Source organism: Accipiter gentilis, chromosome 16 (genome assembly GCF_929443795.1).
Source record: "Accipiter gentilis chromosome 16, bAccGen1.1, whole genome shotgun sequence".
NCBI classification, from domain to species: domain Eukaryota; kingdom Metazoa; phylum Chordata; class Aves; order Accipitriformes; family Accipitridae; genus Astur; species Astur gentilis.
The window spans coordinates 14,953,339-15,097,517 of record NC_064895.1 but is presented as its reverse complement, the minus strand read 5'-3'; the positions used below and the strand labels follow the sequence as shown (position 1 = coordinate 15,097,517).

The following is a 144,179-nucleotide window of genomic DNA, read 5'->3' as shown; positions in this document are numbered from 1 at the left end:
TCAATTTTATTTGAAAGTCTTTAGCACTTCTCATAACAGGTCTTTTTTTTAATGCAGTTAAGTAACTATATTGCACAAATCTCTAGGAAAGCTGAAAAATAACAATGTCTGGACTGAGCCATTAAAACCATTTTATTGTCTGTGCCTTGTAATGTCTTTCTGCTGGCCTGAAACCCCAGGTATCTCAGCAGCTCAATCACAGCAGCTTTAAACAACTACTGTAAGCTGCTGCAGGACCCTTGGTGTCCAGCAAGAAGTTACCACCAAAGGAATTTGCTCCTGAGGCATTACAAGAGCTCACTGCACATGAGTTTTAACTAAGGGTGCTAAAACCTTCTAGGAAGTAAAACAAAACACTTGCAGGCTCAGAGTAAATTGCACTGTCTATGCTGATAACAGGGCAGGTTGTACAATGTGCATGATCCCCACAGCAGATTGCTGTTAAAAATGGCACACCAAGTGCTGGCAGTTGTGTAAAGCACTGCACAACGGGGATTAAGTAGGGAGAACAAAGTTGAGCTGGTTCATCCCTTTTCCCATGTTCTCCGAAGCTGCAAAAGCTGTCCCTGAGGGTCACCAGAGCCAGAACATCACGTTGTCTCACAAGATGGGAAAGCCCCTTTTCTACATTCCTTGGGAAAGAGATGTTTGATCCAAATGACTAGAGGTACATGTGTTCCTACATCACTTGGGACACAACTAATGTTCTTACATGCATTTTGGAGACATCCCATTCACGGGACAATCTGATAAAACTCTGCAATGTGCTGTGAAACCCTTCACAGAAACCATCACTACCAGCTCCCAAAGGAGTGTTTGCTATCAGCATCACCTCGGCCACCGCAGCTCCCACAAGGAGCTTGGCATAACCAAAAGGGTGGTCAGGAGAAAGCCTGGCAGCCTATGAGTACTGCAAGAGGGATTTTACCAAGTTTTCACACAAGGATGGAGGAGAAGCATTTCCAACATTTCTCCACTTGCACAGCTGTGCAGGGATTGGTACATCTGGCCTCATGTCTTGGAGCAAACTTCTTGCCCTCACGTATGCCTTGAACAGAAACCATTTGCTCAAATCCAATGAAAAAAATTTGGTCTTCCATTTCTATGTATCTGTGAATAACAGAGAAGACCTATACACTGTATGTTTTGCCTGCTTCCTATGTCATCCTACCACATGGCTGGCTCAAATACCTGGTCAGAAATAGAAGTGGAAAAAACCAGACAGGTATAACACAGCTATAAATAAGTCACACTGAGGCAGAGAACAGCAACCCGACCATTGGTTAGAAAGATACTATTTTCAGCTGCTAGCTATAATTAAACAACTTGTTTTCCTAAAGCAGAAGATCACAAGCTTCCTCTACAGAAAAAAGGTTTTGGTTTCTAATTAAGTTGCCAAGGAGCTGCTCTCACAGCCAAGCCTGAGCGATCTTGAGCTTGTGGGGTCTCTCTGAGGTGGTTAGATATGTCCACGTTTCATGAGAAAAACTATATACTTTAATGGAGACTTAAGTGGGCAGCCTTTTAGACATTTAACCTCTTTTCGCTTCTTGCTGTGTATCTTCCTTATAGTTATTTGAGTAGAGATGCTTTGAATTACCGTGGTCTACCGTGAGTCACTCCTTCCCAGAGGGCATTTTCCCAGTGGTGAGGAGCTCACCAGGAGCGCAGGTGAAGGTCAGGACCCCAAGGTAGCCGGAGGGGCATGGGAGGAAAAAGAGTTGGGATTGCAGTCAGGGAGGAGCACAAGTGGAGGTCCATCCATGCGAAGGGCCTCTCGCATCTGCTGGGACCAGCTCTCCTCTGCAGCATCACCCACCACCCGGGGCAGCCACCCTGCATCTCCCTGTCACCTCCTGCCTCCAAGGATCAGGAGCCCATGGGCACCCCTGGACAAGCTATAACATAAAGCAGGGCCATACCCCACACTGCCGCATTTGGGCAGGATACCACAGGCGAAGAGGGAGGGCAAAGGAAGAGACAGAGAAAAACACCGCTGTACAAACCCAGTGTCATGGGTGTCTGCTGATGTAATGGTATTCTCTCTCTCTCTCTCTCCCCACTCCTACCCTTCATTATTTACTCTGATTTTATTGTTCAGATCTCTAATTGCACTATTCTCTAAAGCATTTGTCTAATAGTGAGCTAAACAAAGCCATGTTATTCAGCATAGTACTGCTGCCTTGAGCAGAGCTCTGCAGTAAGCTCAAAAAAGCTGGGCTCTGTTATGCCCCAGCAATTCTTCCTTTTCCAGTAATGTTGAAAGTATATCATTCTGCACCAGATAATGAGTTACCTTATTTGACATCTGAGAAATGCCAGTGTTATGCTTCCTTGCATGCTCCCGCAAGAAAGGCAGCACTTCTGTGAGAGCAATATGCTGAAATGCAATGCTGCTCCAGCCAAGGGGTGCTGCTGGGATCATCTCCAAATGCTGCTCAAAGCCCTCGTGCATGGCATGGAGGGCTGAGGCAAGATTAGAAGCATGTTTTAGAGTTGTTGTGTAGGCTCTGGTTGGTGAGGGTCAGAGAAGAGAGGTTTACCTACTCAGAGACCAGCTTTGCACAAGGTATGGAGAACACAACTAAATGAAACTGGGACATTTCTATCTGGAATTACCAAAAAATCTTTTTTTGCCTAAAAGCAGACAACATACTGCAGTTCCAGTAAGGACAGAAATGTCTCCCCTAATTATTTCCAAGAACCCCCTATTTTTTCCAAGGAAGAAAACATTCCCTAAAAAATACGCTGCCTTCCAAACCCCAAATAAACCTTTACCCTATACTCATATTCGTCAGTCCCTCTGCTTCACTTGACATCCTTTTCCCTCGTAACTCCTGCCACGTCCCTTCCAGTCACCACCATCTTATAGCTCTACTTGTTGTCCAATAGCAATGGCAACTAAGGTTGCCAAAACTGATGACGGCAGTCAAGGCATCCAACAATCTCTATACGTGATAAGGGGAAAGGAGGGCTTTTTGTGTTCCCCTTACCTTAGGTAGCCTGAGTCCTCCACTGGGTCTGCCCATGGGCACCTTGTGACTGGGAAAATTCAAAACTTGGACATTGCAAGTAAGACATAATTATGAGACTTTGTGTGATTTTGCTTGTATTAGAAACTTGAAATTCCAGAGGGAACACTCGTTTCTCTTCATCTGTCTTGTTTTATATCTTATCCCCGTATATATAGGTTTCTTTCTATGGCAGCAACATTAATCAACGGGAAAAAAATGCTGCAGAAAGAAAAGGCATTTATTTTCCTGTAAACCTCTTACACACAAGTGTCTCCCCCTTGGCACTCTACTGGGAAGTGGGACAGCTTGAGTTATCTAATAACCCCTGTGTAGTCTGTGCATTCCTTTGAGGTTGTCTGTTTCTAATACTTTCTGTCTCTAAAGAGAACACCAAACAAACTCAGCATATAAAGTGCATCCAGTTACCACCTGATTTTTAATGCTCCATTTCTGAAGACTCTTTTCTGCCCTGTGGATTTTTAAATATATGTTGGTACTGTGTGTCTGGAAAAAGAGATGGCTCAGTAACAGCTAAATCTACTTAAGCAGCCATTTGCCTCCAGACACAGAAAGCTTGTGCAAAGCTTGCAAAGCATTGCTTTGCACCTACCAACTGTAAAAAGCCAAGGAATTAAGTGGGATTCCCCAACCTAGAGCTTATTTAGAAAGGAGGAAAACCAACTACATTTAAATCCTTAAAAATGTGAGGATGGCCTGTGTCAGATGTCCCTGTCATCCAGCAACTTGTCTCCAGGCAGACGATGGGTGGACAGGATTGAGGTGTGTATACTTTTGATATTCTCACAGAATCTGTCAGGCAGATGTTTATGGACTTCCTGAGCCAGAGGCTATATCCAGACAACTATGTTTAATAGTTCCTGATGGAGCTGTCCTCCACTAATACGTATAATCAATCCCTTTCTGAACCCATTTCCACTTGCCGTGCCCATGATGTCCTGCAGCAATGAGTTCCACAATTCTGACTGTGCTGTAGGAAGACACCTCTGCAAGCCATTTGACAAAGTCACAGGAGTGGCGGCTAATTTTTGTAGCATACCTCTCATCTCCCTTCACTTACATCTTTCTGTTCTCTACTTCTGCTATATCTTTTGAGATTAAGGGAACATTTGACTCCACTGGGTGACAGCGGGTGCAGCCAGTGTTTGAGATGTGGGGACATCACCGATTCCTACAGCACCTAAATTATTATCTCTGGTTTGTTCTCAGGTTTTTTTCTTAGTAATTCCTAATGTTCCCTTTGCCTTTGAACTTGAATATGAGCTCTTCCCTGAGTCCTAAGTAGCTAAGTAAGGGTCCATGGCTGTGTGTGTTTAGCTAGGGCCATTTCCTCCTGTGCATTACTTGCAGTCACTGACACAGAATTTCACCTGTCATTTTCTTACCAGCTCAGTCAGTGTCACCAAGTCCTCACTGCAAGAAGAGCGCTAGACTCCGAATCAAAAATTAAAGTTGAAAACAAACCAAATTTGTCTGCTGAAGTGGTGAAAATGAGAGAAATGGTAAGATGATTGCACATTGCTTTACAGTACCTCATCTCTAAGAAGCTGCTGTTCAGCTGCCTGCTTGGTAGCACAATTTTCAAATCCCTTTTTCTTACCAGAGATGAACTTTTCCACCCTGCAAAGGATCAATGTACACATACTTCTCAGGTTCTTAACACAGGCCTTAAGAGGGGCTTAAGTAGTGCTTAAATTTTATACTGATCTCAAGAGCAGGAGCATTCAGTAGGTCCATATTTGCTCAAGGAGCTGAAGACTTCTGGAAGAAACCCCTCTTTTATCCAATACAGAGGGCACCAGCTCCACGGAGGCTCTGGCTGACACCACAGACGGTGCCCGGTTGATCTCCGTACCTGCGACCTGGCAAATGTCTCATGGAGGTGACATCCTGCCAAGGGTATCACACAGGAGCCCTAGGAGCTGAGTATAACACTGTGCTTTCAAATAAGTGAAATAAATACAAAAGCAGTCACATTTTTGAGCCACCCTAGAAAGAATAATAGACAGATGAATTTTGTTTTGCCTGTTAGTTAAATTATTTTAAAAATCAACACTGGAAGATATAATGCTATACATAGCAGAACCAGAAAGAAAAAAAATGTTTCTGTGAGCAAGTATAAATCCCAGGAACTACAGACTCTGGCAGCTGTAATGGCACTAAATTTTTAAGATGGTCTTAGAAGGTAGAGGCTCTACGTGTGGAAGTCATATTCTATTTAATTATTAATGTCTCTGTGGAGTAATAAGAAAATGGAGAGATCAACCAGATATTTAACAGTGCGTAGGCACTGGGACAGAAAACATAGTAAAATAAATTCAACCTTCTCTATGTGTGTGCACACTTATATGTATGCTCACATGCATTAGCAAAACTATAAACAGTGTACATTCACAGTCTATAAACAAAGCATTTCACTTTATAGCTTGTGCTGGCAATGTACTTTCCTGTCATTAGTGTAGAGCACTCAGGCACTTCTGGGCAAGGAAATTAAGAGTGAACAGATCATAGCCCATTCCTAGGCACATAAATAAGCTTTATACTTTCCAAATATAAGGAAAATGTACTTAGTGTGAGGCACAGGTATTTAAATTTAACTACATTTGTATCTTCATGACCACTGGTAAAAGGTTTTTTCTATGTAGTATGTAAAAGCATTAGGAATGCTAATTAGATGTCAGAATAATGTTTGGTAATTGATCTATGTTACAGCTTTAGAAGGCAATTTTGTGTATTTAGTTAAATATAAAAAGACTAAAACTATAATTTACTTAATATATAGGATTCCATTTGCAGAAGCATTTATCTGCTCTGTATGAGTTTGTGTTTTACTTTTTGAGGTTGACAATGAAGGATGAGGTTTCATTTTGGTCAGAGATGGAGTGCTATAAGGTGCTTCTTTCTGCTTTTCCACAGAACTGTTCTATTCTTCTGAACTTAAGCATGCTAAAATTTTTAATCTCATGATTAATTATATTACTGTAATTCTAAATAACATTATACAAATATTTATATGGAAAAGTTCAAAATGAGAATAAGCAAAAAGGCTGCTTTTGTTCAGAATTTAATTTGGTTTCTTTCCAGCAAAATAAATTGAAATTTTTCATTTTTCCTTAACTTTTCCTTTTGTTTAGATATTACTCATTTCAGACTTTTTAATCAAAAACCTCTAGTTTCAGCACATTCTAGCTATTTTATTAAATCTTTTAACATACATCTCATTTGACTAGGTTTAAATGACTTGCTGAACTAACTAAAAGACCAGAGATCTAAGGAAATTGTTTCCCTGAATTTAATTAGACAGATGGGCTTCCTCTGGAGGTCTTCAGAGACATCCTCCTCTCCACTAAGTACTTTCTGGAGTCACTTCACTTGACTTCTATGTCTTAGGTGCAATTTAAATGACCAGATTGTATGGGACACTCAAAGCACACAATAATAGAGTGCTAGACTTAATGACTGGAAAGTAATTGGGCAGTGGTTATTCTAGATGCTTGTATAGAAATGCATTTTAAAAAAACAGATAAATAATATTCACCCTTATTTCCTCTCATTTATACCCAGAACTTGTTGTATCAGCTCAACAGCAATAAGCCCTTGCTAATTACCTATGTCCCCTCCATACTGCTGTGAGAAGAGGATCACTGCAGTCTCTGAATAAATGGGTTTCAGCCATACCTTAGACAATGGGCTTTACATCCAGGATATGGTTTAATTATCCTGTAGTATGAGAGTCAGTTTTTGTATTTTAAAAGTGTGGATTGTGTACATGCAAAGGTATTTAGATGTTCATTGGGACTTCAAAAAGCATCTAAGCACTTGAAATTTTCAGCTCATTTCGGGTACCCAACAGCTCCTACACAACCTTCGTGGCACCTGTATGCCTTGTTAGGCACTTACTGGCCCCACAACTTTACTAAGGACAACTTTGACCCAGAACTTGTTTTTCAGCCATTCAATTTAATGTCATTATTTTCCCAGTATTGAAAAAAATAGCTGATCAACCTTTCCAAAGTACTGCTAGAGGTGAGAACCCATTCTTAGGATGAGCTGCCAGCCTGAACACTGGAAGTGATGGTGTAGCGTTAACATAACTTCAAACGCCAGCCAGAAATAGCTCAAACCCATTGCTGTTGGGCTCACCGTAAAATCCCTAACTACTGTTAAAATAGACTCTTCCCCCCTAAAGTGCACAGGGAGATATTATTTACCAAGGATGTTTTGGGTTTTTTTCCACTGCGTAGGAGTTTTGCCCCACTGAGAGCACCGACATCTCTCTCACCAGTAAGGCGTGAGCAAAGCATGAGGCTCTGACTTCTATTTGCAGGTGGATTTAGCCAAGATGCCTGAAAGACTCATTGCCCTGCTGGTCCTGGGGGGCTGCTGCCCACGGAGCCAGCGCAGCATGATGGCATGCACGTCCCCCCTCCTGCAGTGCAGCACAGCATGTCAGCTCGCGAATTGGCATGACATGAAAGTGGAGGCAGTTTCCACTAGCACGTCAGGCTGTGAAATGTGGCCTTTGGAGGTGGACAAGCATCCTGTTTGGCTTTTCCTTCTCTGGGGATACCAACTGCAGCAAGAGGAGTGGCGCAAACAGTGGGAACTGCTGCAGCTACCCTCATAGCTCTGCCTGTCAACACAGGCAGTAAATGCAGCTGGAGCACTGGCAGGAAGGGATGCAATAACTACCAGACTTCACAGATATGGCTAAGAGGAGGTTTTTAAAAGCAGAATTCCTGAGAACAAGAAAAAGTCCAGAATGAGAATGAGAATGAGTGTTGTAAGTGGCATGGAGCAGCTCCCTCTCCTGCTGCCCACTGTGATGAAAAGGTGGTGAGAAATAGCTGCCATCTGCAACACCTAATGGAGGATGAGGGATGTTGTGGCTATGGCTGTATTAATAACTTAAATAATGTTGGAGCCCAATCTCTGGCCCTAAAAACAACTGGAATGGTCTTGCAATGTTCCCAGTGTTAAACTGGATGAGAAGACATGCTAACAGTTTAACTGCATAGGTGACTGGGTTGCAGTGCTTGAATCTATGCCATAGCATTTGTCGATTTACTAGTAGGAACATGGTCTGCACATAGTCCTATACTGATATTCCTCAATGGGCACTGGTTCATGGGTATTTTGCAGCTCCAAAACCCATCTTCCTCTTGGTTTGGGAACTGTCTCTGGTGGTTGCTATAGTCATGCCTTCCTGGATTTCCATGAATTTCTGCAGAAATACAAACTCTAGGTGCTGGCACCCTGTTGCTCGGCCTCTGGAAAAAAAAACCAAAACGGCAAACTACAACCCCCTCCACACAGCAGGACCTGTCATTATCTTCCTAATCAAAGCAAGCACTGTCAATAGACCTGCTGAAAGACGACTTACATATAAACGTCAAGCTTGTACCAATTAAAAAATTGCTCATTGCCCAATTCATTAAACAGTAGGAAGCAGAAATGAAGCTTTAAATTTAGCAGAGATGCTACTGCTAATTATTAACCACAGTCTCTCATAAAGCAGTTGTCTGTCATTCTAATGAACAGTATGAACAAAAGAGGATAAAATGTAATCTACTAATCAAATTGTAATCTAATGATACCAAATCGAACAAGTATGTGGTCATTTTCTCAAAAGATCAACTGGTGGCTTTATCTTGCTATTGCTAATTAACTGGAGCTTCACTGCTCGAAAATAACATGGATTGTTTCCATATCACATTCCTTACTGTCACAAATAAGGACGAAAGAGTACTCAGCACTTGAACAAGAAGCACTGCTGTGGTATGTAACTCCGTTTGCTATATTTGTGCTCCTTTATGTGATCAGGGACAATTATCTTCACAGGACAAAATCTCCCCACGTGACTCCGGTTTGACTCTTCTCATGGCCAAAGGAGTTGCTCTGTGTAGATGTTACATGATTTACTGATCTATGTGCTGGGTTCAAAAGCAAATTTGAGCAACTCTTATCTGCCATACTCATCAAATACAAAAGGCAGATTGATATCCAATTGCTGTCTAGGTAGCAAGCTAGTCATTTCAAAATCACCTATCACGGTTGTGTTGAGGCCAGTAGTTTCTCCCTGTGAATGATGAAATTGTTAAGGTAAATGCTGCCTTAGTGAACCTCGGGACAATAGCTGAAGGCAATGCTTGCAGTTGTCACCCTTCCCAAGAAAATGTAGATTATAAAGGCACTTTTTTTTCCTGTAAGACTTGAATGAAGCTGAATCCAACTAATCAGTTTTTTTCTGTGGCTTTTTCAGTTTTTCTACCTGGCTTTGCAAATCTGAAGTGGGTACTGCGGAGAAGTTATGCTTTGTGATCTCTCTTAAATCCTGCCATTGCCTTGGCTTAACTCAAAGGACTCCTAGGAAAGGATATTCAAATTTGAGCTTGCATCTAAAAATACACTAATGACAACTGTCTTCCTCTCAAATCCATTCCTTTCTCCTACCATTAAGGAAATCAATTACAGAGGATCCCAGTGTGACAAACCATGCAAGAGTAAAAATGGTAGGATTTAACAGATGTAATTCTAGACATTGGAAAGTCTGTTGCCTGTGCATCAGCTGCTCAGCCATCGTCACTTCACAGTCAAGAGGCAATTGCAGAAGGCAATTTATTTGACCTATGTATGCAGCTATCTTAGCCTGGGAGACACTGCCTCCTGGAAAAGCCTGGTTGTGTCCACTGACTACAAAGAATGTTTCAGTTAATTAGCTTTGACTTGGCCACCTGTTAGACATGTAGTTAAGCAGAGATGAATGCCACCTTACATCTACCATTCATGACATAAAGATAATATTATGTATTGATATCATTTGCAGTATGTAAGAGATCACAGGTTTGGGTTTCAGGTCTGCACAATTATTTTCTAGGCTGCCTTTTTGATCAGGACCTCAGCACCTGACAGGAACGAACTTCACTCGATTCTCTTTTACTTTTCAGCACCACTGAAATGCACCAATATTTGAATCTGGGTTTCATAATATTTGGGGCTTTTAACAGGTAGCTTTAAAAAACCCCTATCCTGCACTGCTTTGTTTTGCAGTTCTGAGCACACCACAATTCAACACTTCCTGAAGTTAATTAAGGGTTATCATCTTTCTTTGCTCCAGAGGTTCATTTTAAGACAGATCCAAAAATGGCTAAAAGAGCACTTGAAGATGGTCTTTTCTGAAACAGATTGCTAATTAACCTTCCCCTTTTCTGTGCTTGCTAAAACCTGCATTGCTCTTTCTGCTAATTCCTCATCTCTTAACTTGTCATTTAAGTCTGTGCCCTTGGCCTTCAGATCAAAACCTTCATCTTTCTTTGGCAGATGGGTCAAAGTGCTGGTCCTTTAGTCCTTTATATCCCCCTCCCAGACTTGGCTACAGGGCATATTTTGAAAGCATCTGTGAACTGTCAGCATTTTCCCTGGTTACTGCCCCTCTCCTTCATTATCAGTGAACTTCAAAGGTTTACTATTAGTGCAACACCTTAATTTGTATTAGATTTTGTGACTGTCTAATTAGCTTTAGCAATTTAGTACAAAGCTATTCAAAAGGTAACATTCATCTTGCCAGGACCATTAAAGGACCAAAAATGAAAGAATTTGTCTTCAATTACCTACTACAGAAAGATTAGCTGTGGACAGTGCATTCCCAAATTAAGATATTCCTACTCCTTTCCTCTAATGAGTTAGCACTACAAAAGGCTGTCCTAGTCTTCCCAGTCTGTTTTAATAATGTTTTCCTGGAACACACTGCAAAGAACACAACCCAGTACCCACCAGAACCTTTCCTGCAGCTTTCATTCTCCATGTCCCTCTGCCAAGCTCTCAGGTTTGCTCCCCTTGCTGCCTGCTGTCCTCATCTGGCACAGTTTAAGCCACAACCAGTCTCGTTATTGCTGATCTTGTCACAGCCTGATCACATTAGCTTGCAATTGACTTTACCATGCTGCCCACAGCCTTGGGAAGTAGCTTATTGTCTCCAAAGTCCAATACATAATGGGATATTTGACTGTGTTTTCCACTTAGTCTGAAAAGGCTACCACCGTTTTTTCAGCTCCAGTAACTTTGGAATAACACCCCATTTGGTTCTAGTCTCACCACATTTGCAAATAGCAGCATTCATGTATTAGGTCTGGAAGAAACATTAACAAAAGATGTCAATGGTAAGAAGACTGGACAGCTGGATTATAGAAACAAATCTAGGTATTAAAAAGTAGGACCTTTATCTTTTGAAGTGAGCAGGAGTGTCTTCATGGCTATCATTGCCTCTCTCTGCAGTAGGGGCAAGATCCCAGCTCCACTTATACTCACACCATGGTCCTGTCTTTCTCCTTGGCCTCGGTGGTCCTACTTATGGTTTATCACTATGGCCACTGGGTCTCTGCTCATCAAGGGAGGAATTTGTCTAGACTAATGCAGGTGGTCCTGCATCCAAATCAGTCACCTGTGCTGCCATCATCAATGGAGAGGCATGGAGAAGTTTTTAGGCTGTGATACATCTGATTTATTTAGATGTCTACATTAAGATGACATGAATCACATCCTAAAACTACCTGTTTCTCACCACAGAGCTGAGAGTGACAGTGATTTAAATGCATATTGTACGCATCTATACTCAATCAAACAAACCCCTGTAGAGGTAACATCTATACTAATGTTGCAAGCAGTATCAGGGCCAGCTGGCAGCAGCAGGCCAGATAAATGTTCTCTCCGCCTCCAAGAAAGGGTGGCAATGTGCAACCTGCCCAGCGGAAAAAGTCCCTAGTCTGGGATCGCACCTCAGTTCTTCTCAAGAGTGCTTTGGGGGAATGCTCGTAGCACTTTGGGGGAATGCTCGTAGCACTTTGGGGAGTGCTCGTTGAATGAGACCAAAGCCATGTCAAGGACTTTTCTAGCAAGTTAACAGTGTGGACAATCAAGTTCCCAGTCCTTGGTCCATGTCTTGGCACTCTTTACCTAATATATGCACCCAGAGTGTCATAGCTACTCTTTAACAGAATCCTGATATTGTGTTTCTCCCTCAGCTTTAAGTGCTGGAACAGACTTATGATCAGGAAATTTTGGTAAATGTATTATTTCTCTCTTTTCTCAGGACATCTAGGAATTTCCAGAATCAACACCTTCTCACAGACTGTATTGCTTTGTTGAACTGCTCTATTGTTAGACAAATCACAGTTTAGCATCACATGGCATCACCCAGTAACTTAAAGGACTGCACACATCTCCATCTGTTATTAAATATTTATTTATGCCTGGAGGGAAGCAGGTGGCCCTCAGAATCAGGCCAGATTGCGAGGTCAGGTGACAGTGGCTTCTTCAACTTGTGCTAGGAATGCGTTTGCAAAGATCGGGAAGTTTGAAAAGAAAAGAGTGCCATATACAAAGGTTATTCAGAGAGTTAATGAACCACATCGGGATTTTTTAGAACGTTTGCAAAAGGCGGTTGAGGTAGCGGATATACCAGACGAGGTTAAACCAGTTCTTGCAAAAGAGCTAGCTTGCACTATGACCAAACAAAGCAAATTTTAATGCAGTTGCCAGCAAAAGCCTCAGTAGCAGGTATGATTAAATGAGCATTAGAAGCAGAGGCTCAAACTGCAGTGACACCCGTGGCTGCAGCAGTTGCAGCTGTACTGCGCAGTCGAACAAATAACAGCCGGTGTGGGTTGACCAGTGGCCCCTTCCTCAAGAGAAATTGTCTCAGCTACGGCTATTAGTACAGCACGAAGTAGAAAAAGGGCATTTAGTCCTGACCACCAGTCCATGGAATTGTCCTGGTTTTGTCATCCAAAAGAAGTCAGGTGCCTGGCAGTCAATGCTGTTCTTGAAGACATGGGACCTTTGCAACCAGGCCTGCTTTGGCCGTCCATGTTAGCCCAAGACTGGCCAGTCATGGTAATTGACATAAAAGACTGTTTCTTTTCTATTCTACTCCATCCGGATGATCAACCCAGATTCGCAATGACAATCCCGACAATCAACAATGAAGAACCAGTACAACACTATCATTTGACGGTGATACCACAGGGGATGAAAAATTCCCCAACTCTGTGTCAGTGGTTTGTTTCTCGCGCGTTGCGTCAGTTTCAAGATACACATCAGAATTGGGTCCTGTACCATTATATGGATGATATTTTGTTATGTGGGGAGGGAGACATTAACACAACCTTAGAACACCTGATTCAAGTTCTTAAGGAACATGGTCTAAAAATAACACCTGAAAAGGTACAGAAAACTGCTCCAGTGAAATATTGGGGTACACTCATTCAGAGGCAGGCAGTCCAGCCTCAAAAATTGCAAATTGAACACCAAGTATCAACCCTACACGACCTACAAGTGCTGGTTGGTAATCTGCAATGGTTCAGACAGTTTATTCCCACTACACACATGGAATTACAACCCTTGTTAGCAGATTTAGCAGGAACCCCAGATGTCACAGCTCCTCAAACTTTGACAAGTGCACAAAAAGCTGTGTTACAGCAAATGGCTACTAAATTAGCTCACAGGAGTCTCAACCATTATACCCCAGAAGTCCCACTAGAATTACATATAACCATGCAACGAGAAGGAACAAACAGACTGATATATCAATTTATCAATTCATGGGTATGCCCTCTGTTGTGACTATATACCAGTTATCCAAAACAAGCCACACCACAATTTTTAGTGGCATTAGCAGATGCGATCTCTGGAGGACAACAGCGAACGCAGCAGTTATCTGGGAGAGATCCTAAATTTATTTCAACATCTGTCAGTCCCCGTAATTTTGAACAATTAATAATGTTTGATATGTATTTGCAAGCAACCTTAACAGATTTTTATGGGACAAATTATCCCAGCTAGGGGTGACCCTCTCATTAAAAGCCTTTTATCGTCAACCCTTAAACCACAAACACTCATTTCAGAAAAACCCCTCCAAGGCCTTACAGTGTTCACTGATGCCTCTGGAGTGACCCAACAGGCAGCTATGGCCTGGTTTTCTGACAACCGATGGCATACCAGAACTTGGAAAAGTCAAAGATTGGTTCAAGTTTTAGAACTACATGCAATATTAACCGCTCTAACTACCTGGCCTACCATCCCTTTAAACGTTGTCACAGACAGCAAATATGTATATAGATTAACACAACGTTGTAAACAAAGTTTGCCAGGAGGGACTGGGCCTGCTCAGGAACTCTTGTCAATTTTAGAAAAAAGACAAAGCCTTGTATTTTTTGCACACATTAATAGTCACACACAGATACCGGGTGCCTTAACGGAGGGAAATGTTCATGCAGACAAAGCAGCAGGAACCCTCATTCAATCAGCAAGTATTCCCATTTTACAACAAGCCAAACTTTCTCATGAATTTTTTCATCAAGGGGCAAGGGCACTAGCAAAGCAATTTCGGATACCCTTGTCTGATGCTCAAGCAGTGGTTGCTTCTTGTCCACACTGTCGTCAAACTAACTCCTGGACATGGGGAATTAACCCCCAAGGTCTACAACCAAGTCAAATTTGGCAACAAGATATTCCTAACTATGAACCTTTTAAACCCCGGAAGTATTTACACGTCACTGTAAATACCTGTAGCAGTTATATCTGTCCCACTGCCGAAACTAAGAGTAACGCAATGGCCACCATGCGACATATTTGTCAAGCAATCAGTGTTAGCCCATCAAACCCTGAAGACGCAGTTAGATCATCTTAGGGAGGGGGAGAAGGTACCTGTAAGCTACCAAAATGAGCTGTTAGCCAAGGCCTGCGTGGTATTAAATCATATGCCACGGGGTAATTCAGACCCATCTCAGCATCACACTGCGGCACAACGACATTTTTCTGTTACGTCATTGTCCGACCACATGCTAGGAGCGCCAGTTCGGTACCGAGATCCGGTCACAATAGAGTGGCAAAGACCAGTACCCATTTTACAGTGGGGACGAGGATACGCCTGTGTCCAGACAGCGGACCCAGATGGGTGCCAGCCAAATGGATCCAACCGGATGAACAAGGAAAGTGATACCCCTAGGACCGCAAGGAGGACTGTGTTCCATAGGGCAACTGAAAGCCTGGGCACTCACAGAAAAGGACTTGGTCAACATGACACATCGAGAGACAAGAAGTATGCAGATGGCGAAGTTGGATAGTTCCTGTGACCCCACAGTTCGTCTACCCACCGATTTTCTATATTTACTCTAGTAGGACCTTGGGTAAACAGAATGAATATACAAGCTTTAGCCTGCCTGATTTTGAAACAAGGAAACGCCACAGCTCAAGCCATCGATGAATTAGCAAATCTTCAAGAAGTGACTAGGAATCAATTACAGGTATTAATTCCACCCATAGATTTCTTATTGGCCCAATCTGATGTAGGGTGTAAGCAGAACAACACCGTTTTTCCAGAATTTTGTTGTTTAGACTTTAAAAACAACACCAACACGCTGAGAACCATCAGACAACAAGCCGAGATCATTCGACAACTCCAAGATGCCGTAAAGGTAGTGTAGGTCTTCCAGATGTTCCTGGGAATTGGTTTGGCTGGTTGAAAAAATGGGGTCTTTCCATAGTCGGGGGTCTGTGTGTTTTGGCTGTTATCTGTATGATCATTCCCTGTGCTCTAGTGCTTTTGAAAAATACGCTAGATAGAATAGTTAAGCAAACTATGCAAGCCTACGTATTGTACTCACCTGTTGCAAATGAAGTCTCACTCAGTTGTGCTTAGGGAGGGGGAATTGTGGGGTAATTGGAAGAATAGACACATAGTGAACAAGAGACACAATGGGACTGTTCAATCTGTGAGCCAGAGGCCTCTGCAAGCAGCAGGCCTCAAGGATGCAGCGAAGGCTAACTGTTGCTACAAAGTTTGATGAAATAAGCACAAAAAGCTGAACAAGATGGGCCTACGTGACTGAAAGCAGGACACCAGGCAAGACACGGACAGGAGGAATCATTCGCGTGATCAGAAGATCCTATCCAATCAAACTATTGCTTTAGGCGCGTGAACAGCACATGTTAACCAATCAGTAGATGGCTTGCGCATAGTTGTGGTATATAACCAAGTGTTACACAGCAATTAAACGGAGAAATCTGTGTTGGTCCGTTTCTCCCCAGGGCGAGTCCCTGGCGATGCGTCATTTCTCCTAGATTGTCGTGACGGGAAAGCGTGGCAGGTGCCTGCACACATACATATGTAAAACGCATTATTCTGTGATGCTGTTTCCATACAAGAATCATTTACAGAGCTCCCATCCACAGTAGATACTACCTGTTCTGCAGGACTGGAACCAGAGCTTCCCTGACTGTACTAACTTACTGCCTGCTTACCCTGCCCACTTACCAATGAAACCTTCCAGCCTACTGTACAAGGAAGAACAGCTTTGATAAAAGGGGTTCAACACCCTCTCTTTTTCATCCCAAACCACACAGCTCAATGCTTAGTTTCTCTACATGCTATTGTCCAGCTCCAGCTGTGGTGATCAGGCACAGGGCTGCCCACCAGGTACTCCCAGACAGCTCCATTCACAAGATTTGTGCCATCTATTATTCCTTTCCCCATTTCTTGACACTCCTTTTCACTACCCTTGTACCTTCCTTTCTCTACCTCAGCCTTCTCTTAACAAAATCATCCCTAAATGCTTTCTTCTCATTGTCCCAGTTTTGTTGCATCTGCACCCAAACTTGGTATTTCGATACTATTGCTTAGATCATCTTGGACGTACAGTGTTGTTGACATGCTTCTCTAGGCACTGCTGGACTTGCAAAATTCTGCTCCCCAAGAGGTCCCAAATACTTCCCCAAATGCCCCTCCATTTATCTGTGAAGCTCGGTCCCCCATAACGACCTGTGAAATCTAGCCTTGCCTCACAGTGCGAGCTGTAACTTAAGGCAGACTTTCACATTGCCAACTGCCACATACAGCAATTTCTCATGCCAACATCCCATAGTTTTCCACATCCCGCTCAGGCAGCCTCACCTCAGGCCAGCATCTAGTCGGTAACCTGCAGTCCTAATGAAGTCCATTACTCATAAAAAGGTAAGCTCATCTTGGGCCAGGAGCAGCTGATAATTATTTATTTCATTATTTGGTGTTTATTGCTGTTACTATGAAAGCCCAAGGCTATCTGTTCTAGGAAATAGTAATATTCCTCTCCAAATCATGTGAAGTCCTTTCTTAAATTAATGGATGTTCTTTGGCCCTGAAAGAATGAATGGTGTCACGGCTGGGGTGCTGGTAGCAACATCATAGCATATGTTTCACTGAAATTTGTAATTAAAGTAGAGCTAAAATCCCTCTAGTTCATTTTTTATGATTGAATTTTGTCTCCATAACTCCTGCAGTAACTCTTCAGGGGAGTATTAAATTGTCTGTATCATATTTTTAGAAAAATATTCCCCCAAGTATTGCTAGGGAACAATTTAAATTTCTCCATCGTGGATTTTAGTCTCAGCTTCAAGGATTTCTTCGCATCATCTGCAGCCCAACCTACATGCATTTTTAGACCACTTCTTCAAATAGAGATCAGCTTAAAACTCACCCACAAGAATGTGACCTCTGTATGTTTACCTGACATAAATCCTAGACAAATTTTTCTCTGCTGGGAGAAGCTCAGATTGGGGAATCACTGCCTTTCTGACAGAGCAGAGTAGCAAGTTCATAGGCTTTGTTATTTTGAGACCTCTCTGTCCACAAGAAGTTCTCTTGTGCTGCCCTCCAGCTTGGCCACAGGGGATTTAGGAGTGAAGAGTCAGGATTTATCCTCCATCTCACTAGAAACGACTCGTTCTCCTGCTTCTGTGGCTTATTCCAGGTGCAGCCTGAGCCTGTACCAGCACACAAAATTTGCACTGACCTGACCTAGGAGGTATGAACAAGGAATGGAAAATAAGACTAGGGCAGGGGGATGGAGACAGCGGTTGCAGCCAAGCCTCCATGCTGACTCCCATGCCCCTCTCCCTTTGCCCAGCTGTCCCAGCTGGAGAGCTCTCTTCCCTGGCTCCTCACAGCATGAACAGGATGAAGTGGTTTTGAATGACAGCTCTTTATTTCCTTGTCTTTAGAGTCTGCATTAATGAGATATGCAGATTAGCAAACCAAAGTTAATTATTTTTTGACACAAACTAGGGGAGATGAATCACTGATGATTAAAGCAAGTTTAAGGTCTCTCTTTGCACTGCTTATGTAAAACAAAGGGGAAAGGGGCAGTCTCATACAGCTCTGGTGGTGCCTGTAACACTCCTGAGGAAGCAGGTGTAGATGTTTCCACAAGCATGTTTCACAGCCACCAAAATTATTTGAGTTTTCTGAACAGAAAGTTTCCAAAACAACTGAGGAGTTTGCCATATGTGGGCAAAGTATCTGGAGAAGCTAATATTAGCCATAATGGGCAGGAATCCACTTGCTCAGGTTTCGTCTACCTGAAGGTTAGATATTGCATTCACCCAGGTTCTTAGTACAGTCCCTGGATAGAAATCTGCAACTCACCTGACCTGTCTAGATACCTGTTTTGGTATGAAATTAGTAGTTATCTCTCTTTCTTAATTACAAATGCAGCCTAAGATCCCTTCATCATCAATGTTACTCTTTGACATGGAAGTCAAGCAGATGACTCCCATGCCAGATGTTTCTTTTTCTGCATTTGCCCCCTGGGCTTTTCTAATCAGAAAGAAACTCACTTCAACAAATGGCTTTAAAAATATGGATTAAGTGTTTTTAGTAAAAAAGTTACTGGGTTTTGTGGAAGGTAAAGAGTCACATGGAAATTTTGCTTTGCATCTTGTCTCCTGGCTCTAGAAGTCATGTAGGGACTATGCCTACTTTGGAAAATAGAAGCACTGAAACCTATAAGACTATATTTGTAGCTAGAGATGTAGGCCCAGACACCTCATTTTCTAGAGTAGCTATATCATTAGAATAATCCATGGTACAATTTTGTCCCAGGGCAACTAGCACTTTCCTACACAATGCTCGAGTACAGTTTTGGAGTTAATGCAAGCCAGAGATCAATCCAGATGCACATAACATTTTTCAAAAGCTAAAGAGCTCCATAACATGGTAACAGTCAGACCAGGCCAATTGGCCCCAAGGCCAGGGATCCAGGTTTTGCTTACTTTACCATTAGCGGTATAACTGCAGTATATCAACAGCCCAAAGCAATGAAGCCAAGAGAGTCATATTCTCCCCTTAACGTTCTGCTGTAATTACATTGAACTTGATCAATTTGGTGGTAAAAAGAGGAAAATTTGCCTTATGTTTAAAGCTAAAAATATAACATAAAACTAACCATAAATTATTCCCCTTTGTGAAATCTAGACTCTGGATTTTGCGTTCACTGTTGGTGTTACTGTTTTCATATGCAGCAGTGTAAGGAAAGCACCTGTTAACCCATTTTTTGAATGGTTTAACAGAAATATTCTGGGCAGGTTACTGAGAGAGCAAAGAGCCAGGGTGTAACACCAGAGCTGCACAGGGTCAGAGGTTCAAACACAGGTTCTAACAACAGTGATACTTGCCCAAATTATACCTTGCCTCCCAGTAATGCGTACTTGCATATTGGCCTTTCACTAATCACACTGCTATGTGTGGCCATCCGGTATGATCACACTATTTACTTCTTATGAGGCATCTCCAGAGGCTAAGGACATAAATTTGAAACTTAGGTGATAAAAGGCAGACATTTAAATCCATCCAATTTGTCTACTGTATTGCTGACCTATCAGTGTGATTTCAGAAGAAGCTTTAGCAATGCAAGAGCTGTGAAAAACAAGCCTCTCCTTGATGTACTGAAGCCTCGGCATCTAAGCCACCCCAAAATGAGCACAGTAGATCTGGTGGCACGTGAAATCATAGCCTTTTCTCCTCTGCCCTGTTGAAGGGCAGCATATTGGTGGCTGCTCACCTGAGAGCTCAGTGTAGTAGCTTCAGAGCTCTGTGAAGCCCAAAGGTGAATATGTGCCAATAAACACAAAAACAGCATTTTGTGAACAACTGTGGCACTCAGGTCTCAAGTAGTGAAACGTCCTCTAAGTTTCCTTCAAGACTGTGCTTCAATCAGTACTGGGGAAAATCAGCTAAGTACATAAATATTGTCTTTACATCTCACCCAAGTAATGCTCATAAGCGATGAAGAATGCTGTGTTCCTAAAACTTCACATTTCACAATGGGAATACAGATCAACTTTGGTAATCACATGTACATGAACCTTCCCAAATGGGTAGTATTCCCTTTGAATAAAATGAAGATGTTCTGAAGCAGTCACTGACAAATATACTCCTCAGTTTCATGAGTCCTCCTTTTGAATCTCTTAGCATCCATACAGGACCTGGTTCATTAAACAAATGTCTTTCAACATTCAAGAAACCACTTGTTCCAGCTTTTAGTAATGTTGCAAGGACATGTTCTTGCATTCCCTTTCATTACCACATTGTGAGCCTCCTAAATTAACATTCAAGATCTTATTTTCCTGTCATAGACTGAGCTGACAGGAGAACTCACGCTTTTTAATTTGAAACATTGCCCTGTTCTCTGCAATTAAGTTTATTTCTCTAAGCTGGGTGAGAAGGAAAACGTCTTACTCTGCTATGTCCAATTCCCTTACACCTGGTGACTCTGTACTAACATTTGCCTGATTTAGACAGCGTGTCCCTATATGACATTGATGATGTTAAGATTTGTAACAGAAATTTTAGGATGGGTCCCAGTGGAGAAAGAAGAGAAATGTCCAGATGTGGATGCACCAGAATGCATGGAAGAAGTGGAAGTGTAAGAATGGCATGTGTTGATGGCACCTAGATTAGCACACCATCAAGATCATAGCATATCTACCAACAGCTTCTGCATGCTTCACACTGAGGTTGGCAAAAAAAAGGAGAGCCTAAAACAAAGGACAGCCTACATCAAGACTAAAGCAAAGACTCAAGATGTTACAAGATGATGGTGAGAAGATGAGAAAAAGGAAATTCCATTTAAAAATAAGGAAAAACTTTTTAACTGAAGGGGTGGTCAAAAACGGTAGTTGTGGAGTCTCCAGTCCTGGAAATCTTTAAAACTCAACTTGATGAGGTCTTAAGCAACCTGCTTTGGTTAACCCTGCTTTGAGCAGGGGTATTGGACTAGACAATCTTCATAGGTCCCTTCTAACCTCAGTCATTCTGTGATTCTAACAGGGCTGGATACTTAAAATCCCCTCCTAAGGAGACAAAGGACCATGAGTAAATTCTAATCAGTGACATGCAATGGGATGGTGAGGCAAAAGATCAAAGGCACCATCAGCTTCTATGGATGCAAAAAAGCTTATCCAAAACTATCAAATTGTCATCAACCTAAGGAGAACCCAGGAGACATGATGAGTGGTCAGTAATCAGAGTCCTTTGTACATTTTTTTACCACAAGGAATCCATATTCCAGACCACCTTGTCCACCTGATCCACCAGGTCACCTTCTAGATGCCTGAATGCTGGGCAGGCTACTTGGACACATGTGTCTTGGTGCTTGAGATCATGCAGGTATGAGGATGGGAGAAACTGTCTTTTTTTGTAAATAAAATAACCTTTCCCTCCATATAACAGCTGGCTTTGAGCTTAATATTGTTTCTACAACAGTGCAGCATTATTTCCTACAATGACATGATGCAGTATGAGGCAATGTGAGCTTTTTCCTCTACAGAAACACTGTAAAATTCAGTGCACAAAATGTAATGTATCATTTCCTCAGCTGGGATAAATTAATACTGATCTAACTCTTGATTTTTGTTCATCTTTAAAGTGCAGTTGTCTGCTTGCCTAAAAGCTATGGACTAGTTCAGACAGGAATTAATCTGGGGAAGCCTGAGGACCTTTGTTTTCACCCAGGTCAGCCTAGACTAGCAGAATGAACCCTTCTTGCTCTACAGTTGATGGCTACATCAACTTATGAGTACTCAGTTAAAAAATATGACACAGTATGACTAATTTTGCATATATGAGTTTCAATTTTAATGTTAGCAAACAACACAACTTGTCATGTTAATGCAGTAGCTCCAACTAATCTTACTTATGTTATCTTTGATCAAAAACTTAAGGATTCTAAGACTTGCTCCTGTTCACCCCTTTTTACTCTTCTCCTCCTCCCTTGATCTCCATTCTCCAGCATACAACACCTGTATGAACTGTTTTCACAGTACCAACAGTACAATGATAAAATATGCTGTATATCAAAGGCAAGCAGCACCATCTGTCAGCTCTTTTAGAGCACTGCAAGGAGCAGCAGGCTCAGACTGAACTTGGGCAATCCTGCGGTAGCAGTGGGTGAGAAAAGGAAAGATCATACTCCCCACACACTCCCCGCTTCCCTATAATGTCCTATAGTAAACATATCTGTTCACGTGCCATTGATTCAGTTCATGACTCAAACTAACCAATAATTTTTGAAACGCACCAAACTACAACATATTTTTCAGAACATTTTGATTTGTTGCAATAAAAAAATATTCAAAGTAACATGTTAGTTTAATTTAAAGGATTTGGGGGCAAAGTTTTCTAAGGTCCAAGACAGATATCTGGTAAGAGAGACCCTGCCTCCACCTGACCACAGGCATTCATAGACAATCAATATTATCTTGTCCCAAATGATCCTCTAATTTATCTCCCAGAGAATCTCTAAAATAGAGCATGGGGGGGTCTCCAGTCCATTCATTTCTATTCCTTCACTCCCTCCATTTGCCCAGACACATCCCCTTCCAGATGTGTGAGTATCTGAATGAACATGCCTCCCTGCACAGGCACAGCTGGCTGGAGACTTTCCGAATATTCAGCCTCTTAAAACTTTTGGGAAGCAATGCATTTTCTGGTAGTACACAAGCAGGCTAGTTAGGAAAACAGCCCCCAGGACCCGTCTGAGGACTTGATCCAAGTCATCCTCCCTGATTATAAAAAAAAAAAGGAAAAATAAAAAAAAGGTAAAAATGAGATAGTCCTTCAGACCTCTAGCTTCCAAAGAATAAACATATGCCACAGCTCTGCTCTCCTTGCAATACCCTTTCCTCAGCCTGCTCTTCTGCACAGTAGTGATAATTAGCTTTCTCATGAATGACATGTTTTAATTAGTGATGATAGCAGATTGAGTGAGAGGAAAAGAAGATAAGTTAGTCTGTAGACTTGTAAATTCTGGCACAGAAAACATGTGGTGCAGCAAGAACTAGAATCCAGCAGGATCCAAACATTAACACGAGAAAAACACATGCCTTTTCAGATGCTTAATACAGATTTCACATATTTCTAAATGCCATCAGTTGAGTCCAGAGTACCAGCTGGTGTCTGGAGATAAGGTGCTTTGATTTCTTGCTTGTCACTCATTTGTCACTCAAATGGAAAACTGCAGAACTCATAAGACAACTGAACCAATATTTGAAAAATAAAGGGCATCACTCCAGAGAAAGCCTGGATTCCACCTGTTAAAGCAACAACTGTAGGCAGAGGAGCAGCACTGAGTTAAGACCCCAGCTGGTTCTAGTCATATAGCATACATCAAGTTATTGGAATACTTAATAAAACAGAGTAGCAAAAACCACACATATGCACCTGGGATGACCAGCTTCTGGCTCATCACACGACCAGGCTGCCAACTGCAAGACAAAAGGGACCCCTGTAGCTTTGATGGTGGTTCTGCATTCTGTTGCAACCTTATTCATGCTCAGCCTCTCTTTCTACTGGTCTTCTGCAAATTGCAATGTTATAACACCCAACTGACTTATATTTAAATGTTTTTGTACAGGAAGGACTCAAGTGAAACTGGCTGCTGTTCCATTTTAGCATCTTTCCTGAGAAATTCTGTATCTGCCATGTCTTGTCTTTGTCACAGTATCAAACATACATGGAGCTGCCATACAGGCATGTGCCTGCACTGTAGCCCTCACTATCCATACCCCCACAAAGATGTGCATGTGGCAAACAAGGCTAAGAGCAAAACGGAGTGCATAGCAGAAAGTCACAAGACCCTTCAGAAGATAAAAGCCATTTTTTTTCTGTTTTCCAATGTATAACATTTACATATTCTCATCTTCTTAGTATTAGCTGTAATGAGTAATCTGTACTGTTTGGTTCTGGGGGGTTTTTTGCAGGTTTGTTAAGTTTTGCAAATTCTCTGGAGCTCAACAAACGTGTACACCCACACAAGTCTATTACAAAGTTTTCACCAGCTAAAGTGAATTAGAGGTGCTGATTTCATCCCCATACCTAAGTGGTCTTTGGCCAATGGCTCAGCCTAGTGTTGGGTGCTGAGAGACAGAGACAGCCCAGAGCTGCAGCTGGGGTGGAGCTGGAAAGGGGCTGCCAAGGAAAGCTCAGAGCTGCAGAAAGATCTCTCCCATGTGGACTGTTTAGTTGGAGGAAAGTCTTGAGTACCTTGTCTCAGGTCCAGCCAAGGATTACAGTTCAGTTCAGAGCCAAGAGATAAACTCAAAGCTACAGCTGTTAGGGACTGCAAAGTGTCTTTCCAAGTAAACTAAGGGCTGATGTCAGAAGTCACTTTGGAAGAGTGCTGTCAGCCCTGCTCTTGCAGCTCTGGGCTTTCTCTTCCTCTCAACCCGACACCGAAGTAAAGCATTGGCTTTACTAGAGCTCTTATCTGAGGAATAATTAGTCCCTGGAATGAGCAAGGTCTCTGGTCTATGGCTTAGCTAGGGTCAGGATTAGGTCTGAGAGCCAGAGTGAGACCACAGTTGGAGCAGGGCTGGAAGAAGAGAGAGAGGGCTGCAAAAAGTATCTTCCCTTGGACATGGCGTAACTGGGAGAAGGTTTGGCGTGCCCTGTCCGAGGGACACTCTAGGACTAGGCTTAGGGTCAGGTTGAGAGAAAAGGTCAGTGTCGCGGTAGAGACGGACACGACAAGTAATAGATCACGCAAAATGGCTACTTTATTGTTCTAACACACCTTTTTATCCCCTTCTTCAGAGTATGTGTTAGTATATGATTGGCTTAGTTAGTAACTAACAATTCATGATTGGTGAGTTTGTCAGGACGGTTCTTCTTATCACTATCTTGTTTTCGTACTGGTCTTCTCGGATCTTTCCAGACTTCTCAAGGATATACTACAAGCTGCTCAAGGTCGCGCTGTTCTCAAACTGTCAGGAATTCCGTAGACTTGTTGCATCCCCCGAGAGGTCAGCACAAAACTACAGCTGTAGGGGGACAGGAAAGTATACTCCAAAGCAAACTAAGGGCTAATGCCCTAAAGCTTCTCTAAGGAATATTTAGCCCAGGGGAAGCTCTTAGCTTGGGGATAGTGTGGTTTATCCCCACCAGAACTTTCTAAGCCTCACTAAAATCTTCTGATTGAATAGTGATTAAAGAGGTTGCATACAGCAGCACCGGTAACATCACAAGGAGGTAACATGTCACAATGGAGGCAAAACGAGGCAATGTTAAATAGATGACAATTTGCTGCAACACAGAAGAAGGTGCCATCTATAAGGGTTTTTTTAATAATGCTTACATGCATTACAGAGTTCTTGTGCATTTGTGCCCCTACTTGGTAGCCCTGAGTGAGGATTGTACTGACTGTCCCCAAGCTCACAGATACGGGCACGTGGCAACTCAGGCTGAGCACAAAGAAGAGCGTGTAGGAAAATATTACAAACTTCTTATAAAGTAATGGCCACTGTTGTATAACAACTAATCTTGTTAGCATTACCTCAGTAATGAATAACCTATCCTGTTGTTTTCTATGACAGTGTTGTCCTAAGTCTCTGTTGGGTTATATGCACACAAAACAACTCACACACATCTACAAATGTTCTGCCAAGATCCCCATCAGCTAAAAGCATCAGAGCTGCCACTGAGAGGACCATATTCTGCTCCGGTCTGCAAAGGGCGTGCAGTCTTAACACAGATTGAGAAATGGCACAGTGGCATCTAGTGGGTATTCATTGCAGTAGCTGATACCTGGCAAAAATTCTTGATCCATTAGGGCCACAACCTGCACCAGTGCTGAGACAGAGGAGTATAATACCAGCTAGAGGGCAGGGGAAATCTGGAGGTCTGCCCTCCTGCCTCCCTCTCCACAGCAGAGAAAAACCCTGGCATCAGGGGCCATCCCCCAAGCTTGGCCGTTCTCAGTAGCTCTTCCAATAAACAGCTTTCATGAACTCATCCTTAATTTCTTCCCACCTCTCTCCTTCTTCTGCTTCCACATACTCTAGTAAAAAACTTCCTTGATCACCCGGGTATTTCTACTATACAGATATTTGTCATCTATTTTCATCTACCTACTCAGTGTTTACTCATTACTTAGGAAATAGGTCGTTCCAGATCATCTTTCTAAACCTCTGTCACCTTGATGCCCTTCTCTGAAACAATTTCAATTTATTGTTTTGGTTTTTTTAGCAAAGCATTTTCAATTTTTTTGACATGGTACGAATAAATGCAGGCTTATATATTATTCAGCTAATGAGGGAGTTTATGTTGTCCACAGGCAACTCAGGCTAAGAAATTACCAAAGAGCAAACAAGCTTGGTGGTAACTGCTCTACACAAGCTTTTTCCAACCCCATCCCCAAATAATCAACTTCTTAATGAAAGATAGATAAGCATTTGACAACACAAAACAGCACTATGAAAGCAGGCCAAAAAGTCATCCAGCACTGGACCTTGGAAGAAGGTAATAAGAGTAAAAAATAGATACATTTTCCCAGCACAGTCTCAGCCCCCACCATTTTGTTGTTAGGGGACTTTTCAAGACAGGGTTCATGGCTAACCGGCCATGAGTGGCTTTTCTTTCCATGACTTTGTCAGTCACTTTTTTAATCCATTTAAAATTTTACCATGCAAAAAATCCTGCAGCAAGGAGTTCAACAGTTTCACTACCCATAGGACAAAGTATCTGCACTTTTGGTTTTGAACCAAACATCTATTATTTTCATTTGTTTCTTCTTAATGACTAACTCTAGTTCTTGTATTACACAATAAGCAGCTGCTCCCTATCCACTGTCTCTGTGCCACTCACAAATTAACTCCTTCATTTTTTACTGTAAGTTAAAATAAAACTTCACAAGGTTACACAGAACAGCTTCTTACTACCACCTTAATCTGTAATGTATCAATGTGTTGCTAGTGAGGCAGTAAATTACAAGTTTTAATCACTTATTCTTCATCTGAGTCATGTCTCCTTCTCCTGGAGTCGTGTGGGAGCAGAAACTAGCTCATCTTTTCCAATCCATACAGTGCCTTTACCTTTGCTTCATGTTTGCTGCTCACCAGAACTAACTCAACAAAAATCCTCTATTGAAGCCAGGGGAAACTTGCCATGGTTTGTAGTAGGGTCAGTATTTCTCCAGGTATTTCTAGGCTTTGATGGCTCAGAGTGCCAGAGGTTCAAGCCAGTCTCCCAAGCAGACTGGTCTGCAGTTCCCCAGACTTAATCTCACTGATCTTGCTGATAATTCCCACAAGTCTTTGATCTGCTTCTTTGTAGTTAGCAACTTCTTCCAGAATAATAGTGCCTATGGATCTCATTGGTGCACTTTCTTCCTTGAGTTCCTGATCCTGTTTCTAACAGGATATGTTTCTATTTTATTGCAACCTTGCCTGTACTATCTACAGCCTGATGGCCAATATTCAGGTATGCTTTCAAAACAATGTCTCACGTAGTTTAGTCCTGATACCATTTTTTTGAGTCAGAGTTTCCCTTCACTGTCTTTTATCAATTTTTATGGTGTCCTATATGCATTTCTGCCAGTGCAATAGATAAGCCACGTGGAAAAGCCTGTGCCTTCAGGATGACACAAGGCAGAGCAGTCAATCACAGTAAACATGCAGCCTGCTGGCCAGCCAAAAATACAGCCTGCCATTGCGTAGAAATACTCTGGTGGACTGTACTGCCATCCTGGACTGACCAAGGTGAAAGGAGAGGAGCAGGATGGGGCTGCAGGACCCTGCCCCATCAGCCAGCACCACCAGGGACACAGGTACCACTGGAACTGGCTGGTCGTGCAGGCTCCCCCTTCCAGCCAGACTGGGCTTCTACCTGCCCGACACAAACAAGCTAGTGGAGATCTGCGTCTATAAAACCTCTGCAACACTCCCCTTCACTGCCACATTTGGCATTTTTCCCTTTTTACAGTTTCCCTTGGTGTACATACACTGCTGTATTTTTTAACTCCCTCAGTATCTGCTTTCTCTTAGTCTTGCTCCACCTGATTCTTTACCCTTCTCAATTAACCTATAAAATCAACACTTCCAAAAGCTCCACTATAACACAGGCAAAGGCAGGCTGGCCTTATGAGATGTGTTTATTGGGGTTTAAGGCAAACTATCCTATTCAGGGGTAAAGAGAAACAGTAGAAAACTGGGTTTCTATATTAAATGACTTATTAAGCAAGACACCAAGAGGGGGAGCTGAGGCGGACTGGTGACCTGTACATGAGATGTCTGAGAAGGCAGATTTCTGCAGAAATACATGTTGTAACAAAATTTATGTAGCTTCAGCCCTTCAGGGACAACTAGAAATCACTTGATTATTTTTTTTTTTAACTTATTTGCATTCCCTCTAATACAATCTGGCAGGAATTTTAACTCAGGTCTGTGGTGCTGGCTTTTAGCTTTTCAGTGGGCTGATGCTTTGACTTTATTGAGCAGAGATGTTCAGTGGCCATAGAGATGCTGTGCATACACACGCAGTGTTTGTATAGCAGAGTTATAGTGATTAGATGTGTAGAACTATGCACGGCTATTAAGAAAAAACCCTGGGGTGGTAAAAGCTTACCTTATCAGAAAGCCTTGCACAGAAATACAGTTTGTCATGCAAAAAAAAAAGCTTTAACTACGGTAGTAATGCTGTGTTCACTGCATAGGGCAGATGGCAGGGATAGGCCTTCTGAGAGTTAGTTAGGACCACTGGAGGTGAACTTCAGAGCTAAAGTTAAGTCTGGTTGCTCCGGGTCACACTCAACTGAATCGTAGTATCTCCAAGGATGGAGGTTCCAAAATCTCTGTGCTCCAATGCTCAGTCACTCTCAAAGCAAAAAATATTTTCCCAACATCTAAACAGAATTTCCCTTGTTGAAATTTTCTTTGGTTGCAACATTTCCCCTGGTTCTTTCTCAGGATAGGCATAGTGGGAATTCAAGCTGCAGGACTGACGTTCTCCTCGCCAAGGAGAACAAACTGTGCTCACAGGAATTCAGTGAGCTCCAAGGCTTTTCCATACAACAGGTCAACCTATATGTGATATACTCAAATCAAACCTATTTTTCTTAACAAAAGACAGCTATGCTTACTTTATTACGACGAATTTTTCTCCTTGCCACAACGGTCAAATAAAACAAGCCAGCCATTAAACCGAAAAATTACAAGAAGCTTACTGGGCTTCCATAACATTAGGTATCTATTATATCTATCTATCTATCCATATCTATAATAGATATAATAGATACTTGTTATAGTATAGATATTGGGATTTCTTGACAATCCCAAGGTGACTTGCAAAGCGACAGACAGTCTGACCTTCTATACAACTATATATGATTTAGTCAGCCCTGAGATCCATGAAGAGACTGGACTTCCATGTTTAGCACAAAAGTGAGGCCCAACTGCAGTAATGTTAATCACCTGGAGGTATTCCTACTGAATCCTGTGGTCTGGGCTATGGTCTCCTCCCCACCAAGCATCATGTTACTTCCTGAAACACTTACTGGATTGGTTGAAAGGGGTTTGTGTCATTTCTTCTTTTAATCCAGGATGTTCTGGTATATCTGTCAGGAAGAGGCTAAATATTTTATTTAGCTGCTGAAAATGCTGTTTCTGTCCTGCCAAGCCTTGTTAGATACTTCAAGCTAGAAGGTTTGAGACCTGCTGTGTTTACAAGTGGCTTGGTCAAGCTGAAGAAAACAGAAATGGACCCACAAGCTCCTCCAATTTTTTTCAGCCAAACGGAATTCATTTTTCCATTCTGTTCCTACTCCCTGTTTGGAACTGCAGGCACAGGAAGCATTGTCATCATGTACTCTTCTGGATGAATTTTGGAAACTCTCTCATGTATTAACTAACCGAATTTGAAAAGCTTTCATGCCTCTGATATTCCAAACTGGATGCTCATCTTCTATAATCCCCTTCCTCCCATAAGGAGTTTGCAATAGAGAAGGGTTGTACCCTCTCTTCTGGTATCTGATCTGAGAGATCTCCTCCTGCATCATCCACTCCCTTGCTGCTCACAAGTTTCCAAGCAGCACAGAGGCATCCTCAACAAACTAGATCCTTATTACCCATTTTTCTTTTGCTGCTGAAATCTGAGGGTTCAGTCTATGGTATCTTAAGCTACTAAAATTCAGGACTTTTGGGATCCTGCCAGACTCTTGCCCCTGAGCCTGCACCTTCCCTTGTGCAGCTGGCTCAGGGAATTGAGATGACAGATGAAAACGAACACTGCTGAAAATAAAGCCATTAGCTTTCAGCTAGGTGTCCCCACATTCCTGCTGTCACTGCTTCCAGAGGCACCAGAATGAAATGGGGCCAGACTAGTAACTTTGCCTCCATCAGCACTGGTCACTCCTCCCAAGCTGCTTCATGGGCAACAGTAACACTAATCTGGCAGCTATTAAGGTTGTAAGTACTAAGAAAATAGAACCTTGCTGTTGTTTTAAAGGAGTGGATGTGTCCTCAGATATCTGGGTAACAGAGGCTTCACAGCTCAAGGGATGGACCTCTAACGGGTATACTGCAGCAAACAAGAATCTAGAAAAGGCCACTGGAAATTCTTCTGAAACATGTTGCATTCACACTGCCTCTCACATAGCCCAGCTGAATGGCAGGTGACTGTCTATGGCAGTGTGTGTCATTTGCTATCCAGCTTATTTGTTATCAGGATATAACCTAAGAAACAAGACATATGGCACTGGAAAACACGATGCCTTCTACTGTTACACATAAAGAATAAAGCTCATATTGGTATACCAGGTGATGTGGATACACAATCAGGTAAGACTAGGTGCATGTCAAACTACTGTTTTTTCAATGCCATTTTTAGAGTCCAGAAGTGATTATAAAATGGCTGTGTAACAGGCTAATCCCAAGTAAGTTATGATACCGAAAAGGGAAATGGCAGGTCCTGTTGGGGACCTGAATGACCATGACAGTAAAGACGGGAGAAAAAGGCCTGGATCTGAACAGGTGAAAGCTCCATTTAAATAACAGAAGAGGAAAGGTGGCTGATTCCAGCTGTGGTGGGGATCAGGCTAAAACAATCACATCTGGTTTAGGATAATGTTGAAGCCTGATAACTGAGTTCACTCCATGTGATGGCCTCACCCTGATCAAGGCAAATCGGCTCCAAAGCTGACAATGTCTGTTGCATCTCTGAACAGCAGAGCTGGAGCCTGGAATATCTGTAGGGCTATACCTGCCAGTTAGTGAAGGCCCCTCAAAATTTTTGCTGCCTCTGACTCTTTCCCTCCTTCTTTAAACCTCCTTCTGGTAATTGCAGGCCACTAAGATTAAATGCATGTTAATAACACAAATGAAAAACGCTACTTCAGGCAAAGCTTGCTTTACTGTGAACTGCATTCCAGGAACACTCAACCATGTCTCAGTTTTGGAGTCAGAAAGTACCCAGAACTTGTAAAGCCAGAATCGCTGTGCATTATACTCCTCCTACTCATCTGCAGGGCAGGAACCAGGCAACATCCCTGCAATACCAGAATATTCCTTACATTTATAACATTAAACCTCTCCTTGTCTTTTCTGTACAAGTGTTCTTCAAACACTGTATTTCCTTTCTCTGGTAAGTGATCTCAGTTTTTTTATCAGCCGGCTCCCCAGCATGCATCCATGAGGTCTCACAGACTCATACATGGAACGGTTTCTGCTGCATCAGTGTGCTGACCTCATAAATCTGCAAAGTCCCTTCTAATCCTGTCCCTACAATTACCTATACATTTTTAAATATAGACTCAATAACTTGTCTCATTAACCTCTGCAGACAAAGTATCTTTCTATTCTTCCCCTTTTTACGTAGTCATGAATCACATGAGGTTTTTTGCCAGGAATATCACAGAAGTTCATGCTGCAATGGAGAAACAGCATCTAAATCTCTTTCAGAGACTCCATTCAAGTACCGTCTTCACTGAGAGATAGTTAAACCTCACGTGAACTCATTAAAACCCTTAAAGCGTTTTGTCTGAAGGCAGCTCATTTATCAAATACCCTGTATCATTGCCCTATTTTCATCGTTATTTATCACTGTACTAATATTTGTCTTGGTGCAGGTTTTATCGGCAGTATCTTAGGTGTATTTCCAGAACACACATAAAAATATTGACTTGCTCCTGGTATAGAATTGTTTCCTGCAGTAACTCACTAGGAATTTACCAAGTCAGTAAAGATCTGTGTTAAAAGCTTCCTATTCAGTAATAGGTACTTTAACACAGGTTTCTTGGTGCTATAGAAATGTTAAACACAGCCATTCAACTTACTGTTGCATGACACTGATGCAAAATAAAATACACTACCTCTACCTAGTTCCTTCTATTAGGCACCCGCCCCAAATTATCAATTTTCTCTGCCAATTTACATGCCATAAAACTATCCTTCAATTATTTCTGGTTTTGAGGATTTTACCTGGAGCCAATGTCATGCTAACTGCTCAATAGTGCCCCAAGGTGTCATGTTTATTTTTGTCATCATACGGGTGAAACTTAAGAGAAACACTCATTTCCTTGGGAAAGAATCTGCAGAGCAGCTCCTGTTTGCTTTAGGAGTCAGTAAAATAATAGGTGAGGTATGTTTTATCTTAAGATCTAGGAATTGCCACAAACTTGAACCTGCCTGCTCAGAAGGCTGCCCTTTTATGGATGGAAATGCCAAGATGTCAGTATTCTGGTTAAAACTTTTATTTCATGCATCCCTGTTCCTCCATATCTGAAACATCTTGAAGGTGAAAATGGCTGCCTGTTCTCACTACCGTGCTAACAATTTTGTACTCTTAAAAAGCAGGACTTAATCCTACCGAAAAGCACTACTTGTGAGCATGAAGCAATGGGCGTATGGATGGGGGTAAAATTTAGACCACTTAAGATCCAACTGCTGAAAAATTCTATTTAAACAGTACATTAAGTCCAGCTACTACCACTACACTAAAAAATTCACAGCTCACTTAACCGCTGAATCCAAGCTCTGCAAAAACCTTTTGTCTGCATCTAAGCCCACCAACAACATAGCCCCAAGCTCTAGTACCCTCCTGCAATGTGTAGTCATGGGGGGGGGGGGGGGGAAGACCCATCTTTTTTAATCCGTTGTTGCTGAAGCTCTTGAAATGCGATGCTGATTTTTCATACAAAATAGCCATATACACATTGTGCTGATGGACCCAAACTTTCCAAGTCTCTGTTGGATGCAAGCAGGTTATCTAGGTTTCAACAGCACTCATACTACCATGCACGAGCTGCCCTCTCCCCCTACTTTTATTTCCTTGGCCTACAGCAGATGCAGCTAGGCTAATTTCTACTTTTACATGGAAGCTTGTGACTTGCAAACAAATTTTTTTTTTCAAATCTAGATGCCTGTCTTGGTTTTCACAGTGACACCATTCAGACTGTCAAGTCCTTGAGACTTACGTTTGCACTGAAAGGCAGTACAAAAGAAGCTCGGGCACCAAACAGGACAAAACACTGGCCTGCCTTCCTTCTTCTTGAAGGCCTGCGCGGGTTTCAGCCCAGACCCAGACACCCACCAGGGCTGCGAGGCGGGTAGCAGCTGAGGGCGCTCTGGCTGCGGCAGGACCCTGGGAAGCTGCTAGAAGCAGGCTGAGAGCGCTTTGCCCGGGGCAGCCTACTGGCAGCGCTCACCAGGCACGCCTCTGCCACCCTCCTGCCCTCGGCAGCTCCCGGCCAACCCCACGACACTGCTGACACTGCTCCCACCCCATCCCCATCCCCATCCCCATCCCCATCCCCATCCCCATCCCCGGCCCCGGCCCACCAGACCAAACCAGACCAGGCCAGGCCCCACCCTCCTCCGCCCCTCAGAGCCTCCTCCGGCCACCCGCGCCCAGCAGCGACTGACGCGGCCTCCCCCCATTGGCTATGCCAGTGCGCGAGCGCCGGCGCCGCCAATGGGCGGCGGCCACGGTGCGGAACGCGCGGCGCGTGGGCCGGGGGGCGGGGCGGACAGGCTCTAGTAGCGGCGGCCGAGGGAGAGGGGGGCAGCCATGGGGGCGTGCGCTGTGGGTCGTCTCTGGTGGGGTAGGAGCCGAGGGGACCGGGGGGGGTGGGGTGGCTGGCTGGCCGGCCGGCTGGGCGGCGTGAGGGGGTGGCTGGCCGGTCCCGGCTTCCCTCGCCCCGGCTGTCCGGTGTGGGCCCGTCGCGGCGGGAGGGAGCTAGGCGCCGAGCTGAGGGAGCGGGCGGCCGGCCGGCCGCTGGGGAGGGGCTGGGAGCCGCCGTGCGCCCGTCTCCCGCTCGGGGATGGGTCGAGGGCTCTAGGCCGTGCGGGCCGCGCTCCGGGGTGGCCGGCGGCCGGGCGGGTGGCTCGTGGAGCGGGGGGCAGCGCCTGCAGCCGCCTTTCGGCCGTTGCCGGTCCGAGCCGCTGTGCCCCCCGGGGCAGGGGGGGGATTCGCCGCCCCAGGTTACTCGGTGGGTAACCGGAGTGCGGGTAGACGGCCTAAAGATCCCAACAACAACAAAAAAGAAAATGGTGCTTATCTCTCACCCTAATTAAAAAAAAAAAAAAAGTAAAATCCGAACCGCTTTGGTTTCCAGTAAATGGTGATGTTTTACTTGCCCGGCTGCCCTGAACTGGGATCTAGTGCTGTAAGGGCAGTCGGAAAGTAATGACTGAAGACAAAGGGAGGAGTCCGTGGAGAATTGCACTTCCTCTTCCCCTCCCCCTGCTGCTGGGTCTTCTGTGCCGAATAAATCGGTAAACCTGTTAAGTAGTCCCCCGCGGACCCCTTTATAGAAATGTCGAGGGTGCAGCTAACACTGCACGGGGCCGAACGGGGAAGGCTCTCGCTCACCGAGCGCAGATGTGCAGAGACAGGTGAACTTCAGCACACCGAGCTCTGCTGCGCAAGGGGTGCGTATTTAAGGAGGCAGTTCACAGAATCATCATCCAGTGGCAAAAGCTTTTTTTAACAAATCCTTAGAGTTACAATTTGGCTTTTCAATGAGGACTAGCAATACCAGCATGTAGCTGCCTTAGTTGGTTTAACTGTGCTCCTATCCATCTAATTTGCTTACCTTAGAAAACAACTTTCAAAATCAGAGTATCTGAGGTTGGTTTTTTTTGCTTTAATGTCAAGAACAGATTTGTATTTTCCTGGCTTAGATGCTTGTAGGAAAATGAGCGTTTTATTTGCTAAAGATTAATTAAATCTTGAAAATTTCACTATAGAAAGGAATGTTATGCTACCAGTTCATGAGTCGTAGCTTAAACAAAAATGCAGTGATACCTGACTAGGTGAATTTCACCATGTGCTTTCTTTCATGAGTTCTCTTTAGCAGGTGTTTTTGCATAAGCTAGAACTTCTCTATTTGAAGTGACAGAAATGGCTGAGTGAACTCTGTTCAGCTTCTGAATGTATTCTGCCAGAGATCTCTTTAGGTGATGCCACAATATGCTGATTTCGATTTAATGCTCTTTTTCCATCTATAAAAGGGTTTCTCTCTTGAGAATGACTGTAATGTTCAAGTAGGTTTTTTCCATCTGTGTTTTCTTACTCTACCCCAGCAGCAGATGCTACTGTAGGTCACTGTAACATGCTGTGACAGCCACAGATAGCCTTGGAAGTCTGTTGATCAGTGTTGTTTGTGTGGGGCATACTGAAGGGAGAGAGCCAATCTAATGTGTGAATCTGGTGGTGGAAACCAACTGAGATCAGGCCAAAAGAAAAGGCTTGGGTCCTAGGGCTAGCCATTAGGAGGGGGAATGGTGCAGTGGATAGGGCACTGGGTTGCAGTGTGGCAATTCAGTCCTGATCTCTGGCAGAGTAACCTGGAAGATGTTATTTGTCAGCTTCTCTCACCTACAGAGTAGGTGTAATGAAACTGGCTTTTTTTGAGCAGGACTGATAAAGTGTAGGTGATGCTGTGCCGTCTGTGTACCATGTGCTGTAGGGTTTCTGCATCACTGAACTGCATCTTCCTCTCATATTCAGTCTTGAGAGAAAATGTGCAGCTGACCATGCAAGTTATTAACTGCTTGCAGCAAAGCTAATTGTTTTTTGCCTAGTTCTAACTGCAGTGTCTGAGCTCTTACTTCCTCCAGTCTTTGGTGGATTAGGAAAAGTCTTTTGCTATGTGAATTTTGTTAGAGATACTCGTCATCTTTCATCAAGTCATCTCTCAACCTCTCTGACTAGGTAGAAGGAAGGATTACGAGGTTTTATGTGGAAAGTTGCAAGCAATAATAAGATCCCAAAGTGACCAGAAGTATGAAGTCTTCTTAAGAGAAAGCAATTTCCTTGTACCTTTTAATGATAACTTTTTTAGCATTCTAAGAGTGCTAGAGTTGTGAACCAGAGAGATTTAGCTGCTGTTCTCCAGTCTGTTGCTAGAGAGATGAATTACTGGTAGACCAAGATCCTTATGACCAAGAATGAAGGAGCTCCTTACACTACCAGTGCATCAAGTGCTGGCCCTAAAATCACTGTAACTGTACTAAGACTAGTTGGGACAGTCCTGCATTATGTGATCCTATAAAAGATATGTTTGAGTGCCTGCTGTGCAAGAAGTGTGGACAGTTGGTTTAGGAGTTTCTGTGAGAAAGAACTGAAAGAAAACATAGCTTATCGTGGGGATACCTGTGGAAGTTCTGCTGGGTTTGTACCAGTAGTATTTAGGGTAGCAGCTTTGACAAAAGACTGTCTGGAGGGCCATAGCAGGGGTGGCATAATTCCAGCTAGCTTAAGGCACAGAGAATATATTACATGATCCTGTGGAATCAGGATTTAAGTGAGGAGGGAAAGCGTATATCTTGCCTTAAGTTCCTTTTTTTTCCAGCCAAACTGGAATCCCTTTCCCTGATTTCCTCCCCCTGCTGCTGATTTGCAGGCAGTGGGGAGGTGATTTAGCCATGGCAACAGGAGAATCATAAATGTTCTGCAGGAACGCTGACTGCTTTGCTTTTTGTTCTAGGCACAGTGAGCTGTACGTTATTCCTGGCAGTTAACTGTTTATATTCAGCCAGCGATGATGTGATAGAGCTAACACCAACTAACTTCAACAAGGAGGTCATTCAGAGTGAGAGCCTGTGGCTCGTGGAGTTCTACGCCCCATGGTAAGAATTACAGCTGTGTACTTATTTGCTCTTAGCATGGAGGAGCAGCATAGGAATCTGCTGCTGATCAGTCCAGGGTTTCATTCAGTTGTTGGCAGTACAGTTATAAGTTTGATGGCCTTGTGACTAGCCAGATAGCTGTAGTTGGGATTCCTATTTTAAATATCGTCAAGAGTGGAAAAAGGCAGGAATTGGTTTCAAGCTGGCAAGTAGGGTATGCCATTTTACTACTTCAGTTTCTCTACTGAAATTAGTATTAAAAATGACCAATCAAAGTGGTTAGTGGATCAATAAGTAAGTGAGAAGGCTCCTCAATTCTCTCTTTCTGAACCTGATTCTCATGTGAAAGCACAGATCTGAATTCGCACTTAGAATTTCCCATTTCCATTGAAAAATACTGGCTTTGTGCATCTTAATTTAGCACCTCTATCTCCCATCCTGCTCATGTCCAGTGTGTGGAATCTCTTCCACGTAAATTCTGGTGATGTATATTCCATCTTTGCACAAATCCTCTGTGCTTTTGCCATCCAAAGCTCCACGTTCTGTAGAAAGGGGCCTTTCATTGATTGCAACAGCCTGACTCTGGACTGAGAGGTTATGGGGAAAGCTTGCTGTGCTGCTTCTAGCGTTGTTGCAGTTTTACAGGCAACAGAAAGCTGTTGAACAATGGTAATAGTGTAGAACTGGTATAAGTAAATGAGCAGCTCCTCTTTCTCTACAGACTTGTGATGCTGTGATTATATGCTAGTTGCTGGTCAGCTGTCGGTCTTTTCCCCCAGACACCTCCAGGAAACGTGCCACAAATTCTTGCTAGTTGAGAAGTTACCTCTAGAATAATTTTTTTCAGGCCTTATCACAGGTCCATTTTAGCTTGCAACAAGCAGTCTAGCGTGCATATCTGGATTTTGGTGTGCACATTTACCTCTGTTAGGAAAGCCAGTTAGCTTTTGTGTGTGTGTGTGTATGCACTTATATAATACATGTGGAGGTTTCTCTTCAGAAGTCTGAGTGATGATGTGATGTTGTGGCATAGCCTCTTCCCCTCCTCATGAGTAGATCTTAAGTCTCCCACAATTTGCTGTGAGTGACTGTTCTGTAATTGCAAACCCAACAAGACCGCTCTACTTTGGAAATAGTTGTCAGATCTGAATGACAATTACTGTTGGTTTTGTTTTGTTTTGTTTTTTTTAAAGGTGTGGCCATTGTCAAAGACTAACCCCTGAGTGGAAGAAAGCAGCAACAGCATTAAAAGTAAGTTTAACCTTTGAAATGTGCCTGTGGCAGTGGATTGAGGAGAATTGGGCTGTTTGTCATCTGGCTTGGGAACATGGAGGTGGGATTTGGTCCCCAAAACCATATCACTTTAATTGTACTTGTCCAGTCAGAGAAGTGACCAGTCAGAGGCACTTAAAGTCAGGATTTTTGTGGGTTTTTTCTTTTTTAAAAGAAGCCATTGAATTGTACAGGAAGTAAGTCAGTTCTGTCCCTGTGAATTCCTGTTACTGTTTTTCAGGGCTGCTTTTAACAGCACCAGAGGACATTAGAACCCAACCATCCCCCAAAATAGCATGTTTCTCTTTTCTTCCTAGCTGTTCTGTCACCTGCCTCTGAACAGCATGAACCAAATAGCTGAAAACAGCTTTAAGCTGTTGGTGATGAGTATTTCTTTAACTACAGAAAACTTGGTCATGTGGTGATTTATTAAACTCTTGCCTATGTGAAATATATTTCCCTTAAAAATAATAAAACCAGAAAAACAACCCCAAACCAACAAAACAAAACCCAACTAAAAAAAAAAACCCAAAGAATTTAAAAGTTTTGTTTGTCAGGATGAAGAAAGAAAGGGACATATATGGTGTTCTGTAGTTTAATGCTTTTGGGGGGATAACGCCTCTTATGGTGACTGTTTTCTTACCCTCCTAATAACTCTTTTTCTCTCCAGCACACACAGAGTATACAATGTGTTAAATCACTGTAGAAGTCGTCTTAGTTTTTGGTTTTTATTTCCACAGGGTGTAGTGAAAGTAGGTGCAGTAGATGCAGATAAACATCAGTCCTTGGGTGGACAGTATGGAGTCAGAGGGTTTCCAACTATCAAGATATTTGGAGCCAACAAAAACAAAGCAGAGGATTATCAGGGTAAATGTGGTACTCTTTCACGTGTTGCATGCCTAAAAACTTCCCTGAATACAGTAATTATGGTAGCTGTTAATTCTGTCTTGTGTGGTGTTTCCTTCCTGTCTAGTGCTTATAGTAACTGAGACACAGAGGGGTGGGACTTGTCTGACCAAATTGTGCATGTCATAGCATGTGCTAACAGTCCCACCTGCAATTTGTAGTTGGTGGAGGTTGATAGGCAGATCCAAAGAATTATTCCTTTCTTCCTGTTTACTGGGAGTTTGCCAGTCACCCTCCCCCCCTCCCCCTGCATCAGATAAAGGGAGTAGTTGAAAAGTGGAGTGAAGTCAATCCTGCTGCTTCTGTTTAAGTCAGTGATGTCCCACCACTACTACCATATCACTCATAGCCCAGTCCTGCTTTTCCTGAAAAATCCTCAGGATGAAGGAATATTAAGTTTGTAATTAAGTCAGAGGCCTACCTTAAACTGGCCTTTTGATGCTTTAATCACTCATTTTGCTGTGTTGCAGGTGGCAGGACAAGTGATGCTATTGTCGATGCTGCTCTAAGTGCTCTTCGGTCCCTGGTGAAAGACCGTCTTAGTGGCAGAAGTGGAGGATATAGTTCTGGGAAACAGGTATTTGAGGGAATGTGTGTGTTTGTTTTCAACTGAAAACTGTCCTGTACAGGAGATTGGAGCTTGTGCTCCTGACTCAGTTCACAGAATAGGTGAAGTTGGAAGGGACCTCTGGAGGTTGTCTAGTCCAGCCCAGCCCCCCTGCCCAGTGCCGGGTCAACTAGAGCAGATTGCTCAGGGCTGTGTCCCATCAAGTTGTGAGTATCTCCAAGGACTGAGACTCCACATGTATGGCACTCTTTGGGCAACTCGTTCCAGTGTTTGACCACCCTCACAGTAGAAAAGTTTTCTCTTATGTTTAAATTAAATTCCTGTATTTCACCTTAAGCCCTTTTTGTCCTGACACTGGGCATTGCAGAGAAGAGTCTGCCTTTGTTTTCTCTACTCCCTTCCATTTGGGTATTTATATACCTGGATAGGATCTATGCTGAGCCTTCTCTTCCAGCTGAGCAATCCCAGCTTTCTCAACCTCTTGTCATATGTGAGATGCTTAAAGCCCTGAATCAGCTTTTACCTTTGGACTTGCTCCAGTGTGTGCATGCCTCTTATACTGGGGAGCCCAGAACTAGACACAGCACTCCAGGTGTTTCACACAGTGCTGAGCAGAGAGAAAGTTCACCTCCCCAGACCTGCTGGCCTAGTGCAGCTCAGGAGACTGTGGGGTGCCTTTGCCACAGGGGGATGCATTGCTGGCTTATGCTCAGCTTGTCTACCAGGACTCCCCAGATCCCTCTCTGAAAAGCTGTTTTCCAGCTAGTCAGTCCCCAGTGTGTACTGGTGCATGGGGTTATTCTTCCCCAGGTGCATCTCCCTTTGAACTTTGAGGTCTCTGTGAGCCCCATTATCCAACTGGTTTAAGTACCGTTTGTCTAGTCCTAGTCTAAGCTAGATGGGTGAGTTTTTTCTAATTTAGTAGTGTTGTTCTGGTGTTGGCTTGCTGGATTTCTCCCTGAAGGTAAATTGAAAAGCTTCTGGCTCCTACTACTGTTTCTAAATCATGGAGCAAGTATACTCCAACATCCTCAGGCTGGCTAGATAAGACCTAGGTGGACTGGTAGTGTGTATTGCACTCGCACGTTTGTTTTGCCTGGAAACCAGGGCACAGCGGGGTGGTGGGGTGTTAGAGAGCACTTTGTTCTTTGACAGGTCAGAGCATCAGGAACTGGGGAAGTGTTCCCACATCTTGTTAGTCAGTTTGACTTGATTTGTCTTTTTTTGCGGGGGGGGGGGGGGGGGGAAGTTCACTTGCTGTTTCTTGAAAGTGCTCTAGGAGTAGGCTGTGTGTATTGTCAGTTCTAAAATGGGAAAGGTATATGACCTAACACTGCCTCTTTTGTATCTCATTCAAATAAAGACCATTTTGTACGACATGACATGCAGGAGAGGGCTTGTGTGGGAAACCAATTTTGCTTACATCTTAAGTGAGGGTCTGTTTGTTTCTTACAGAGCCGAGAGAGCGGAGGTGGAGATAAGAAGGATGTGATTGAGCTGACCGATGACAGCTTTGATAAGAACGTCATAAACAGTGACGATGTGTGGATGGTGGAGTTTTATGCCCCATGGTGTGGGCACTGCAAAAAGTAAATGAGGTTTTTCTTTGACAATTCATTTCCCATTACTGCTTAGTTTTGTGCGATACCTTTAATCCCCTAAAAGAGACCTTGCATCTCTGGTATATCAGAAGTGGGGTTTTCTGTAAGGTGTTTTAACAAAAATGTGTGGGCTTTTCCTGCTCAGGGCACCCTGGTGGTGCTCTGGCTGCATTCCTCCTTAGCAGTAAAATTCCCAGTTACCAGCAGAAATAAGATCCAGAACTTTTATTAACCTTTTCATTTCTTCAGTTGCAGGACTTCAGTCTCATTTGGAATAACCCTCCTAGCTGTCATTCTCTGCAGAGACTTTTTTTCCCTGAGTGCAGTATGCTACAGAATGGTGGAACGTGGTATACTTTTGCTAGCTCTAAGAGAGCTTAGAGCAGTTGTACTCTTTGTTTTTCAGCCTGGAACCAGAATGGGCAGCTGCTGCCACTGAGGTGAAAGAACAAACAAAGGGAAAAGTAAAGCTGGCTGCAGTAGATGCAACAGTCAATCAGATGCTGGCAGGCCGATACGGGGTAAATGTCTCTGCAGTGGTTACAGTTTCCTTTCCATCTCTAGCATGTCAGATTTCCCTTTAATGCTTACTGAACTGTTCCTTAATCTGGTACCTCTTAAGTGTTTTGTGCTAAAAATAATGTTAAGTGACAAATAGCATTTTTCCACAAATAATTCATTCCTGAATGTCAGTAACAATATAAGTAAATGGAGTGAGAAGAAAGGAATAAATCTGGATGATGCTGATGAAAAAGGCTGTTCATTTCTGTAAGATCTTGTATACCTTTATCATCTGAAGTGAGAGATCTCTCCTTTCAGACTGTGCTGGCTGAGCATCTTCAGAACCCCCACATGTACCTGTACATGTTGGAGCCAGTTATCAGGGATCACTCCAACAATATTAGCTGCCCAGATCAGCTATGATGTGTGCCCAAAGTGAACTGATACTCTTGAATTTTTAATACAGTACAGGGAACTTAGTGTGCTGCTTAGTTTACCTTTAAGTGTACGTGGCTGGCAGTCGGCATGTACACTGAACAAGTTTTACTGGAAATGTAGCAGAGGGAGCTTAAGATCCACTTGTTGCCATGTAGCCACAGTGCTGTTTCCCTACAGATGAAATGGGAAACTAATGTCTAATAAATACAAAGAGTTAAGATAGTCCTCATGACACTTAAACCTGCAGTGCTTGGTGTGTCTAAATTGAGGTGACACCATTGCTGATTCATCAGGCCTAAAACTTAACTCACACTGAAACACTGTTTTAACTTTGTTTTGAATTGTTGCACAAGTAGGAAGCTACAAAATTGTTCAGGTTCAGTTATAACCTGCTGTGAGACTGGATTCATGTAGATGTTCTCTCTTCCCTTTCTCTTAATCTAGAACACATCAGAGTAGCAGATAACTTCCACCATAAATATTCAGATTTATTTGAGCTGATGACTTAAACTTGTCTTTCAGATTCGTGGATTTCCCACCATTAAAATCTTCCAGAAAGGAGAAGACCCTGTTGATTATGATGGTGGGAGAACTAGATCTGATATCATTGCTCGTGCTCTGGATCTGTTTTCTGATAATGCACCACCACCTGAGCTCCTGGAGGTACCTCTACATAATTTTTTCAAAGTGCTTTTCCGTCACATCCTTTGCAGCAGTTCTTACAGGACTGTTTCAACTGTAAAAACAGCCTAAATATGCTGCTTGCACACTGTTTTGCAGCAGGTCAAGGATGGCAAGACTGATCATTCAGTTTTCTGTTATTTTTTTACTGTGAATTTGTTGTTGACTGAAAGATTATCAGAATTGATACATTGAAGGCACTGACAGAGTGGTGCCAGAGTGTCTCAATCCTCTCTTGAAGAGTCAAAATGTTGGGTTCTGTGCCATGCCTTTTTTTTTACAAGAGGGCAGGGTTTTGTCATTTGTAAGCCATCCATTAGGAGATGCATGATGACTAATCTTGCTTGTTGGCCAGAAAATTCCACCCTCTGTGTGGTGACTTCTAGTTTCAGCTTGATGTTGGTAGATTTGAAATGGTGATCGGTTGTCTCCAAAGTGGGGTGCATGCAAGACAACCCCTTGGGGTGCAAGAAAAAAATTTGTACCATTAATAAACTTAAAGATATTTTAAAATGTTTATTTCATCCTTGTTATCCTTTTAAAATGTCCGTTTTCTGTATGCTTTATAATGTATATGTTAGTACAGTAGTACAGGTATATAATTAAAATACATATATCAGGGTTGCTTGCTTAGAAAATTTTTTACTGATAGGGGTGCACAATCAAAATTTGGAGACCACTGATGCAGATAAATGGGTTGATTCCTTTTTAAGGTGGATCACACAAAAATGGTATTGCTCTGTTAATGTTGATGAAATGTCCTCATCTTCAGCAAATGCTGCACCCTGCTGGCTCTCCTTATGCTAGCAGCACCATGACTGAAACCTATAGGCATATACATAGGTGTATGGGTGTGCTGTTTCCAGCCCTGGTCCAAGGACAGGGATTTGGAGCAAGAAGTGATATCTTACTGTGCTCTCTATAAACCTTATTTGGTACTGCTTATTTCCTGTTGCTGCAAGTCTCAACAGAAGATTTTGTGAACTTTGTAATCAGTCTTGTGTTGGGGGACCAGTGAAGTAGGAGAGGCTTGTAAGCTTTTGTGTCAAGTTGCTTCAGTGCTTATTACCTTGTAGGATAGAGTTTATAGGCTGTTGGAGGGAAATGCGGTCACAGCTGGGTAACCAAGTCTTACTCTTACTGACTTTCTGTGGCTTTCTTCTAGATAATTAACGAAGATGTTCTGAAGAGTACCTGTGATGCTCATCAGCTCTGCATCATTTCTGTCCTGCCTCATATTCTTGACACAGGTAGACATACAAGCAAGCAGACTTCTGTATGAATTTGTCACTTGAAGCATTTAGTTGTGGTTTTTTAACTTGTCCAATTCTGTCTAACAAACAGGAGCTTCAGGGAGGAATTCTTACCTTGATGTCATGTTAAAAATGGCTGAAAAATACAAAAAGAAAATGTGGGGGTAAGTGTCGTTGTAGACTGGTCCTCTTGCAAAAGATGTGAGGTTTTAGAGATAACAGGATGGAATTTGTATGAGTGATTCATCTGCAGGTAAGAGTTGTTCCTTGTTCAGGATGGTGTATGTTGGTATTCTACTAACTGTACTGCAGGAGGGGATGCTGTGGCTTTAGAATAAACTGCTGATTGTTTTTTTTCTTTTCATCCACCTCAAATCCTGCATTTACAAGTGATATCTAAGCATTAATGAGATCAGGTTAAGCATCTTTTACTCTTGTTCTGAATGCTAAAATATTTTAGGGCAGTATTTATCCAGTTTCTTTTAGAGTCTTTTGCTGGTGGGTAAGTCTGCTGGTATGACTGCTGAATTCTTAACAAAAAAAAAGTAAACTGCAGTTTAACAAGTTTCGTGCTCTCAGAGAAGCAGGCCAGCAGGTTTTGCCTTTTCTCCTCTCAAATAGAGGTTAGGATCTGTGGGACTTCTCTGGGAAGTGAGAGTTATTCTGACACACTGACTGCTGTGAAAAGGGTGTGAAATGGCATGAAAGCCTGGGGGAAAATGCTGAGATTGACTCATTCCAGAGGTCCTTCAGGGGACTTACTAAGCATTGGAGGAACTGAGACCTGACCAGTGAGGCACTAATACTGAGTGAAATAGTGGTCTTTCAGTCTTTGGCCAGAAATCCTCTACAGTGTGCCTTGGGCAGTACTTTGTCATGTTTAGATCTGTGACTTGAGTCATTTTAAACCTTGCTTAGTATAGGCTGAAGTGTAATTCGTTCAGATTGGTAACATAGTTCTTGCCCTGGACTCTTTCACAGCTGTTGTTCTGATCCAGCTGTGAGCATGGAGTTGGCCTACAGGTGTTGTTGAGGAGAGGCTTTCTTCTGTTACATGGTTCAAGATTGGGACCCTCTAGTCCCTGCTGACTTTAGTAACAGTTGACACTGTCAAGGGCAGTTCAGAGCCCATCCTGAACTCTGCAGAGTTCCAGGATATGTGCAACTTCAAAATGATTGTAGTGCCTATCCTAATTATTCATTTTCTATTTTATCTTTTCCTCAAGGTGGCTGTGGACAGAAGCAGGTGCTCAGTCAGATCTTGAGAGCTCTCTGGGGATTGGAGGCTTTGGTTATCCAGCAATGGCAGCTGTTAATGCTCGGAAGATGAAATTTGCCCTTCTGAAAGGGTCGTTCAGTGAGCAAGGGATTAATGAGTTTCTCAGGTATGAAATCTTTAAGTGACTTAAATATTTCTGTAACTGGGGCTGAGACTGTTCAGACCAAAATCGCTCTCCTGGATCTGACAAGACTTGCACAGTTGAGAGAATTAAGAGGATGAGCATTCACTGGAGTAAGGGAATGATTTCAGTGGAAATTGCAACTACTAAAGCAGTCGCTACCTTTTTGTGGTGGACAAAATTAAGTAGCTGGTCATTTAGACTTAAATGGTAGTTAGCACAACTTTTGAGAACAGAATTGAGCTTTGATCTTGAGAAATTCTGGTTCTCTGGTAGCTCAAGAAATTAATGTGACTTGGTAATCAATACTAATTAATTCAAGTGGTGCAGTCTGATTAGTAATTGGGAAGTTCCCAGTTTGGGAATCTAAATGGGTGCTGTTGAGGTTCTGTATGTTGCTGTTCATCTTTCTGGTTCATCTATTCCTGTCTTCCCCCTCCCACCCTCTCCTTCCCCATTCCCCTGGCACCCAATAAGCTAATCGGGAGAGCTGAAGCAATTGATCCAAAAAGTCTATAGCTCTCTGCTCAACTCAGGTTCCCTGAAACTGCCTCTTGTGTAGTTGGGCAAGAGCCAGTGCTGAGAAGAATTGAATGGGGAAGGGAAATGGACAGGAGCATAGAAGGTGGCAGCAGCACTGAAACAGAGCAGCTAAACTTAAACTGTTACTTAAACATGGTCAAAATGAAGTGGGAACTCTGCTTCTGGATAAAACACCAGCTGCCAGAAGGTATGTAAGAGCCTTTGAGAGTTTACATTAGCAGTGTTATTTCTATGTCCTTGCTTGGAGAATGGCAGAGGACAGTCAGAATTGCAAAAGCAAGTACAACAGTCTCTTTGCCACCTTGCCATAAGCAGCATGTTAATTCAACCCTGTTCCTGCTGGGTTAATGGAAGCAGTGCTGTATTCTCTTACCTGTGTAAGCGATCAGACTTTCTTCTTTATGCCAAAAAGGGAATGTTCTCAGAGTATCAGCTAAAATTTAGGATTCAGATGCAAGAGGAGCAATACCAGGCAGTCTGTACTAATGTGTGTGTGAGAAATGTCTGCCTTTTCGCAGACATGGCAAATTCCCTTAGTCTACAAAATCCATCTTAGTGAGGCCTTTCCTGTTAAGGGTGGATGGTGCTTCCAGGACACAACAGCCAACTTAACAGCTTGTATTACGTTAGATAATTGGTTTGGTATTGTCTTACTACACAGCAATACTTGCTAGAATAATCTCTTACCTGACACTTCAGTGCAGCTGTGCTGCCTAAAGAAAGCAGTACAATGACAGTCAATGTAGCTGGCTGTTAACTCAGCTTGCTGTGTGCAGCTTTTGTAATCTAATAGGCAGTCTCAACAGTGTTGACCAAAAGTAAGGAAATCGGCACTGAGACAAGCATAAAAATTCTAGACTCCATCTAAGGAGGAATGCTGATGCAGTCTTATTTGCTTCTGAAAGAATGCAAAGGGATTAGCTCTTCAGGTTTTTAATGTTAGGCTTTTTGAGCAAGCCTAACTAGCAAGTGCAGGATGGAGTGTCTCAAATACCTCATACCCATTGTAACCTGTGGAGGCTTAGTCTCCACTAAAAAAATCACTAGTAATTTCAAGTTAACAGTTGCAGGTGACTTTCAAAACTAGAATTACAGACTCCTTTTGGAGTTGTCTTAACTGGTAAACAACATACTGTTAAAGGGGCTGTATTTATCCATGATTGTTACACTGCTGTCCTGGTTTCAGCTGGGATAGAGTTAACTGTCTTCCTAGTAGCTGGTACAGTGCTGTTTTGAGTTCAGTATGCAAAGAATGTTGATAACACTGATGTTTTCAGTTGTTGCTAAGTAGTGTTTAGACTAAAGTCAAGGTTTTTTCAGCTTCTCATGCCTAGCCAGCGAAAAAGCTGGAGGGGCACAAGAAGCTGGCACAGGACACAGCCAGGGCACCTGACCCAAACTGGCCAACGGCGTATTCCATACCATGGGACGTCCCATCTCGTATAGGAACTGGGAAGTGGGGGGGTGGGGAATTGCTGCTGGGGGACTAGCTGGGTGTTGGTTGGTGGGTGGTGAGTAATTGCCCTGTGCATTTGTACATTCCAATCCTTTTATTACTGCTGTTGTCATTTTATTAGTGTTATCATTATTAGTTTCTTCTTTTCTGTTCTATTAAACCGTTCTTATCTCAACACACAAGTTTTACTACTTTTCCCAATTTTCTCCCCCATTCTGCTGATGGGGGGGGAGTGAGTGAGTGGCTGCATGGTGCTTAGTTGCTAGCTGGGGTTAATCCACAACAACTGCTGAAATACAAAATAGTGTAGCTCACATAGTTTCTCTCTTTGGATCCAGTTGTAAATCTGCAATGCTGCTTTAAGGGCTCTATCACTTTCTGCTTCTCAATTAGAAACGCTTTTGCTTCTGGACAGTTTAGATTTGCTTCAAGAGATGACATCTCAAAAGTTTACTTCCTTTTATGTGAAGCAGGTGCTGTTCCAGGTGGATGGGAGACTGGAGAAACTTCTTAAATTTAACTTTAACTTGTTTTTTCTCAGGGAACTATCTGTTGGTCGTGGTTCTACAGCACCAGTGGGTGGTGGAGCTTTCCCTAAAATTCATTCAGTTGAACCTTGGGATGGCAAAGATGGTGAGGTAAGAGGTGCTCCATCTCTAAAAGTGCTGATGATTTGCTAGGTTCAGAAGCGGCTGCATAGAGTAACTAAGAACTGGCAGTGTGAAAAATCTTGTTCTTTAAAGATTGTGGCAAGTTGTGTTGATGGTTTCCCGTTATCTAAATCCTGCCACCAGACCAAACACCAGATTCATCATCTGATGTTGTGGACAGGTACTCCTGCATAGCTGTTAGGATGTAATCTGAAAGTTGAATCCCTTGAGGCTGAAATGTGTTATTACCTATGCTGAGTAAAGGAGGTGGTAGTGTATGCATTCAAGACCTGAATGTTGTGGAGACTTTGGTTCTGCAATATGCTGGCATTACCATCAATGTCTTAATGTCAAAGTTTGTAAGATAAAGCCTGTGTAATAAATAACACAGTGATTAAGTATGTTCTTAAGGTTCAACATTGCTGTAAAACCAAAGTTACTACAATCCTTTGATATACTTCAAATGGAATTAAATTGTAGAATATGGTAGTAGTTTTGTTACATAGTTTATCTGTATTTGCCTTTATCTGGAGCATTTTTATTGGTAGAAAACAAACTTCTAGTCTAAATTCTGATTACTTGTCCTGTGCTTAATAAATTTGAGGTTTCATGAAAGAGATGACAGGAGAGAGCTTTACTCTCAGGATGAAGTAAGCATCTTTCAAAGTTAGTGATGTCCTGGTGTTAAGCATTTCTAAATGTGTGCTTGAAACCTTCCCTTTTTCACAGCTTCCAGTTGAAGATGATATTGATCTCAGTGATGTGGATCTGGATGACTGGGATAAAGATGAGCTGTGATATCTTCAGGAAACTTCTTTTCTTGGGAGAGTTTGTGCAGTAGTTTGCAACCTGGTTCACAATCGGATGGATATTCCAGTGGCCTTTTTATGGAGAAATAGCACCTGACACACTGTGCTATCTGATACACTGCAGCAGTGAACTGTACGCATCTCAAGAAAACATTGCAGAAATTCTATGAATTGTCATAACCAGTAAACTTGATTGATTGTATTCTGTGTAACAAATATTTTGAGGACAACATGGATATTTCTTTGGAACATCTTCGTTTTTATTTTGTTGATAGTGTGCTGTTTGAGTGTTACTGGAGGCTGTTAGTGTAACCAATTTTAAATGTGATATTTTTTTCATGGAGGTGGAACCTGGTCAGCTTCTGTTTCAATTAAAGAATAAAACAATTATTTTTGACACACAGTGTTAGTCTTGTATAGAGTAACAAAGGTGCACATGATAAAAGCTATCCAATTTTGGATGACTTCTGAAAAATGAACAGTAGAATAGAGGATGGTGCAGAGGGGAGTCCTAAACCACCCCCTTGCTGTGAATGATCTTGACAGTTTGGCCTAAAGCCTGATTAGACAGACAATCTTGGTTTAAATGCTCTTCAGTCTTCCTTTTCCTATTCCTTCTCAGGGCCTTTCTCCTTCTTTGTGCCAGAATTTGTAAGATCATTAATACAATGGAAGTGGGGTTGCTGCTGCAATTGGAGACACTGGGAGCTGTTGGTCTTTTCCCCAGGATTAGTGGTGAAGCTAATCCCTGGTTTAGGGCATGAGGACTTCCAGCTACTAACAGAAAAACACCATGGTGCTGTCTCCAGCAAATTGTGTAATATTTCTTCACTTCCCATCTGGCATTGCTTTGATTTGAAATTGCTAGTTCCTTGGAAGGGGAATCAGGACTGGGAATGGGGATGGTTACTGCTGCTTTTTTTTTAATAAAAATACTACTATGTTTTGTTGCTCTCCATGTCTTATGTACTGGTGTCTAGTGAAGTGATCCTCATCTGATCAGCTTGTTTATAAATAAGGAATGAAAGAACTGGAAGTTTCCCCTCCTTTCAAGGAAATAAGTTAATATGGGTATTTGTAATCTAGTATCTGTAAGAGATTGCCTGTAGCTCATAACTATGAAAGGCAGTGCAAGAACCACTGGTAGCCAACAGTAACTTGACTGCTGATTTGGTGCAGGACATGTACTCCAACTCTAAGTCATCCCAGCAGATGAGATCTAATGGAACTGTTCTGAGATGTCTTGGCAAAAGCTAAACTTACGAGTACTTGGGACTACAAGTCATACTACAATAAGTTCCACAGCAATTTTGAGGATCTTTCTTCTTAAGCTTTTTTTAAATTAAAAACCTTTGGGTTTTGCTCTGATGCTTTCTACTTTTTTGGGGTTTTTAAGTTTGCTTTGTTAGAAAACCAGGACTGTGTACACCTAGCAGATCCATTAGCCACCACACTTTTTAAATTGTTTTATTTCAAGTCCAGTAGATATTCCATCTTTGTAACTTACAAAAAAAAATAAATACTACCATAGTACCTCCTGCCTCTGAAATATGTTTTTGTAAAACTAGGAACAAGGGAGACTTAGGTTGAAGTCACTGTAAAAATTACAGGAAGGGGTAGGAAGATCTTATGCAATTATCCTGCTACAGCATCTGCATTTTAATTTGACTTTCAGCAGCTAAAGATTTTTTTACTGTAACATTAGGGTCTTGGAAAATTAATAGATGAAGCTTGAGCAATTTTTCTTTAACTGCAGTCAAGAAGACTGAGGTCAATCTTGAAATAGACATAAGGATAGTATTCTTGATTACTCAGTTGTAAACCAGGGATGTCCATGCCAGGCTGCAAAAGAAAACAATATGACTTTTAGTACCAGTAAACAAACTTGCACAGTTCCAAGCTACAGCAGATTGCTTTTGCATTCCTCTTCCACAGGTGGAATGGAGTTTTGTATCTGCTGTGCTTAAAATGAGGAATTTGCCACTGAGAATCTGGCATTTGCTTTGTATTTTCAGGCTACCTAATACAGTTAGCATTGAGAATTCATGCTTTGTTGCAACTTCATGAACATGTATTGTAGCATTTTTGTGTGCTTCAGCTCTAGAGCAACTAATTTCTTTCTCCTTCATGCACTGGGAATTTTGTGCTTGCTGGTTTAATGCCTAGTGGTTTATCCTAATTGGTTTATCCTAAATTGCTTGTACACTCAAGATATGTGGTGGGAGAAAGCAACTACTGCTTCTTGCTGAAGGCCTAGATTGAGGTATTTAGTCAATGACAGCCTTTTACAGGGGATTGAGGTGTCAGAGTCCTAGCATTTAGTTCTGAATTCATTTGTCTTGCTTGTGTTGATCTGAATGTTTATAGAAGTGAAGCTTTTTACCTGGAGGAACTGCCATAATTGAGCAGACCTATTTCAGTCTGGTAGCTGTAAAAATCAGATGTTTTAACAGAAAACTTAAGCAATCTCTAAGTATCTCCATCATCATCTGAGCCTACCTGTTACCCTAATCCAGTCTGTAACCACCGGAGGGATTAGAGGTGCATCCAGGGCTCCTCGCATTGTAAGATGTGAGGAGATGCACGCTCTAGCCCCTGGACGGTGAAAGTGTTCATTTGTCAAAGCTGAGACAAGCTAGAGCATGTGCACTCGCAGTCCAAATACATACGTCCATTATACTTGCTGCTGCAACTTCATCCAAGTGTTTGAAGACCACGTTTAGGACATCTCTGAGGCGTTTTACAGACTTCCTATTTGGCTGCAGCAGCATTGCTTGGAAATTCACTGGGAGGCCATACCTTGAAACACATCAACGTACACAATCATCTGCTGGGAAGGGGCACACCTTTCCACTCCTGCCCTTCTCTCTCTCTCTCCTGTCTCCTGGCATGCTAGCTGATGGTACATTGCAGAAAAAATGTCAGTGGTGGTGTGCTGCCTCCTTATCTGAAAGCCAACTAAACAGTGTCTTTGTTTTCCACTTACCTGTAAGTGCCCCCAAAGAACTGTTCATCAACTTTGTACGTCACCTTTTTTGTGGTCATCTGTATTGTCTCCTGTTAGCTCCTGGAATGAGGTGTGTAAGGGATGTTCCCTCCCACAAAGAAACTGCTCCAGGAAGACAGCTGTGGATTTTGACTTCTATAGGAACGTCTGCCAGCACTGCATGTTTACCCACTTACCTCAGGACAGATTCAACAAAAACTCTCAAGGCTTTCACATGAATCCAAGCCACAAATGCTTCGCTGAAGTTCACTTTCAGCCAGCGCAGTAACGGGCCCTATGAGAACAGATACAACAGTATTGCGATCCCCTCGCTGTGTGAAGCAGCTCCATAGCTAACACCACTGAATCCATCATGGGCTGCTGAGATAATTCTCAGGCAGCCTGTTAGTGGCTCCCAGTTTATCAGAAACTCAAGTGACCTTGGGCAAATTGTGTTATCTATCCTGTACCTCAGTTTTCTGAGCTAAATGGAGCTCACAGGAGTCTGTTGGAATCATAAAACCATTTCTGAGTGAGAGGTGCTTAGGCACGCTGGTAGCAGAGGCTGTCATTATGCAGGCCATCAATTTCATGTGCTACTTACATATTGTTGTTTCTTATCAGAAGCTAATTTCATCAACTCTTCCTTCTCACATTTCAGTTCCTTCTCATCAAAATAAAACTCTCGAACCATGAACCTACAATTGAATGACATTTGCTCTCACAAGCCATAGTCCAAGCAATATGCACACTCATTTCTTTTGTTTCTGGAGAAGTGGGTACAGGATGTTTCAAAGTTGCTAGCCATTTAACCAGATCAGGTATGTGGAGGGTGGGAGTTGAAGTCACCCACAGAAAGCAAGCTTCCTGCTGTCAGTAGCATGAGAGCAGGAAGGACAATTCCAGGATCTGTAGTCTGGTGCTTAAAGAACAGGATCGCTGCTGTATCTACTGCCACAGCTCCTTCCACCCTGCCTTCTCATGGCTTTAGGACCAGCAGCAGCCCAAACAGTAAAGAAGTCCTGAAAACCAGTGATGGATTCAGCTGTACTGCACACAGAACAAGCTTCACCTTACAGCTGCTTGCTAGCCTGTGCTGCCTAGCAATTGGTGCTTCTTACCTGTTCTCCCTGGCTTTAGCCTTGAAGTCATCCATCACTTTTCTAAATAGGGTCACAGTGAAGAGTCCTCCCTCTGCATCCTCAGCAATCATTCTGTGAGAGGGAAATCCACTGCTGTGATTTGACATGGCAAATCCCTCATACCTTCTTTACCACCTTCTTTTGCAGTTCTTTTTTTCGTTTATGATACTAAACAACACCCTGCTTTTCAAGAACTGCTGTGACTGAAATAGGGAGCTAAGTCTTTACTAACACCGGCTATGCTATCTCAAGTGTAAAACTCCCTGAATTAAGTTCCTGAACCCATCGTAGTACACACACATTCTGCCTGTCTGATTTTACTGTGTTTCCTGGTAACATTCCCCCACTTGCCATGCACTTCTGTTTTTTGAGACAGGTAGTAGGAAACAGCTTTCTTCTTTCTCTGTGCTTTTCACTTCTTCCATTTCAGATAATAGCAGTCACCTCTTGTGCCCTGGATTGGACCTTATGATGTGCATGAACTGAGCAGTGGAATATATAATTTCTGGGAAGGATTTTTTAGTCCAGGTGACAGGATAAGTTAATATGGCATTTGCTAATGCAAATGACAGTACAGTGAATTACCCTATTCTACAGCAGGAAGCAGTTAAAGATGCAAATACAGTGTTTGATCTTTGTCAAAAGTAGTTTTCATAGAGTCGTATGTGATTGCATGTGGCTGAATGTCCTGGGTTCAGCTGAGATGAGTTAATTTTCACAGGAACCTGGGAGGGGAAACCAGGAGACTGAATTATGCCTGGATTACTGTAACAAATTGTCTGTTTTACACAAAAAGCAAAGGCCCTGGTTCAAAGTAGAAAGAACTAGATTACTGGAAAAGGGAACAACAAGCTAATTGTAAAAAAAACAGTAATGATTTTTTTTTTTCCTTTCATCTGCACTTCCCTTCAAGAGGGTAATTTCTGATTTCAGTTGAGAATGAGATTGGCAAATCTATATGTTAACATGGAGCCCATGGGTTAGACAAGTGATTCCTTCCAGGATCCAGCAATTTGAGGGGCTGAAATATGGCAGGGATGTCTGAAACAAACAGGGACCTTAATCTGGAATTTCACTTACTTGGTGGAGCGAGGCACTACCATATCGGAGAGGGATTCATAGGTCTTCTGCCACTGTACATAGCTTGACCTTTGACCAACACAAAAAAAGCACAGTAAATAAATACTACATACCAGCAAGCAAATGTGTTGATAAATAATTAAGCTAACGGCTTAGGATAGAAGGGTTGGAGCTCATTGTGCTGGTTATGTGATTAAGATACATTAAGCCTCTCCTATCCTTTCCTCGCCTAGTCACCAGCTAGGGAGATGTTTCCCTCAACACTGCAATTCTCGCTTTGGGTCTTGGCATGAGGAAGGGCCCAGAGCAGGAAGCTGATGGTGGGAAGGATGTGGCTTTTGGCACATACTTCCAGGCTGCCACACAGCATCCCATGCTCCAGGACCCCTGCACAAGCTGCCCCTGATCCACGGTAGGTGTGGTACATCTGCTATCCACAATCCCAGAGCTGATCTGGTGCTACAGTGCAAACAAGGCAAGTGCCAGCGCTGGGAGAAAGGGGTCAAGGGGATGGTAAGAGTTTGCAAAGCGAGAAGTCTGTTTATAGGGGGAATCTGAAAGAGTGTGCAGATAATAAACTCAACAAACTTACCTCAGATAGCTTTTTGTAACATGGTTTACAGACAAAATAGTGATGGTACTGTATGTGTATGTTGGGACAGAGCTATACGGAGAGGAAAAGTTTTGTGTAGGCTTCTGGGAAGGATGTTGCATAACTTCATAACTGATGGTGATGGCAGTCATCCTACTTGCAGACATTTACGAACACATGGCCAGCAGAGGCCTTGTGAGCTTCACAGGTCTAATTCCTTTTATAAACTGGCTAAGCTCCAGTAAGAATCTGGTTTTCTCTTTTTTTTTTTAACTCATACTATTCGTACCAGGAGGCCGTTTGATAACGCACTCTGTAACCATTAAAAACCTGTACCCCAATTCTGTCCTGCTCCAAGTTCAGAGCAGTCTTTGTCTCTTTCTTTCGTGCCAGCACCACCCTTGGCAGAAACTGTTCTTTCCTCTTTGCTAACCGCTCCACCCGTGCCCCAGTCAGGGTGCTGATGGGCTGCCCCAACCTCATCCAGTATTGCCTGGATCGGGTGCTTAGGCCTGAAACTCGATGCCACATTGAGCGTATGTGCACGCACTATTGCCTTACTTTGGCACCACAACGAGCAGCGTGATAAGATATTCGGAATTCAGAACAAAGTCTTCTTTATGCACAATGTCTGCTAGGGTCCGAGTCAGCAGATTTCCCCTACAGTGAAGAAGACAAAGGAAAAATAACATTAGCAGGAACCCAGCAGCAGCACACTGGAGGTATTGTGCTGTGGTTATAGTTGCTAATAGTACATACTGGGGTAGAAGGCGGCCAGGAAGGAGGTGGCTAAAGGACATGTCTACACTTCTAAAATGGCTATTTAGTTATTTTTACTGCAACTAAAAAGAATAAAAAAAGCAACTACTACTAATGGCAGAATATTGGTGACTAGCACGAGGCTAGTTTATGCCCTTTATGTGAAATTACACCATTCTGCTGCTATTGCTTCTACATTAAGGGTGTAGATGCTTGGGAAGCGCACATCTGAAGTTACCATCCCACTCCTGGTCATCGCTGCATCTTGCCGGAGGCACCTGCCTTCTCAGGTTGCCTGTTGAGCTGCCTGTGTGACCGTGCTTCAGTCAGAGTAAGCATTGTTAGTATGGACCGAAGCCATCAAAGCAACCCTGGCACACCTGGACTGCCACAGACAAGCACACAGAGATACCTCCAGCTGAAGGACAGTGGGAGCAGCAGTCTGCTGCTCACGTGGGACCTGCAGGAGGTAGTCTCTTCACAGCAGGAGCCCACTTGATCACACTGAGTCCTACTACTGCTGCACACTCAGGAAGCATAGGCGGCTGGGGCTGGCCGGGCATGGCTGGTAGGCACTAGGTGTGTGTGGAAAGAGAGCAGCTGCCCTCCCTGTGGCGGGGCAGGAGTGAAGAAGGACCTAAACCAGTAGGTTTTGGTTTGAGGTTCTCTGTCCCAGCCTAAACACTAATTAACTGGCTGGGTAACATCTTATTAGATGTTTGTTCAAGCCAAGCTAGCTGGCACTGGTAGTCACCAGAGAAGCCAGCATTTAAAGGTGGATGGGAGGGTGAGAGGACAATAGACCTGGACCACAAGGTCTCTGTTCCTCTCCCTCATCACTTTGCTGGAGGCCTGGCACTGCTCATGTTCCCCACACAGAGCTTCTTCCTCTCTCCAGGTGCTTAAAGCTGACATGGAAGCTGGAGAGATGCTGCAAGAGTGGGCTGGGAATACAAATGGTGCCAAGAAAAGAGAAATGGGAGCTAACGTCCCCTTGTCCCTCCCGCCCATGATTATCCACATGCACGCAGCCTGACACAAACATGTCTAAGACTGTCTATGTCAAGCTGGAAGCACAGGCCAGTGGTGCTGGCTGGCGGTGGTGAGGCATGGACACAGGAACTCAGCAGAGAAAGAAGGAGATGTAACTGTGACCTGGCTCTGCTGACCCTCATGGGCACTGCAGTCCCCATGTTGAGAAGGTCACCATAAGGGATAGCGGGCTTTTTGACAAACTCATTCTGAACCACCACCTGGAATTATCTTTTTCTGTGGTTTCTCCTTGGGTTCAGTGGAGTTGGTGCCAGGCATGCTCATTTTAGCTCCACAGTCAGAGCAAAATTCAAGCCACTCTGGACTTTGGTGTGAGTCTCTGTGACTACCTGCCTTGGGTAAAGGCTGGTTTCTAGGGAGGCTGCCAGCCTGTCTGGCTGCAGTGCCGGGAATCATAGAATCATAAAATGGTTTGCGTTGGAAGGGACAACAAAGATCATCTAGTTGTAACCCCCCTGCAGTGGGCAGGGACCCCTTCCACTAGACGAGGTTGCTCAAAGCCCCATCCAACCTGGCCTTGAACACTGCCGGGGATGGGGCATCCACAGCCTCTCTGGGCAACCTGTTCCAGTGCCTCAACACCCTCACAGTAAAGAACTTCTTCCTTACATCTAATCTAAACCTACCTTCTTTCAGTTTAAAGCCATTACCCCTTGTCCTATCACTACATGCCCTTGTAAGAAGTCCCTCTCTGGCTTTCTTGTGGGCCCCCTTTGGGTACTGGAAGGCTGCAGTAAGGTCTCCCTGGAGCCTTCTCTTCTCCAGGCTGAACAACCCCACCTCTCTCAGCCTGTTCTCACAGGAGAGGTGTTCCATCCCTCTGATCATTTTTGTGGTCCTCCTCTGGACCCACTCCAACAGGTCCCTGTCCTTCCTGTGCTGAGGACCCCAGAGCTGAAGGCAGGACTGCAGGTGGGGTCTCACCAGAGCGGAGCAGAGGGGCAGAATCCCCTCCCTTGACCTGCTGGCCACGCTGCTTTAGATGCAGCTCAGGATATGGTTGGCTTTCTGGGCTGCAAGTGCTCATTGCTGGCTCATATACAGTTTTTCATCCACTAATACCCCCCAGTCCTTCTCCGCAGGGCTGCTCTCAATCCACTCATCACCCAGCCTGTATTTGTGGAAGGCGAGGACCTGTGTCCTGTGCCCAGAGCAAAGGGCCTGAGTAGGAAAGAGTGGCACATATGAGCATGTGTTGGGCAAGGACTTGCACAGCATCATCTAAGTTGCTTTAAATTTACTACTTACTGGAATTGACTATTCTCCCCAGTGATACCCTGGAAAAAAATCCAGGTATAGCACTAACATAAGTAAAGACCACAAGCAGTTGAAAGACAGGAGAGACAACATTTGGGGACCCCTGACAAGGCATTACCTGGACCAACATAATGGGACAAAGAAAAAAAAAATGTAAGTGGGATGCTGGTGAGGTGCGGCAACAAGCAAGACAGAGCTGTTTCCTATGGGAGCTCTGCAAATGCAGTTCAGAACATAGGAAACAGTTCTGTCCTGCAAAAGAATCCACCAGCTGACCCAGCTCATCTAATTTCTGAATCCCTGAAATCTCATCAAAACAGTAGAGCGCATTTGTTTTTGACTCTTTCCAAGACTATCTGCTCACACTGCCAATAAAATTGTATTAGGAACTGCAGTCTCCCTGAGCTGATTTTGAGACATGCTGATCACACCAGCTCCCCGCCTCCAGCTTTTGCTGGGTCTGTAGATACTCAGCATGCCCCAAAGCCAGAAAAATTTGTTCCCACCAGAACACACATGGTCCACTGGACAGCGACGGTGCGAGCACTGTCCTCAGTTCAGCCATGTAGCATTCCAGATGCAAACAGGCATGTGCTATACTTACACAGTTTTTTTCTCCAGGCTTTGCAAATTTCCTTTAATGTTGTTGTATGCAGCTGATCGTGTCTTTAGGTCTGTTTCTATCTGAGTCACTTGCTATAACAAAGCAAAAAAAGTGACTCAACTCAGTGCTTGAGGCATTGTCCTTGCCCCCCTCCCGCTACCTCTGCACCTTAACACAGCAGTCAGACCCTTGTAAAACCATCGGATTGTGGCCAAGGAGCCGGTGTCAGAGCTCCCCTGGGGCAAAGGCAGAAGAGTAGGATTCAGTTAGCTCTTGCTTTGTGTGTTATAGCTGTACCTAAGGAGCAAGCTCACGGTTTCTTTTGTTATCTATACTGAACAACACATCATGCTTTTCTGAATGGACTGACTGTGTAAATAATTCATCCAGACTGCAATGGGTTTGATTTAATGTCAGGCCAATAATTTCACAAAAGAACTCCAAAATGGAGAATAATATGGCAGTATATAAAACCAATAAAATATTACAATGAAGGGGATTGAAGTGCAGAAAGCATGTCAATGTACCCTAGTAAATCTGATAAAGTGCCATATACTTACAGACTGGATAGGTTTAAATATATGTACCATTATTATTACAGTAGAAATTAAAGTAATATCAACTGCTTCAGTACAAAGTGTGTGCTTCTGACCCTGTTCCTGCCCAAACCAAAGGCAAAGCTCTCACTGACTGCCATGAGAGGAGAGACCAAAAACTGCCAAACGACATGCTTCCCCATGACGTCTTAAAATTTGGAGTACAATTTACCTTTGCTAATGCTTCTGATATATTCTTCAGCGGCTGCTTTATGGGATATTTGGCCATGTCCCACTCAAACCGTGTCAGGTAGCTAATTAGGTCAACTGAAAATGCAAAGAGATGCATGAAAACAGATAGCTTACCAGATGGCAGGTCAAAGTTTGGGTAGTAGTCCCCAGCTATAGCCTAGGCATAACTTTGGCTGACATTAGAGACAGGAGTGAACCAAAAGCCCACCTCTGAATCCTCATAGAAATTTGATCTAGATTAAATCCACACAGATCATATGCCCAATCTAATCATCTTTCTAAACATCCCCAAACATAGAAGCTGAAACAGAAATCTTTTCTGCATTACACCTAACAGTGCAGAACAGGCATTACTGTAAAATTAGCTGTATCAGCAGGACACAGCAACATGCAGCCATTCCTCACAGTAGAAACAGCTTCTCAATGTAATCTCAATCTTGATTATTGCAATACACCTGGATTTATTCCCAGCAAGAGCTACCAGAAAAATACTTTGTGCCCAGGACCAGCAGTAATACTCAGGATTGTTGAGAGTTTGATCAAAGGTATTAAGAGCGTAGCTGATGTCATTTCTCTGTGATTCAGTCAAGCGCTCACTAGAAATCAAACAAATTCAGGTGCAATGAGGATGAGGAATTCCTCATTGACTTTGCACACAGAGGTCCCCATCTCGCACAAAGCTATATGGTATTTCTCTAAATGGATAAATCCAGTCACAACAACAGAAATTCACAGCAAGGCCCCATGCATGCAGCCCCCCAAAACAAGGCACACTTGGACCGCAGGGAGCCATGGCTTCTGCCCAGAATTGAGGGGAGATGACACATATGACACCCAGCTCCTAGAATAGGATCATGCCATTTCACTCTGAAGACCAAGGCTCCTTAACATTAGAAAACATTAAGGTTTGGTACATTATGGTACCAAAGAGGGAATTCTTGTCTAGCAGCTTATGAAATCAGACAGCTCTCTGCCTGAGTCTTGAGAGCCCTTAGGATGCCAAACACACCCCTACATAGTGTTCTTGGGCAACTTTATGGGATGGGATAAAGTCATGCATGCTGCCACAACAAGCAGAGGGGCTGGGACTGTCTCCCTACAGGGTAGGGAGGCTAGAGGAAGGCAGCAGGCAGGGTCTCCATGTCTAGACTAAGAGGCCAGAGGAACGGTCATCTGCAGGGTACGCTTCCTTCCAGACCAGAAGGGTAAACGTGGAGAATATCTGGGAAGTTGCTCTGGGGAGATGGGGAGCAAAACAAGCTCCCCATCTTGCCAAGGAGGGGCATGCCGGGGCCGTTCAGTGCTCTTTGCTGCCTTGTCCAGACAATTAATTCAGGCACACAGCGAGGTTTGAACACAATTTCTTGTGGGCTGGACTTCCAGGGTGTGGGGAAAAATTTATGAACCAAGATGCATGAGAAGGAATGTGAAAAGTTGTATAATTGCCATACTACCAGGCTGAGGGTTCTACCCTGTCTCGTGTGATACCGAATACGCTCGGCAGGACAAGCACTATCCTTTCCATGGGCTTCTCTCATCCCACAACAGAGTCAGTTTACCCTATTAGATTTCCAAAGCATGGAAAGTCTTATGTTAGGAAGAAACAGGCTTCTTAGCAAGGGATAAACTGCCTGGGAGGCAGAGAGCACTGGCATGATGGTGTTTTCCCCCTCTTTCTAAAACCACAGCTGTGTAAACCTTCCCCCCATCCAATGGACAGGAGTCATGAGGCAAAGATCCAACCCTTCCTGCTAAGGTCTGACTGGGAATCAGCAAATTCCCCTGCACAGGCAGAGTACCGAATGGAGGCAAAACTGCAGCAGGCAGGGAGAGCTATCATACAGCTCCTGTGTGTGCAGTTCTCCGGCAGTGCTTGCTCATGGTCTCTGCGGGGAAAGGCAGGGAGGTCAAAAATATTTGAGCGACAAAATTCATTTTCAGCATGGGGTATGCGACACAAGGATTTCATCCCACTGCCTCTCTTCCAAGCTTTCTTGCTTAGGCTTTGCTAAATTCAGTGGGACTGAAACCTGCAAAGAGCATGGTATTACTGGGCTGTGTGGAGGAACAGTGTATTCACAGGCTCTTTAAAGACAGACACTGACCTGTTTATAGCTGAGGAGATATGAAAGTTCCCTGGAGACCTACACATGCCCCTTCTATCCTCACATTCCTTGAATCTCAGCAGAATTCAGATGTTAGGCAGTTAAGCACAGCATGCGTTCTCAGCCTGTTACAAGTTCACTCCTGAGCAGTGCTCTGGCACTGGTGCAGTTTAGTTAAGCAGTCTGATCTTGGGGATGGCACAAACTGCTGTGAACACACTAGCAGAACTGAGCTTAAAATGCCAAGCAGTCCAAGCACCCTGATGCTCCTGGAATGGCACTCCTCATTTGTGGAACCTGTAAAGTCAATTCTAACAGACTTCAGATAGCTGCCCATCTAGGAGATGCTTCCTACCTACCCCAATGTGCTCACAGCTGCCCAGGAACCCCACAGCCTGAGTATCTCGTAACTCTAATTTATTCACCTAGCTCTAAGAGGCAAAGTTAAATACTTCCCCTTCAAAATGCTTAATTCTTCAAAGTTGTTATGCTTGCCATTTTGCTTTGTTTTGAGCTCATTATAAAGAATGAAGTTATTACACGACTTAACCAAATTTTAAAATTCGTTTGGGTTTAATGTTACTATAAATGGAAGAGAGTTGTGTCCAAATCTTTAAAGAAAAGATTTACTTACATTTCACATTTCTTATTCTGTCATAAGCAAGAAAGTATTTCCTGCTGTTTTAATATACTAAAATTCCCTTTATTACACAAACACACATTTCCCTCTATAGGAGAGACATCTCCACACGGCTGCTTCCAAGTGGTGCCTGCTGGAAAGTAATGTGTGTGTTCACTTAACTAAAAGTGCTGTATCTTCTAGTACTTTGTATTTTTCTTCATGTAAATCTAACCGTACAATTGTTAGACACACAGATACCACCTTCATCAGTTCATGGACCAAACTGCTGTCAGGATTATATACAAATGAGCTAAAATCAGAAAACTTGTAGAGTGCAACTTAAAACAAAGTTTGAGTTGGGACAGACTAATAGTCAAACAGGACGATGCAGCAAGAAGTCACGTCTTATAATTTTGTTTCTGATTTCACAGCCTCAAGGAAGTCTTCTACATAAGGTCCTTTTGCTAACCAGAAAGGGGAGGAGGAAGAATTAGTACAGCAAAGTTACTGCGGCTTATGAAGAATGACACTGGAATATATTAAGGGAATTCTCATATACTAAAGCTGACTCAATTTTTTAAGATGCAGTCAATAAACTTGGAAAAGTTAATGTCTTAGTTTAATATGATTTGTTTGGGTGACCAAATCCAGACAGAGGATAGAAATTAGTAACACATACAAGTAATTTCCACGTCCTTGTATTACAACACATGCAGAGCTGATAGGAAAGGAAAATGGTGTAAAAAGAGGAAACAAAGGAAATAAGTGAAACCTGTTGTTTCTCAAGTCATAGGGATATCGTGATCAAGCTATGAGGTTGTTACTTGAGAAATCCATCGTAACCTGATCACTGTATCTCTACAACCAGACCAAGACTTGTCTCTAGCACTAATACACACAAATGCATGCTTGTAACACCACAATCATCAATCATCAACATACTTTTGAGACATTTCATTTTATCCTTTAGCCCTGAAATACAGTAAGTGGGATTATTGTACTTGTCAAGCAGTTGCACTCACTCATCAGATGTCAGTCATATGTCATGCAAGGAAGAAATTTCTAAAAGAACTTCCTCCCCATCCTTTACTCATACATTTCTGAAGTACAACATTGCAGGCAGTCGAAGGGTGATGGAGTGTGCGCTTTTAGTTTTTTTAAAAGTGTCATTCTACAAGCCTGTAATTAGCATGTGTAACACATCCAGTTTTGTTGTACTTTGCCAGGAGAGCTGAGGAGGAATTTGCTCTGAAACACACTCAGGGTCTAATGACCTAGGAGCCATCAGTTTCTAAAGGTTAATTTTGCCCTTGACACAGGCTCCCTTTAGGGCCTTGACTACCATGGTAGATAATAAATGGGGAAAATTAGTTCATGGAAGTTATAAAAACACCACATTGACTACTTAGAGATGGTGTAGGGGAGCATACAGTAAGGCAGCATGTCCAAAGTGCGCCTGTTGTCACTGCCTGCTCTTCTTTGCTACGCAACTCCTGCCAGCCAGGGCAGGACACCACCGGAGGGCATTTCTTCCTAACTGGAGCAGCACAAGCACGTCCTGCCAGCCCCTGGAACAACCTTGTGAGTGCAGCCCCAGCTTCATGTTTTGGAGCTGTTGCCTCACATGTCCACCCGTGATGTCAGAAATCCACAGTTAACAGTGCAATCTATCCCAGCACTGTAGGAGGGAAGGCAAATCACTAACAGATCACTGACAGATGTCATGCAGTCATACAGAATGAGATTTAGTTGCCCGTAAGAGATCCAGCCCATACAGGGCACAGGGCTAGGTCATTTTAGGAGTGAAGAAGGATGTCTCCTGCTTTCCTCTTCACTCCTCAGCTCTGGTATTAGAAACTAGTTCAGTACCAGATGCTGAACACTGTCCTGGAAGCAAAGCTGGTGCTGGATAAAGCTTCTGCTAACTTTGAGAAAAATGGGAACAAGCTAGATGTGTTCTCAAAAAATGTTGCTGATGGTTGTCCTTTCTAGTATGTGAGTGTTTCAATTCCACATGTTCATATTCTGAACCAAACAAAGGCAGCAGCAATGCATTAAAAAACCCCACATTCACAGAACCTACCTCCATTGGCCAGAAGATTTTCCTGGACTTTATCTTTTGAGTCCTCCATAACTTCTCCTATGTACTGGGCTATTTTCTTTATTACGCTTAGGTGTAACAAGAGAAGCTTTGTTAGTGAAGAAACAAAATGCATATAAAACAGTTGCCACAATAATCTGATAAACATGGAGATGCCCAAACAAAACACTTCTGAAGCAGGGCAGGTTAATTTGCAATTCAAATGATGATGAACAATCTGTGGCATATTGCAGAACTAAATGCCTTATTTCTGAATACACTGATCTCCACAAACACATAGGTAATATCATCTCCCTGGTGCTTTAGACTTGCAGAAGATCAAGATTCAGTCTTCTACTGTACACTCAGGATACTCATAGCAGAAACCCATGGCAAGAAGAAGGCAGGAAACCCATGTTTAAAACTCCAAAGGTGATGGAGGAAAAAGAAGCTACATACAGACAACATTGGCTGAAAATCTGTTTCATGGGATGCTAAATAAACCCTTAAGGCTTGCTGAGATAAGGTTCTTACAAAGTACTCAGGGGAAAATGACAATGTTCTCTTGTTTGACAGGAAGAATTTCCTTCTTATTCCTCTTTAGGGAACTCCTCTCTTCAGCATGCTGGACAAGACACTCCTTTAAGATGTGGAAGAACTAGATTCAAATCCTTCCTCTGCCCAATTCAGAGCAGTGATTTGAACAGAGCCTTTTCTGGAGAACATTGTCTCCATGTAGTTATTTATTCTTTGCTTATTTTAAAAAATGGATTCATTGAGTCTCTCCAGTAGTACAACCCCCTGGCTCTAGTCAAAGTACCTACCTCATACAGGTCGAGAGCCTTTCTGGTTGTTCTAGTATCCTTCTGTACTCAGAAATATTCACAGAATTTGGCCTTTAGTTCCCTAACTGCTCCAGGCTCACTACACATTGTTACAAAAAAAAAAAAGAAAAAAAAGCAACTGCTAAAAAGTAACTGCCTGATCATGAAATTGGCAGAGACATGAAGTGGACATAATCCTTAGTGTGGTGACAGGGAGTGGAGCATAATGGCAGGCTTCTTCTCCCTGTCCTTCCTTACAGAGGGAAGACTACTACAGCTGCAGATTTGCTGAAGACTGAAAGGGCACCTACAGTGTTTGGACAATGTGTCTTGTGACATCCTGTGCCTTTCAAGAGCTCAGGAAAGGGACATCAGGCCAGGTACAGATACCATGAAAACATTAGAGAAAAGGATTTTCTTTGATGTGCTACAAAGCAGTTATACAGGCCATTTAAAAGCAATAATTCATAGAGGTAAAGATTCCCTCTGTCTCCACTCCTGTGACGAAACTTACAGTCTTTGGAAAGGTTTTCCTGTCCTGTGACAGGGAGGAAAAATCTGAGATTGCTGATGCTGTCAAGAATGAAGTAGTCAGAATTCCTGCTGTTTAGGGTCATTTAGCCTAGACAGGAGAAGACCATATTGCGGCCTTTCAGTATATAAAGGGGCCTTATAAGAAAGATGGAGAGAGACTTTTTACCAGCATCTGTAGTGACAGGACAAAAGGCAACAGTTTTAAACTGAAAGAGTGTAGATTTAGATTGGACATGAAGAAGGAATTCTTTACTGTGAGGGTGGTGAGGCACTGGAACAGGTTGCCCAGAGAGGTTGTGGCTGCCCCATCCCTGGAAGTGTTCAAGGCCAGGTTGGATGGGGCTTTGAGCAACCTGGTCTAGTGGAAGGTGTCCCTGCCCATGGCAGGGGGGTTGGACTAGATGATCTTTGTTGTCCCTTCCAACCCAAACCATTCTTCTCATGACCCTGGACAGGTGCAGTTCAGAGTGCCTGTAGGAGGAATCTACACCACTGTACTCCAGTTCATATCCCTTTCTCAGGACTGCCACAGTTTTTCACCATCTGGCTGCAGCCACTTAGGGACCCAGTGTCAACTGAATGTTGGTGGAGTACAGCGTGTGTTGCCCACACTTGGGCTGCAGGGAGGGTGCAGTGATCCACACAACAGTTCCCCATCAGCTGCAACCTTGCCAAGCACTTCGGCAATTTTCAGCTTGTAAATGCAGCTGGTTTTTGGCTCCTTCACAATGCTCAGGGAGCCCAAAGGAACTTGGAACAAGGCAGGACTTCAGCCCAGTTAGTAAGAACAGTATAGCAGGAGGCTAAAGACATTACAGAGAAAGCAGCCATCAGGAAAGTGTATAAACCAGTAGCTTTTCCAAGGAGCCTGAGCTGCTTTCATTAGCATTGAGTGCAGCTGGTGGCTAACCTGATAGCTGGGAGACAGTTACCTCTGGTCTCTCTCCATAGGTATAGATGGTGAGACCGGTATGTACTCTCGTGTACCCAACAGTCCTAGCTGCCCAGGTGAGGCTTGGTTACCTTCCAGCCCACACGCCCCAAGGTCCCTGCAGCAAGACACAGCCAGAATGTATGTATACACTGGGCCAGAGAAATGTTCTCCGGTTCTGGCCTAGTCTCTGTGCCTTGCCTTGCATCCTGTGAAATGCAAGTGGGATTCACTCATCCAATACATTCCCCATGCAAAGACAGAACATGCACCTTGTGTACCACTGATGTCTGAGGCAAGCGAGAGGAATCAGACCCCCAGAGGAGCCCCATTGACTATAGTGACATCCAACAGCAAGCAGCTTCCACATCCAACCCTTAAACCTCTGCCTTTAGGTGAGATGAATCACACCTTAAGCAAATCTCATGCTCAAATGATGCATTATAAAAGGAGAGGGTTTCAGCTAAACTGCCTTGAGAAGTAGTAATAAAAACCTGTAAAGAGAGTAATTCCATTTAGCCTATTATTATGGCTTGGAAGACTCTCACATTTTGCTTCTGAAATTGCTGCAATGCCATTCCTCTAACACACACACACACACACACACACACAAAAGTCTGTATATTAAAGGGTGCTACCAGCTAGGCCTCCATAATACTGCAGGGAGCAGAAGCCCTGCAATCTGAGGCCACTGCAGAATGCTGCGCCGACCAAGGACCGGGGAGAACCCCCAGGTAGGAGTGATCAAGGGGACTGTCAGCTTGAGAGAGCTCCATGCTACCACGTGGTGACATGGAAAACCACTCTGCCTCCCTGTGTAAATAAATAATAAAAGTATGTGGAAACAATAGATCCTGCAAACTCTTGCCCCTTCTCTGCTGTCCTGGCTGGGGGCAGTGCTGACAGGTTTGCACTGCCTGGCCTTACTGGCAGCTGTGTTTATCTAGCAACAGTTCAGCAGGTTGCTGTTTCAGAGGAGCAGGAATCCAAATGCTCATTGTACAGGCTTGTAACCCTCTGGATGCCATTTACTTCAACAAAGTCCGAGTGCTTGGCGTTTTAACCCTTGAATCACAATTTAGACTCAAAACCCTGGGCATTTATTTAACGCAAAATGTTTTTGTATGTCCATGTGGGACTTGATCTGCTCATACATGTGTTGATTATTCTCTGTTGTTACTCTATTCTAATGCATTTTTCTTATTTTTCAACACATTTTTCTTATTTTTAAATCTTGTTGATCCTTGTTGGTTACCTAGCTTGATAGGCAAATGAGACAAATAGGAAGAGTCCTTACTTCAGCAGGTCACGGTGGAAGGCCTCACAGACCCCTTTGCTCAGTGTCCATAGCATGTCATACGGTTAGAGTCATTACTGGCACTAAATGGACTGTTAGTGGAGTAAAGTGGCAGTCAGCTTGAACAAGGATCTGTACCATGTTGTCAAGTTAAGACAAACATTAACAGAAGGAGCCAGGGAGCCTAGGGAGCTCATACTGACATGGATCCTACAGGCAGCTTTTCAGAAGTCTTAATTATTCACAAAGCTGGGAATTAGTTCAGCCCTTCTGAAAATCAGCTCTGCATGACTTTTGGCAGCCCTCAAACCCAGATCACACAGTTGCTTGCCTGTCTGCTGCCCTGACTAGAGACACCTTCCTTGAGAACAGATAGCACGTATTGGCACTGTCTCTCCTCAAATTTGCCCCCATTCCTACTTCATGAAGAATCTCTGCAGTAGGAACCAGAGGCCTGAACGTGTTTACAAAGAATTTGGGGCAGTTGTTTTTGGGCAGGGTCACAATGAAGAAGGTTTTCTTGATGAATTAAGTTGCTCTGTCCTACCAAAAATCCTGAAAAAAGGGATATGGTTTAGTTTTAGGTAGTCCCGTGAGAAGCAGAGTTGGACTCAATTATCCTTATGGGTCCTTTCCAACTCAAGATACTCAATGATTCTAAAAAGATCAATGTTGTGTGCAACCCAGAGTGATCAAATGTAATCATCCTAATACAGCCTTGCTGTCACGCCAGTGAAGTGTAAAAAAAACCCAAAACACCCAAAAACCTATGGACAAATGTATTCTAGAAGACTTACTTTTACCCAAACTGCCTAGCTTACATGTAAACAGTTTACATCAATGTTTCTGTATGTGTTTGCCAGACAAAATCTATGGAAGTATCAAGCATATTTAGACAAGCAAATCCTTATTGGTCCCAGCTGAGGGGGAAAAAAGGCAAAAAGCCCCAGAGCTAACACATGCCTCTGTGACCAAGACCACAACTATACGTGAGGTATGTTTCCAAAGCAAAAAAGAACCCCCCCCCAAAACCCAGCAGCTTATACTTTCATTGCCTCAACAACAAAGTCTACTTTGTGCCATGAAGTATCTTACAACCTGGCATTTTCTCAACTTGCTGTACCATGTTATTCTTTGTAGACCCAGGTCAGTTTGGCCCAAAAGGGACACCGGGCAATGATCATCAAGGAGATCATGTGAGCCTTTGCATAAGTAGGTTTGATACAATATGAGTCAATATTTTGATTTTCAAGGAGTTTAAAAGCCTGAGAGGGAGAGCTCTGGGTTTCATTCAGAAGAACTTATTCCTTAGAACTCCTAAATCTGGTTGAAAAGGGGCAGAAAGCTCAATAGAAATATTCTGGGAAAATAAGATTAGGGAGGGCTTCATATTCTTTAAATGCTGTATTATTAATTTAAGTTTCTGGATGGGGTGGGAGGATGTTCTTTTTTAAAAAGAAAAAAAAAAAGAAAAAAAAAGAACCTTTTTAAGCAGTTTCATTTCAAGAAACAGCTTCCCTATCACTGCCACTCAAATGGATTGTTGTGCACACAAAACTATCATTGCCTTAATTCAGCTAAATTTTAAGGAATGAGCCTTTCTTTGTGATGACTCCATGACAATCAACACAAAGGTTAAACAAAGCCTATCCACTTCAGTCCAGTTGTAGTCTGGGCTGAACTGAGTCAGACGGAGGTGAACACAAGGACATACCGTTCCACAAAAACAATGTCTGTTTCTCATTTGTAGGTAGTAAATAAGATCTATTTTACCTTTCAGCAAAGCTATCAAGTTTTCCCAACTCATCTGACAGACCAACAAGAGCATCCAGTGTCCCCACCTGTGCAAAAGATGAGAAGTAGGTGAAAGATGCAGAAGTCTGTCTAAGGCTTCTGTTGGCAGAGTCTTAGGGACACCGACTTGTGTTTAGCATTTGTTTGGCAGAACTTTATATACTTGGTGGAAAATAGTAGCAATTCCTTTACCCAAGACCTAGGGCATAAAAAGCTTTTTCCAATAAAGGAAAAAAGTATGTGTAGTCTCAAGACTACCCGTCAGTGTCTTCCTTCCTGTTTTCATTCCCGTATCATCAAGTTGCATAGACTAGTCTTTAACCTGATAAAATAGTGACTAGAAATGTACACAATATACATACAAACAAATCAGATGTACTGAGAGAACCAAGGGAAGCAGCACTTATTCAAAAGGGGGTCTCTGCATTCTTTGCTATTACCAAACACTAGGCCTCTCACAAAGCCATTTCCTCCAAGACCAACATCTGCTTTTTCTATGACTCTGTCAGTCATAATCCCATGTTTATGGCACAGCAATATATTGCCAAGCCTTTTCTTGTAATGTTGCCAGTTCAACATTATGAAGGGTCAAGCTGAAGGAGAAGAAACAAATTTTACCTAGAACAATTAGCAGAATATTAATAGGCTGGTTGCATTTTTGAATATTACAAATGCTTTATTTCCTTTAACATTAGCTGACTCACACCAACACCAGCTGGATAAGGCCCATAGATGGTAGAAATCACATCAATCTCAGGTGGACATGCAAAAAGCAACATTCCCAGTCTGAAACATTCATATGACAATTCAGTAGGTTATTACTTGGGAACAGGCCACATTCCCCTTTTACTTGCACCCTTATGTAATTGGAACAGCTCAAGTTATAACTGTTAACAATCTTTTTGGATTAAAGCCAGACCCTGGATGCACTAAGTGTAGCTTTGTTAAGTGATGGGTGATGGCAACTCCCCAACGAACCACGTTCTACATCTGGAGTAGCTCTATTGACTAATGCAGCATATTTGGATTTTTAATAGCCACAAGTGAAATAAAAATAAGGTGCAGATCTTATAAAATAAGTATTAAATAATGCAAAGATATTTAAAAAATCATGGATTCATACTCTTCCTATTTATATGGTGATATGAAGCTGGGTAATGTAGCTGAATATACACACACATCCATTTCCCAAGGAGTCATGTGGATTATAGCACCGTCTTCTCTGTCAGCAGTCTTACTGCCATGGTTCTAGATACTTAGCTACTCTCTTTGCATTAGCGATCCAAGATGTACAATGCTGTATGACTTTCATGACTGGGCCTACATGGTACATTGAAGGCAATAGATTCGTTATTTAACTCATCTCACTCATGTTCACTCCTTATACACATATCCTTCCACTGTGAAGGTCAGCTTCAAGCACAATGACTCCTTTTCTCTCTGATCAATTTTCAGTTGACTGAACACAACTCATCCCCCAGCTGCAATGTTCTTCTACTCCCTGCATATTACCCCCAAAATAAATCCCACATTCATCCCAAAAGTCATTAGCCCCTGATACTTTTGTATTGCCCATGCACAAACCCCTTCCTCACTTACCTTTAAGTCTGGAATATGGAATTTGCTGTTGCTCGACAGGTTGGATTTAGACGTCACTGTGTTCATTCTCTCCCATGCCTGCAGATTTGCTTTATCTCCTGGGGCAGAAATCAGCCAGAACTCCGACATGATTTAATCTTTCCCTTCGCTCCTGGACACTGTAGAAACACAAGGCAGGTAAGTGACTAAAAGAGCACCACACAAAATGTGTTCTTCCCTAAGAGCAGAAAGAGTTAGAACGGATGACTGATTTTATTTTTTTTTCAGAAACACCAGGAGAGCGAGTCAGTCCTGTGTCTCAGGCTGAAATGGAACATGACCTTCTCCAGAATGTCACGGAAAGAGCGTGGCCGTTCGTCCTTTCTCAGGGTTGTTCCACCCAGTTTCTGAATGAAGAAACGAAGCTTCCTCCTCCCCTTTTCCCTCCCAGCCTCTTCCATTCGCCTTGCGCTGTAAGTCCAGTTCCATTGCGGAGTTTGGGGACTTCACGAGACCATCCAAGCGTAATTAAGGATTTCTGTTTGATAAATATCGTCACTCAGATCTTTGGGCACTTGTGGGCAAAAGCGAAAGCAAGGTGTAAAATGCCCTCTGCTGAACACGCAGGCTGCGAAAGATGCCGCTGGCACGATGGAATATTGCTTTCCCCTGTGTTTTTCTTCCCAGGTTGGGTAGGAAGGAGCCGGAGGAAGGCAAGTCGCGGTGCAGAGAGACGGTGATCAGCAGAACAACATAGACGCTACAGTCGCGATAATCCACGCGGGACAACCGCACCGGCGTTAGCCGGACAGAGCGGGGCAGGACAGCGAGAAGCAGAAACCGCCCAGCAACCTCCCGAGGCTCTCCCCGGAGCCTCCCCCGCCCGGCACGCCTTCGCTCTCAGCTGCGCGGGTCGGGGAAGATTCGGCGCTTGCCCTTCACCCCCCCCGCGGTGCCTGGCCGCGGCCCGGGGCCGGCAGAGCCCCTCCGCCCCGAGCACCGCCGCGGGGGGCGGGGGGGGGCGGGCGCTGCCCCGCTCCTCGGTACGCGCCGGGCTGCGCAGCCCCAGCCCTGCCAGCGGATGGAGCCGGGGCGGGGGGGATGCTGCCGGGGGGGGGGGGGGGTGGGGGGGTGGATGCTGCCGGTGGCGGGGGGCCCGCCCGCAGCCTGTCCGCGCCCGTCCCTGAGGCAGCTGCCTCCCCCTCCCCGCGCCGCCCCGCTGGTGCCCGCCCGGCGGCGGCGGCTCCCGGCGGCGGCGGCGGCTCCCGGCGTGGCGGGCGCGGACACGCTCGGTGAGGAGGCGGGCGGGAGGGCAGCCGCTGCAGCCGCGCCGGAGAGACGGCGGTGGGCGCCGGGGCGAGGTGGGGGGGGGATGGGGGGCGGGCGGGATTCTGCGCTTGGCGAGACAAGCCCGTAAAAAAGCCCGGTAAGAGCTCTGAGCGGTGCAGCTTTTCACCGTTCCGCTCTCTTTGAAACTCGCGCGGATAATGCAGAGGCCATTCGTTTTTAATAAACGCCGACTGCTTTCAGCGAGTCTGAAGGGTTGGGAACCATTAAAGAAACTTTTAGGAAAGTCTTGCTTCTGGCACTTCCCTGCGTGCTTTATTTAACAAATCCTCAGGCGGTGCAGCAGTCGGCAAGGTAGCGATGCTTCCTCCCCTGGTGATGCTTCTTCCTTGGCAGAAGGATAGCTGTGGCTTTTAGTCCTTACTGAGCCTCACGTTTGCCTTAAGCTTCGTTAAGATATTGGGAGTGTTTCGTAGGCCAAAATGTTCTCCGGAGCCTTCTAAACCAGACATGCTCTGAAGGAAACGAGCGCCTAAACAACTTCGAGTACCTGCCTTTGAGGGCCATCTCTGCAAGCAGGAATTCATCCCCCTCATAGAGTAGTATATGGTGCATCCAGTTCTCATTTTCCAGTTGAGTGGTCTAATCACTCTGCCGCCATACAGCACTTAGGCAATCTCTCCTATTACTGGCGTTTCATTTTCTTCCAAAGTGCATTTTTTGCTCACGTTTCTCTGTATCTAGTGTAAATAAAGCCCCACAAGAAACTAAACAGCAGGATGCTCTTGGTTTTCCACATGATCTGTCCTAAACTGCAAGGGTTTGAGATGCTGGGGCCAGGCAGGTCTGCTCATGCACAGAAGCAGAGCTCTTGACACTTCAAAGAACCTCAAATGAAGACCCCTAATAGGTTTAAGTATCTCCAGCACTAGGTAGAAGCAGCTGATGGAAGACATCCTGAATCATAGCCTTGGACTTGGACTGTTCCATCTAAATCATGCTTTAGGTAGCTAACATGCAGCTCAAGGTCTTAGACTCTAAATTTATAGGCTCTTTAGATTAGCCAAGGATTCATCTTCCTTTGCTTCACTTGAACATTTTTAGTGATATATAAAAAAGCAATACATGTGTGGAGGAAGAGAGTCTCTACTGAAAGCTCTCCAGAAAAAGACACAGAGAAGATTTGTAGCTGAAATAACCACCCTATGGGTGTTTGGGGTTTTTTTGCTTGCTTTTAAAAATTTATTCTTTTTCCTTTCTAGGCTAATTAAACATTCAGTGCTCATAACTGCAATTATTCTACTTCTTTTCAATCATGGTGTCCTCTAGGGCATGACAAAGGACTTTCCAGAAGTTATGCAAAAAACCTAACATACTGATGTGTGTGGTGGCATTCAAAGAGATAGTGATTCTTGGCTAATCTTCCTTTTTTTTTTTTTTTCTTTAGACTATGTGTTTTAATAATGAAAACACAATCAGCTGATGTTTGAGTATGTACATCATGTACTTCTACCAACAGGCCAGTGGTCTGAAAGGTATAGTAAACCTCACCTAGATAAGGCAGTTTTTTCCCATCTCAAACCAAGTACAGTGTTCACTGGACCCTTGCTGCAGTCTCAAGCCATGGAAATGTTTTGCATGATTGATTTTAGAAATGTTATGTTCTCATAGGCTTCTTAAATTTAGAATTGTGTCAGTTGACACTAGTGTTAACAGACAAGAAATGTTACTTGCTGCAGTGGCGCTAGCTGTTGGGGATGCTTCTGTACACATGGATATTATATTGAATAAGGTAAAATCCAAGCTGAAGGGTTGCCAGATTATTTCTAGATTCTACAATATTTGTTAATTCCTTCCTGACTGTTTTTATTGAAGCAATGTCATTTTTCTTATTTGTTTCATATAGAATCATTTGCTTTGGTTACTATTATTAAAGTAGAAAGTATTTTGCTACTTAATTTATTGTTTTAATAGAAAAATATCAATGAGACAGGATGTTAATGCCTAAGCAATTAAGTCCTATTGAATTATTTCTATGATCACATTTTCTGGTTTTACTGTGACTTTTTAACCTTTTTTTCCCCCACTATACGTTTTTTTAGGCTGGATGAAGCAGCAGTGAAGGTTGAGGAAGGAAGGAGCATGCAGCACCACATGCCATGGGATATGGAGAGGAGTCTGCTGCACACTCTGGTGGTAACACAGCTATGACAGCTCTTGTCTCCCCTGCCATTTCCCTGGCTGGTCCTGCGTGTGGTGCCATGTGATCTCAAAGCTCTCTAATTCCCTCATGATCATGATGTGTCTTTCTGTTCCCTTTGATCCATCAATGCAATGAACCTTTCCATGATTTTGCCTCTCTCTATGAGTACTTCTTCAGATGTCACACTAAGGAGCAAAACTCTGCCTCCAAACAGTCATTAAGAGTACTGAAATATCCTACCTGAAGTATCTCCCAAGGCAAATTTCTCTAACAGATAACCAAAATTAATTACCTAGACAATTATGACATTGATACTAATGGGAAAGCTTATGTTTTAAGCTTGCAAAATAGGAACCACAGAGCTGTAGTTCTCTATAAAACAATTTTTACATCTATTACAGGGATTACCTGTTTAGTCTTCTAGTAATGTGGTGGTGGGAGGTTCCCTCTGCTTAGAAAGGATCTTTTAAATCCTATTTCCTAGTCCTGTGTGTTTTATTATTACTGTAGCAACGTATTAAAAATTATTGTCTAAAATATTTCGATGAAGGAACTCTTAAATAACTTGATAATGGATAATAAAATATTACTTAAATGAAAACATTTTTCTGTGTTCTTTTAGAGATTAGTGTGCAAACTACTTCTTTATCATAATTCTTTAGCTGTGTATCTATTTCTTAATTATGTTAAAGAATATTGGTTATTCACTCTCTCTGTACTGTGAAGTGCAGCAGAACCTTCCTGATAAACTGCTTTTATACACTGAATGTGAAATGCTGTTTCAATGTGAATGTACCTGACAACTCATACCTAACATAATGAAATGTATGTCCGTACTGAAGGGGCACTGTCTCATTGTCATTAAAATCAGTAAAGGTAACATTCGGTTTGCTTATCACCATGTTGTTTCACTGCACCACCATGTCTGTCACCAGGTAACGCACACAGCAAATTCTGACACTAGAAAAAGAAAAAGCAAGCAAAATGATTTGCTCTTGGTTGAAAGCGTCCTATATCACATCTATTTGCAGCCAGTACACCTACCTGCTCATCTATATTCATTTGAATGGAAAATCTAAGAGTATATCGTTACTACACACAACAAAGATTCATTATATACAAGAAGCAAAATGCTTTGTCAAAGCTTCTACTGCATCATTCAGATCCTGACTTTTTTAACTGTTACAAGTGTAACAGGCAGATTTGCCTACTTTTAAGTTATTTGGATTGAAATGTTAATAGTCCACATTCTAGTTGATCTTTTCCCCTTTGATTTTCTAAGAAGTCTTAAATTGTATGACTGGCCAGGCTCAGATTTATCAACTTTGTCTGCAAACCAAATTTGACTGAAAAGAACAAAAAATTAATTTCAAGTAACTTGAAATAAAACACTGTTTCCTGCTGTGCAGTAGAAACTCTGGGTTCTACTGCACTGTGCGTTCTTCGTTTGCACTGTGGTCAGTTAACTGCTTCTAGACAATGGACAAGAGGGTCAGGAATCCTTGGGCAGTCTCACCTAAAGAAAGTCACATAATTCTCCAGCCTGTAGGAATCTCCAGTGTTTTACACCTCTAGGAATTCTTTGTAGGTTCAGTCCTCCTGACCCTGCCTAATGCCTTTTGAGATGCTGTAGAACATCCTGTTGGGCTTCAGCTGCACTTCCAGAGATGACACTGGTCTTCTGTGCATCTTGCATCACACCAACCAACTCCCTGTGGATGTCTGGGATTCCTTAGGGCATCCCAAATAGCAGAAGACCTCTATGTGTGGGCAAGTGAATTCAACTTTAAAGGTCTATTAATAGCTAGTGGTGGTCTAAGTAATCGGACAGTGGAACCTAGAAATGGTTGAGCTCGCCCTGAAGAAGTCACCTAGTGGCTACCGTGCTATATTGCTCCTCAGGCTTCATTAACTGCACTTGCCAGGGATGAGATCCAGCTGCCGGAGCTTCTAGTGCCACTTGAGATGTCTTTGCACACCCAGCCTGGCCTCCAGCTCATGCCGCAGAAGGGCATGGGTTTTCCACAGGTCTTGCGTCAGCCCCATCTAGGTGTCCTGGATACTGTGCGGCATCTCAAATGCCACTAGACAACCTACATTTAAGCAAGTGAAGCCTTAGGTCTCTGAAATGGGAGCTTAGACATCTAGCACCCACCCAGGCATCTGTATTTAGGTGTGTTGATCTCCCATGAATCTCAGCTATAATGCCCTCTAATACAAACTAGAATAGAGTCCTTTCTAGTCACAATATCGCTATCATCATTGTTGAGATGCATCGTCCAGGGAATACCATATGTTAGACTTGTTTGAAACAGCTTCAGTTTGCATCTTGTACTGGAATTATGTATTGTTGTGATTAAAAATTTAGTTGTGATTTTCATTGTTTCTTGAAGATGTATATGGATTGGATATACATTTTTTCAGTCCTTGTTGTTGCTCTTGTACGTTAGAATAGGAATGGTCAGAACTTTGTGTGTCCATTCTTTTTTAAATGGTGGTGCTACAACACAATACAAATGGGTCTTTTTACATTTGCTGGCAAGGTGCTAATCAACCAAATCCCGGATTCGTTCTTTTCCACAGATAACGGAGATGGTTTGCCATAGGGCAAGAAAATCAACCCCCTCCACCAGGCCTGCCAAAGCAACTCCTGCCTTTGTGATTTAACCGTAAGGCCGGACAGAACGGCACCACAGCCTGCCTCACGGCCGGTGGTCCCTGGGTGTTACCAGATGGGGCCTCGCCTGTCAAGGAAGAGAGCCGCAGGCCTGTTGCCTGCCGCCTCCACGGACTTCGACGCCTGCCAGCGTCTTGCCCAGCGGCTTTTTGAACACGAGAAACAGCCGCCCGGGGAAACTGGTGGCAGCCGAGTTGTTTGGCTACACGCACTGGCGCCGGCAAAGCTCGCTTTCCCAGGGACCGGCTACTTCCCTATGAGATGGAGGTTGGGAAGGAAGGGGCCAGAGCCGCCATCACCCGGGCTGCCCCTTGCCGGCTGCCCGCTGCTTCTTGCCCCTTAGCCGGCTGCCCCCTGCCCCGCCGACGAGCGCAGGCGGCCGGCCCCGCTCCGGCCCACCGGCAGGCCTCCGCCACCGTCGGCGGGTGGAAGCGGCCGCGGGCCGGAAGCGAGCCGCCTTCCGCTTCCGTTCCGCCCGGGAAGAGGCGGGCAGGGCCGCGGCCATGCAGGTCTCCAGCCTCAACGAGGTGAAGATCTACAGCCTCAGCGCCGGCAGGAGCCTCCCGGAGGTGAGGGAGCGGCGGGGCGAGGGCCACCGAGCCGGGCCGGGCCGGGCCGGGCTGAGCTGAGCTGAGCCGAGCCGAGCCGAACCGGCGGGTCCTGCAGCAGCAGCAGCAGCAGCAGCAGCAGGAGCCGGCTTTGAGGGCGGGCTGTGCGGCCTGGGCCGGAGCTCCGGGCCGGGCCCGAGCGGCTGGCTGAGCTGCCCCTCCGCCACATGCGCTTGTGTGGAGGGTGGGGGTCGTTAACTACAACCAGCTCTAAGGAGTTCTTAAGCTCAAACTGGGGCTTGAACGCGTGCATCTCTAACCGTAGGTCTGTCATTCTGCAGGCCCTTAAAAAACGTGACTTTGTAACTTTTCTTGGTGTGGAGTGGCTAAACTTCGCAGTGGAAATTTTAAAATAATCGAGAAAAAAAAGTTAGCGGCATAAATGTCTTATTCTTCCAAACTTCAGGCAATTCTCTAGTTCCTTTATGAATAATGAGCTCAAGACTGATTTATACATTTCCTTTCAGTGGCTCTCAGACAGGAAGAAAAGAGCTTTACAGAAGAAAGATGTGGGTGAGTTTTCCCATCACAGGGCCCTCGCTGAGACACTTTACTAACTGATATGAGGAAGTTATGTATAGCTCACACTTTAAAAACTACAAAGTCAAAGCTAGAAATAGTTAGTTCAACAGCCTCTGTAGCTTTATGTGAACAGAATATTACCAATATTGTTTTGAATTTCAGACATTAAATATTGGGGTTGTAGATTGTACAGAAACGTGATGGATGGAATCCATCTATAGCTTATGATAAAGTCCAACTATAAACTCCTCTATGGTATTATGCTAATCTTAGAGTGCAGGAACACCACTGTTTTAGCCTAAACTTGTTATACAAAATAAAAATGGCTATTTACATACCATAGGAAGTGTTGTATAAGAAACTCAACCAACAAAAAAATGCATAGAGTTAACAGGAGGGTAGAATACATCATACAACATGTTAGTTGTGTAAAATATCTGAAAAATACTTGCTACTACGTTATATAATAATTTGTTACTTAGTTACCTCAGAACAGACACTTATTTTGCATGGAGGTAGCCTGCTTCTCAGGGTTAACAGACTGTATTAATCTGCTTGTAATGTGTTAATTATACTCAAAAGGTCTCAATACTTTAAAAGATCTTAAAAGATATTCCCTATATTCAGTTAACTCAGCATGCTTCTGTAAGAAACCATTACATTTTTTTGCACTGATACAATTGCACTAACTTTACAGAAAAATTTTTTTTCCTTATAGATATCCGTAGAAGAATTGAACTTATTCAAGACTTTGAAATGCCCACTGTTAGCACAAAGATTAAGGTATCAAGAGATGGACAGTATGTTATGGCAGTTGGTGAGTTAACAAAGTGTCTCTCTGTAGCAGAGGCCAAAAATGCTAGAAAATCTTGATTGCAGAATGACTTAGTATTTCAGGTAGAATTGGTAAGAGTTCATTTTTAAATGCAGCATTGAACAGAGCATTGGAAACTTAGTCTTAAGATGTGATTGAGTGGCTGTCTTGGTAGGGGTATTGTGAAACACTTCTTTTTGGAATACAGATGTTCTTAGAATCATAGAATGGTTTGGGTTGGAAGAGACCTTTGAAGATCATCTAGTCCCAACACCCCTGCCACCAGGGGTTTATAATACAATTAAAAACTGAACTGTTTATAATACAGTTAACAACTAAGTTCCCAATTAACTTTATTCTGTGTACATAAATTTGCTTTAAATAACTTCTGAACATCATTGTTTGAGTATTGTTTTAAAGGATGGAGGATAATGCTACGTTTTGTAACTGTCAAAGCAGGATCCAAACATGAATACTTTAGTAGGCGTTAATAGTTTAAGGAGACTTGGTCTTTCAGACTTATTGGAAGGTATTATTAAATTCTGTATGATGTATCTGGTAATCAGAAGAACCTACATATAGGTAGGGTGCTTTCAGGTGCTAGAGACAAAAAAACAGGTTGTAAGGTTGTTACTAAGAGGGGTGTTTTTCCAGTCACAGAGGCTTTGGTAAGATCAGAATACTTACAGCTGAAATGCAGTAAAGCCTATATATGTAAGACATTATATTAAAAAAAAAAAAAAAGCTTTAATGTTATCTTTTTTGTTTAATTTTTTTATTAAAGATCAAATTATTCTTTCAGGAACTTACAAGCCAAGGGTCCGCTGTTTTGATACCTATCAGTTATCCCAGAAATTTGAAAGATGCTTAGATTCTGAAGGTTAGTATAAGCTATGGCTGTTAGTGCAAAACACCTTTCATACACAATTCAGGTTGGACTTGAGTAGAAATTTCCTTGCCTCTGCTGAGGGGACAGAATGTACTTTGGGGGAACACAAGAATCTAGAGTAAAATGTCACCTAGTCTTTATCTCTGTATTTTTCCCTTTTCCTCCTCTTTCAAAGTTCATTCCTCTCTTGGAGTGGCGTGAGGAATGTAAGATTTACCTTGAGCCAGTAAGTGTGGGGCTCAGAGAGTAAATATGGCTAAAGTCTGCACTCTGTTTGGGGAATGTGACGCAGGTACGATGGCTGGGTAGTGGCCTTATCTCCTTTCTTTCCCCTTTTGTGAAGCAGTAAGGTAGGAGAATGCACTGTGGTTGCACTATCATTACTGAAATGAGTTCTCACTGGAGCCCAAGCTCAGCAGGTGAGTTACAGGGTAAAGAGAGTTCCCTGAGAGTGGGATGGTTTGTTTGTTTGGTTTGTTTTTTTGTTTGTTTTCTTGGGAACAAGGTACTTAGGGATAGATGGTAGCATGGCCAAGGCCCTAATCACACCTTGTTTGCTACTAATTTGGAGGGAGAACTGCTATGGTGAGGAAAGCAAGGAGCCATCTAGACAACGGGAAAGGGAGAATCTGCTGGCAGTTAGACTAGGGGAGGAGGTCAGAGCTGCTGTGGCTCTTGAGTTTTAGGGTGCATAGATTTGGTGAATGGTGTGGTGGGATTTTTTTTGTTTGGTTTGTTTTTTTCTTAGAAGTCTGATGGCTGAGAACTGGAATACAGGGCTGACCGAAGCAATGAGGGGATGAGCATAGAGTGGCAGAAGTCCTAAATCATTACAGAAGAATGAAACTGGTCTAGCTGTGATGTGTGTGAAAGTGATGTGAAAAATTAAAATTGAGAACTGCATAAGGTCAGGAAAAGGGGAGTAGAGCGTGGTGGTGTTTCTTTACACTGTGCCTCAGGACTACAAGGGAGCCATGTAGGGCAAAGGGACAGTGCTACAACGTAGTAAGAAGGGAGGTGGTAGGGGCAGGGGTTCAGGGAGGCTGGGGAGAGGAAGGTATGGCAAGAGTGAGACCTGCTTTAAAAGAGTAGGAGTCATTGTAATAGTAAATGCTTGCTGGTAATTAGAGCTTAAAGTAAAATTTTTTTTCAACTGGCATCTTACTAGACTGCAGAAGTATGTTTAATTTGAAATGTAGCATAGAGTCACTTCAGGTAACTTTAAATGAGCTACCTCATTTAAATGGAACAATTTAGCTGAAGCAGCTACTCCCTAATGTTCCCAACCCAACTCATTTAAAACTAGGCAAAGTTCAATATGTTGCAGTGCTCAGCACAGATAGTAGCTTTCAAATTTGTGATTTTTCTTTTTTTTTTTTGAGCCTTAAAACTTTTTCTGTGGAAGTGCTGACCCCTTAGAAGGATCACATGTCCAGGTTTGTGTGTAGTATGCCTGAACTCATGTCATTTTTTTATCATCCTTGATGGATTACCAAAGGTCCAAGGACCACACACTCACTGAAAACCATTTGATTAGACCTTCCCCGAGCCAATAAATACATGGTTGAGCATTGTGCTGAGGACCATGTCAAGTACACAAGAATGATAAAAAGATTACAAGATGCTTCATATGTTTCTAAAGTTTTAGAAAACTACTTGTTATTTTGCAAATAAAGTTATATAATTAAAGATTTTATCACAATGCCTGCATTATGCATTGACACCTGTGGGGAATACTTAAATGACTAAAGGTTAGCATGAGTGTAAACGTTTTCAGGATTTATGCCAATGTTTGCAAATAAGTTTGCTTACTTAGTTGACTTAAAATTCTCTTGCTCTCTCCTCTAGTGGTTACGTTTGAGATTTTATCAGATGATTACTCAAAGGTATGTTTAATGTTTTCAATGTATAAATGAAAAAATTGTTTAATATGTATATTAAAATGCATTTTCATATATAGTAAAGGCAGTCAATCAACACAACTTTTGGAACAGAAAAGGTTTTTTTTAAAAAAGCAAACAGGATAAACATTTTTTGTAGCTTCAAAATGTTGTTTGTTTTCTTTGCCTTTTTATTATAATTTGCCTTACCACTTTTAAAGTCTTTTGTCTGTAGTAGAGAAAAAGTTCAAATAGTTATCTATCCTACAAACAAAATAATGTGAAAAACAGAATTAGTTGTTCTTTCTAGAATGACATTTAGTCATAATCCCTTGTCACAAGTGATACACAGATACACCATTTTCGAGAGGTGGGATAGCTATAGGTAGGTTAATAGCCTGATTTTTCGGTGATGTAGCCATGATGATTAAAGCATATGAATGATGGCAAAATTGTGGAGAGAAGTAACATTTTAATATTTTTTTCCTTTTCTTTTTTATGAAGTGCTGTACCTGGAGGAAACAGTTGAGTTCTTGGGACCATCAACCCTTTTTCAGGCCCAGTACTGTTAGCACTTCTAATTCTGTTTCACACCTGGCTGTTTTCTTCAGCAGTTGGTGTGATAAAAGGATGTTACCTCTTTCTGTAAACTTTGCTGATTCATGAAAGTGTTATGTTCCAAATTAAATATGAAATTTAAGCATACAATTTTGCTAATTTCATTAGGACAAGCTTTTTTAATTTTTTTGGTTTTTTTGTTAAGTGGTTATTTTAATACTTTTTTTCTGAGAAGAGACCTTAGCATTTCTGGTACAGGTTGGTTTTAATAAATATTTCTATTTGATCAGGGACGTTATCATCTAGCCTTCTAGCTTTAGTCTTTTCAAAATTTATCCCCTCTGAGGTTTCCAAGAATGTGCATGAATTCAAGTAGCAGAAGAGGGTGACTGATACAGTATAGTAGCCTCCCACTTGTCTGTCTGTGGGAGAATGTTTCTGGTTGTACAGACCAAACAGTTATTTGGGAGGCTGAGGAACACACTGTGTTCTCAAATATGTTTCTGACTGCTTATGAACAGTAAGGTTTGTGTGTGTTTTCCAGCTGAAATTGGTACTATATTCCAGACTGAAGCCCTACTTTCACAACTTAATACAATGTTGTTTTCAATTTTATTTTCCTAAAACTTACCAAATCATTAGAAAGAAAACTAATTGCAGGTAGCTGTCATAATATTTTGAACATGTTAGAAAGAGGGAACAATATTTGAGAAGTTACACTTGAAATGCTTAGAATCATAAAAATACTGATTGGAAGGGGGCCTTCAGATGTCATTTAATGCTTGAACAGGACTGTCAAAAACTGCAAGCATGGCAGTTTCTTAAATTCACTGAATAAATTGCTGCAATGCTGCACTACCTCATCGTAAAGAATTTTTCCTTCCTGTCCAACCTGCCCAGGAAAATCTGAAATTTTCACTGTTGCTACTGCAAAGAGTTTGACTCTTCTGTTGCTGGCTGCTATTAGGTTGTCCTGCAGGGTGCTCTTTGCCTGACTAAACAAGCTAAGATTCTTCCAACCCTTCTTTGTACGTTTTGTGTTCTGCCCCTTGTCTGTCTTGGTAGTCCTCTTGATGCTCTCAACATCCCTCTTGAACTGGGTGGCCCAACACTAGACACACTGCCTCATGCTTTAGTAGCGCAGGGAAAATAGCTTCTCTCCAGTCTGCTCCCACTATCCTCAGAAGGTTGCCTTTTGAGGCTTATTTGCATTTTCACAGTGAGAGTATGCTATTGGCTTTCATTCATATTGGTATCCATAAGGCTAGTTACACTTCTGTGCTTTCCTAAGTTTTAGACTTAAAAATTCTAGACTTGGACTAAGTTTCAGACTTAGGAGAGAGCAATACCTCTTTTTCCACAGCCCTTTGCAAAACGACACGTATTTCTGCTCAGTATTTTTGCCACGCATCAGTGACTATACTTTTGCTACCCTGAGGCTGTAGGTTTCTGAGAGCGACCAAAATTAATTTAGTATGAAGGAAAGACAAACATGATTTACAGTGAGTTGTATCCACTGCTAATGAAAGAGGATACAAATATCTTCAAGTCCCATATTGTAGAAATTTATCTTAAACCAGAAAATTATTAGAGGTAAGGCAGTCATTAGCAGAATATTTGATCGCTTTTGGCAACCTTCAAGAAGTTTCTAAAGTCTTTTTGGAGGTAGAGTGGGTGAGAAGAAAATTCGCTTTTCTCGTCAAAACCAAACAGCATCTTTTCCTGGTAACAGGTTTTTGATGGCTTACTGGTAATGAACTAAGAGAATGTGATATTGATATTTTTAAATTAACTATGGTTTAATTTTGTGTTCTCACAGTTCATGTAGTTTATGCATGAAGATGCAGACATTTCTTGTTTTGCAATGATGATAGAGAAAAGATTTGATCTGGACATTGCATCAGACAGATTAATAAAGAGCTTTGCTTGTTGTAAACCTCCAGTTAAAAGCATAAAGGCATTAGGTACACAAGGGATTGATTGGGATGTATATGAAAAAAATCATTCTATGCCATCAACTGTGCAGCTGCATCTGTAATCTCATATGAAATTGTAGTTACGCTTCTGAAAGATGATACTCTACTTGGTCTTAGATGAAGATGGGTGAGTCCATGAATAAAAGTTGAAACACTAGGGTTTCTCATATCAGAAAAAGCATAAGTAAGGGGGGACTTAGTGATAAATAGGCATAAAGTACTAGCCTAGGTCAGTGCTTTATCTGTGTCTTGTAAGGGAAGAATACACAGATATATAAATAAAGATGACAGATTCAGAATAATTTTTGTACCTCACCTTTCCTGAGCTTTGCATCCTTATTTGCATTGCTAACAATGTAGTCCAGCAGTAGGAAATTTAAAATCTTCCTTATCTACTACTTTTAGAAGATGCATGGACTATACATATTCCAAACTAAACTAGCACTTTTCTAATCTAAGCTAAATAGGGATGAGGCTCAGAGTCAATAGTTAGCCTGTGATTATCCATATCATTTAATTGTTTGCATGTATTGCGGCATAAGTTTGAGCCAGGCCAACTGTTCCTCCATCTGACAATGCCTGGGCATGGTTTGAGGTACAGCATCAGTGTAATAGATGGTGTGGATGATACTGTCTCTGGAGTGTGAAGAATTCCTTCATGTGGATATGAGTTGTGCCATGTTAACTTGCCATCAGGACTATAGGGGCAGGTTCTGGCCTATTTTGTTTACTAGTATAGGTCTAGCCTTCTAGTAATGCCTCCCTGTGGGCTCTTCCAGGACTGAGATGTTTGTCTAAGTTTCAGAAAGGAACAATGTATTTATTCAATTGACAAACAACAAAAAAATGCACAAAGGTCATTGGTGTCATTTACTGGGATGCTGCTGTACATCAGGATGCGTAGTTCACGTGCTTAGTACTATGAACATATTGGTGTCTGCGCGACATTGTACCTGGAAGAAATTTATTAACTCTGGTGTCTGAAAGAAGTACAGGTGTTAATTTTGGTGCAGCACAACACTGAGATAACTATACTGCTTCTGTTTGCAGAGTCACTTTCAGGTTGTAATATACACTCTTGTGAATATTAATTTAATGTTTATTAATAAAGCTCTTTGCTGTGGCTAGTGAGAATGATGCACTAGTTGATTCTGTCATTTTAATGGAAATTATTTAAATGCATTGTGATAGATCTGTATGAGCTTGAAAAAAATAGCTAGAGTTTGTGCTGTGAGACAAGTTGAGGATATTGTCTGCTTCTGTATGTTTCAGTGCTTTCTGTTTTATTTTCAGATTGTCTTCTTGCAGTGCGACAGGTTTGTGGAGTTTCATTCGCAACATGGCCATTACTACAGAACAAGAATACCAAAATTTGGTAGAGATTTCTCTTATCACTATCCATCGTGTGACCTGTATTTTGTAGGAGCAAGGTACTGATTAAATGGGTTATTTTGTTTCACTTTTGTTAGCAATGTTTTCGAAGAATAAAATGAACATTAAAATACCAAAAAAGTTAAAAATTGGAAGTGGCGGCAACTCCTTCCAAATTAATAATGGAGACTGTTTGTGAAGAGTGGAAAATGTAGGAAGACTAAGATTAATTCAGTTTTCTGTACTGTTTAAAGACTTTTATACTTTGATTCTTAAACCAGGTACATGATGTATTTGCAAATTTGTTATAAAAATTGCAGTTCAATGTACTGTTTTAAAAAGTGATTGGCATCTAAGTAAGGAAAATTAAATAACTCTTTCTATCCTGGTTGATGTTTTGTTGCTGTTAAAGTGTGAGTCAAATCACATAAAATAATTAATTGAGTTTGTGAGAAGATGTAGTAAAAATAAAATTAGGTCTTTAGGGTTTCAAGCAAAATAAGTAGCAATTCAAGATGTAACATAAATCATAGGAAATTAAAAGATCTTAAGAAATGAATTAATGCATCTTTTCCCTGGAAAAATAATAATTGGTAGGATATTGCAATGTAATAAATATCTCTGGTGAACACGCACATTTTTCTCTGTATTTTTAACACTGAAGGATGGATTTGTCTTATGTTTTAGATTGTGAACTCTGAAAATTGTGTATGTGGTAAGATTAGGGAGTCAGCAAGAATTTTTATAACTCCTTCTAACTTACAACAGAATTTTCATTAATTTTGGCTTTTTCCTTTGTAGTTCTGAAGTATACAGGCTAAATTTGGAACAAGGAAGGTTTCTGAACTCCCTGCAAACTGATGCTTCGTAAGTTATCTGCAATGCGTGATGTTTATCTGTCTTCTTTCCACCAGGTGGAAGCAAACTACTAGCATGCTCACCCTCAGTATTGTGTGTGAATACTGCCCAAACACATTGTAGAGTTGAAAAGGAACATATGCCGACTCTGAGACTCATTTTATTTTATGTTCTGTAATTCTTTGTTCTAGTTTTTACGTTTTAATTGAGTTTCTTTTGTGTATATTTTAAAATTGCTTAATATAGACTTGTAATAAGTATTATATAACTTGATCTTCACAGCATTTCATTAAAACTTTGCCATTATTGCTCAATTTAGCCATCATATAGAGATACACCCACAGGCTATGTACTTTCCCAGACATGTCTTTGTCCTTCTGCTCCTGGAGCAGCCCAAAGAGAATTTTTCTATCTCCAGCATGTGTCTGATTCTTTTGAAAACACTACCAGAGCAGGAGCTGGGCTTCTTTTATGTGGGGAGAAGCAGATGAGAAGAGACTTGACTAGATAAAGCGGCTAGTTGGTGGGCAACAGCTGGTGCTCAGTGGGTAGGATAGCTTAATGGTTGAAGCAGTATTTGGGAAGGCACAATACAGAAACTGAGCAGCAGGAAAAAAAGGGGGAAAATCCTGCTAAGGGAGAGCTAAGGGTGTAGTGTAAAATCTGAATTAGAGAGATGACACTTGAAGTTGTGAGAAGGTTGTGAGGTGGGGGAGTTGGATGAGTTACAGAATTAGAGGTGGAGGGCTTTGAATAGAAGAAGTTGGACAGCACCAGGATGAGTGGTGTAAGGAGAAGTATTTGTACTTTGGAAGAATTTTTGGAGAAATACAGGGCTCTTGGTGCCCTGTTGAGAAATAGGATACTTGGGTGAGAGAAAGGAAGACAGGCCATTCATCAGAATATGTTGGTGATGTAAGCTTCAGAACATGAGTAATCAGGAAGACCTTTTGACATAATTGAGTTGTTTAAGAACGTAGTGGAGCCGAGTGGTATGGCAAGGCTTGGTGGTAGGTGGTGGGTATGGGCAGAGAAATGCAGAATCATTCAGGGTGGAGAGAACCTCAGAGCCCACCTTCCTGCTCAAGGCATGGTCACACTGAATTCAGATGCATTTTCCCAGGGGGTCTTGAAAACTCTGAGGATGGGAATTCCACAGCCTCTATGGGCAACCCGTTCCAGTGCTTAATTATCCGCATAGTGTAAAAATATCCCTACATCCAGCTGGAACCTTACCTATTCAAAGTAATGAGCGCTGTCTCTGATGGCTCCAAATTCTTGGTAAGCTCCTCTGAATGTATGTATGGGAAGCTGCTATTACATGGCTATCCATCCCTCCCCTCCAGCTTTTGCTTTTCCAGGCTGAGCAATAGTGTACGTGATTACAGAAATCTTTTCAGTTGTTCATGTGTTAAATTATTCTGAGGTCATTAAACTTGTTCCTTTTTCTATTTTAGAGAGAGTAATGTCTGTGACATAAATCCTGTACACTTCTTGTTTGCTATGGGGACAGCTGAGGTAAATGTTTACATTCCTTTTATAAGAAGGGCAGTAGTGCTTGTTTCTTTTTTATGTTAGTTTGCATGAGGCTAAGAAGAAATCATGACAGGAACCTAATGAATTAATTTGATCTCATTTGCTATGTTAAGTATAGATCTGTTAAACAAGATGACTTCTTAGAGCATAGTGCAGGTATTTCTGAGCTACCTTGGTTTCTGAAATGCTTGAGATTTTGCAGATGGGAGAGAAAATAATGTTATCTTGCTTTACAGTATAGCCATCTGTAGAAATTAGCTAGCATGTGTACCCTAATAATCTTCGGAAATTTAGTGTTAATGATTTTGATTCAGATCACATTTTTAAAGAATATAAATGAAATGTGTGGAGCTTGTATGGCATTATTAGAACAACTCATGTCAACCTAGGAAATTTGATTAATTATTCATAGATTAAATAATTCATAATTTTATTTAAACATTTTCAGAATACCAGACATCTGTTGCATAAGCTTGAAACCTATTTTCTGAACTCTTTAGGGTAAAGTGGAATGCTGGGATCCTAGAACTAGAAATCGAGTTGGGCTGTTGGACTGTGCTTTAAGCAGTGTGACAGCAGACACAGAGTGAGTAAAGGCTACCTTTTCTTAAGTGTGTTCTCATTTTTTTTAGAAATAAATCCCACTTTGTATTAAAATGACCTGCCCATGGTCTTCTTTTCTCATTGCTAGTGTGAATAAGGGGTTTTCTTAGTCACACAGGAGTCTCTTAGTTATTGATCTCAGTAGTAGTGGCTAATTTTCTATACAACCACAAGTTTTGAATGTAAACAATGCAGCTTTTTGAAGCAGTATTTCTGAGCGATATCTGTAAATTAATTTACATTAATTATCTTAGCTATTTTTAACATTTAAAAAGTTATTTGCAGCCTTTATTGAAAGAACGTCTAACTATGAGCATTGTGCTTTTCAGGATAGATGGTCTACCATCCATTTCAGCACTGAAATTTGATGGAGCTTTGAATATGGCTGTTGGAACATCTACTGGGCAGGTAGACTTAACTTCATCTACAACAGTTCTTAGAGATCCTCTTCTTGCAGTTGCCAGTCCAAGTCTATCATACACTGAGTGCACTTGTTGTAATGTAAATAGATATTAATGCAAGTATTTAGAAGAGCATAAATTACATATAGAGAGTAGTAATAGTCATTCTTAAACTGCAGATTAATTTTGTCAAACAATCGTCTCTTCAGAATACTGTAGAGACCACTTAAAATCTTCACAACCTACATACTGTATGTATAACTTCAAATTCTACAGTTTTCTTAGGACCTAAGAGTCAAGTATGCAGGGAAGTTGCTGCTTTTTGAGACTGTATCAGTACCTTCTCAATGCAACATATATGCTCTTCCCTTATGTTGATAGGGCTAAAGAAGCAGAAGTGATTGTCTTTCAGCTATTGTTTTTACTGTCTTATCTTTCTATAAAGGATCATTTTGATTCATTTATTCATTATAGCCATCGTATTTTTAAAGTGGAGTATGGGGATTTTATTCTGCCTTCAGTCTTTTCATGGGTTTAGAAAACTATAGCTTGCTCAAGAGCACATACGTATGTAAAAGTTGTATTTGTGATAATGTTAGTATACATGCCAGGCAAGTTTTATTGGAGATTATATTTTTTATTGCACAAACTGATAATGTTTTTTTCCCAAAAATTATTAGTATTCACACTTTGCGTGTGAAAGGTTTAAGGTCTTTCTCGAGTTACGTAGAAAACTTTGGAGATAAAAATGTAGGTTTCTGTACTCTCTAATTTCCTTAACAAAAAATTACATTCTGTGGTGTTTCACTGAGTGAAAGTCATACTCACTGAATGTGGAAGGGAGTCTGAAAATTTAAATCTTGTAAGAACAGCACAAGAATCTGAAATATTAGTTTTTAAGAAATACTAAGAGCCTTGAAAACCGTTTGTTTTTTTCAATAGAAATTAAAAAGACTGAAGAAAGATGGTGAGCTCTTAAATTTGTTCTTATTTTTTCTAGACTGAAGCATGCTGAGGTTAAAATATATTGCCAGAATAAACTGGGCTCACTTAATAAGCTGTTTTCAGAATTTAAAATTATTTATTTTACATAAATCCTGTCCATGTATTTAAGTAAAAAAATCTCAAGTTTAGTTAAATCTTTAGTGACGATACAGTGTGCATGACTTCCTCTTGATCTTGCAATATTGTAAGTTTAATCTGTCTCTTATTCTTAAAGGTTTTGTTATATGATCTCCGGTCTAGTAATCCATTAATAGTCAAAGATCACCACTATGGCCTGCCTATTAAGTCAGTTCAGTTTCAGCGTCAGTTGGATTTAATTATCTCTGCAGATTCTCGAATCATAAAAATGTGGAACAAAGATACAGTAAGTGTTTTTATGTTGCTGCACTCAGATTTTTTAAAAACTTTTACTTTCTTTTTTTTTTTCATGCAGCTTTAATAAAGCTGAAATTCAGTGTAGGGAAGTTGGGGTTTTAATGTGTCCTAATTTACATAGCATTTTGTCCTGTCTGACTAAATAAACCAATATCTGGGAAGTTATTCAACAGCCTGTCAGGTATAAAGATATAGTCTTAGGTATTTTTTAGCTGTTCATACATGTCTGCCTAAGATGCTTCTTTCAGTAGAAGGATTTAAACATAAAAAGTAGTATCTTAGCTATTGCCCTGGTTTCTATATTTCTCACAGTGTGCTTGAACACATCCAGTTACAATTTTTCATCAGAGAAAACATGGTCTTTCGAATTCCCTGCTTAAGGAAGGGCTAACTTCAAAGGTAGATCAGTTAGTTTATGACATATTTAAGTCAGGTGTTGCTTATTTTCACAGAAACCTATTTGGGTATTGAAGCAGATACTATGCCTAGATCCAAATAACAATGTGCATTATGCTGTATTAATGGATTATGTTGCAGCAGGCAACGTCTTTATCCCTGCCTTTCGCAACTCTAACTGAAATTGAAATCTAATTTTCATAACACTTTCTTTCATTATATTATGCGTTCTTTTTCTTACCTTTCCGTCAATGAAGCTTGCACAAAATATGATACCCCACAGATTCATAGTAATACTACTGTAACTTGGTTCAGTTTGAGGGACTATCTTTAGTCATTGTATTCCTTCTAAAAAACATGCTTCATCTATGCTTTTCTAGCTTTATAGTGAAACATATCAAGAGCAGTTGTAGTAGTTTAGAGGCACTCTTTTCTGACTATTCACGCAGTCATTTCTCTATTGTTGTGCTTCTTCATGAACTTTCAACAGCCTCTCTTATTTTTTCTGTGATCGCAAGCGTTTTTTTGTAAGCTCCTCTGCAGTTATTTTTTTATTGTTTAAAAGAGCAAATACATTATTGGTTATTATTTAAAACATCTGCAGTGGCCTCTCTCCATTTTTCCTAGGTATGTGTATTTCCCTCATTGAGAATGAAACACTGTAGGTTTGTCAGGTGGCCTCTACAGTGGGAAAAGGGAGGGTTTCTTACTGCTGGAAGGCAAGGATAGCTTTGGACTCTTTCCTAGAGTATGTTCCAGCTGGCTCCACCTCTCCCAAATGTTGGTTCCTGACTATCTCTGGCAGGGAACCAACTGCAGAGGCAGACTGTGGGGTGGAGAGCATATGGCTTTGATACCAGAATAGCCCCATGCTGAGACGTGCCTTGGGGTGGGGAGCATGAGGCTTTTGTCTGCTAAGACCGGGGTGGGGGAGGACTCTTATTAATCATCGGGGAGAGACCAGAGGTGGGTGGGGTAACAGCATGTAACTGGGAGGGAAAGGAAGGGCCCAGAAAGGTAGGTGGGATTGCTGCAGGGAAAGAAAAAAGAGGAATAGGATCAAAATTTGCTGTGTTCCTGTCCCCCATTTAGAACCGTGTAGGCATGTACTCTCACGCTTCAGATTCTGCGGCCCAGTTCTTAGAGACTCTTCCTTACTGGCTGTCTTGTGTGTTGGCTTGTAAGAGCACCTGTATTTTGTCTGGGTTTTTCAGACTCTGTTCCAATTCTAATTTTTTTGAATGTTGTTTCCTGCTTTTACCTCTTTCTTAAATAACCTTCATAACTTCAATTCTGATCTAAGCTAGATACCACTGGATGCTTTTACTACTTTTATTTTATATTTAGACCTCTTTAATACTGAGTTTATAAATTATAAATAAAGTGCTGAGCTATATTTTATTTCACGTAGACGTGAGCAGGGTAGATGAGCCAAGCTCCAGAATCAAATTCCACTCCCGATCCATCATTTCAGCTAATGATATTTACCAAAATAAAGTGCTTTAAAACTACCATGGAGTTGAACAAAATGAGGGTTACACTGAGAATGTGCCAGGAAGTTAGGGACCTCACCCCTGCCTTTTGCAAGAAATAAAATAAAGTAAATCTGACACACGTATTTTCAACACAGAAGTGTGAGCTGAGAAAATAGAGATGCTGTTGTACGTTGTTGTGTCTTTAGTAACCAGTAAGCTACATTCCTTGTAAGAGATCAGAGACAAAATACAATATTGAGATCCTTGTGTTACGTTCAGATACTTCAATAACATTTTATTGCTCTGCAAAATCTGTTCCATCTTTATTCCATCATATTTCTTAGCTTCTGTAATGGCTGTCCTTAATGTTTAGATTTAGTAAATTTAATTATGTTTGGAGTTCTTTGTAATGTTTTTCTTCCTACAATTTCAGGGGAAGATATTTACTTCAATGGAGCCAGAATATGATATCAATGATGTCTGCCTCTACCCAAATTCAGGTACGTTAAATATATTAGTGTCTTGCTAAGTTCAAAAGAGAGAGCTCATGTTAACCCAAGCTGTGGTCTTTTTTCTGTTTAGGTGATATAATTGGGTCTACTTTCCTCCTTATGACAGAGCTAGGAAAAAATGGTTACTTGTTAGTCAGTGTCATTGTTTCCTCTGCATCTCCATTAAATTGGAGCCTCTTTGCAGTTAGAAGCTGCTGTACTGTCAATTGAGCGATTGACCTCTTTTGCTCTTTCAGATATCTGAGGTGTTTTTATAGGAATAGGAATTTTGGCCTTTTGTCTCTTGGCTAAGTCCCAGATGAGTTAGAGCTTGCTTTCTAGAGCTAGGAAAAATCTCATTACAGCAAGTTTACAAATTTTTACAAGTATTTACAACTATTTGTGCCCTCCCTTAGATTGAATACTTTGGCTTTAAGTGTTGTCGTGGTTTCAGCCCAGCCGGTAACAAAGGACCACGCAGCCGCTCGCTCACTCCTCCCGCCCCCCTCCGGTGGGATGGGGAGGAGACGAAGGAGAGAAAAGAAAAAAAACCAAACCCTGGAACCTCGAGGGTTGAGATAAAGGCAGTTTACTGGGACAACACAAAAAAATTACAACAACAACAACGGTACTAATGAAAGAGTATACAAAAAGTGTGATGCACAGTGCAACTGCTCACCACCCGAAACCTGACATTCCGCCACTTCCCCCACCGAAAGTCAAGAGCTACCCCCGCCCGCCCCCTCCCCCCCCCCCCCCCCCCATTTATATACCGAGCATGATGTCACATGGTGTGGAATAGCTCCTTGGCTAGTTCAGGTCAGCTGCCCCGGCTATGCCCCGCACCTGCCAGGTTCCTGTAAAAATTCCCAGCTGAACCCAGGACAAGTGTAGATTCCCAAGTGCACAGATGTGCATGCTTTTTGTGACTCTTGAAATTTGATGTGTCTCATAACTTTATGTGTAGAGGTCAAAACTGAGGGTCACTTTTAACCAGTTTCCAGATCCTACCTTATAAGTAAAAATATTTTACAAAATGGTAGTTGTATGTCCACATGTGCTTTGATTGTACCTCAGATTGCAACTGACCTTAATTTTCCCTGCTTGATCTGAGTTGCTTGGTTCTTAACTACTATGTGATACCTGCTTTCTTTTTAGAAAGCAGTACTGAACAAGATGAAATAAAAACTAGGGCTACTAGCACGGCACAGGGCAAAATTCTTGATCCCCAGAATGCCTATGTTGCAAACTCTTCTATTATCTTAATTTTAGAGAGAGGTAGCAGTGAAGATAGAGCGACTTGGACTTTGGTTCATACTAGCAGCTCAAATTCAAGATTGTAGATAAGTGAATTTGAGATTTCTAACGAGTTAAAACTTATCTTGTCTTTTCTGCCAGCTTCAGTTAAGAATGTCTCTTTTTTTTGTTTGTTTTGGTTTTTTGTTTTTTGTAAGATGAGCACTTAAATACTGATCCCTGCTGAGATGCTGGGCATTTTTAACCTTATGCAGCAGCAGCAAAACTGTAATGGTCTGCAGGACCTTTCTGATGAAAATATTAACTTATTTCCATGCTGCTCAGGTTTAGCCCCCCTCTGAAGCAGAATGGTGTTTTACTACTTAGGAATTGGGCTAGGTTTTTCTGAGCCCTCAGAAAGACATAGATACCATTTTTATTTGTGTTCCATATATTTGTTTTTCCCAGATTAAAGTGCCAGAAATAACATAAGCAAAGAATCAAAGCCTGCCAAAACAGGGACTTTATGGCATGGTGCTGAGGGTACATCTTGTGTGCACTGGTTGTGTGTATGAGTTCATTTGGGTGTATTTGAGAATAAATGTGTGGTAACAGTGTGGACTGCGCAACATGGAGGCAGATAAACCTGATCGTTTCTCATCTGTGGTAGCTACAGAGAAAGGTAATTGGAGTGAATTATCATTATCATTTTGTCCAGGTTTTACATTTGATGAGTTTACTGATGTGATCCAAAAGAGAACCCAGGAGTGAATTAACATTCATGCAGCATTGATAACGAAGGGCTCGTGACAGGGAGTGAAACAGAAGTTAGTTACTTGACTATGTAGAATCTTAGCATAATTCAGGTTGGAAGGGACCTCTGGGGGTCATATATTTTCCTGCTCAAAGCAGGGCCAAACTTGAAGTTAGACCCAACTTCGAAGTCTGATCATGTTGCTGAGGTCATAACCAGTCAAGATTGAGTATCAACAAGGATGGACATAACTCAACTATGGACGCTCTGTAGCCTCTGTGGTAGATAGACACGCCTCAAGTGCTTTTGCAGAACTATTTTCATGATACTCTGCAGGAAGAATCTTGTAGCGCAAAGAATTGCATGCACATATCTCCCTAATGTTGCTTATTGGATGTTACTTTTTCATGTGTCTGTGCTATAGATCGGTGATCTAGATTGTGTGTTCCAGTCCTGTCCCATGTCTCCTCCTTAAGTCAGTTCTGCTTTTCTTGTTGTTCTTTCTTTGAACACATCTGTAGGGGGACAGGCTGATGTCTTTTGGTAAGAACTGTTGTTGGATGAAAACTAGGTTGTATTTTATAATCATGTGGAGACGGAGGGGAAAAACAAGCACAAGTTGCAGTAGAAATTAAGATATTTAAGATAAGAGGTGGTGCATTGCACATCTGTCATAAATACTCTTGCTCCAGAATTTAAGATGCCTAGCACCACCTCATGCTTATTCAGAATTTAAAGAATAATAATGATTGAACTTCTGAAAATGAGGAAATACCTTCAGTAATATGAGCTTGCAGTTGTGGAAAGCTGGAAATATAATATCATTTAAGTACCAGTATGGCTATAGCTCAGTGCTCTCATTGGTGCCCCAGCATTCTGAGCACCACACCACTGAATGTTTGTGAAGCCAGCATGGCACAGGAAACCCAGGACATCTTTGCCTAGTTTGTGTTTTAACAGTTCATGTGAAACTGCTGCTCAGAAAGCCCCTACCCTAATCTCACCCTTATGAAATAGTTTTCACACTGCTTTGTCACAATTAAAATAAAAATTAAAGAAATGAAAAAGTGAAACTACATTGTAACATAAAACATTCTGAAATATTTCTGAAATAGTGACTACATCAGTGGACAAGGGAAGAGCTATGGATGTCATCTGTCTGGACTTCTGTAAGGCCTTTGACAAGGTCACCCACAACATCCTTCTCTCTAAATTGGAGAGATACAGATTTGATGGGTGGACTGTTTGGTGGATGAGGAATTGGTTGGATAGTCATATCCAAAGGATAGTGGTCAATGGCTCAATGTCCAGATGGAGATCAGTGACTAGTGGTGTCCCTCAGGGATCTGTATTGGGACCAGTACTGTTCAATATCTTCATCAATGACACGGACAGTGGGATCGAGTGCACCCTCAGCAGGTTTGCAGATGACACCAAGCTGAGTGGTGCGGTTGACACACCTGAGGGATGGGATGTCATCCAGAGGGACCTGGACAAGCTCAAGAACTGGGCCCACGTGAACCTCATGAGGTTCAACAAGGCCAAGTGCAAGGTCCTGCACATGGGTCGGGGCAACCTCTGGTATCAATACAGACTGGGGGATGAAGGGATTGAGAGCAGCCCTTGGAGGTACTGGTGGGTGATCCAGCTGGCCATGACGTGGCAATGTGCGCTCGCAGCCCAGAAAGCCAACCGTATCCTGCGCTGTATCAAAAGCAGCATGGCCAGCAGGTCGAGGGAGGGGATTCTGCCCCTCTGCTCTGGTGAGACCCCACCTGCAGTCCTGCGTTCAGCTCTGGGGTCCTCAGCACAGGAAGGACAGGGACCTGTTGGACCAGGTCCAGAGGAGGGCCACAAAAATGATCAGAGGGATGGAACACCTCTGAAGACAGGCTGAGAGAGTTGGGGTTGTTCAGCCTGGAGAAGAGAAGGCTCTGGGGAGACCTTATAGCAGCCTTCTAGTATATAAAGCCATCTTGTAAGAATGATGGAGAGGGACTTTTTATCAAGATCTGTAGCAATAGGACAAGAGGCATAGGTTTTAAACTGGAAGAGGGTAGATTTAAATTGGATATAAGGAAGCAATTCTTTAAAATGAGGGTGGTGAGGCACTGGAACAGGTTGTCCAGAGAGGCTGTGGATGCCCCATCCCTGGAAACATTCAAGGTCAGGTTGGACCCGGCTCTGAGTAACCTGATGTAGTTGAAGATGTCTCTGCTTACTGCAGGGGGGTTGAACTAGATGACCTTTAAAGGTCCCTTCCAACCCAAACTGTTCTGTGAGTCTAAGATTTATGGTAAACTGTGGATCAGTATAATGTGAATTTTTTTTTCAGTAGTTTTGTAGGAGTTTTGTTGTAGCTGTTGTTTTTTGTTGTTTGTTTTTTTTTTTTTTAAATTAAATTATTTTACCAACCAGCTTCAGTATTACTGCCTTTCATGGGAAGCAAATCCTTGTGTAGCTTTGACCAAACTACTTGATGATAAACTTTAGTGGATCTCTTAAACTAGTTATGAATCTCTTTTCTGTGATCACACATGCACAGAGGGGGGTTAGGGGAAAAAAGGTTTACCACTTGCTGAGTAGCCATGACTCAGCTTCAGTTAAGTCGTAGAATATAAATGAAACGTAACAGCATCCTCAGTGTGTAGAAATCTGTGCCTCAATTGTTTCAATTACTGTAAGACATTTTTTAAGTTACAAATTTGCATTTTTTAAAACTGCTTCTCCCATTTACTACCACTTCATACTCGTGTTTTCATTCCTTTAAATTGATGATACTGTATTGCAGATCACTTTCCAAAGATGGTCTTATTAAAATCTCTTCTCTGAAAAAAAGAGTTCTCATTTATTTCCCTTTTAAAGTGATCAAACTAGACTGCTGTGTAGTTTGTTAGGGTGTGGTCTCTCTTCCCATAAAAACTGGTTAAAACTAACAAGCTGAAACAATGAAAATGTGTGGAATAGACTTCTCCTTTCACAGAGTTGTTCCTTTTTTTTATTCTTTTATTTCCCTTGTATTATAAGCCCATGTACTGTTCTGAAGTCTGTTTTTTCCCTTCTTTAATTGTTTGTGGAAGACTCTCAAAGAGGAGGTTTTCCCTTTACTGTCATCTTTGAAGCACCTGCAGAATTAATTTCTGTCCTTTTATCTCTAGTGATTCATATTCAGTCAATGGAGGAATACTTTGTCTCTTGAAATAGTAGTGAGTATGCTGGTATGTTAAGGGAGCATGTAATCTATATACTATAGTACATTGTGTGTGTATATACGTATATAGTATAAATTCTTGATTTTTCCTTAAATTGCTTGGAAACCTTTCAGGGTATGGCTTTTAGCCTCAGTTTGCTGACTAAGTTTTCACAAATTTCTTGCTTTGCCAGGAAAGCAAGCCCCCTTTTTTTTCTGACATTTTAAGTCCAACTGCATTGTGTATTTTTAATAAAAGGATTAGGTAGGAAGGATTACTCCACCCATGTTAATTGCGTTCCTCTAGTTGGGTGTAAATTATATTTCCACCCTCTGGGTGTGTAGTAATTGACCCAATTATTCATAGTTTCAGTGGCATATGTTACAGTACTTTTAGATCAGAATGTTATCTAACTTGATTGCTCTTTTCTTCTCCATATTCCATCTCTTGTATTACCTGGTGATCAGCTATGTTGGAGAGACAAAATTGAGATAAACGTAAAAGTATGTGCCAAATGTCCTTCTTACTTTCTTATATAGAAGGAAATTGAGAGTATTTTTCATTTTGAACTTAACATGAAGTCTTCTGGTGATTGGAGATTTTCCATGGGTTTTAATATTTCTACAGTAGTTTTTATAATCAGAGTATTTACAACTGTTATTCATGGTGTTTCTTAGGTGCATTCATAGATATTTCAAATTTTACATTTGCCCTGGTTGGCTAGTGTCACTAAGATTACTGCGTTTGAAGCCACAATATCCTGTCTCTCATTTTGCGTTGAGAAGCTACTGTTGTGTTGATTTCCCAAGATGAAATATGAAGAAAGGTGTAAACCATGTTATGAATTATAACTTTGTTTAGAATATAGGTGTGTGTTTAAAAACAAACAAAAACCCAAACCCCCTTGTATTAATAATACAAGTTTATGCCCAAGGTAGGTTTTAAGTGCAATACTAACTGGATTTGTTCTGAACAGTATTATGGGATGAACTATTTAAATTTCTTATGAAAATTGGCAGCACACAGTTGTCAGGACTTAGGCTTGCTTGAACAGTTAAGATAGAGAACAAAAGGGGATAAATATGTAGGAAACAAAGCTTCATTAATTGTGCTGCTATCAGACCTTTCCTTGGCATTTGATGCAACATTTTATTATGGTTCCCAATTAGCTGTTCCATTGCAGGCCAAGAATATGTACTGAATGAGCGACATACAGGTAATGTGATTTCACCCCTCCTCCTCTAACCCATGAGGAGTTTTTTCCCTACAGATACTCAGGTTGCCATGCTAATGGTTTTTGGTGGTTGTTTTTTTTTCAGTGCCAGCAAATTTTCCATTTTTCCTGTTTCTTTTCCTGGAAAGATATTTTAAGTCCTATGTACAAATCTACTTCATGTGAATTAACTGCCTCAAGTATATACTTTTTTTTTTAAAAGTAGTGTTATCTTCTTGTGACCAATATTTTTAAATGTGGAAATCTCTTTTTAGGAATGCTAATGACTGCCAATGAAGCCCCTAAAATGAATATCTATTATATACCAGTAAGTAATACATGTTGTTGCTGATATTGCTCTTTTAAAACTCAGTTGTTTGGTGCCATTCAGGTTTTCATGTTGGAAAATTACTTCTGCAAATTCATGTCTACATTCTCTGACTTTTCACGATAAAGGAAATTCAAGCTAACCATAATTAATTAATGTAACATATTGAATTACTGAAAAAACAGCCAGTAATTTGCCTTTTGCTACCAGTTCCAAAACTGGCTGGTGGCAGTAGGAAATTCAAATGGAGCTTTGCCAGAAAAAGTAGTTTTTTGATAGCTGATCAGAAAGGAATTCTTCGATAGGGACTATATAGCTTACTTTCAAGATAATAATTTTGCTTTGTTGTGAAATAGTTCGTTACTGTCTTTAAAATGTGATATGTAGTGACAGAGTCATGACAGTAAATATTCTCTGTTCTGGCAAAGAAATGTTGTTGTGTGGCTTCAAGTATGGCTCTTGGCTGTAGCTTCTGCTCAGTGCCCTACTTGAATTGCAGCTTTTCACCTGAGAAGCTCTTCTCTTGAAGGGCTTAACTGTAGGTTGACTCTACGTTATATCTCTGCAGGTTGGTTTTAGGGAGACTTAACAGCAAGCCTTCTGGTGTTAGGGTGTGGTACAGAAAACTACACCTGCATTTCACTCTTTTGTTTTTGATTCTACAGTGCATTCACTAGGGGGTTTTTGGCTTGGTAGGAGATAAATAGTAGGATATATATGTGAATGTTACGTGCAGAATAGCTGACCAGACTCTAAAAATATGTACAGTTCTTCTTAAGTAATTTTATTCACATTCTGGACAAACTATAAGAGTTGTTAATGTTGAACTATTTTTTTAACTATTTTTTAAATCAGCCAAGAAGTCTTCATTCAGATCATAAATTTTAGATTAATTGTAAGTTAATTTTCTTTAGTTTATTTCTGGGTCGTTGTCATCCGCCTGCCCCCCTCCCCGCCCCTGTATGATCTTGATTACGTTTAAGGCATTACAGTGACCACACCAATCTGTGTGGTGCGGTTGACACCCTGGAGGGAAGGGATGCCATCCAGAGGGACCTTGACAGGCTTGAGAGGTGGGCCTCTGCGAACCTCATGAAGTTCAACGAGGCCAAGTGCAAGGTCCTGCACATGGGTCACAGCAATCCCAAGCACAAATACAGGCTGGGCGATGAGTGGATTGAGCAGCCCTGCAGACAAGGACGTGGGTGCATTAGTGGATAAAAAAGTGAGTATGAGCCAGCAATGTGCGCTCGCAGCCCAGAAAGCCAGTAGCATCCTGGGCTGCATCAAAAGAAGTGTGGGCAGCAGGTTAAAGGAGGTGATTCTGCCCCTCTGCTCTGTTCTCATGAGACCCCACCTGGAGTATTGTGTTCAGGTCTGGGACCCCCAGCATAAGAAGGACATGGACCTGTTGGAGCAAGCCCAGAGAAGGCCATGAAGATGGCCAGAGGGGGCTGGAGCACCTCCCCTACAAAGACAGGCTGAGAGTTGGGGTTGTTCAGCCTGGAGAAGAGAAGGCTCCAGGGAGACCTTACTGCAGCCTTCCAGTACCCAAAGGGGGCCCACAAGAAAGCCAGAGAGGGACTTTTTACAAGGGCATGTAGTGATCGGACAAGGGGTAATGGCTTTAAACTGAAAGAAGGTAGGTTTAGATTAGATGCAAGAAGAAGTTCTTTACTGTGAGGGTGTTGAGGCACTGGAACAGGTTGCCCAGAGAGGCTGTGGATACCCCATCCCTGGAAATGTTCAAGGCCAGGTTGGATGTGGCTTTGAGCAACCTGGTCTAGTGGAAGGGGTCCCTGCCCATAGCAGGGGAGTTGCAACTAGATGATTTTTCTTTGTGGCATAGGCACTATATACCTGTTGTATGTACATGTCTAAACACAACAGTATACCCATCTGAACAATTCTGTAGTCTGGTTATGTTTACTTGTATTATTAGATTTTTGCATTTAAAGAAAGGTAAAATTTTATACATGAGTTCTTTGTGTGTCATTTGTGTTGGGTTGTTCTTCGGATGTAAATTATCTGTTTCTCTAATTTGGCTCTAACCAACTTATATTTTGTTAAATGGAGCTGTTCCATACCTTGGATAACAAAGGGCAGGGGGACAACAAATATTTTTGTATTTAAGACGAAGTATTAGCTGTAGTTAGAAGCTGAACACTGTTTCTATTGACATTGTTCTGTTTAAGGTTTAAAGAATAGCTCTCCAAGCATTTTTTAGTCTGTCATCTTTTTAATTAATGGATTGGGTAAGACAAACTCCCAGATTTTCAAAGTCTGATGAGTTTTTCAAACTTGAATGGACTAGTTACTCAATTTAAGTAATTTAGACAGAAAAAGCATTCCTTCTGTCACTAAGGGTAAGGTTCAGCTTCTTTCTGAAAATTGTGCACTGAGATTTTTATTGCAGGTGTGCGATACATGAACTTTACAGCTATAGTACTTTATAGGTGCATGTCCAACATTTGCCACTTAGCCAAAAAATTATTTCATTGTCTTGATTGTCACTAGCAGTGAATGTTTGTTAGAACTCGTTGTAGCCAGTAGTATTTTGAGTATTCTTGCATATATTGTAAACCAAAATGAAAAATACTTATTTTTTACTCTCTCAAAAATCTCACTCTCATAGAATCCTTTGTGAATACTGAATTTATGTTTCTGAAGTCAGATAAGTAATTTTTAGCTAAGAGATAAACACTCCGTATTAGATTTCAGATCACTTAACAGACACTATTGCAAACCTAAATATTGACTAATACTATCTAGCAATTTTGTAGCATGCAGGCTATTCTAATGAAAATTAACACAAATCTTTTCTTAAACCATCTTCCTTTGTCACCATTCTCTGATTATTGGTACCTGAATCTGCCTGAACTTGTTTGGATCATACCTTTTTATGGGTTTTACATTCACAGTGACACATGAGTATACAAATGGACCCAAATGATGAATGTTGAAGCATAAATGCAGATTATGAGTTCTATTTTTGAAATGCTGTTGTGTATAAGAAAATTATTAAATTTGCTTTTTGAATAAGCTAAACTTCTGTTCACATCAATGGCTTTGAATTTGAAGGCTGCTGAAGATACATATCTTAAATACTGGCATGACTTCTTTTTTTTTTTTAGTCAACAATCAATAGTTCATTTCAAAACATGGATTGCTTATTTTAGACAATAGAAAAATTAAAGGTAGAAGTAGATAGGTGAGAAGTTACTCTGAAACAGACAGAGAAGTCTCATGCTCTAGTAAGTGGCTTTTTTTATCCTGTCTGCCTTTTCACGGGCAAGACTGAAGGGGCTGGCACAGATAGCTTTGTATAATTGAATGGTTTCTTACTGCATTTCCTAAAAATCAAGTATGTAGCTCACTAAATCTGTTTTGGTTGGCTGTTTTGGTTTTTTTAATCTCCTTTTTAAATGAAGAAAATATAAAATGGAGAAGTTGTGTCAGCCTTAAGCTGCTCCAGGGCATTTGTTATTAAGGAAAACTCCATGTTATTAATGTGTTCATGTTACAGTTTTATTCCTTGATCTTTTGGGCTAGTTATTTGAGCTCAGAGATGCACACCTGTCCTTTGGTTTCTGTGTCAGTAGATTAGTAAGACATGGGTTTTTTCCATCCTTGGAACACAGTAATTCCTTGCACAGGCGAAGATGAGTTTAGTTGCATGTGTCTTTGGAGCAAAACTTTAAAGAACTAGTGATTTGCTGTATTAACCTGATCTCTTTTCATAGTCTCATTTTCTGGCTTTTTCTAAGAACTAGGATTCACTGTTTTTCCAATGAATAGCTTAATTTTCTATTTGTTTGTTTACTTTGAGATAGAAGTGAATACTACTTAAAATGCGTCCTCTGTTTTTGAGATGTTGACAAGAACTGAGTTATAATTCTTGAATTCCACAACCGAATAAATGCCTGGGGGAAATACTACTACTATAAAGGACAGTTGTGTTTCAGAGTTCTTGGAAGTACTTTTGTGTAAATAGAATCCATTCGATTGCCCTAGACCCTCATTGCCCTGTAGTGCTAGTAATTTTTTAATATTTTTTTTTTTTTTAGTCTTCACTGGAACAGCTACAAGGAATTAACCATGGCTATGGTCAAGGAGGATACTTAAAATCTCAAATGTATGGTGCTGTGCACTAGCCCTCTAGTTTACAACCTAAGAAAAAAATCTTCAGGAGAAGAGATGCACAGAAGTCGGAGTCTTACAGAGCAGGAGTGCATATGTACGTGGATGGGTGCAGACAGACTCAGCATCCTCTGTCCTTGATTGAAGTTGGCCAGACAGTGTAGGACTGTGCCCAGCCTAATATACCCTGCTTCTCAGCAGGTTTTATTAGTGTGGGCACAGTGCTATGCTAACACAGCTACATGAATTGTGAACTAGAGCTGGCTCATGTCCGGCCAGCTTGGAGTACGGTCTGACTGAGCTCATGTCTGACTGAATTATCTGTGTACATGTGCCCATTCTCTCCATTGTTAATGCCAAAGCTAAATTTCCATTGCAAAACCAAAAAATGACTCTTGAACTTCAGGATTATAAAAGAGTTGACAAGGGGTATCATAATATTGCCTGTAAATGAAATGGCATGCATCAGCTTTTCCTGCAGAATTTTCAACAAGATAGGTATGGCATTTGAGACTAGGAATGTCTGAGAGAACTATGCATTTCTTAAAATTTAAAAATCACCCCAGTTACTTCTTTTGTGTGCAGAGCTGTTAGTAGAGGGGAAAGAAGGTGATCAGGTGATTTTTGGTTTATTGGAAAGGACAGGCAGGTTTGCTTTTAAATGGCAAGAAGATGCCCTATGCAGGTACACAGTGCTGAGAGTGAGTAAAAGCCAAATTGAATCTGACCATTAAAATGAAATGTTTGTTTTACATAGGTAACATCTTGAGTGGCTTAGCTCAGAGACTTTGTGTTTGTTTTATTTTGTTGGGCTTTAATGAGGGCAAGTGCCTCTGACTGGAATTGGGCTGTTTGCCAGTAGTTTTAATAGTTAACTTGCAGTTTATGCAAACATTTGGAACCTACTTCTTGCCAGCTGGCTTCCTGGTCTATCGCTTTGATGTGTGCCTCGGGAAGGTTGAAATGAAAGTTGTGTGTGCCTTGGGATACTTTTCAGTCTACTGACTCAGAAATGTAAGTTGAGTCAATAGTGCAACCAGGTCCTGGCCAAAGAAGTGAAGAGAGGAAGAAGCTCCACTGACACATGGTGGTCCACTGGCCTGGGATCTAAGATGTGTCAGATTCTCTTAAGTTTAATTGAAGCTGTCAGCTTCCATGGCATGTAATGTTCTTGTTTCGGGTTGTACAGAAAAACCCCTACATGTTAGCTCCTGGATACTCAGGGTGGAAAGCAAGGGCCATAGGTGTTATTTATTCTGAGTGTTTAGTACTGGTTACATGAACATGTCTGATCTTAGCACAGACATTTCAAATCAGTCCTGTCTCCTTTATTGGACTTGAAACTTTGGGCTACCTATACATACTGAAACTGAAACTTGCTCTATTCATTAGGCTGTTAAAAGAAGAGAGCAATTAAGCGTGTAATTAATTGAGTGTAATATTCTGTGTTCTGGATTTTTTTTTTTACTTTCCTGCAGTCTTGGCAGAAAACTCCCTGTTGAGGCTAGAAGCAATGTACTTTTGGTGTAGAGAAGATATTAAGCTCCTTAAGAAAAAATAAATCCTGAAGCATCTCTGGCTTCTTTTCAGGTGGTTTTGGAAAAATCATTTGATATCCTAGCACTGTCCTAGTTCAGGGTTGTTGGAGTTATAAACTGGAAACGTTTCAAGGGCAAGTATTTCTTGCCTACTCAATGATTCAGTTTCTCCAAGAATATCTTTATAATGGGTCTGGTTTCTAATACAATACCTGCTTTGGGTATGTGGATCTCTTTATAGCTAGAAATATTTATGATTTTTCAAATTGGGTGGCTTTTCAACTAAACCAGCCATTCCTGGTATTTCTTTCCTTTCATACATGCTATTTTAAATTATTTTGTTTATCTTTTTTTTTAGGTCCTCTACTTGCCTGGTTTAATTACTATTTATCACCATCTTCTTGTTTTGAATTTGCCTCAAAAATGCTCATTCTTAAAAAAAAACCATGTTTTTTCCTTAGATTTAGAAAAGAAAGTTTTAGAAAAACTGTAGAAAAACCTAGTTTTTCCTTAGTAGTTAATCCTCAAATAACATAATCACAGATTAAGGCACCAAAATCTACAAACTTGTACTGAAGGAGATATGAGTAAAGGCAGTTTTTTAATACCTTGGTTCACCCCCTTTATTTCTTTCTTGATACTAGTTTGGAACAATTCTGGATTGTAAATTAAGGATGAACATACTTTGGTTTGATTGTAGGCTTCCAGGTTAGCTGTTTCTAAACCTACTTGTGACTGAATTGACCAAAGAGTTGTGTTCAGTTCAGTCACAGACAGAAAAAGCATTTATCTGAAATAGATTAGTATTTTCTCTCAGCCTGGTGACAGAGTGCTCTCACTAGTTCTGTACAAGGGGTTATGATCATCAGATATCTAACCTTACAAGTCTGTCATTTTCCACTTTAAAAGATGTGGGAGGTTTCTCATGTGTGGCACGCTCCACACTTACCTCTATGGTCATAGCCTTTCAGAACAATTTTATCACTCTAAGTCTTAACTTTTTCATCCTTTCGTTATTTTGGGGTCTACTGATTGTCTTTTTTCTCCCTTGTGTCTTTATATGGTAGGGATACAATTAGAGAGAAACACCTATCCACACCTTGTACTTCATGTCCTTAAGACCAATTAGCTGTCGTTTAAATGGTTTATGGGTGCTGTGAAGAGTTACAGAAAGATGTTCTGAACTGATTTCTGGCTTCTGCATGGCAAAAGCTATGACGTAAATGATGCAGTTCTTTGTATATTTGTGGCTGGCGTTTTGACATCAATAGAATGAATTAGGACTAGAGTGTGAGATTTTGATTTCTTTTAGGACATTTTCATGTCTTTTGATTGGCAGTATTAGGTCATTCTGGATTACTGCTGCCTCAGCTGTCATTTTGAAGCTCATATGACGAGGCTGTATATTTTAGAAGACTGTTGTTAATCTCCTTCAATACAGCCCTTACCTAAGAAGTTTTAGGTAAAATAGAAAGCAGCCATGAAATTCAATTGTGCTAAGAGATTTCTTTTCTATCCTGAAACAATATATAGTGTAGAAAAATGTTTCATTCCCTGGGAAAAAATGTAAAATAGAAGTATAGTAGTCATGACATAGAATGGGAAATGTTGGTCTTTAACCGTAGCTTGCTCATTTTGAGAACTGTGAAATGACTGGAAAGCAGGGTTGTTATGAAGTAGCATATTACAGTTGTGCTTTGGGGCTGCCAAGTTTAAAAGAAAAAACTTTCCATTAATAAAAAGACACTTGAGTGCATCTTTGGCCTTTAAGCTAATTCTGAGTTTTGGTATATCAGTCTTTTAGAACTGTGTGTTCCATCCAGAACAGTCTAATCCTTTACACAGAAAATTGTGCAAACAATATAAAAAGAATGCCTGGTGAATGATATATTACCTATTTCTCAGTATTTACAAGCATAGGAAAAAAGTTGTTTATCTTCACAAACAGAAATGTGAGCTTCCTACTTTTAACCTAAACACTTTCAAATTGAAAAGTAACATGCTGGGCTTATTCCCAACAAAGGATATCCTCCATTTCCCATGCACTGGCTGAGAGACACTGTACCACTATCACTCATATATAGAAGGAAAATGCCAATGTGCAATAATCGGGAAGCAATTTCTGATCTTCCTGTAAAACTTGTTTGAGATGTTTTTGGTGCTGATGATGTACTAGTTCAACATCATGTATAGATTATGAAGGTGTATGATCCCTGCTTACTGCTGTTGTGGATGATAGTATGATAGGCAGTATGTCTTCATTATTTTTTAATACATAGCAGCATGCTGACTGTTAAGTCCATACTTTCTTATAGTTTACATCATACCCTTCATAGAGCAGGGGAGAAAACTCTTCAAAGCAGTTTTACTGAATTATGGTGATTGCTCTGCCAGTTGATAGACTCAAAAGTTTTTTAGTGTTGTGACTGTTTCACAAGCAATTGGTAGTGTGGGACCCTCAGTTCTTGAGGTCCCATCTGAAGAAAACAGGTTTCAAGGGGGGAGTGTGCTCCCCTTTTTAAATGGTAGAAAATTTAAGCCTTGAGTTTCTGAAAGGTATTTTTTATTTCTTAAGTTGTGCTTGTTCCTTACTTGGGGTCATCTGTTCTTCACCTGGTTTCTGAAAACTTAGAGGTACAGTTTCTCAGCTTCGGTCAGTGAAGAGAGAAGCAGTCACAGATAATGAAAAGATGTAAGTGCTGAAAGGAAGTTTTATACTATGGTCTATCTGTGTAATAAGAATTACTGTCTTTTTTTAGCTTTTGGATCAGAAAAGACAAAGCATGTGAGAATTTTCTCTGTGATAATTTCAACTAAGTCTTTATTTCATTATATTTGAAAGCAGAGGCAAGTGACTCATGGCTTATCTGTATTGTAATCTGTGCTGCACTCAGTAGTGAACCAAATGTGTTGTAAGTTATGACTATTTTATACAAAAATACTAACAAATTTGTGAGGACTTAAGACTTCTATCACACAAACCTGAGAGAGAAATAAAACCATCAAATACATGAAAGTTTTCAAATATATATTTGAAAGATGTTTCCTACTCAAAGAAAATTATTTCATACATTATATGAAATTTCATTTCTCTAACATTATGGTCTGTAAAGAGTAGGTTGGTTTATGCTGAGGTTATCTTCATTATCTGTCTGGAGGAGTTGCACATTCCCAACATGTAGTTGCCTTTCCTTACCTTTGTGTTGTCTGGCAGTAGTTGTATAAACTCACAGAGCAGCCTTCCTCCCAGGTTTGCAAAGAGCAATTAAGCTGCCGTGGTAGGGAGTTATTAGGAGCTCACACGTTCTTAGGTTTCTAGTAGTTTGTCAGTTATGTAAGGTAGATGTACAGCTGGATTTGCCGCTACCTTTATATCCGTAGCATCCTTCAAATTTCTCTAAAATGCACGTCGTGCTCTGAACTCCAGTACAGTAAGTTTTGTTTTCATGACTGTAAAGATATTTATGCTGCAACATTCCTTGGCATCTGACTTGTACTGTGAGAGCCCTGTTGTTCCTGTCTACTTAAAAGCATAGGAGGCAAGTCCCCAGACAGTGTGACAGTTGGGAATTTTCCTGTCCTATCAGAGAAGTGGAGAAGGGGACTTGGCAGGATTTTGCATTTCTGGCTTATTCTTGGTTCTTCTTACTTGTTAATTTAGATTGCAATTAGAGACTATTATTTACTAAAATCAGTGAATGTGTTACTCTCATCTCTATTAGTAGCACAAGTTTTTGTCCATTGATGGCCCATGCCCTTAGTATTGCAAGTATTGTATTTTGAGAAACAAATTTCTGACCTTGTTGGAACAGGTGAAAGCTGTGTAGAAGTTCTCTCCTTGTGTAAGAAAAAGGCCACCGCAGTTATGAAGTCTCCCACTTGCCATTGCCTTTTCTGCCTCCCCTACAGTCACAATTGTAAATGCAGGGGGAGAGCTTTGTGAGGGATTTATTCTTCAAAGAATATCGTGATAGGGTAGGGGTTTTTTTTTGTTAGACTTCATATAAAATGTGGAGGTGTGTGTGTTTGTGAGGAGGGAGTTGTGCTGGTTCAGTGCCATTGAGTCACTGAACAGTAAATTGGCTTCATGAAGGGTCTAATGAATGCCAGAACCTATGCAAAGGAATTGGTAAGAGCGCATAGTCAGATGTGGTAGGGAACGGGATGTGTAGATGGCCAAACTAAAATGTGGTTACTGCCTTTTATCATCAGCAAGACATTAAATCAGCTGATCATACCTGATCTGCACTTTTTTTTTTCCCATGGATAAAGAAACAGACCATCAGCAGATGTTCACAGCTAAATAAATCCTGTGAAGTAAGTCTCAGCTGAACTTATTGCACAGTATTTAAGTGTCTCTATTATTACAGCAGATATGCTATAGAAGCTGCTGTATTAGAATAAGAACAGACTTTCAGGAATTTTTAATTAATTTTCAGCTGATATTTATGGGAAAGTGCTTGAAGCGGGTCGTGCTTGTAACACATGCTTTGAGAAGTCACTCTCTCCTTACCTCTTGAGCTTCATTTGATAAGTTGACTTAATGCGAAAGTAGTGGATTCTTTTACTTCAAGTTTCTATCTATGTTTCTGACCTCAAATTGTCTCAGCTCCAGTTGTCTAAAGACCTAAAATGTGCAGGGAGTCTGATAAAATGTTCCATGGCAATAGTGACAAGTGTTTTATGTATGTCAGCATGTCAGAACATGACAGGGACATTGGTGAAAGCATCAGACTCCTTACTCTTAAAGCCATGGCTGGTAAGTTACAGATGGCTTGTGAGAAGTGTCCCTTTTTCTTCCTGTCTTGTGAGGAAGAAAACTATTCTGCTAAACTTATTTACAATTTTAAGGAGTAACTTTCTTTGCTGAAATACTACTTGTTGTTTCTGTCTTGGAGGGCATTTTCTTCCCCAACAATATCAGCAATAGGACTGTTGCCTCCTTTGAAAGATGATGGCTTCACCAGGAAGACCCTTACAGTGAGAGCAGACCTGTGACTGGTTAACAGACTGTAATGCCTGTCAGACCAGAGAATATGAGATTTTTTTAAAAAAAACACAAACACAACACTATCAAACCAAACTGCTTAGGATTAGAAAAAGAAGTACTTACTATCTGATAACTACCAGGGCAGAAAGATTTAGTATCTCATTCCTAGAAGATGTGTGCAAGTTCCTGCAGCAGTTTTTGTTTAACACTGGGAAGATCTTAAAAGCCATGTTTCCTTGAACATGCTCTCTAAGGAGTAAAACCTCTAAATTGTTGATTTGGCAGCTTCTATAACATAGTGAAAGGTAGGAAAACCAACCTCTCTGATTAATGAATCTGCCAAAAATGTCTGGATGTGCTGGAGTCAGGATGAGAGAAAGAGCCAATTCGTTGTATAGTTCAGTAAAATTTATGAGTGTGTGGGCTTAAAACCAAATGCAATGCTGTTGTCAGTAGTATGCTGAAAAAGAAAAACGTGCTGTTCAGTCTCTCTTGGTCATAGCTGTACTCCAGTGAGCTACTTGATGGCCATAAAAGCATCAAATCTACACCGTGTAATGTAGGGTGAATGAAGGCATGAAATTATGAAAAATGAAAATATATGGGAGATTTGTTTGGAATTTATTCCCCAAACCCATTTAATTTAGAGAATTAAAGAATTTTATTCAGTACACTAAATGGAATTACTCATGAGATTAACAGGGCACAATTGGAGTTGATTGTAGACCGTTCATAGGGAGAAAGTAGATTAGAAAGGAATGGCAGAATAAAATTCAAAATCACAAATTGTTCGGAGCATGTTGGTTGCTAAGGGAAACACTGTATATGGAAATGTAGTAGATAAAAAACATAACACGGTAACATGATCCCAAGGCTCCTTTCTAACACAAGCTAATTTCCTGGGCTCTCTGAATCTCTTGTGCTTTCTGAAGCCCAAAAGCACAGAAACAAGAATGGAGAGCCACAACTTTTCATGCCTACAAGCTAGAAATAATCAATCTGATTTTTGAGAGTTACCAATTGCAATTGATGTAACCTTGACTGTTAATGAGGTACAAAAAGGTGTTCTTTCTTCTCTTGCCTTTTCAATGCATATAGATGGAAACTTTTCAAAGTTATTACATATTGAGATCCGTCTAATTCTTAAAATGAGAGAACAAAACATTGAAAACAGTGTTCTTAAAATGAATAGTAATTAATTACTCATGTAATTGCATTAATTAAACTTGGCTATGCAATTAGGGAGCTAATTATGTTTAAAACACAATTGCACATTTCAATCACTGCCCACACCCTGGGGATCACCCATTTTTTCCTCCTCCCTCATTAGACCTTCTGTAATCTCCTTCTGTTAAATGGTGTGATTGAAGCTGAGAACATGCATGCATAGATGTGCATTTGCTTTCTGCAGCAAATGTGTCCTGTTAAAAGTTTAAAATGCTCTTTATTGTGCCATTTTATTAAAAAGAAAGCACCAAAATTAGTATATTATTATTCTTTGTCACCTCCAAAGAATCATTTTTGTCTCCTACAGGTAAATATGTACATGAAGTCATTGAGTCATATGTATAAAATATATTTAATTTAAAAAAATATAAACTAGAAAAGAATCTATCTTTGTTAAAGTGCTTTAAGTTTGGGTTTGGTTTTGGGGGTTTGTTTTGTTTGGGGGTTTGTTTTTTTAAATGGCAATAGAGAAATGGATGAGCTTGCTTGTATCATGGAAGTCTAGTCCCATCGTGTCACAAGCAATCAGATTGTATAATCTTTTCCATGAATATGTCAGATTTAATCTGAAAATTAGTTGTTTGTTTCTTCCTCATTATCTCTATTAACAGGCTGTCAAGAGTCACGTTCCTCTGATGCTTAGCTAACTTTTCTAATTTACAGTGTCACTGTGATAACTTTGCACTCTTGTGCAAGCATTACTGTTCCAGAAATCGTCCTAGCAGCCTTTCACTGTACTTGCTACAGTTTGCATTCACGTATGCAGAATATTATTGCCTGGAGTTGTACAAGATACCTCCACTGAGTCATTATTCCTATCCTATGCTAATACAATGGCTTTATATGACTATTTTATTGTTGTGTGATCAGTTGGTATAATTTTTTCCTATTCTGTTCTTTACAGCTGATAGCGATTGGCTGTACATTTCCTCCAATTTCTAGCATCTCAGTTTTCAAGGTAGCTTTTTTCCCTGAGAGATTTTGACCCTTCTTTTGTCCTGTGTCATCAGCAGATTTTATTGGGATTTTCCTACTATATGTGGCAGTCATTACAGAAAATATTTAACAGGATTGTCCTTGGAGCTTCATTTGCAATCTACTTCCTGTGCAGTAACACCCCTTTCAGCATAAACTATTTCTCATTAGCCAGTTCCTATCTTGCCTTACAGTCATTAAAATTCTTGTCTTACTATTTTGCACAATACGCTGTACCCAGAGCTCTGTTGAAGGCCTTAAAAATATGCTATTTTTGTTCTAATTGACATTATTCAAATAATATGGCAGTGAATGATTTAACTAGTACATTTTTGCTACCTGATAAAGGTCTTAGAGTCTAACTTAAAATCCATAGGAGGTACCACAACAAACAATTTGAAGATTTTTGAAAGGTTTTACTTCCAAAATACATTATGAAAGAGCAGTGTTGTGATGTATTTTCATACTTACTTGTTATTAACCATATTATTATGGTATGGCATGATACAGCATTAACATTAATCTTTGTGAAACTGCAGTTTCTCTGATGCTGCCTGTTGTTGTCTTGTACAGCCATGGCAGCTTATACTTCTGCTTTCCAAAGTCTTTGGAAGTGTTTCATTGAATGATGTCCACATACATTAAGTTAGTCTTCTAGAGGGAATTCAGGCAGTGTAAACTTTCAAGTTCTAGTTAATTATTTTCAAATCCGATTTATACTGTCTGTGAACATTATGCATATTTTTGATTGCTAAAATACATCAGTGAGGGTTGGGAGGAGTTTCTGCTGGTTGAGTCTTAATATATTTTGACATGTTATTTACAGCTGACGAGTTTATCACTGCCTTGTATTAAATCCTCCAGGGACTTACTATTTAATAACCTGAAAAATAGAGTTTGGAACCTGTTTTGACTCCCTGAGAAGAAAAGAGCAACTGTTCACTGGTGTAGAATTGGTCCCTGAAACCTTCAAACACATACTTAACATACATCTATATGTGTGTTCAAAGTAGTTTAATTTAAATCTCGTGACATCTGACTCTGGAATCTCCTACACATCCTGGCCTTCTTTTAAGTCGTTGAGCATGTTTAATACTAGTTAGGATTAGACTCAGTTTTTCTGTGGCTCTAAGGGCTCTGCAGAGCTGGCTGTTCCAGGTTCAAGATAAGGAACATCTCTTGTGGGTTGGGAGTAATACCTTATCTGTCCTAAGGTTCATTAATTTCAGGGGAATTATGGGCCGATGACAGGATGATACTTTTTATGGAATTGCTCAGGAGTTAGACATAGCTGTAAGTGCAGGGCATCGCAGAGCTGTGCCGCATAAGATTTGTGCTGCTACAGGACTATCAAGTTAAATGTCCTATAAAATAGAATACAAAGAACTGTGTTCTTTGAAGTTATTTTACAATATTTTAAAAAATATTTTTCTGTCAACATTTTTCTCTCCCTTTTTCTTGAACGGTTTGGCCTTGCACTTGTCTCTGCTCAGTTGCATGCTTGCATACTCATCATGTTTTGTGTTTTCTGCATCTAAAATTAAAGAAAAAAAGACATTCTAATGTGTACTAACAAAACTTGGGCATTAGAAGGCACAAAACTAATAATTACAAAGTCCACATCTTTACTTCTTGTGCCTTGGTATAAGACGGGAAAGGCAATGGCGAGGTGTCTGTGTTGGCTCTGTGCCACAGCAGGAAGGCCCCTGTGGTAAGTCCGGCTGCATGGCTTGCCTGTGGCTGCTCCTCGTCTCTGGCCCGGCGTGACCCAGCTGCCGCTCCGTCTTGCAGCGTGGTGGTGGGACACGACATGGGATAACTGTGTTTTGATCACCTCATGGGTGCAGTTCCCAATCGGCTGAGGAGGAGAGCAGCAGGGGAGGAGAGGAGGAGCAGCCCACCCAGCTTGCTGCCAGTGGAGCCCAGCCTGCAGGTGAGGCTGCTCTGTTCATAGGCAAAAATATTTTCAAAGGCAGTCGTCTTGACTTTCACCAACAGTTGGAGGAAATTGTCTCGAGAAGTGGTTATCCTACTAAAAATAGAATAATAATGAAAATAGCAAAAATATAGGTTTGGTCACTGTTGGTGATGATGTCTGGTTTTCCTATCCTAAGAAATACTTGAGTGAAAGCTGACTGTAGATGTGCACTCATTTAATAATGATTTTCCCATTAGCTGTGTGCAACTTATCTAAAACTTGCAGGGAAACCTATTTGGTATATCATAAATATTGTAAAAATTAGATGTCAGTTTGATTGCGTGTGATTACCTACCTCGATAACATTTTCTTATTCTTGCTGTGAATTCCAGTGCTTTTTTCTCCCTTAGATGCGGTAGAGTTATACGTTCCCAATCAAAATCGACAAGTATATTAATTAGCCTACCCAAACTCCACAACTTTGTGGCTGTTTGCTGGTTTTGGCGGGTACTGCACAGCAGGCTGAGGTGGTGGCAGGGGTCCCAAGGGGTCCCACCTGTGCTGCTGCGCACCCGCTGTATGGAAACCTGGAAATTGGCTGGGCAGGCAGATTTCACCCATCCGCCTCGTGCTTGGTGGCCAGGTGCAGACCAGCCCTCTGAACTGTCGCATTTGTACCTGGGCACAGGAATGGCGGAGCCTGCCATTTTGGACTGCTCTCGGCACTGTCCTGGGATGTGTGTTGGTTGACAGCGGGTGAGAGAGGAGCATTAAACTCTACAGTTAAAATGCAGTGGCAGTTAAATTCTGTGAAGAATTACTATTGCAAGAGAAGGACATTTCTTGTTTATGTTTTTGTCATTGTGGCTGGTATTGTTTGCCTTTTCTATCTTTAAATGTCTTCCTAAGCTTTAAAAAGTGTTCTAACATATAAAGCAAAGCTCCTAGCATGTCTTAGAATAGGTAGGCAAGTGGTTTCAGTAGGGTGGGAGAGAGGCAATAAAACATACACAGACATCTCTGTAGGGTTTTACTTTGTCAGCTTACATGTGAAATTTGAATAATGGTTGGACTTTCTATTTTTTCCTGGTATTCTGTCACTGCTTTTTTCTGTTAATTTATCTTATTTCCCACCCACACCCTTGTTTTCTATGATCTGATCACCCAACTCACTCCACAAGATTATAACGAATAATCGGGTCTTTTGGTTTTATGTGGTTTTTTGTGTTTTTCATGGCACATGTTACGTGCTATGAAAGGGTTTTACTCTCAATATCAGGTTTTGAGTACAGGGATACTTGGAACAGTGAGTGGAGCTACAGCTGAAGAGCAGATTGTTTTCCCCTTATTTGTGAGACTTCTGCTTTAGTTATACGTTCAAAGATTTACACCAGTCAGGATCCCATGGGGGGATTACCCTAACGGCTTGGAATGGCCTGAATTCTAATGAGTAACGTGCACTTTGTAAGGCTTGAGCAGGTAGTGTCATAGACGTGAAAGTGATGAAAAAGGTTTATTGAAGTGATAGAGATCTTTACATCATGTGTCAGCAAGATGGAATGAAGGGGAACTTTTTATTTAATGGGAATGGATGCGAGTCAAGGATTCTCTAATCTCATTTCTAATAATCTTCAGCAGAGAAACTTAAATTTTGTTACAAGAGAAGTTTTGTTTAGTTAGTAAGCAACTTCTTTTTTTGTAAGAAGGACAAATGTTTTCATCCAAAACAAAACTGTAAGTAAACTTTAGACAAGATTCCTCCACCCCAGTCATGCTTTGATGTTCTGGTAATGAAGCACAGATAACTGATTTCTTGAATGGCATGAAAACCAGTGGTACATTTAATATATCTAGACTGCTTTCTTATTAATATGAAAGTTGGGCATTTAGACTTGAAGAAGTGGGTTTGGGGGAAATAGCTGAAAAGTTTAAAATCTGGATGGAGAGAAAAGCTTCTGCAGTGTTGGTAAGAAATCAGTATGAATGTTTTATAGTGTTTAAGCTGAGTATTACTGGAGCAGACACAGGGATTTGATTAATTCATTAAGTAGGTAAAGTCTTTCCTGTGACATCTTGGGTCTTTCCTTAGAAGCTCTTACTAATTGGAATAAACTATGCAGCACTGTAAAAAAGTGCAATTTTTCATTTGGCATGTTGTGGTTCTCAGCTAGTTCTGAAATCTTACCAAGATAAATTGTACTTGATACAGAGACAATAGTGGTCTAGAATACTGGAATGTTACAGTCGATAATATTGTGGTCTAGAATACTGGAATGTTACAGTTGAGAATATTATGGTCTAGAATACAATTTTTACAATTTTTTGTGTATAGTTGTCTTCAGAAGAAGACTTTTAAATGAGTAGTAACACACTTTTTAAAATGAACAGCATTATCTCATACTCTTACCACACTATCATGTCAAACTATATGTATTTTATATACATAAAATCACTTCTTGTTTCTGTAACCAAATAGAATCTTAAAATGTTTTTGCTGAATCACAACCTTTCTTGTAGTTGTGTTGACTGCAGAGTTTTTAACGTAAATTTTTAGCAAATAAATCAGAAGCCTCATCCGAAGTCCCACTCTAGGAGTTAACTGGCCACTTTACGTTCTAAAATGTCAGATGATTTGCTCTAGAGAAAAAACCGTAGTGTTGGATTTTTCCATTCGGCTAACTCGCCTACTAAAATAATAGTACTGGAACAGTTGAGTATGGCTGCATGCATCAGGATAGAGAGGAATTTCAATCAGAACAGTGGGAGGGAAAAGTGAAGGGAGCTAATTGTTAACTTGGGAAATTGGAGGAAGCTTATATGAAAAAGTACATTGATAGTGCAACATAATATTGTTCAAATAAATCCTTTGCCTCATGGTAGAAATATGCAAGCTTTTTAGTATTTCCTATTTTCTGTTCATACAGTCTGGGATTATCGTTGAATAAAAATACATGAAATATACCTGTGGTGGTTTAATTAAAATAAATAGGGCAGAATAGCATTTAGCATGATTGCATAGTGAACCTAATGAGTTCAAGATCCAACAGTGCTTTACAGATTAGTTACTATCTAATGCAATTAGTTCATAATTTTATCTATAACATTTGGCTCTGAGCTTTTAATAAATTAATCAGGCTGGGACCACTTGAAACAGTTAAACATGAAACCTCTAGATTGTTGGTGTCAAATAAATGACCTAAATTAAAATAACACTTGCATAATCTATAGTACTCCTTATTGGTGTTGCAAGCAAGAGGTTTAATTGTGTTCTCTGACTGCTGTTGCTTTTAAGGTCTGTTTTAATTTCAGAGGGAATCATTCTCTATTCCATTACAGCACAGTAGCTTGAAAGCATAACTGTAGGTTTTTTTCTCTAAGAATATACAATGTTACAAATTTCTGTAATATCCACAGGTTTTAGGACCTGCCCCAAAATGGTGTTCCTTCTTGGACAACTTGACTGAAGAACTGGAAGAGAATCCAGAGAGCACAGTTTATGATGATTACAAATTCGTTACCAGAAAAGACCTTGAAAATTTAGGTAAAACAGTTGAATATCCTCTTTAGCTGACTTCTTTGTTCAGTTTTTGATTATTTACACGTATAAGTTTGGCAATTTTGATGTGACATATGAGGGCTGTTAGAAAGTCACTGGCAGTATTTTCCTCCAGTCTTCTTGGTTATTAATATACCAGACTGATGGCTGTATTTTCTTTGGTTCCCAATCAGTGCAACACTAGGTATTTGTGTTTCTCAGATTTTTATCCCGTGAAGATGATTGATATTTGCTGATTTGTCCAGGAATCTGTTGTGTGTGCTTTCAGACACTAAATGAAAGGCATAGGAAGAGAAGTTGGTTTAGTTATCAAAATATTTTTGAGGTGCTCAAATAGTGTGGTGGAACTCGGAAAAATCTGCCAAAGGCTATCCTATTTGAATGTAGTGATTTCCAGAAAATACAAATCATTCTGGGGCTAATAGAAACAGAGTTTCAAGGAATTAGAATGCTGAAAGTTATATAGCAGAGAAGGTAAGCGTGCTTTTCCCAATCAGTGCAACACTAGGTATTTGTGTTTCTCAGATTTTTATCCCGTGAAGATGATTGATATTTGCTGATTTGTCCAGGAATCTGTTGTGTGTGCTTTCAGACACTAAATGAAAGGCATAGGAAGAGAAGTTGGTTTAGTTATCAAAATATTTTTGAGGTGCTCAAATAGTGTGGTGGAACTCGGAAAAATCTGCCAAAGGCTATCCTATTTGAATGTAGTGATTTCCAGAAAATACAAATCATTCTGGGGCTAATAGAAACAGAGTTTCAAGGAATTAGAATGCTGAAAGTTATATAGCAGAGAAGGTAAGCGTGCTTTTCCCAAGGTAGTTAGTCCTTTTCTGTCTGCTGCGTGTTTTGATTGCAGTGCTTTGCTCCAGTTTAATTAACCTCTGAATATGGGAGTTGGGTTTGGCCTGGCAGGACGCCATGCAAGGAGGAGGTCATCCAAAGCACCTGCATCTTCAGCATTATGAGTTCTAGAGTAGATGGTCTGAATGTAGCCCACAGACCCCTATCCCAGTCGTAAGGGAATACGGTAATGTAGTGTTATCTACACAGAGACTTGACTGGGAATATTTATTCTGCTTTAAATTCGCTATAACTTAATCAAATTCATTTCCCGATAGATGCAGGCTTTCAAATGAAGAACCAGCTTAAGGGATATTTTATATTTCATATGTTAGGGTTTCTTTGTATTACTTGCCATTAGCTGGAGGTACTCTCATTTTGAACTATGCAGGAAGATTGTTCCTGCAAACAGTTAACAAAATTTTTAGAAACAACTTTGCTTTCTGAGATGCAGAGCAGTTTCTCACTTCTGTTTTTTTGCAATTACTTCTAGAAGAATTTTGTTAATTCTTAATTTCTAAAGATTCAGGGTCTGTAGAGGATATTTTGCTATAAAAAGCTTTTCCTTTTCTCAATCCTGGAATTTTGTGAAGATACATGGAAGGAATATCAGAGAACTGTTAAGTATTTTCATTTTTACTTAGGTTAGGGCCTAGGGTGATAGTTTTATGACCTGATGTGGTACTGTATTTTTTTCCAACATGTTGATTCTTCAAAGATAGTGACCCAAAGCAAAACTCTTTAATTAAAAACATCTCTATACCACACTAAAAAGGTGATTGTCAAACACCTATGGACTTTCAAAAAAATTCTCTTGGAATTTTTCTTCATGAACTTTTACGGAGTGTAGTACACATAGGCGTTTTTAAGAAGTGCACAGTAACATGTGTTATGACAGGAAAAATGGATTTTCTTGTTCTGAAGAAGCTTGAATTTCTTGCTGGCCAAACTGATTTATTTTTTTTAATGTTTTTACTTAGTCTTTATGTAATGGATGTGACTGTTAGATTGATGTGTTGCGTTAGCGGTGCTTATTTGTCTTGAATCAGGTAACTGAAGTGGCTAGCTTGGAATAAGAATTCTTTGTATATGAATGCTCTTTGAAATCCTCTGTAATTTTTTTCCCAGGCCTTTCTCATCTCATTGGATCATCATTGCTCAGAGCATATATGCATGGCTTTTTCATGGACATAAGACTTTATCATAAGGTAAATAAGGCTGATCTTTGTCAATTTTTACTCTTAACAATAAAATGTGTGTTGGGTTTTTGGTGGGGGGGGGTGGTGTTTTTTGTTTTGTGGGGGTTTTTTCCTCCAAATAATGGACTGTCTCCTGTATTAATGGTATTTTCTTTTTACTTCCTCCTTGTTCAAAGGCAAAAATGATGGCCAACCCCTTTGCCTATGAAGAATACAGAAGAGAGAAAATAAGGCAGAAGATAGAAGAAACACGTGCACAGAGAGTTCAACTAAAGGTAAATCCTGTAAACAATGAGTATAGTTCTGGGAAAACTATTCATAAAGAGCAATATATTCTTAAGTGTATCTCAGAGATGTAATGACTTAGGATTTGATTCTGTTTATCATCAGAGACACAAAGTAATTTATAGAACTTTTTGAATGGAACCATAAAATTCCCACGTGTGTGATCCCCACAGATGAGAAAGCTGTAAAAGAGCAGCTCTCATCACATTTGCCACTTGAGTGAGTAACCCACTGGTAAAACTTGCAGTTTCTACTTCTGTCATTGAACTAAATGATTTAAGTCATTAAAACACTGGATAACTCTGGAAAGAGAATATAAAAATAGTATGGCGTTTGTAACTAGTAGCTTTCTAGATTGAATTTGTTCAACATACAAGGAAAAATAATTGCTTTTAAAGTACTAAAGTTTATGCATTACAAGGAAAAAATAATACAGAAGTTCGGCTTAAATTTTTTCCCAAGTCCTGTTGCGTAACTAATACCTAGAAATATTTGGAAACAGTCAAGGAGCTTTTCAGCAAGAGTTAGAAGAATGAATAAGAATACTCTCTTCACCACACTTAAGAATGTAACGCATATAGGGGTTTGCATGTGTAAAAGAGTAATTTACTGATTAATTGCTTTCCTCTCTTTAGAAACTTCCAAAAGTCAATAAAGAGCTTGCACTCAAACTGATTGAAGAAGAAGGAGAAGAGCAACAGGTTACTAGAAAAAGGAAACAGAAGGTGAGCTTTTGTTTTGGAGACTTCTCTAACTGGGATCACAGAAATAGTAATGCTTACAGTATTGATTTTTTTTGTTGTTGGGGCTTTTTTTGTTATCTGGCAAACAGATTCAAAGTTCTATTGTTTCTGTTTCTCATAAATAACTTATCCTAGTAGGTGGCTTTAAGGTGTACTTCACTGTAGCTGCAGCACCAAAAAGACCATGTAGTCTTAAAGCTTAAAATGATGAAATATTCACTGTGAAGTGATATGGGCTTCACAGGACTCCAGAAGCTAGCTAAATGCAGAGTCAGTACCAAAGTTGTTAAAAAAAGACCTGTTGTCTGCATTTGTTGGTATCTTGGTGGTGACCATGACAAGATAGATGTTATCTGTAAAACTGAAGATACAGTTGCCTGTCTTTGTGCGCACAGTTGACTACATTTTATAAAATAGCCAAAATGGTTTGCTCTTATGCAACCAGAATTCTTCCTGATGTTCAAAATAATCAATCTTTATCCTAAGCAAAGTCTAAATGACCAAATGAGTTAATGTTTAGTATCAGGGTGTGTGGGGGGGTCTGTAGGTAGCACTTCATAGGTGCTCATTCGCACAGGCTTGTGGCATCCGTGAAAGGCGGGCATTAGCTTCATGTGGCATCTAATGAAATCCTGTGTGTTACAGTTACTAGGAAGCATGAACTACTGAAAAAGTAGGTGGTGGTAAAACCTTAAATGCAGACTAAGCCAGTGTTATGATGAAAATATGAGTTCAATAAATGGGGGCTGATTTGTCTAGGAGTACATATAAATTGTATTAAGTGGACTAAAAAGACTATATGTAAAAATGCATGTTCTGGTTATTTTCCTGAAATGGCATTAGAGTCTTATGAAAAGCAATTTATTTTAGGCTTTGGGATTTAATTTTTGGCAGTGTGACTGCAAGTCACACATTTGCAACAGTTTCTGTTTGAAATCTACATTTGTTTTCTGTATCTTCCCCGCCCCTCTCCCCCCCTTCTTAGGTAACAATGAAAATTCAATGCTAGGGTGGGATAAATGTGCTGGTCTAATTTTGGCAATGTTGAAAGATCAGCTTTTTATATTAAAAAGCTATGTACTTAATGATTTTAAAATGATGTCAACAGGTATTCGCAGAAGCTGAAATTGTAGCTTGAACTGTTCCTAATTCAACAGTAGCATAATTTAAACTGAGTTCATTTTAGTTTGACATGAATGAAACTGCCTTTTTCATTCCATATGTGAGGGCAGTAAAGAAAAAGTGTGTAAGGTTTATAGAAACACTTACTCTTATGTATTTACAGTAAAACAGTAGTAGCATTGCATAAAGACATGTTTACCTTGATAATTTGTTGTACATGTTGTACAATCTTCCCATCAGGCAGGGTATTTGCCTTGGAGGTACTGCTGATTAGTCAATAGATATCAACACGTCTCCAGACTAGCTGGCTTGAATGTATGAGAAACATTAATTCAAAAATATTAATAATTGTGTATTTAAGGTGTCTATAGTATGCATAAAGAAAACCAACCTGTCTTGCTTACATTACAGGTAGCTTAGAATTATGTTTATTTGATCTTTGTGAAAGTAATAAAATATAATAAGCATAAATCTTGATTTTTATATGACCTGGAAGGAACTGGCATTTCACATGCTGCTTTTGAGTTTTGTTTAATTAAAAAGGTGTTACTTACTTTATCAATGTCCATTTTAGAATTTTATAACTCACTCATGCTTTGCTTCTTTTCCAGAATCTGCCTAGCCTTCTCAAAGATGATCGTTTTAAGGTCATGTTTGAGAATCCAGATTACCAGGTGGATGAGCAGAGTGAAGAATTTAGGCTACTTAACCCACTTGTTTCTAAAATAAGTGAGAAAAGAAAGAGGAAACTAAAGATGTTAGAGGAACTGGAAGCACAAGAACAGGTAAAATATTTTCCACTTGGATTAGGAAAAATCCATAGTTTTCTTTGTTTCAAGCATTCAGATTTTTCACCCTAGAAAGAAGGAAAGATGGAGGCAATGCAAGAATGTCTTATCAGCTACAGTAATTAAGTAGAATTTATAATGTTCTAGTTTTTAGATGTGAACAATATTGTGTCTACATTAATGTAGGTTTGAAAAGTGTAAAATATGTAGGTGGAAAAAATGTTATAATATATCTTCTGCTTCATTTGCTGTTACTGCTTTTGTTCAAATTTTAATTCTCTTCAACTGTGTCTATGTAAAGCTGTCACGTACTCTCATTGCAGGAATGGTTTGAAAAGAAAATTAGTTGATGATTTCTTATTTTGTACTATTTTTGTCTGCAGGAAGAGGAGGAAGAAGCAGAAGGAAAAGCAAGTGATGCAGAAAGTTCTGAGAGTTCAGATGATGAAAAAGGCTGGGTTGAAGAGGTCAGGAAACAGCGCAAGCTTCTACGCCAAGAGGAAAAAGTAAAGCGGCAGGAAAGGTTCAAGGAGGATCAGCAAACATTACTGAAACCTCATTTTTTTGAGATTAAAGAAGGAGAGGAATTCAGAAGCTTCAAAGACTCTGTCAAAAAACAAAAATTAATGAAGTAAGACTAATGTTCCTGTTTTAATAGCTGGGGGTGGGCAATTCTCAAGTATTTCTCTACAATGCAGGCCAGTGGCATTTTGGCTCGGAAGCACTTACTAGTAAAGCCACATCTGGCAACTCAGGGATATAACTTAAAGCGACATAGTTGTTGAAAGCTTTGTTTTGTAGTTAAACAAATATGATGTTTAAAGTATGGCAGAGAGACAACACAAATGAGATGAGTAAGAGATTAATATTCTGAGCCAGGTTTGGGGATCCATTAATCAGTGCTGGTGAACTGCTGCTCTCACAAATAACAACACTGATATCTGTGAGACTGCTTATATTTGTCCACCAGTGTCAGTATGAGGTTGACAGGCTGCATGTTTTTCATCTGACCCTCTAAAAAGATGTAGAATACTGCATGACTAGACACTGTTTTGGAGGAAGGATCAAGGTGGTAAAAAAGAAAATACTGTTTTGTCTGGGAATTTTTATGGCATCCAGAAACTTTCAAAAAACTGTGCTGTCCTGTTATTATCAGGTTTTACTATTGCTGGTTTTCTTTTTGCAATATGAAATAATCAGATGTGTTGGGTTTTTGGTTTGTTTTTTGTTTTTTGTTTTTTTTTTTTAATTTGGATTTCCTTAAGTTGATGATCAGCTGAAGTAGTTGGGTACTGTATAAAGAGCATGTCAAAGTAAAGGACTTGCCTTTGAGGTGCTTAATGCCTGCAAATATCACTTTTTCTTTTTTTTTTCTTTTTTTTTTTTCCTTCAAAGATGAGATTTAATAGCCTTTTATTATTTGGAGCACAGATGCTAATATTGAAACATCGAAAGACAATAGCTTCAAAGTTCTTGCAGCACAATGGATACAGAGCAGAATTTTGACTAATGTCGGAAACAAGTTGCTGGGCTAGATGGATCTCGTGATAGCCATTATGTCTTTACTTAGAATGAAATCATACAGTCAAAGAAAAGGAAATGAATAGTACATATAATGGGGCTGTTTCTTTATGTCACTAATGACTGACTCTACAACCTAGTTGTTTCATGATGGAAATTTTATGGAGATATGTAGAGAAACATTTGATAAAAAATTTAGCTTGTCCCTTTAAATGTGCAGGTTTTTAACTGGAATTATATTGTAAAATGGTCTTCAAGTATTACTGATATAGTATTTCTAGATAGTCTAGTAGTCTGTTTTTTCCATGCTGTACCTGTAAGACCTCTTTAAATAGAAGTAGTAATTTTTATAAATTAGCATTTATAGCAGTTCTGCAGAACTGATTCCCATATTTTCCTTAGCTGTTTTTTATCTGCAAGTGTTTTCACACAGGGATTTTTCTTTGTTCTTTATATTGAGTATACCCACTCATTCTGGACTCTTAACTTTATTAGATTTCTCCATCACCTTGCTTCTGATTATTTTTCCCTCTTTCTTGCAGAAGATGAAACAACTTCTTGCTTTTGTCAGTTTTTCTTCTTTGTCAGGAGAAAATCCACTCTGGACACTCTGACAGAGTATTGTAGGTTAAGGACATTTTTTACATTGTAATTAGATTTATAGTCTGTGTTAACAAGTGACTTGAAAGGAGCCTGAGACACTGGTCAAATGGCCCTGTATTCTCATTGCCATTGAAATACTTCACTAAAAGGCAGTATGGCTGCAGCCTACTCACGTACTGTTCTTTTACACAAATTCAGCTGCTGACCTCTAAAGGAAATTCTCAAGGACACTCAACTTGGGTATTAAGATTTCATTTTGTTCAAAACATGGAAGGCTTAAATGTGAACAACGATACTGAAAGTTAAGTAAATAAACCAAGACAGGTAGAAGGAAGAGAAACATTTGGAAAAAATTATTACAGTGTAACACAGGACAAAGTAAATTCTTTCATCTGCTGTGTAAAGGGAGAAAAAATATTGCTTTAACTTGGGAAAATTGAAATCAAATACCACAGACCTGTCCAGTGAATGGAGGAATATCAGTGATGACCTAAACCATGGGAAGACTTTTAAAAGACTGCTTTTACGGAAAAAAGAATACGTCTTAAGATTTGCTGCTAATTCTCTGCAGAATATTTTGCAAGGTATGATGCATAATTAGGGTGGCTTAGGTTAGATACCCTCTGCGTGGTAGGTGCATAGATGGGATGTAATGTAAAATGTTTAAAAAAAAAAAAAAAAAAAGGAGAGAAAATTGAGGCTAGAATAAGATGGCAAAAAAATGGATGTGACAGCATTACATCCTTTATGTTTTTCTGAGTTGCTGTCATTGAATTGTCTTTCCATAATTTATTTTTGTCTAAGCAATTAGCTCTATACTCACTGATCCCATTTGTGCTCATCCAAGCACTGTTCATAGTGTGGAGTTTGATATTCCTCAAATTATTAGAAGAAATTAAAAATTAACAGCTGGTATCTGTTTCTTATAATGTATAGCTGATACGATTCTGTAATCATAATGACTTAGTCTGTATTGTGAGCTACTTGTTTGGTTAATAAGCATTTTTACATATTATAATTTTATGAAGAAAATAGTTAAGTTTTCTGCTGGCCTTATTCAGTGTTAAGTAGTCAGCATAAAAATAATTAATTCAAGTAAAGTACTGAAAATTGGAAAGACTGTAGTGGCATGTACCATCTGGTGAGGCTGGCATGTTTGTCTTTGATTTGATTTATCCAAGTTATGGAATGATGGTCTGTGACCAATATAATTAAGTACCTTAATACCTTCACTATGCATTTAATGGCTAGGTGTTCTTTTTTTCTCTAATCATATAATGTTCTACCTGAGGAAACAGTTTATGACTTATATAAAACTGGGTGTTTCTTTCAACGTGTTCCTGACTCAGCACGGCTCCAAGCCCAACTTCTAAAGCAGTGGTGCATACTATAAATTTCTTCATAGACCAACAGTCTACACATTTCTTTGCACAGGAAAGCTGCAAAATTTAGTCATGGTTGTAAAAAATGCCTTGTCTCAAATCTTCTACATTTCATTTTCCCCTTTTTCACTCTTAGGCTTACACATGAAAACTTGTGAAACTTTGCTTTACTTCCTGCATAAGTTCCTTACATAGTAACTTAAAAGGGATCCATAAAGGGAAAGGGTTTTTATCAGTGGGCTGAGAGCTCTTCTGATTTTCTTGATGTCCCTTTAAAAGGTTTGTTATTGAAGTTAAGAGCATGTCAAAATTAAAAACTACAGTAGTCATACTTTATAAACTATGACAGTCAATGTATGTATCTTCAGAGGTGGCCAAGAAAGTCAACAAAAGCATAGTTGACATTCCTAGGTATTGCTAAAGTAAAACAGCAGGGAAAGTCCTGAAAAACTGTCCTCTTTATAACAAGGAAAGAAAAAAAGTGCTTGGGCAATTTTTTTGTTTGTTTGCTTTTTTTACTGTGGGGCAGGGGAAGTTGCTTTTAATAACACTGTTAATGTATCCCTTGAATCAATTTGTTGAGGATGATTTAAAAAAAAAACCAAAAACCAAACAACCCAGCCATTTTAAGTGTTTGTGTATCAATGTGTGCAATTGACTATCATTTGAGGTCTGCACATTTTCAGATAAATATAGCCATACCTGCAATTATTCAGTAAAATTGCAACCCCACAGTGTTTTTCTAACATCTCCTCATTTTAATTTTTCTCCTGACTGAAGCAGTATCTAGGCAGTCATGCTAAATAATTGCTGGGTAATAGCCATATTTCTACAGTTCACTTTCAAGGGGGAGAAAAATGGGACTTCACTTGAATGTAGAAATCCCACCACAATGTTGGTGACTGATCTTCTGCCATAGTTAGCTCTAAGGCTTAGCTTGTCTTCCCGATGCATACAGATGGAACAAGTTTTTACATGTACTCAATGAAAAATATACTACAGAAAAGAAACACAATCAAAGTACCTAGTCATGAGAAAAAGTAATTCTTGACAGTAATTTTTCATTGTTAATCTGAACAGTCTTTGTTACATAAAATGGCTCATTAACCAAAATTCAGTGGACTTCAGAGACTTCATGCATAGGCCACCATCCATGAGCCCGTCATCCACAGTGAATGCCAGTGACTTTGGTGGCTGCTAATCGTCCGTATTTTTATGATTACTTATTTTCCACTTTAAAACTTGTACAAAAAGTGTCTTTTAGCCTTCTTCAGAGATCTAATAAGGCACTAATAGCAGCATCTCAAATTGCAGAAGCTAATTTCATTTATAGTTAGGGGAATGTTTTCTAAGCGCATCACAGAGCGAGTTGTCTGATCATAAAAGCCATGTCATATTCTCAGGTGGCACTACCTACTCGTAGGGCCCATGTTGTAGAAGAAGGACTAGCTGTGTTAGGACTCACAGGTGCCTTTAGGGAGGCCGGGTGAAGCCAGCACCATCCCTGCCTGCCTCACCCCTGTGCTGGAGGCTGTGCGGGAACAAAGTGTATTTCCACTCCTCAGCTGATGCAATTTACGACCCAACTTACTGAAGTCAGCAAGGGTGATATTAAATATCAGCTCACAACCTGGAGCAACTGGGGCATGTCCATGTGTCTCGCTTTTGTAGGGGCATTTACTTCCAGTGGGGGAGAGCTGACAGAAGTATCGGTTTCAACCACAATGGCTGCCTCCTCCACAGAAATGCTAGAGTTCCGTGCCTGAGGGTGAGGCTCTATACCAGCTTGCTCACAGAAGCTAACTGATGAGTACCATGAGCTTGAAGGCATACGCTCATGTGGAGCTCCTTGCTGGGGTCAGAGTCTGTCTTTTTATCACGTTCACTTGTTTGCATTGTTCATTTATTTAGAAGACTATTTGCATTAGACTTACAGTCACAGTGTCCGAACGGTCATTTTTATTTGGGCTAAGTAGTTTGTCGCTATCAGTGAAGTGATTCATTCAGTAATGAATTTGTTCTGATGTACAGTCAAGATTATTTCCTTCCCTCAAAAGTGTTTCCAGTTCAGAAATTACAAGATTTCAAGAAACCTTACTGGTATTTTATTTGTGTATGTATCTATTACTGCAGCTGAATATTCCTGACTTTTTCTGACATTTCATAGAAAACTATAGCAATAGAAGGGTGTGATTTCTTTCTCAACTAGAATCCTGTTGCTTTTTTAGCAGAAAAAACTATGAACTTTACATAAATTTTAAAATTGTTTCTACTAAAAGCAGTATCTGGAGGGAATGATTTAAAGTTGTCTTTCTCTTCTGTTTACTGAATGTTTACTTTTTAGAGTTATGGCATTTCAGGGTTTCAGAGAAATCGAGATTAGTTTTGACTGCATTATCAGCGTTTATTATAGTAAAAAGATGTCAAGAATTGGGATTAATGTTAATTATTCTCTGCAGGAAAACTCTTGAAGATCGTCTAAAGCTTGAAGAAAAACTTGGCACGCTCAATGTGTCTGATACCACAGTAGGCAGCAAACAGGCAACATTCAAATTAAAGAAGGTGAGCTATATATATAATTTTTTAAGATAATACACAAGTAACTTTAGGTTTTGCATGAAAGAACAGGAACTTTAAAACCGTCAAACAAATGTCCCTCTTCGTTTCTTTATAAGCTGCCAACTCTTCTGTTTCTTGCCAAGAGAATGAAAGCCTCCGGTAGTACACTGTGTATACTTATAACTCAGGCAGCACTCATAAAATCTTATGTTCCGGTGGAAAATACTGGCTTCCATTTTTTAATAGTTTATTTGCAGACATACCATCAGAAGCTTGTGACCTTACCTGACTTCTCTGCCAGGACTGATGAGGTCTTGGTCTGCAGGTCCAAATGCAATCAGGATGCTGTAGGTGACAGGCTTTCTCTTGGTTGATAATGTTGCTAGGTCTCAGCATGATAAGAACAGAGCTTCTAACCGCCTTTGTCATTGAACTTGTGTAACACAGATCACAAGAACGAGCTCTGGTCCTGTTTTACTTGCCAAATTCCATTTGAAGTGTGTAGTTGACTGCTGCCTATCTACCTTTCCCAAAGGGTTTTGATTGCCCATCCTAAGGAATTTTGTAGATTGCAGGCAGGTGATTACTTTATTAGTGGGCAGAGTTAAATGCATGTGTGCATCTGCTACTGCTGTAGAACACTTAGGGAATTTTTACTAGAAAATTGCTTTAGAACTGAGGAAAGGACACCTTATAAAAGCTGAAGACTGATATTAATTGATATTTGAGCTGACAAAATGTACTTCAGTTAAAACTGGTTTTCCTCAGGTAAGCCTCTTTGCTGTAATACATTTCTGCTTCCCAGTGGTCAAATATTTTTCTCACTGGTAAAACTGCTGTCACAAGAATATCTAAATAGTTATTTGATTGTCACATTGGGTATGCCTGAAAAAAAATTTTAAATAACAAAATTTATTGGACTATTTCTACCCTACTTGTTTTACCTGATTATTGTCTGTTTGCAGATGCCCTTTTTCATCTATTTTTGATTCCTGTATTGCTGGAATTTAAAATGTGTTGACTTTAGAATAAGTCACAGATTCCTCTGCAGTGCTGTGTAGGATAACCATTCTGGGGATTTTACCAGCTGCTGTAACTGATCTGTTGGTGTCTTGCAGCTAATCAAATGGGCTTTGCAGGGCTTCAAAAGCACAGTCTTTTTGTATAGTAGCTTTAAATTAGGAAGCACAAAGCCACAAGGTTTCTTGCAATTGATGGTGAACAATAACCTGTCACCTTTTGCTAACAGCTTTGTGAAGATTTGGGGTAAGGTGGAAGAAGACAGAAACTGCAGTGGTTCAGACTGCCATTTTTACTTGATTCCATCAGATATGCTATAGCTTTTGGTGTTTTTAATTACGTTGCTGCTAACATATACGGATTTTTTTTTCTCTGACTGTTAACTGATGTTACTTTATTGAAATAGATACCTTGTGCTCATTTGCATTAAAAAGACTTTTAAAAGTCTAATTAAAAGAAAAATCATGCATCTACAGTGGAAATCTTTTCTCCTATCAACAGAATAGCAAAATAAGACTTAAGTCTTCTTTCAAATAAACAGACCCTGTGTATATATTCTTAAGTCCCAGGAAATGGAGCAGGCAGAGCTGGGAAGAAGGTACACTGTGCAGTATGCTGTGACTTGACACTTGTTTTCAGAGGATGTGGAGATGAAGTTGGCAAGCTAAAAGGGATTTTAGTGTTACTCTGATCATCAGCTTCTACTTTAGTGATACCCTTTCTTTAAAGTGCAGGTGTATTTAGGAGTAGGTAGAAAGATTCAGTGGGGGAAGAGTTGTGCTTCCATGGGACTGATGTCACTCAACCTTTTAAGTCAGTGGAATTGAGACTAAACTTGGCTGCTGCAGTTGTGGTATGTTAGCAGCCTCCCAAATGCCCAGCAGCCACTGACAGATCCAGCGCTGAAATCCTTTGTTGTTGATATTTCACAGTTTAGTTTTCAGGGGATTTTTGTATGGTTCCTACAGTGTGATATCCTGTTTTTCAATTTCAGCATGCTTTATGATAGCAAATAGATATAACAAAATAGCAGGGTTTCAAAAATACCTAAGTACTTACAATACTGGGGAGGTATAGAGGACATTTCTAAAAAATCCAAAGTTTCAAATGAAAATCAAGATCATTCAATTTCAGTATACTAGTGGTAGCAGTCATTCTTGTAATTACTTGTATTCAGTAAGATTTCTCAAGACCATTTCAGACGAAGTCTGGAGACAGAGAGAAACTACTTACTTTTTCACATAGTGGGTTTCTTGTTTCTCTACTTGCAGTGGAAAGAGGAATCAATAAATTTCAACAATGTCTAAAGACCACTAGTTTTTATTATGCTGATGCTGGTATGGGCTTATTGCTGCATTTGGTAAATTGGTTCATACCTCAGTCAAAATGTTGTCTATGTGTGCAAATCTTTAGCTCAAGTTTAAATGGTACTTTAATGGGAGATTCAGGAAGACATGGGCTGACATATGAATGCTGCTGATTACAGAATTGGATGCAATGGGGATACTTCTGTCACACTGTGAATGCACTTATCCTGTGCTGCTGTTGAAATTGCTCTAATTGCTTGAGTATTTTATCGCATGGAGAGTTGCCTGAGCTTGGCTAGTTCAAGTTGGCTAGTTCCAGTTTATGCTTAGTCTGAAGACAAGCCTTAGTCTTCCAAAGAAAATAGTAGTTTATGGCTGTAAGAGCCATTTCATCTATGTGGTATGTAAATGAAACCCTTTCAGCGTGTTTTTGATGAAGAGGAGAAACATTAATAGAGCGTGTGCCACAGGAGCAGAGATTTTAGATGATTTTCATGTGGGAAGTCTTTCTAGAATTGCATACAGCATATCAAACACTTGCAAGAACTTCTAAGAACATTTTTTAGAAAACCTGTATGTTTCAGCAAATTTAACTAATTGTTCTGTCTTTTTAAAATCCATTTGTGCAAATATTAAATGTGGTAACACTAGTTAACCAAAGTAGATACTAAATAGCCTCAAATTGTGCTCTGCCTTCTTAAGAGCATTAAAAAATAAATTCTGGAGTGTAATTTTACAGTCTGTTGTTAGACACTGGTTTTCATCTGAAATACATTATTTTATTCACTGTTTTTTGATATCTTTGTCTAAAATGTTTGCTCTGAATTACTTGGGATGATAATGCCTAGGGATACTCAGAATCAACAGGTGTGGTATAAGACAAAATAGCATGGAGCCATTTACAGGAACATTCCCAGATTTTCCTAATGGAATTCTGACTTGATATCTAGATACTTGAACAATGAGGTAATACATAAGTTTACAAGAACCTAAGTCTATTTTTGTTTTAATGTTCCAGTCAGAGCAACAAAAGAAACAGCAGGAAGCTGAGAAACAACATCGTCAAGAGAGGAAAACTCTTAGGCGTTCTGCTACTCATCTCAAGAGCAAGCGTGGAAGAGGACGTCTGTTCCATTGATTTATGTTATTTTTTTAAGAAATTTTTTATCTCATTTTTCATTTAAGAAAGGGACTTTTTCAAATTGGGACACAGTACTAATGTATTTATATTTTCATTCATTGATGAACACAAAAACCAGAACTTGCTAAACCCTGTGTTAATTATTGAAAATTTTATGAAAGGAAAAGTATTGACCAAAGGACACTACAAGTATGGTGTGTTATAAACTACAGCGTGAACTGTATTTGTGCGGAAATAGCCAGCAACTGGTTATTGTGTAACCCTGGATGTTTTCTATATAAGAATTTATGATACACCAAGGCTGCCTGTCTTTTATTTAACTTAAGAGCTGTGGGGTTTTGCTTTCTGAAATCTTTATTTGTGACTGCTTAGATAGAAGATCAAGGGTAAGTTATTTTGTCTAAAAGCTTATCTATACAAGGGCACAACAAATTTTTCTTTTATGGTTCTTGAAGGCTGATGCACAATTATGTTTTTCAAAAAACGACTTTTATATTCTTGAGCTTTATATTCTTGGGTTGCCTTAGTAGCCAGGAAGAGGTAAAAATGGTCATCATGAGGGCAATTGAGAATGCCTGATTTAAGTTCCTCTAAGTTACTCTATAAGGAAACCTCTTGCCACACCAATGTACAAAGGGGAATCTCAGAAGGATAGTCTTACTAAGTTAAATTTTGTGAATATTGCTTTTACTCAGAATCCTTAGGACCAGGACATGTTTTGGTAAGCCAGCCGTGGTTCAACATAGATCAAGTGGCATATGTTCACATAACAAGCACATTAAGGCCATGCCCGTAGCCTCCTATTCTTCAGAAAGTTAGTTTAGTTAAATAAGAAACTAGAACTTATGATAAGGAGATGATTGCTTCTTTTCTATGTCTTCTTTTTGATTCCCAGAAGAATGTTTGTTGCTAACCAGGATACAGCATCTCTTCTTGATTTTATTTTTTTTATCTTGCAAACCCATCATTTACGTAAGTAGTTCACTACTTAAGCAAAGAAATTAATTTTTACCTTTGATCCTCAAGGAGCTTTTTAGAAGGCTTTATAAATTGACTCTTTGCTAAATCCAAGAAACTGAACTTTGGATCCAACAAGAATCAGTGAATCTCCCCATCACTGTAAATCTCTTTAAGAGACTTGGAGGTTCTTAAGTGTTTTGCTTTATAAACCAGAGAGGTTATAAATGTGGTCGGTCTCCTGGACAGTATTTACTGTAGAATTTTTGCAGTTATTTCATTAAAAACTTTGGTTTCTCATAGCCTGATGCTTTTTTGAAATTTTTTTTTTTAGATGGTAGAATAATCAGTCACATGGTTAGATTTATTTTCTTCTCCCTGATTTAATTTTACCTGCTTTAATTCCTTGCTTCTGTTTTTAATTATATTGTTTCCTTTAATTTAAAAATGCCTTTTGCACCTGGTATTTTCATCTTTAAAACATACATTGTAATCGTCACCTCTCTGCATTCAACTAAAAGATGAGTGTCTCAATACCTAGTTTTTTACCTCTAGCTGTCAAATTTCTGCATTGTCCATAAGCTTCTCATGCTTTGTATTTAACACAGAACTATCCAGTATTCAAATCTCAGTCTCACCCATGCTGTATATCAAGAAGAACCATTATTTCTCTTTAGCCACTGAGAAAATGTAATGCAGTTGTGGTTGCTCCAAGCCCCTCTTTTTGGAGTCTTGTCTTTTGATAACATCCAAGCCTTTGAAATCCAAATGCAATGACAAGTTAAAGTTTGTAGTAGTGCAACATCTTTCCCCTGGAGCATTGTGTTATCTCTTGGAAATTATCTCCATGCAATTCAGGTGTGTTTGCTTTGTATACATGGCTATACTGAATGTGGAAAGATTAATGGTGGAAACTTGCCATGATTCTGGTTGATACAGGGAGAATTGGGGATTAGGTGGACAGAACTGGCACTGTAAGAACAGGAATTTGGAGGAGTTTGCTCCTTCTCATCGTAGGCCTAAATACCATTATGTGTGATCAAGAGCTAGAGGTGTATTTATGGTTTAAGGCATCCTTGCTTCTTCAGCAGTGATTTTGCTGGCTTTCAAGAGCAGTGAAAAAAAAAATCTGGTTCATCTGTGGGATACTAGTGAACTGGGTTTGAAATGGTTAACTTTCAGCTTAAAAACTGTATTTCTTCTGTTTTGAGTATCTCATGACTGACACAGGTTTAGGTCAGTGTATGCTTTGTTTGTCATACACTTATGGAGTACCTCATGATAATACTGATCATGTATTTAGGTTGGAGCATGTATGATAGAGCAATATACTTCATACTGCTATAGAGAAGGCACATGCAAACTGTACTTAGCACACCATTTACTTCATATAAAGGATATTTGGCATATACTTTAAATGGTGCTTAAATATACTAGGCATAATCAGTGACATGCCTGGAAAAATAGGACTGTGACTGTGATTGCGGCTAATTAGAGATAGAAGTGTAAGTAATAGATACCAGCCATTCTGGACAATAATCCTAGAGAATTGGAGGTCACGGATAGCATTTGTGAATGAAAACGTTAGAGTTGGCTCAAGAATCTTGAGTATTCATGAACAGCATATGTAACAACTGGTTGTGATATGCCCTCCAAGGAGGGAGACTGTACTGCGTTGTAAATTCGTCTGCTTGTCTTTGGCTAGGAATACCTGCCTTGTGGACAGTTCTTCATGCAACAGTTTCTTCACTTGTGCACTGGATTGCTCAGGGCTTGCATGAGATCGTGGTGGAACAGAGCATTTGTGTAAGGTAAAGAAGAGGCAAAGCTCTGTGCAGCCTCCATCATAGCTATGACTGAATTTGTGCTCTACTAGATAATCAGCAGCTGATGTAGATTTTGAAAGACCAGAGAGAATTAAGCATAACCAGGTCTGTAGTGCCAAAGGTGTTTTCCTGCTGCAGCCATGTTCCTGAAGGAGAGACATGTCATTCTAATGCAGGCAGAGGGATATCCAGCATGTCTCTAAAGCAGGAAGATAGTATATAATTTAAAAATTCGTACATTAATTGAACTAATAATTAATCTCAGGCTACTTTTTCCCCATGAAAGGGCAGCTGTAAGAATCGGCAATACCCAGAAAAGTGGGTTTCCTAGCCTTGATCTGACTATTAAATATTTGAAAGAAGGAGATGTTCTTCCTATTGTTGCTCACTTTGGGTCAGGAGAGGTGTTTGATTTTGTATTTTGTGAACAGAGACATGGCTCTTCAGTGTGTTCAGCACTGGAACTCTGGAACACAGGTGAGCTATAGTTGGTGGGCTGTGCCAAGCTGCCTGGCGTGCATTCGAACCCAAGAGCTTTTTGGTGGAATAGGGTTGAAGATTCCTTGTGAGCCTTGCTTTTGAGGTATTGGGGAGCAGCAAGAGTGGGCAGCTCTGTGAGGGAAAGCAGGCTGGGAGCTCAGGGTGACAAGGGGCAGGGGCAGTGAGGTGCAGTCCTGCAGTTATCAGACAAGAAGAGCAGTAGGGTGAGAGCAATGAGGCTCAACCAGCAGACACACAGACCAGTCCTTAACAGCAAGGCAGGTCCAAGGTCAGATGAGCAGATGAGGGTCCGTGAGGTACTTGGGCAGGCATGGGCACACCTGCAGTATAGCTTAGGCAAGGACTAAGGGTGACAAGGCTCCCAAGCAAAGCAGGGGCAGGTCCCTGGCAAAGCCGCTGTGGGCTCTTTCTCACACAGCTCTTCTCATAGCAGTCTGGTCCCCAGTTGTTTGGTCATGCTGTTGCCAGAACTGGCTTTCAGCAGAGACAGCCAAACCCTTGGCAAGGTGGGGGAAGAGGTAGCAGAGCCCTAGGATCCCACATAAGGACCTGGCATGAAGCATGTTTAGATTCTTGAGATTGATAAAGCAGGTTAATGTCCTTGAACAGCTATTCGGGGGAAGATTTAAGACTTTTAGTAGTAGCTGACATATTAATGCAACATTGTTGCAGCCAATTAACTTCATAATGCAACCAAAGCAGACATTTCTGAGGTATCAGCCTGACTACATCAACTTTTTTTCAGTCAACAGTACTTCATTTGCTGTACTGCAGGAATCGGTATTGATCCAGTATTGCCATTCCTAGAAGCTGAGCAGCTCTTGGATCCTTTTTTATGTTTAAGGCTCATACTCTAAGGCAAGGGTGATTAGATACTGTAGCCTCATGGAAACCCTGACTTTCACAGTTGTGAGAATGTAGTGGTGAGAATCAGTTTAAAAACTCCTTATAAATAAATTTACAGATAGTGGTTAAATGCGAGTGAAATACTAGCATGATAAAGAAAAGACCTGGATCTGCTGTGTCACCTATACTTCAGTACTTTCTTACTCCACAAGTAATAAGTTTACTTCAGATAGGCTATTAGTCCTTGAACAAACAGTGAACCAAAGCTATTCGTGTAATATTATTTCAAAAATGCTATTACCAAGCCAAGAAGCATGCTGTGTTCCTGTGGCTGGCATAATTGTCTGAAATTGAGAGCATCCATCAGTTTATACAAAACAGTGAAAGAGTTTGTGGTACCACACTGCTGGCTTTTAGTATCTGAACAAAATAGCAAAACATGATTTTAAAATATTTCCCTGCATAAACAGGAAGCATATGTAAAACATACATACACATTTTTATACTCATGGGGTTCGTTTATGTATGGAACTTAAAGTAGGTGTGATTTGAGATTACCAGCTTCAGGAAGTGTTGTGAGGAAGGGTGTAACAGTTTTCAAATTACTCCGTCTTGCTTCACAGCAGCCTTTTATATTTGTGTTCTCCCTGTTTCCAGATGGGAAAACAAGTAATAGACTTGAATTCTAGGAAGAAAGGACCAACTTTCAGATGCAGGACAGTGAAGCAGTACAACAGCTTACGTGGGGGCATTGTGCAATGTCCACCAAAAGACTTGCAATGACAGATTAAATATCTGCAGGAACCCCACAGGTATGGTGAAGCCTGCCTTGAGGAGGAGGAAGGGATTAATGAACTTCAGAGGACCTTTCCAGCCCAATGACTATGATTGGTTGTACGGCATAAGGAAGAGGCATGCAGCATTAATTGACTGGAGTAGTTTTCCCCCTTTGTCCCATCCTTCAACTGAATCACTCACTAGTTCTATCTTTTTATCTCTTTCATGATGATTAAATACTTTGCTTGTTTCCATAGCTAACATATTTTGTCTGATCTTGGGAAGTATGGGAGTTTTAAGCTGAATGAAAGCACATAAATCTATTAATAAACTTTAGCTCTTGATCATTATCTCTGTGTTTCAAAGCCCATTTTACTCAACAACTGACTCTTTGTGATGAACATGAAGTAGTCCTATCACCAAAATGAACAATTTATAGTACAGCCTGCAGAAAATAATCAGATTTAGCAGAGCTAGTAGTTTACACAACCAGAGGAAAAAGAATTCCTGCATTTTAAAGATTCTGTAGATGGATAACTGTAAACCTTGCAATGTGGTTCATAAGTCATTCTCTATAAAACTGCACATTGCTAATTTCCGCACCCATTCCCCCACCTATAATTTAGGCATTTTCTCTCTGCCCCATTCCTCTGATGACTCTGCTTATGTTACCTGCATTTTAGTATTGCTTCCTTCCTCCTTTGTTTTTTAATTTGGCCCAGATCTTTGATCCACATGGAGCCTAGTGGCAAATTCCTATGGATAATATGTCACATGTTATTCTGCATTTGTACTGTAAGCGGCACTTCCGTACAAAATACTTGTGAGCATCCCATGGTACAGACAGTTTGCACACTCGCATCAGCAGAGGTGAAGTAAGCTGATTTCTGTACAAGTGAATGAAAACTGCAATGACAGTAATTCGTCCATAGTAGTGTAAATTCAGAAAGGTATGTGTTGCTGACTGTTTTTCAGGCTCTTGTCTATTCTTTGATTAGTGTTTTAGACTGTGGTGCATGTGCAAGGAGTGAAGATTGACGCTGAGCCTGTTCAGAAAGGAGTAATTTTTCTCTTACAGTTTGAAAGAAGTCATTACAGAGAGAAGTGCTGCATTTCCTTTAAGAGTTAGGTTCAGTTAGAGTTTAAGTACGGTAATTTTACAGCAAGATCAGGTATGAGTTTAAAACGCTATTGTTCCCAGGGTGGTCATGCTTTACAAGTGACATTTGGGTCAGTTTACCTGTGAAGGCAAGTCCTTGTTCCCATTTAATTCTTCACTGAGTGGGGCAAAAGTGAAAATCCCATTTCCTCATTAAAGAGAAAACTAGGCAGTTGAAGTGGGAAATACCAGCCCAGCCCTAATCAAATTTTATACTCCCAATTCCTGGAACCACCCTTCCCTTCCCTACAGCGGTTTCTGCCAAAGCTGCTCTCTCTCTCCTACTTATTATCTCTTGTTTTAACATCTGGCTATTTCTTGTGGGGTGCCTGTCTCTACCCTCCAGTTTTTCTATTAATACCAGGATCTATAGTACAAATTTGTACAGATACAGTACAGATTTGAGAATGAGCACTAAAATGGTTATAGATAGATTGTGTAGAGACACATCGTGAGCAGAATGGATTTGCATGAACTTGGAGATGTGGAGAGCTGTGACATCAAAGTGCACGGTGGGGGTTCAGAGGGCTGGCATGCACTCCTGTGCACATTGTTGGTGATAGGCAGGGGGAATGACCCAAAAAATTTCCACTCTTACTGCTCTGTGTGCATCTCTACCACTGTGGTAGCTCTACTTCAGTAAGGGTCTGGGTGTTTTGGATGGGGTGGTTGTGTTTTATAGTTTTTAAGACTTTTACTATTGCATTAGTACAATTGCAATGTACAGTTACATACATGCACAATTACATTATGTACAATTACACAAAAGGTTCAACATTCAAAAGCATTCAAATGATACATCATCTGACTTCAGTAATGAATCTTATGTCTATTCCATTTATCAATATTTCTTCTGTAAATATATTTTCTTATGTATTTTAACCTTTGTAATATTGTAACTTTATATCACAAGTGGAGTGCATACAGTAGGGGTCATAAAAGACCACATGCTTACCTGTAAGGATTTAATCATTTTATGCAAATGAGAATGTTGTGAAAAGTAATTCTCTTGTCTATTAGGATTTTGCTGATATTCTTGTAGACTGAATCAAAAGGCAAGTTTGCAGCACTCCTGTCATAGCTACTGTGTTTTTCTCCTTTCCCAGATATAAACAGGAGATTGCCTAACGGGACTGACACTGTTGCACTGGAAATAATGAGGCAATATTTTAAACAGATCTCCACAGCAAGTAAATATCCTCTATCTGAGATATTTTAGACAGGTTACAACAAACCTCTTTTGCACAATGCCATGGTAACTACGTAGCTGCAATTTAAATATTACTAGAAGCAGAGCATAGATGATCATGCTCCAGTGCTTAGTATGGGGCCTGACGCTGTTCAGTTTACGAGTATAGGTATGGGCAAAGACATTGTGTGTAATATCCCACATATGTATGTAGCTGGCAACTAGTATCACTAAATTAACCGTAGTTTAGCCAGTTAAGGGAAGAAATTAGAAGTATTGATAAGTTTAGAGAAAGTTATTTTAGGAGAATTCAAAGGAGACGATCCTTTATTTCCACGGTCAGTCTCTCAAACCATAAGAAGTTCCAATCAAAACTGGAAGAAGATGGAAACTTCTCCAGAGCAGAGACTAGGCACAAGGCTACTTCAGGTGTTCAAGAAATGCTTGACCTCCCTGGAATGGTGGGAATGAAAGCTGACTTCAGTGGTGGCATTTTGGATAGATGTGAGGGCAGCGCTGCTAGTATATGGTGGATATTTAATGTGACCAAAGCAAGGGAGATTTTACACCCAAGTGGAGAGAACAGTGTGCCTTGGGGTACCAGAGGATGAAATAACCGGGCAGTCAAGGCAGGCAGATCCTTCTCTCCACCATTTTTCCAGAGGATCTCTCTTTACTTTCCCTTGTTATATGATGTATACATGGTGTCTACTGAGGCGATTTCTAGAGAGTAATGTCCGATGGTGGACATCTTTCTTGGTCTCTAGTGATACTTCCATGCTTCCTCTTAATCACAGAAAAGTAATTGACCATTTGTGTCAGTTAAGACATACTATTTCCCCTTGCCTCTGAAGAGCTGGGGAAGCAGTACTCCTTCCTTCAAAGAGGCCACCACTACCCATGAAATTAGAGGAATTTCTCATAGGAAGAGATAATTTGGAAAAAGGAGTAACTGTCTAGTAAGGCAGTCAGTAAAGCAGATGGGAAGGAAAGGAGAGAGGAGAGGTGGAAAATCATTTGAGATCTGGCCAAATGTTTCTCCTAAAACACTTTCCAACAGAGAAAAGAGCTTATCAATGTAAATGTCAAATTTTCAAGAGCTGAAACTAATCTGTTCTGGTTTGGGGTTTTCAATGAGGACTTTCTAGCTTTTAATTTTACTACCATTTTCTCCTACAGGGTACAGTCCTGTCCTGACCTGCTCTGGTTTCTTGCCCTTCAGTGTCTTTTAAAAACTGGATTCCTCCAGCTAGCATGATAATGTTACTAGAACTGGCCAGGTAGAAATAGTAATGCAAACTCTTTTTCAAACTTTTTTTCCCCTGGTTCCACACTCCCCCAACATCCGGAGTTATTGGGGGTTAGGTAGTTGGCCACTCTCTCATCACAAGTCCTGAGTCAGTGAGTGCCCGAGTTGAGCAGCAGTCTGAAGTGCCTGCAGCTTGTGACTGCTGAAGTGTTAAGCTGTCTGAACCCTTTCTATCTCGCCTTCCTTCTCAGTAGGCATGTTTAGACAGTGTCAGCATCAAGAAAGTGACCCACAGCAGCTGTCAGCAACAGGTTTCCAAGCCTCTGTTCAGCTGATGGAAAATGGTTTTAGTGAATACTATTCAGAGGACAAAATGAGTATAGGAAGTTTGATAGACAACCTCTTCATTTCTTCAAGCTGTCTTTAGCTCTTAAGTCCTAACAGCGAACCAATTTCTGCACTAAGTAGGAATAGTGTGAATGAAAATTATCAGTGCTGATGTGTTTTCCCAGTGTGGTTGGGATTTGGTGACAACTAACTGATAGGAACTAAGTGGAAATAATTTCTTAGTCACAGGAAGCTTTGGAGCTTCTGGCTTTGAGACAGCCGTACTTCTGGCTTACTTCGTGCATCACTTCATCTATTTCAGCATACTGAGTAATGCATTTTAGGGCATCTAAACTAATACATCACGATACAAACCAGGCTGAAGAACAAGATGGGCTGAAGAATCTGTCATTGTGTAAGGTACTCGTACGGCCAATGAACTTCTACTGTATTAGACTGTGTAATTCCCATAGGTCAAAACTTCTGTCTCTTGGCTAAGGCAAGAATTTGGACTGGCCTCCAGCCTTGCTCAGAGTTCAAAGGTGCTTGAATCCAAGAGCATAGGCCTATCCCTGCTTTGACCACAGCTCAGAAGTCTTCAGCACAAGGCTGTCCTAAGAGCTTGGCTACAGCCATGCTTCTAGCCTTCCCTCTACTGTGCATTCTCTGAACAATCTTCCTGCTCTTTCTTGAAAACCTTCAGTATGTTCATGCATTTTGAGGCCAACATATCTAGAAATATCTTCAGTGTTTCAGAAAGGTACCACAAGCTCCCTGTGGGGCCTAGGCAGTGTTCCTTACCACCAAGCTGAAAAGCAATAGAACCAAAACTGTCCATAGTAGATTTTATCTTCTTCCATAAATATTAAGGGTGTCTGAAGTAGAGCAAAGCTGGCCACTGGGTTCAGAGAAAGGAGGACTAAGCCCTAAGGCAGAAGGACATAAATAAACAAGGGACAATAACAATTCTGAGGCATTTCAGTGTCAATCTCTCAAAGCATCTGATGCAAATGCCTCAAAATAAAGCAAGAACTTTGAAAGCTACTCAAACAGTTTTCTTTGAACACCCTTTTGCATGTGGATTTCAAGCATTGAAAGAGGGAAATTCTGTTAGATCAATGGGATCTCTTGTGTTTTTACCAGAGAAGCAGTGATACCATGAGAGCTAGCTATGGTGACCATGCTCGAAATCCCTCAACAACAGATCCGTAGCTTGTGTTGACTAGCATGTGATTGTTGAGAAAGACTTACTTTTCTCTCAGTTAGAAGTTCTTACTTTGGTACATAAGTAAAGCAGCCCAAAGGTAGAGAGTTAATTTGAACGACTGGTACTTAATTTGTATTGGCTCTTGTGGATGCTGCCATACATTAATTACAGGGAACCCATTGCACAGGATGAACTGTTACTGAATGATTTCTTAGATTTATTAAGCATAAGCCAGCTTTCATCCCACATGCAGGGCTTTGAACTGTTACTGAATAATTGCTCAATTCATTTTCTCTGGGCTTTTATTCCACCTGCAGGTCTTGTCTTTTCCACCTACACAGCCTCCAAAACAACAGGGTCAATCCTGCTGCTTTGGTGCAAGCGACACTCTCGCTGACATCAAAGGAGGTTTGCCTGTGTTGAGATGGTGTTGGTCATATGTTTACTGTGACAATTGCAAGGTTCTGTCTGGCTTACTGGTTGCCTTTTGGTTTGGGTTGTTCTGGTGCGTGGAGTTGAGGGAAAGAGTATGTAGTATTGGGGTAAGGGAAAACAGCTGTTTAGGTATGGTGAGTTCACTATCTCTAATGGCTGCCGACCTGACCCCTAACGATGGCTGTGCAGAGTAGCCCATGATTCCTGCTCTGCGGCAGAGGCCAAAGGTGAGTCGTGCACAAGTCTAGCAGGGTGCCCTCCTTGGGCAGTCAGATCTGCCATATGCTTTGCATGGTGGCCGCATAATTTCCCAGAGTGGAAGGAGGATGCAGGAAAACACTGGAAGCTCTGTAAGGTTTCTGCTGCTCCCTCGTTTCACACTCATTCCCAATGTATGTTCTATAGTGGGTCCCAAAATCAGAAGGGATGAGATGAGGACCGTGTCTCAGAAAAGCAAGGTGAAAGTTTCTGAATCCACTGAGTGGTTCTGTCAGAGCACTGTCTTAAGTGACGTGAGAAGGAGCTGAAGTTTTGGTCTGCTGTGATGGACAAGACATTTTACACTTTTGCTTTGATTTCCTGACAGTATGGTACCTTATACACCAGGAAGTTGGTTAAATGCAAATGGTTCTGTATTACACGGAAGGCAGGAAAAAAACCACGTGCATTGCCTGCTCTGAAATTGGTGATTTAATTAGAGACAGTATTTGTCAAAACATCTCTGTGACCCAGTTGCTGTTGCTAAGGTTTTAAACCAAAGACACACTTTACTTCAAGAAGATAAAATTTGAGAGAAGAAAAAAAAAAGAGAATCTTCAAAAAATATTTATAAATAAACAAAACAATTCACTGAATTT

The 144,179-nt window shown here is 40.9% G+C and overlaps 3 protein-coding genes across 5 annotated transcripts; 2 read left to right on the top strand and 1 right to left on the bottom strand.

Moving 5' to 3' along the window:
- Positions 1 to 34,130: 34,130 nt before the first annotated feature.
- Positions 34,131 to 49,718, top strand: PDIA6 (protein disulfide isomerase family A member 6). Its single transcript, XM_049819597.1, has 13 exons — positions 34,131 to 34,210; positions 37,100 to 37,241; positions 38,435 to 38,492; positions 39,254 to 39,380; positions 39,890 to 39,996; positions 41,443 to 41,576; positions 41,995 to 42,109; positions 43,050 to 43,190; positions 44,374 to 44,458; positions 44,553 to 44,625; positions 45,688 to 45,846; positions 48,402 to 48,498; positions 49,240 to 49,718. Exons 1-13 carry the CDS (start codon positions 34,177 to 34,179, stop codon positions 49,306 to 49,308), a joined length of 1,341 nt encoding a protein of 446 aa, XP_049675554.1. The 5' UTR covers positions 34,131 to 34,176; the 3' UTR covers positions 49,309 to 49,718.
- A 1,060-nt stretch (positions 49,719 to 50,778) lies between these two features.
- Positions 50,779 to 72,182, bottom strand: ATP6V1C2 (ATPase H+ transporting V1 subunit C2). Its single transcript, XM_049819598.1, has 13 exons — positions 71,687 to 72,182; positions 71,367 to 71,524; positions 69,747 to 69,814; positions 64,391 to 64,476; positions 59,561 to 59,655; positions 58,793 to 58,884; positions 55,681 to 55,779; positions 54,528 to 54,596; positions 53,427 to 53,519; positions 52,910 to 53,003; positions 52,503 to 52,600; positions 51,989 to 52,118; positions 50,779 to 51,161 (listed from the first exon to the last, which is right to left on the bottom strand). The coding sequence occupies exons 2-13, from the start codon at positions 71,493 to 71,495 to the stop codon at positions 51,066 to 51,068; spliced, it is 1,149 nt and encodes a 382-aa protein (XP_049675555.1). The 5' UTR covers positions 71,496 to 71,524; positions 71,687 to 72,182; the 3' UTR covers positions 50,779 to 51,065.
- A 5,806-nt stretch (positions 72,183 to 77,988) lies between these two features.
- NOL10 (nucleolar protein 10) lies at positions 77,989 to 138,171 on the top strand. 3 transcript variants are annotated; one of them, XR_007508318.1, is made up of 21 exons: positions 77,989 to 78,081; positions 78,588 to 78,633; positions 79,361 to 79,459; positions 80,259 to 80,336; positions 82,194 to 82,231; positions 86,053 to 86,189; positions 86,932 to 86,997; positions 88,446 to 88,506; positions 89,025 to 89,110; positions 89,457 to 89,535; positions 90,748 to 90,897; positions 93,213 to 93,279; positions 99,940 to 99,992; positions 118,195 to 118,321; positions 120,308 to 120,387; positions 120,555 to 120,653; positions 121,299 to 121,388; positions 123,140 to 123,313; positions 123,700 to 123,947; positions 125,380 to 126,024; positions 129,282 to 129,367. XR_007508318.1 is itself a non-coding variant. In XM_049818606.1 (21 exons), exons 1-21 carry the CDS (start codon positions 78,016 to 78,018, stop codon positions 132,844 to 132,846), a joined length of 2,067 nt encoding a protein of 688 aa, XP_049674563.1. In that variant the 5' UTR covers positions 77,989 to 78,015; the 3' UTR covers positions 132,847 to 138,170. The 3 variants fall into 3 exon arrangements, 2 of the variants coding, with proteins under 2 accessions (XP_049674563.1, XP_049674564.1); XM_049818606.1 differs by lacking the exon at positions 125,380 to 126,024 and adding an exon at positions 132,727 to 138,170 and having other exon boundaries at positions 129,282 to 129,384; XM_049818607.1 differs by lacking the exons at positions 80,259 to 80,336; positions 125,380 to 126,024 and adding an exon at positions 132,727 to 138,171 and having other exon boundaries at positions 129,282 to 129,384.
- The last annotated feature ends 6,008 nt before the right edge of the window (positions 138,172 to 144,179 follow it).

Excerpts from the sequence above, each read along its gene's own strand:
- PDIA6 (XM_049819597.1), top strand. The coding sequence starts at position 34,177 with ATGGGGGCGTGCGCTGTGGGTCGTCTCTGGTGGG. Across the intron at positions 43,191-44,373 it reads CACCACCTGAGCTCCTGGAG|ATAATTAACGAAGATGTTCT; the intron begins GTACCTCTACAT and ends GCTTTCTTCTAG. Across the intron at positions 44,626-45,687 it reads TACAAAAAGAAAATGTGGGG|GTGGCTGTGGACAGAAGCAG; the intron begins GTAAGTGTCGTT and ends CTTTTCCTCAAG.
- ATP6V1C2 (XM_049819598.1), bottom strand. The coding sequence starts at position 71,495 with ATGTCGGAGTTCTGGCTGATTTCTGCCCCAGGAGATAAAGCAAATCTG. Across the intron at positions 69,815-71,366 it reads TCCATATTCCAGACTTAAAG|GTGGGGACACTGGATGCTCT; the intron begins GTAAGTGAGGAA and ends TCTTTTGCACAG. Across the intron at positions 64,477-69,746 it reads CTTGATAGCTTTGCTGAAAG|CGTAATAAAGAAAATAGCCC; the intron begins GTAAAATAGATC and ends GTTACACCTAAG.
- NOL10 (XM_049818606.1), top strand. The coding sequence starts at position 78,016 with ATGCAGGTCTCCAGCCTCAACGAGGTGAAGATCTACAGCCTCAGCGCC. Across the intron at positions 78,082-78,587 it reads CCGGCAGGAGCCTCCCGGAG|TGGCTCTCAGACAGGAAGAA; the intron begins GTGAGGGAGCGG and ends ATTTCCTTTCAG. Across the intron at positions 90,898-93,212 it reads AAATGTGGAACAAAGATACA|GGGAAGATATTTACTTCAAT; the intron begins GTAAGTGTTTTT and ends CTACAATTTCAG.